Raw genomic sequence first — 120,449 nt, 5'->3', positions numbered from 1 at the left:
GCAGGGGTGCCACTGCGGCAAGGAAGAGGGAAAGGAAGAAGGAGTCTCCGGGAGAGAAAAATGGGGTACGCATGCACCCCGACAGAGATCCGAGAGGCCAGAGCAAAGAGACACGCCCCCGCGAGGCACGTGGACCTCTGTGGTCCCCCCTTCAGTTTACCCACTGGGTAGTTAGGGTGCTACCTCGGACCTCCGTGACAAACGCACCTCAGCATTTGGCTTGGGACGATCTTTGGGGTTCCTGAGTACTGCGGAGAACTACCTGGTGTCTGGGGCCAGGAACTTGAGTCCAGCAGTCATCTGCTCTGCAGGGTGATAAGCATGGCCTCCACCCACTCCCGTGCCAGAAGCTCCCCACCTCATAGGGGCACACGACCCCAGACAAGGCTCAGTATCCCCAATAGAGACCATGGCTCTAGATTTTCGTACCGCAGACCTCAAAAAAGTACGACTGGGCAGCTAGTGTGTGGGTGTGGGTGTCACTGGAGCAGCTTTTGTTGGCATCTGGTTGCCAGAGCGCCTCCATGTAGTGAGTCTGGGGGAGCCACAGACAACATGGATGTGAGAAGGTGGGCTCAGATCCAGTGGGGTGGGCTAAGGGCGTGGCTCTGGGTTGAAACCCCAACTACAACCCCAGGGAAGGGCTGGGGGCACGGTCAGGGGTACAGGGATTGCCTAGGGTGCAGGAAGTCCATACTCAGCTTAGAGAAGGAGGAGCAGGAGGAGGAGGAGGAGGAGGAGGAGGAGGAGGAGAAGGAGAAGGAGAAGAAGAAGAAGAAGAAGAAGAAGAAGAAGAAGAAGAAATCACAACTTACAAATCGTCCTTGAGGATGAGAACCCAGCTAGAGGCAAGCATGTTAAATGGCCCTAACTTTTGGAAAACAGTTTGAAAGTTCCCGAAGATCTCCATGGCCCCAAGGCATTCCCCACCTAGGTACACTCGAGTAGAAAGAACAGATTCTGACGGTGTTTGTGGTATTTTTAATTCAATTATTCACAGGAGCCAAAGAATGGAAGCAACCGAAGAGCCCATCACTGGGAGGCAGAGAGATGAGATGTGTTCTCTATGTAGGGAGGAATATCACTCAGCCTGAAAGAGGGAGGTCATTCAGCCACCTGCTCCACGTGATATTTAGTGACATGAGCCAGACACAGAAGGACACACCCCGCGGGGTCCCACTCACCGGAGTTTCCTGCATTAATCAGAGCTACAGAGACAGGAAATAGGGTGGGGGGGTGGGGGCAGGGGCTGAGTTAATGCCGAATGGAAATGGAGCTTCAGAGCACAAAGATGAATAAAGCTTGAGGGGTCAGGAGGTATCGGGGCTCATCTTGGAACGAGATTATCTCAGAAGGGATCTTTACCAGCGATGAGAGTTGCACCCCAAGAAATCTCCGTGGCTTGACAGGTCTCTGGTTCTGGGATCTGGTCAGGGCTGCGCAGATTCTAGCCGCGCCCGGCAGGAGGCGCGCTCTGCACGCGTCCGGGAGCTCAAGTTCTCCCTCCCGGGCCCGCACTCCGGGCACCAGGGTGGGCGGGTCCTTCACACGGAGGAGGGGTCGCGGAATGTCACTCCAGACTGCGCCACCAGCATCCCGGGATTCAACAGTCTGCCTTGCACCTCTCCAGGATGTGTGGCCTCGATCCCTTTCCCTGAGCCTCTCCTGGGGCCTGAGCGATGAGACCATAGAATGTGGACAAGGCTGGGACCTCACATGAGGCTCTGTGTGCAGGGCCGTTAGGTCCCCCTCCCCCCCCAGACCGGATGCTGCGTTAGGGTGCAGCCCCTGGTTCTCCGAGCTTCCTCACTCCATCAGCCTGTCTGGCTCTGGCCTGTCACACTCTGTGTGGAGTGACACCCACACACCAGGATCCATCTGTCCCCAGGCACAGGAGCCAACCCCTCAGAGGAGGGAAGTCCCTTGCTGTGGACCCAGCCACGGAGTTCCCGAGATAGTACATGGGGCTCCTGGTCTCTCCTTAGGGTCAGAGGCTGGGCATGGTAGTTGAGGTTGAGGCTGTCTGGCCAGCTGGCTGTACCACCAGCCAGCAAGGAGCCACCATCAGTCGCCAGCCCACAGGCTCCGAGTGGGAGGAGACGGCTGGCAGATAAAATGACAGGTGTGAGTGTGCGTGCCTGGGGGTGCTGTCCAGGTTGCTGTCTCTGAGGGTGCTGACTCCCGGTCACCTTGGGCTGGCAAGACCAAGGGCCAAGATCCCTGCCACCTTAGGAGCAGGGTGCACATGGGCTCAGTGCTCAGGCGCTAACAGTTACCAGCCCAGCAACTACCTGCCGTCAGGCTCTGGTGGAGGCAGGAGGATCACGGATTCAGTCTGTAGTGAAGTGGAGGCTAGTCTGGGCTATGTGAAATCCTATCTCAAAAAATAAAATAAAACAAACTTTAAGTGAATAGGCAAAGCTCTCATGCCCTGTTGTCTCCCTTCCTTCCTTCCTTCCTTCCTTCCTTCCTTCCTTCCTTCCTTCCTTCCTTCCTTCCTTCCTCCCTCCCTCCCTCCCTCCCTCCCTCCCTCCCTCCCTCCCTCCCTCCTTCCTTCCTTCCTTCCTTCCTTCCTTCCTTCCTTCTTTTTTTGATAGGGCCTCTGTAGCCCAGGCTGGCCTCATCCTTGCTGCATAGCTGACTATGACCTTGAACTCCTGCTTCAACTCTCCAGTGCTGAGATACGGGAGGCATGTGCTGCCTCAGCCAGTTTACCCCCTCTCATCCTGTGCATTTCAGTATGGCTTCAAACTCATCATCCCCCTGTCTCAGCTTCTGGAATCAGACTGTGGAGGGCACAGCTGGCCTCACCACTCTCCCGTGTCCCTGTTGGTCTAAGCAGGATTTGGCATACAGAAGGCACTCATTAAATGTTCATTAACCAGTCAAGCGAGGTTTCTGTCTTGAATGAGCCAGACAGAATGACAGCTTTGTCACAGAAGGCGGGAACTAATCAGCCTCGAGGCCAGAGGACTCACTCTAGGACATGCTATGGCCTCCGTCCTCTCCTAGCCCTGCTGGGTCGGACCACAGTCACTATCACCGTGCCCTCACAGGTCCTGGGGTGTCAGTGGCATCCCAGGGGGAGCACAGAGGGTGCGGTGATCCTGGAGGGCTGCCTGGAAAGGGCCTCCACTCTGGTGAAGCCTCCTGGGTCCCGAGCTCACCCCTGAGCCTCACACCCACCACTGTCCCCATGGGTGACATCACTGGGCTGAGTCTCTGCTGCCGCTGGCCTCATCTTCCCACCTCGGTGAGGTGTGTAAACAGCACAGCAACCCGATAAAGGGGTCACCTGGCGCCGAGAACTGCTCGGAATCTGGGGCAGTAAACATTAGCTAATGTTTTGCCCAGTCCCTGGGGAGCCCTGAGGAGAGGCGGGCTGTGATGGCGTCCCTCCAGCAGGTGAGGACCAGGAGTCAGGAGGTGGTGTTCACCTCCCCTGAGACGCACAGCCTCCTGCACGGACCGGTCAGGGCTGGCTCTGCCCTGTGCACTCCTGCAGTCTCCCTGCAGTCACCACAGGCTCAGCTTCCTCCCCCCTCTGTCCTCCCAGCACAAGCAGACCAGTAGGCCAGGCTGGGAATCAGGCAGGGGAAATCCTCTGTCCCTTCAGGTCACACTGGTCTCCAGTTCCAGGGCAGCCCACCGCCTCCTGCCTCCCCCCTCCCGTTCTGCCCCTTGCTTCCCCCACTGCAGCCACCCGGCTCTCCTTGGTGCCCCTCCAATACCAGGCTTTGTCCTGCTCCAGTACTGTCATGGGGGCTGTGCCTTCTGCCCCAGGGCCTTTGCACATGCATACTGTTCCTGCGACACTGTTCCCTGATTGTCCTAAACATCCTTTCACTGCCAGGCGTTGAGGAAGGAACAGGGAGCTCCTGCCCAGGCTGTGGAGGGAAGGGGGGAGGCTGTCTTCTCGCCCAAGGAGGTGGAGGGCACTTTGCTCCAGAGAAAAACCTTGTTTGACCACCTGTATTTAGTCATGAAGAATTCTTCCTCCACCAGGTCTCAGTTTCCCCCTTGACAAAGCAGGTAACATTTCTCAAATGCCTGTCACCGTTTCAAATGTCCAGGCTGTCCCAAGCCAGCCTTGTCTCAAACAACAAAGGAGTAACCGGGAAGTGCAGCTACAGGAAGGGTAGGTTTCCAAGCTTGGGAAGTCTAGCTGAGGCCCCAACCCTGACCCCGCCCCAGCTGCCCCCCCACCCCGGGCTGGAATCAGGGTGGGAGGTGTCTTACTATAGAAAGTGTTTTGGTTTCTGAGGAAGGGCTCCTCTTCATAGTCTGGGCTGATCTTGAATTCACCATCCTCCTGTTTCAGCTCTTTGGGCTCTCGGTTTCCAGGCCTGTCCCGCTGCACCCCACCTGGAGGACAGTTCAGTGCTGAGCTTCTGAAGGACTTGGCTCTGCCCACGTGTTCAACTGTTCACCAGGCATGGGAGCAAAGCTGCCCTCAGGAGCCGTCAGTCCTGTGCACAGATCTTCCTAGCCGCTGTGACCACACCTGTGGTGGGGACAGGCCTGAGGCCGGCGAGTGTGAGGCGCTGGCATAGTCTCACGTGGCAGAAGGACCGTGACGTCACTGCTCTGGGACCCTTACCCAGGCTTCATGCCGCCTCTGCTAGAATCTGTGTGGAGGCCATGCCCCAGCTTCTGAACTTCCCCCAGTGCCACCGCCAGCCTCTGGTGTCCCCAAGGAAGAGACACCTGGGTCCTTTTTCCCCCTTTTACACCAAGGGGTGCAGCCATGCGCCTCAGCAACTCTCTGCTCTCTGGTTTTTAAATATAACTCTGTGCACATGGACTCCATACCGGGGGAAGACAAGTTATAAAAGCACAATTCTATTCTGTGTCGCCGGCGGTGGGGAGAAGAGCCGAGAAGAGAGACAGGGAGACTGAGGGCGGATGCTGCAGGCTGGGGCCGCCAGGACCTCAAACCCGAAGCTGGGACCTCCTGCGCTCCCCAGCAGCTCTGTGCCCCCCTTCCCTCAGCTCCAGTCCGGCTGTCTTCGCATCCTGCTCCTCTGACAGCTCTGTCCCCATGCAGCTGTCCGGTGGGCCTCCGTCCTGCAGCAAGTCACCAGCAAGGCTGCAGGTTTTGGTCCCTTCCCAGCCTTTCCTCTCCTGGCCTGTCCTAAATCCTCTGGGGGGAAGAGGTCCTAGTGTTGAAAGGAATATGTCACCCCAAAATCAGACACCAAACATCACACGCTCCTTCCTTTCCCTCCTCCTCCCTTCCGCTTACTCCATTCCCTGTCTCCACAGAACCCAACGGCAGGGGACTTTCCAGAGACCTCAAGAGGTGGAGACTCTTAGGCACCCTTCTAGCAGCCTGCCTGCTTCCTGTCCAGAAGCCACTGCTTTTGAGGATTTTTGTCCCTCTGTGGAGGGAGCTGCTAAGGCTGATGGACGGCCTGGCTGCCCAGGAACGGGGGATGGATTCAAGAAGGAAGACTGCTCTGAGCACCCAGAAGAATACTATGCTGCCGTTACAAATGGAAGAGGGGTTTTGGTAAGATTATCTGCTCATGGGTGTCATTTCTTTTATTTCCCGTCCGTCCTGTCCTTGTTCCTGCTCCTTAGTCAGTCAGAGGGCTCCCTGTCAATTAGGAGCCCCCCCATGCCCAGCATCTGTCCGTTTGAGCTTCAATGCCCACACCTGCCTGACAAGCCACTCCAGGGGCTTGTCAGATGTGTCTGCTCCCACGAACCTCCTGTCCCTCAAAGCACTCCGATGTCCAGGCTATCATTGCCTTCCCTCACTCAGGGACTCTCCCATCTCCAACCTGCACCCAGAGTCCCGCTGTTCCCCCAAATGTGACCCATGCCGCATTACCTGACAGAGCTCTGAAAATGTGACTAAAATGCTTCTGCTCTCCTGCTCCAGCCTCCCTGTACCCTCTACAGTGTCTAGGGCCTCTGCTCCAGAGCACAGCAAAGGGCCTAGAGCAAGATGGAGCCTGACATGTTGGTGCAGCAGGCAGATCACCCTGTGGCTGGGGAAGAGAGGAAGAAGAGGAGCACAGAGGAGAAGAGCAGGTCTGGACCCTGCAAGAGAGGAGTTTGCCTTCGAACTTTTAGTGAAGTGAGTCTTTTTGTTTTGGCCAGCCCCGGCCTCCTTTTCTCTGGCCCTCACATCCTACCCTTTCCCAGGGCCAGGATGAGGGGTGGGAGATGAGGGGGCTGGGAGTTAGAAGACATGGAGGCTTCTCACTTCCAGGCTCTTTGCCTGGACCTGCATCTCTCTGAGCTCATTGTGACTTCAGCTCCCTGACTGTGCGTGAATCCCAGTGGTGACCAGGCCCCGTGTGCAATCCCCAGTGGGCTCAGCTCAGCGAAGTCACTCCTCACACCCGCTGCCTGCCGCCTCGTGGCTGCCTTGGGGAGCCCTCTCCCTTCCTTGCACACTAGTGGTCTCGGAAACCATGCCTCAGGGCTGACCACGGAGAAACTGAGGCTAAAGCCGAACATGCTGGAAGCCTCGCAGTGAGTTTGGGTCTGTGACTTGTCCACTGCGGGGCACTTAGATGCTGAAGGGGTGAGAGTTGGGGGCTGTGACAGGCATGCACACCGTATCCAAGAGAAACGCTCTTTCCTGGGTTTTAACTCCAGCTGAGCAGCCTGTCTCGGCTCAGGCCTGTGTGAAGGTCCTGCCCACACGTGGGCTTCAGTTTCAGCCAGCTAGATCATGAGGCTTGCAACTCTCACAAGGTCTGATGGTGCAGCTTAGAGCCTGGACCACCTCCAGATGTGGACTGTGGTTGTCACAGGAGGGTCTCCAAGGGGCAGGTGAGGGGAGAGGCGAGACTCCGGCCAGGGGCACCCAAAAAAGGGAAGGCAGAGGCCTCCTGCTGTCTCTCCCCATCTGTCGGCAGTGCCTCTCTTGGCTTGTGGTCCCTCCTTCCCTCTTCAGAGCCTGAAAGAAAACTGTTCCCAGCGTCTCCGCTTCTTACCCTTATGGTGCCCTCTGAGGACACTGAGCTGATGATGCTGGGCCCTGGGTAACACCAGACAATGCCTACCTCAGTGGCAGATGGACAGCCACCTTCTGAGCATCAGCAGCCTTAGGTGACACTGGCACGGACAGGAAATGCTCACGGACCTGAGACTGAACACAGGGCCTCCTGAAGGCGTGGCCACCGACTGAGCCGCGTCCCTGGTCCCTTCCCCAGGGAGCCTGCCCCGACACTTCCTCTCATTGCTGCCTGGATATCAAGCCACAGCCCTGGTCACTCACAGAGGGGTCTTGAAGTACTTCTGTCCCCTCCAGCCACCGCTGGACGCCTGGAGGGCCAGAGCTGCGCAAGGCTAGCCGAGGCTGCTGCACCGCCTACAGCGCTGCTCAATGCATGAACATCGCTCCTGAGCCCTGAAGCTGCAGAGAACCAGCAGCCCCTGGTCCGGCCTGGCTGGGCAGGCAGAGGCTCTGAGCCCCGGGCTCTGCACACACTCTTCCCAGCAGCTTTTTACTCAGGCATCAGGACTAAGCACTAATTGATTGCCCAATCCCCAGGGGGACTCTGTGCCCTGGGTCAGCGGCTGGCCCAGGGCCAGCTTGAGTGTGGAAGGGGAGCAGCCTGCAGGCGTGGAAACCTGGCTCAGAGGTGGTTGTTGGGCCAGCCACACCACCCTACTCGCCCCTGGAACTGAGGTCTTTGTAGTGCAGACCCCCCTTTTCAGTCAGGACCACCTGGCTGGCTGGACACACACACGCACGCACACACACACACACACACACACACACACACACACACACGTGCGCACACCTCTCCACAGATCCATGTGGACAGGCCCAAACTCAGTGTGGCTAGACTCAGGTACTCAAATGCCACCAGTTATGGAACTGCTGTGTGCCTCAGTTTCCCCTTCTGTAAAAGCCCTGGGATCATAACACAGACAATGGACGGCCTTTCTGTTGTGAACAGATCACAAATCTGAGGGGATCCATTGTGACCACAGTGTTCTACCCCTGACTACACCCAGCTCTCTTCCCTTTCCTCCAGGAATAGGTCTGTTCTGTTGCTCTGGACTCAGAGCTCAGCGAGCACAGCCAGTACAGCTGAATTGGACAAGGTCTTACTATGTAAATCAGGATGGTCACAAACTCACTAAGATCCACCTGTCCCTACATCTAGAGTGCTGGATGTGACCATCATGCTTGTACTTAATCTTTTTTAAGGAGAGGGATAGCTGGACTGGTGGGCCAGTGGTTAGAGCGCTGGCTGCTCCTGCAGAACACCCTGCATAGACTCCTGGCACCCACAACAGGGGCTCACATTGCCTGTAACTCCAGCTCCAGGGGCCCCGAAGCCTTCCTATGGCTTCAGTGTGCACTGCACACACGTGTGCTCCAGTGTGTGCTTGCAAACACACACACACAAACAACACACACACACAACACACACACATACAAACAATACACACACAAACACACACACACACAAACACACACACACACAAACACATACACATACAAACAACACACACATACAAACAACACACACACAAACACATACACATACAAACAACACACATACAAACACACACACACAAACACACATACAAACAACACACACATACAAACAACACACACATACAAACAAACAACACACACATCAAACAAACAACACACACACAAGCAACACACACACAAACAACACACACAAACAACACACACACATAAACAACACACACACAAACAACACACACACACAAACAACACACACACATACAAACAACACACACACAAACAACACACACACACAAACAACACACACATACAAACACACACACATACAAACAACACACACATACAAACAACACACACACAAACAACACACACATACAAACACACACACATACAAACACACACACATACAAACAACACACACACACAAACAACACACACATATAATTTTTCAAGAATCCAAAAAATAAGGTGGCAATGGGTTGATCAGGGCACCTGGTAGGGGCATCCAGATGCCACCAACACACGAACACACGTGCACAAATGCCACCTACACCTGCACATGCACAAGTGCCACCTACACTTGTGCACACGTGTACACATGCCCCTTACACGTGCACACACATGCACAAACACACAAAAACGGAATTATGTCCTCCTGCTAGAGACATGGGACTGAGTGGACCCTGGGCTGCGAGCTCTCCACCGTCTGCTTTCGTGGCTCCCAGGCTCTGCAGCCACTTGAGCCTTGCCCCAAACCATCAGGAGCTGATAATAACCATCATTAGGATAATGATCTTAATTATTATCTAATAAAAGCACGGTTAGCAGCCTGAACCTCAGAGTGTGCACACTCTTCAGGACCCTTCCTGTTTCCTTAACCGTCTCAAGATGGCCTGCAGCAACCACTCCCACGACTCAGCTTCAGGTTGCAGCAGCTAAGAGCCATGCCTTTCCACTGGCTGTTTACACTTCCCACCTCAAAGCCTTCCTGTTCATATGGTGACCACCATGACCAAAAGCAGCTCCGGCGGGAAGGGGAAGTCAAGACAGGAGCCTGGAAGCAGGAGCTGATGCAGAGGCCATGGGGGGTGCTCCTCACTGGCTTGCTCCGATGGCTTGCTCCACCTGCTTTCTTATAGAACCCAGGACCACCAGCCCAGGGGTGGGACCGCCCACCATGAGCTGGCTATCCCAGTCATCTATCAAGAAAATGCCACACAAGCCAATCTGATAGAAGCATTTGCTCAGTTGAGGTTCCCTTTTCCCAGGTGACTTTGGCTTGTATTATGTTGACAACACAAAAAACAAAAAACAAACAACGACAACAACAAAAAGACCCAAACCAACCAACCAAATAAACACATACACACACACCAGCATGGGTTGCCTCTTCTGTTTCTAGACTCCACTGGAATGAGGTTAATATCCTGATGCCAGGGGAAATGGCCCTTACCACAGTCACTGGAGTCTACTACAGCCACTTGTAGCCTTTGACCCGGAACTGCACACCTCAGCAGCACTCACCAGATGGACATGGATCCCTGCCATGTCTCAAAGGCAATGGATCTGCAGGCTTCCATTAAGGGGAGAGTTGGAGTCTTCCGAAAACTTGGCCAGGTCCCTGAGCCCGAGTGACACCACGGAAGCAGATTTAGGATCTGAAAGAGAAGCTAGTAGGGGCTGCTGGGGACTCTGCTCAAGGCCCAGACAGCCCCAGCTGGAAGAGACTGCCCACCATGTCGGCAGCTTACAGGACCCCTGCCAACCTCCGTGCACCATCTAGAGCCACTGCTCCAGACTAAACGCTCCCTAAAGGACCTGGAAAGCAAGACGCTGAAGCACCCACCCATAAGAACATACACAGATACCCACACCACCCATCTACCCATCCATCCATCCACCACTCACCCATCCACCCACCAATCCATCCATCCATCCATCCACCAATACATCCATCCACCCATCCATCTACCCACCCACCGTTCACTCATCCATCCATCCATCCATCCATCCATCCATCCATCCAAGCACCCATCCACCCACCCATCCATCCATCCATTCACACACCCATTCATCCGTTTGTTTATCTATCCATCTACAAATATATTCACCTACCCACCCACCCCATCTATCCACCCACCCATCTAACTAACCATCCATCCACCCCACCTACTCACCCACTCATCCATTCTTCCATCAATCTACAAATCCATCCACCTACCCACCCATCCACCCCTCCATCCATTCACTCTTCTTTCCACTCTCCCCTCCATCCACCCATCCACCCCTCCATCCATTTATCCATGTATCCATCTGTCCAAGTTGGGGTTTTTATTGCTGCAACAAAGACACCATGATCAAAAGGCAGGTCTGAAAGGAAAGTGTTTATACAGCTCACACTTCCAGATTATAGTCCATCATTGGAGAAAGTCAGGACAGGAGCTCAAATGGGGCAGGAGCTGATGCCGAGGCCGGGGAGGGAGCTGCTTTCTGGCTTGCTCCCCATGGCTTGCTCAGCCTGCTTTCTTATAGAACCCAGGACCACCAGCCTGGGGATGGCACTGCCCACCATGGACTGGCTCCTCCCCCATGGATCACAAATTAAGAAACTGCTTCACAGTTTCTTAACTGTGGAGCCCTTGGAGGCATTTCCTCCTTCCTCTCTGACGACTCTAGCTTGTGTCAGGGTTGACACACAAAACCAGCCAGGACACCCTCCATCCATCCCCAGCTCTTCCTTCCTTCCCTTTGTGTTTATTCCCTCAGAAGCAGAGGACCCCCTGCCCATCTTTTCCTTCTCCTTCTCTCTTGCTGTGTGTCCTCGACCCTGCCCGCTGCCAACACTCCTGGTTCCCAGCCTCAGCGCAGGGGTTGAGCCCAGCTCAAAACCCTGTTAGGCATTTGCTGTTTCAAGACACAAAGACCTGCAGTATGAACTGTGCTCTTACGCCCTGTGTGTGAGCTGGAGGGTTGACAGAGTCTTCTGGGTTCTCTTGTGTGGATTAAGGGATTGTTGAGCTTTTCTATGTGACCTCAGGAGTGATGGTCTAGAGTCCTCCTCACCAGGTTCTGTGGTGGTCCACGCAATGAGAATGCAAGAGTTGAGACAGATAAGGGGTCCACTGTGTCACTCTCAGGAAGGGATAGCAGATAAGCAGATAGCAGGGAACTGTGTCCCAGCTTCCTGCTCATCCTGGAGGGCTGGCTGGTCCTGCGACCTCCGGATGTCCAGTGAGCAGGACTCCCCTTTGCAAGACTGGAAGGAACAGGTGGTTTGGGAAGGCTTCCCTGCCAAGCGGAAAGCGGCTGAGGGCTCACTCCTCCATCCCCACAATGGGCCTGTCCAAGTTGGGACAGTTCTAGCATCCATTTTAATGATGGGGAAACTGAGGCACAGAATCCAGGCAGCCTGGCCCTCTGTACAGATGAGACACCAGAGTCCAACACACGGCTGTGCCCTACATCCCTAAGGCTTTCTTAGGGTCTCATGCAGTTCCCGTGGCCTGGCCTCAGGCTCACTCTGCAGCTGGGGGTGGCCTTGAACTCCTGATCCTCCTCAAGAGCTCTGGGGTGACAGGCTTGCCTCACCGGCCTGTCTGTCAAGGGTGGAACCCAGGGTTTTGTAGGTGCTGAGTGAGAGAGGTCTACTCCAGAGCCCTACCCCAGGCTCTTGACCGAACCTCCTGTGGGAGCCATTACGCTGCTGAGCCCGAGGGGACCGCCCTGAGAGACAGTGTTAGAGGCCAGGGTCCAGGCAGCATCCCCTAAATGTGGCTTCTTACTCCCTCAGTATGCATGCAGCGCAGGCTGTCTTCCAACTCAATCCCCCTGCCCCTGCCTCCGGAGAGCTGGGGTGACAGGTGTGCTCAACCTTTCCTCGGCCTTGGTTTTCAGACCCATGAAATGGGTGAGTGGCGGACTCCTTGGCAGCCGCACCGAGCAGGAAGCAGTCCTGGATGCTACAGGAAGCTGGCAGAGCTGGGGACTCAATGGGGACAGCTGGGCAGGGGAGGAGGGTTCCCATGGCCTCATCACCAACCTATCTGCAACCTGGGGCGCTCAGCCCTTGGTCTGGCACCCCCTGCGTAAGATGCTGCCTCCCAGGCTGTCACCCCGTCACCTCCAGCTTTCTGTCCCCTCCCGGGAACAGCGCAGCCTCTGTGTCCGGGCTCACTGTGAGCCAGCGTTGCCCAGAGACCGCGAGCAGCAGGCAGCCCCCACCCCGGGCTGCAACCCCCACCCCGCCCAGCATCCCGAACCCCGGGTTGCGGACAATGTGTCAGGTCTGGAAGGAGGGGGGACTGGCGACACTAACGGGCCTCAGGGGGCCTGGGAAAGGGCCCCGGAGCTGGTTCGAGAGGGAGGAGGGGTGGGAGGAGCCCGGCCCGCCCCTCCCCCAGCACACGCGGGGGACAGGTGTTGCGGGTCCTGGGTGATCGTCGATCCCAGTCGGAAGGGAAGTGGCAGGAGACACTTGCTATAAATACGGCCACAGCTGCCCCGCCCAGTGGGAAGGGGCATGGGCTCGGGAGCCCCCGAGGTCTGGGATGTGGTGGCGTTTCTGTAAGGAGCGGGGTGATGAGGCTCACTAGCACTGACGGCGGCTCTCCAGACCCTAGGCCCTCCCTCCAGTCCCCTCTCCATCCCAAGACTCCGACCCCACCCCAGGGCCCCCACCAACTCCGAGCCCCTCCCCCACTGCGACCCCTCCTTCCCGACCACGCCCCTGTTGCCCCTCCCAGGCCTTGCCCCCTAACTTCTTGCTGAAGCCCCTCCCACCTCACCCTTCAGCAGGTGACTATTTGGTGACAGGAGCAGTCAAAGCTTTGGGGAGCCCCACACCACAGAGACCCCTTGACCTCATGCAAAGGCCCCGGGCGACTCCCAAGCCCTTTGAGGTCACTTGGAGGCCTGTGCCTCGCGCTGGGGATGGAGGATACAGGGGCGCCTGGCAGAACGGGAGCACCATGATGGAGCCCCATTACACAAGTAAGGACGGAGGCGCGTGGCAGGCATGCTGTGGAGTTGGTGGAAGTCTTCCTACCTAACCTGAGCACTCAAGGCACCAGTGACCCACAGAGAGCAGGAGCACACAGGCCCTGGGCAGGAGAAAGCCAGCCTCCCCGGTTCTGGGTTTGCTCTGCATCTCTGGACCTAAAGCTCCACATGCAAATAGGGGTTCAGTGCAGTGTCTGGCAAAGGTGTCCACTAGGGGCCTGGGGAGCCAGCTCGGCTGGTAAAGTAATTGTGCCTTTCTGAGGACACAGGACACACCTCCAGGTGAGCTGGAACCTGGGGAGAGAAAGACTGATGAGTCCCCAGGGCTCCCTACCCAGCCAGCTCTGGCCTGGGTGGTGAGTCCCAAGCCAGGGAAAGGATGTCGTTCCTGGTGACAGTGGAGGTTGTCAGCCTGCCCATGCCTTAGAAGAGGGTGGGTTCTGCTGTGCACCAGGCATACACTAGGTGCTCCATAAATGCTCCCCAAATATTGATATGCTCCCCAAATATTGATACCAGAGTTGACTTTCCAGGGGTGACTAGGGATGAGAAGTCTGGGGGCAGGTGTTCAAGGGGACATGTGGCCTGGGTTCCTGGCCAACGCTTCGCCTGCCCTGGCCCCTCCCCGGGGCCACCCAGCCCAGCAGCTGTCCCTCCTCATGTGTGGTAGCCTATCAAGCCCGAGCGTCTGTTCCGGAACACCTGGTGCTGTGCTTCCAGGGATTTGGGAGTTACAAGTCCACGGAAGTTCAGCTGCCACAGAGGCTTAACCCAGGAGCCTGGCGCCAGCCAGGTCCTCAGAGGCCCCGACGCGGGCCCACTTGACTCCACAAGAGCCTGACTTCACTCCCCAACCTAGCCCACCAGACCGCGGCTTCCGCTCCTAGCCTTTAGGCCTGCCTGGCTCTATGGCCCTGAGAGACTACTCTCCGGTCCCCCACTGCCTCTCTGGTCCCCCAGCGGTCATGCTCATTTCCTTGTGCTGTTTCCAGGTATGCAGAGAGCGCTCTGCCAGTTACAGACTTCAGCGCTCTGAAGTCACAGTCTCTGTCCTTGGTCAGGCTCTCACTCTGAAGCTCTCCCAACCTGGCTATTCTCCTGCCTCCACCTCCCAAGTGCTGGGAACCCATGGCCGGCATGGCTTGAGTCACTGAATTCTCCTCTAGAGCCAAGTGAGGTCAAGGGATAGAAGTCCCTTTTTTATACTTTGGACATCAGGTTGAGCAATCGACCCAAATCCACACAGCCCTTCAGGGATAGCGCAGGCATAGCTTCCTGGTGGTGATGTCATCTTTTCTGATGACATCAAAGGCTGAGGTCACAGCCCTAAGAACTGGGCTAAAATGTGAAGTTGAGGGCTGGGGCAGGGTACAGAGAGCAGGTTTCTGGCCTGGCATGTACAAGGCCCTGGATTCCCTCCCAAGCCTCGGCAGTGCAGGCCTGCCACTTCAGCACCGGAAGCAGGCAGGCAGAGGGTCAGGGTTCAAGGCCAGCTTTGATGACGGAGAAGCAGAGTGCAGCCTCAGCTACTGCTCCTGTCTTAGCATCTGTACATCAGGGCTGGTGAGAGGCCTCAGCAGACAAGGGAGCTTGCTACCAAGCCTAGAACTAGAGTTCAGTCCCTCCCATGTGGAGAGGAGAGAAGCAACTCCCTTGAGCATGCTGTCTCCTGACAGCCACACACACACACACACACACACACACACACACACACACACATGCATGCACATGAGCACACTCATCATTAAGAGCACAAAACATCATTAAGATAGTGTGTTGAAATCGTATTGTAATAGGAGAAACTGAGGCTGGCTCCCTGCCCTTCCCCCGAGTGCACCTGGCCGGCCACCTTCCCCCATCTCCAGCTCCTCCTCTGCTCTGAGCAGCAGCTTCCAGAACCGTCCTCCTTCCCTCCTTCCGCAGCTGCCAAGAACCAGGTCAGCCTCGGATCGGTGGGGACATCAAACGGAATCTATAAATACAGCCTCGGAGGAAAGCCACCTCCCGCCCTTCCCTGCTTCAGGCCTCATCTCTGGCCTGGGCTCCCAGCTCGCATCCCTGCCTACATGAAAGGCAGAGAATGGACGGTGCCTCAGTTTCCCCTAAGAGCACACCTCTCCCCTCTGCTCTTCCCTCCTCATGCTGGGCGCCTGTGAGGAGAGACATGGCCTTGTAAAAGTCTTCAGTTCTCTGGAATCTTCTCTCAGGAACCTCTGTGCTGGGCTGTGACCCTTGTGCGCCGTGTCCCCTGCCCCTGGGCCTTTGCATGGCCATTTCCCCCATTCCTGGGCCTTTGCTTGAGCCTGGAATAACACCCCCCCTTCAGGGGAGTTCTCTGGACATTTAATATGGTGTCACCTCCTCAGAGATGTCCCTGTTGTCACATTGACTCCAGAAGGAGTAATTCTCTCCTTTCTCTTGATGTCCCACATATTTCTCCCCATCATGGGCTTCAGTTTCCGCATCTGCAAAATCAGGTCCATGTGTAGGCCCCTCCCCTCCTGTGAAACCGCTTGTCACCACACTAAGTTTCCTGGCTTGCCTGGGTCTGTGGCCACTGATAATCGATATGCTAATTAATGCAGATTTTATGTAAAGGAGCCACTTGTGTTTATAGACACGCCCCCTGTGTTAGGGGACCCAGGGCTCACCAAGTCTTGGCGGGCAGGAGGCTGAGGACCTTGGGGACCCATCTTGGTTGTGGGGGTGACTGTGGGGGTGCTGAGGAGGTCTCCCCATCATTCCTACGAGCCCCGGATGTGCCCCATTGGGGGTGAATCTCCAGACTCCGGCAGCTTGGAGTGGGGAGGTGGGGGTGGAACGTGGAGCCTGGGCAAGGCCCGCCCCCACCCCACTGCCCACAGTGGGACCTTACACTCCGCCTGGAGTACTGTGTACTAAAACTCTCTAGCCCAGGAACCGCTCCGGGTGGGGAGGAGGCCTCAGTGCAGGGCCAGGCTTTCCCAGAGCGTCCCTCTGCTGCTGAGGTCAGCGCTGGAGCCGAGACAGTGACCTTGGGAATCAGTGCAGTAGGAGGTGGAAGAGCAGGTCCAGGAGGCCTGAACAGGGGCATGTAGCGAGGCTGCTGAGTGACCCTCTCTCCACTTCCCACCCTGCCACACACACACACACACACACACACACACACAGCCTGCCTCACCCACACAGGCCTCCAGGAGCCAGCCCCAGGCTCCTCCTGCCCCAGTGTCCTCGGCTGCAGCCAGAAGGTACTCAGGAAACATGTGTGGAGTAGGTGGTGACTGGTGCCTGAGCTCTGCCAGGATAGCGTGTGCCCGGCACACAGTAGGTCCACACCCACACACAGGAGGTGCACGCTCAAGCTAGCTGGATAATTAGGGTTTGGGGAGAAGTGGAGCCGGTCCGGGTAGAGCGAGGGACGCGTGAGCCTGAGCTCAGCGCCGCCAGCGCCCCGACACACACTATGTCAGTGTCACCCGCGGGTGGCTTGGCTTGGTGGCGGGTGCCACGTGGTGAGGTCATTCACACCAAGCCCTCCTCACAGCAGCTCCATGGCTCCACATCTTTTTTTTTTTTTAATTGTGGGAAAATGTCTGTTTAGTAACCTCTCCGCACCGAGCTTGGCAGCTTGAAGCTCGTTCCCGCCTCTGGACCACTTTCCCCACCATCCTCTCCGGATCTGTCCTCTCTGCCCACATCTTGCTCTTCTCCAGCCTGCTGCCGCACACCCGCCCACTTCCTGTCTGGAGTTATGAGGACTCCGAGGACCCTGTGAGAGTGCTCGTGTCCTTCTGCGTGCTGCTGTGTCCCTGAGCGTGGTGACCTAGCAGGCTGTCCATGTCTGGGGGTCAGCATCCCTGTCCTTTTCCTGACTATGTAATATTTCGCCGTGCATGCATCTGGGCTGAGCTGTGTGATTCTGGCTGCAGTGGATGCAGCCCTGGAAGGGACGGAAGCCCACCGTGGGCTGGATTTCTCTGTAGACACCTCCCTGGATGCCCTCAGGGACACTGAGTTCCTCCCCCAGCTTCTAAGGGATCTAGAGGTCAGAGGAAACTGAATGTCAAGTTGAACACCTACTGCATGCTGGGTATCTACAGCAATGACCACTTGTCAAGTGCGCTGCTCTGGGAGGCAAAGGCAGGGTTTGGATTGCACTGTCCAGACTCCACTGATTGCTTCTGATCACTCCATCTCTGTGATGCAAAGACACACAAAGGCCCTGAGGCGGGATCGGAGGTGATCTTCCCTCCGAGCCTGGCAAGTGTGACAGTGGCTTTAGCAGCATCTCCGTCTGCCCTTCCAGCTGTGGGGACTTGGAGAGCTCTGGCCTCATTTGCATATGTAAATGGCGGCCTGGAGGGTGAGGATGACTGGGCTTTTCGGTGGACTTTGCTAGTGAGAGCACAAACGCGGCAATTGGCTTAGACTTCCGGGGAGAGCTGCCCAGGCCGGTGGGGTGGGTGTCTGGGCCTTCAGCAGGGCGGGAGCTCACTGGAAGGTGCAGGACTGTGTCCTACCGACGCACCCACCGCAGCTCAGCCGCACTCGCTTCGCCATCGAGAGCCACACAATAATCTTACAGTGCACACCATAGGTACTCAGTAAGTGCTCCTACGGTTATCTGAGTGAGCAAAGCATCTGGGCTCTGACATACACCATAGGCGCTCAATAAAGTTGCTTTTGGTGTTATTCAGATGTACAAAGCACCTGTTGTTATACACACAGTAGGTGCTCAGTAAGTGCTCCTGAAACTGTTGTCTCACTTGATACCCCTCCTCACTTCTGGCAAGAAGGTCGCCATTGCTGCTTTGCCTCACTGGTGGCGAAGGTGAGTGGCTTCCAACATCCGACTGGCCTTCAGTTTCCCCCTCAATGCAAGGAGGCAGGCTCTGACAGCTCACCTACCATGTTCCAGGCAAGGGTTCTAAACTCTGGATGCAGGAGTGGGTGGGGCAGACCTGGGCCCTGTCCTTGGGTGGAAATAGACTAAAAAATCAGGACATGCCCAGCAGAAAGGTTGGGGAGAGTGGGGGAAGCTGGGGCGCTGCAGGTCAGGGGTATCGCAGGGCCAACCCACATGCTCAGACAGACAGGGAGCCCCAAGAACACTTTTTTAGATTTATTTATGTATACAGTGCTCTGCCTGCATGTACACCTGCGCGCCAGAAGAGGGCGCCAGATCTCATCACAGATGGTTGCCAGCCGCCATGTGGTTGCTGGGAACTGAACTCAGTCCTCTGGAAGAGCAGCCAGTGTTCTTAGCCACTGAGCCATCTCTCCAGGCCCCAAGAACACTATTAAAAGCTGGGATTCGACTCCCCACCCCACGTTTCCCTAGGGGACTCATCAGGCAATCTTGGTCCCCAGGGCCTCAATGTGCTCACTCAGAGGGTAGCAATAGCGGTGTCCAGGAATCCCGAAGCAGCACACAGCAGCTCAGGAGTCTGTACAGCCGAGGGAATTGTTTTGTTATTTTGTTGGGTGTGTTTCGTGAGTTTCCTGGGGTTGCTTGTGGCCTCCGGTGGTAAGCGCATCCTTCTCCCCCGCCCCCTCCCCCCCCCCCCCCCGCACGTCCCAGCCAGACTCTCAACACTGACAGAAGCCCCAGGAGGGGCCTGGGGTTTAAGGGAGGGTCCCCGAGAGAACACCCCGGCCCCAGGGGTCAGAGGACAGGGACAAGGAAGGGTCAGAGCCAGCCGCAGCCCTCCCCCACTAGTGCAGCGTGAGCTCCAGGGACCAGCTGGGCGGACTGAGCAGCGCATCTGTCGCCCGAGCAGCTGCAGCCCCGGGGGGGCCAAGGGGACTGGGGGACGCGCACACTCGCGTCTGCGCCTCTCAGCTGCCACTTCGGACTAGGGGGACACCCCCATCCGCCCGACCCTGAGCCCCTCCCCCGCGGCCTTTGCCCCCCACGTGCCTCTTGGGGGAGGGGGCGTCAGAGAGGGCCTGACGTCACGAGAGGCCTCAGCCAATCGCAGCTGCCCTTCGAGAGCCCCGGGGGGATTCCCTGGTCACAGCCTGGACCCGGAGTGACACCAAGTACCGCGAAGCAAAGATGACCCTCCCACCCTCCCAAGCTTGGACGCCAAGAGCGTCTGACACAGAGGGGGAAACTGAGACAGGGGGCTGACGGGTTAGGGAGCCAGGTGACCCACTGCAAGTTGGTTGCCCCGCTCCAGATGGGCCCAGAGAGGGTCCGGGAGCTGCCTAGTGTCACACAGCAAGCGGGGAAGGAGAGGGACGCTCCGGGGCGCGCGGAGGCCGGAGCGGGTCCTCGCTGCGTCCGGGCCCAGCGTCCCCGATCCAGGGTGTCTGAGTCCGACTGTCCTACCCGAGGTCTCCCCAGACCCCCTCGCACCCCCCGGCCGCAACCGGGCCTTGTGCAGGGAAGGTGTCGGTAGCCTCGGGCGTCCCCAAAATCCGCACTGGAATCCCTACAGCGCGGAGCAGGGCGGGAGCGCAGTGAAGCCAAGGCTGGGGAATCGAGGCCCAGGGGGCGGGGTCTTCCTGGAGCGCCACAGCCGAGGGAAGGGGTGCTGCTGTTGGCCCTGGAGGCCTCGAGCAGGGTCCTTCCTGCCTGACTCTCCATGGCCATCAGGTCAGCGCCGAGACCGACCGGAGCCGCGTGGGGGAGGGCGGCTTGACCCCCTGCCCAGTCTGTGAAAGAGGCACCATTCATGACCATGGGGCCTTTGTTCAGACAGGTCTCCCTGGGGAAAGGCCCTCCCTGCGTCCCCACTCTGCCCTGCGCTCACTGGCAAATCCACCCTGCTCCTTCGGGGCCCCTGCCCAGCCCCCCGCCCCAGGCGGCCACTGAGCTCCCTGCACCTTGACTTCCGCAACCACTGGTCACCTTGGCAGGCCCCCGGGACCGAAGGACACCGCTGGCGCTGCGCTCAACAGTTGTCGGGTACCGATCATAGATAGGCCAGGCTGAGCAGGCCGAGGTCTGGTGCGGTCCTCTGCCTCAGTTTCTCCATAGAAGCTGTGTCTCGGCTGTATGATGGCGACAGCAAAGATGATGGACCACGCTGAAGTCTCTCTCTAGTGGCTCCAGTGGGTCCCAGGGACCCTGCTCTAGCCCCTCAGCTTGTCCACGGCTCAGAGTTCAAATCCCGACACCCACAAGCCCAGCTGTTCCCAGAGAGCTCACAGTCCCAAGCTCCGAGTCCTCAGCGGGATGGGCTGAGGCCCCCTGTGTAAGCAGGATACACTCACTTACTGCCTCCTGGAGATTCCAGGAGGTCAGACAATACCCAGCCCAGTTGGAGAGAGGTCTGCTCTGCGTTCAGGGTCACGGCTGGGATGGGGAGGGGCTTCGGACAGAGCAAAACTGAGGTACGGGAAGAGATGTCTTGCTGTCCCAATGTCCCTCAAAAAGTGCGTGTTAAATGGCATGCTGGCGCAGGCCTTTAATCCGAGCAGTCTGCGAGTTCCGGGCTAGCCTAGCCTCCACAGAAGGGCCGTCCTCGTCAGTCAGTCATGCCAGATAAACCGAGGAAAGCTTGGTGTTTTGAGTCAGTGATGCCATGAGCGATAGGGACAGACCCCAGGTCTGTGAGGTTCCTGTGGGCGGGTGGCCGGTCAGATAAATCGGGGAACTCACTAAAGCATACAAGAGCAAAGCACCTACGGAGCGCCTACGGTGGACTGGAGATGCCCAGAGTCAGTCAGAACAGCGCAGCTCAGTGCGGAAGCCGGTGGTCTTCAGCGTCATCCCCGCTTGGACAGGTGGGAGGCACAGAGAGGGAAACCGAGGCCGGGGAAGGCGCTTCCTCCCGTCCGTGCTCCGCTCCGTTCCGCTCCGGGTTTTGCGGGGCTCCGCGCTCCGGCGCTGGGGGCGGAGGTGGCGGAGCCGCGAGTCGCAGCGGCGGCGGCAGAGATGCGGCCCCGGCCCGGACACCGCGCTGCGCCCCCGCGGGAGCCGCCCGCGCGTGGGAGCCCAGGCTGAGGCGCTGCGGGGCCGGGGCCGAGCCGGGCAGGTGCTCGGCCTGCGCTGGAGGTGAGTGTAGGGACGGACGTGGGGACGGACGCGGGGACGGACGCGGGGACGCACCTTGGACAGATGCACCGGGGACAGATGCACTGGGGACAGATGTGGGGACGCGCGCGGGGACGGACGCGGGGACAGATGCGGGCACAGATGCACCAGGGACGCACGCACCGGGCGCGCACAGGCCGCGGGGCGCCTCGTGCAGCGACACTGGCCCGGGGCCCCCGCGTGCGGTCGTCGCTCCAGCGCCCTGGGCGGGGCTAACGGGCTGCGCAGCGGGCGGGGATTGCAGCCAAGGCCCGGGCTCATCGGGCCGGGGCACCGACAGTGGCTTTGAATTGTTGGGGCGACAGCCTGAGGGTGGGGGTGGGGGAGGGGGCGGGACACACAGCCGCGACCTCCCGTGGGTCCCCACGCGGCCCTGTGCACCAGCTGCACCCCGAGCTCCCGGGTCCCCGCTGGCCGCGCAACTGGAATGAGGGGGGGGGACATAGGCCGCGGCCAACGCCCCCGCTGCAGCACAGCCCGAAGGGGGGCGGCCAAGACCCCCCCAAAGCCCGACAATGGGACAAAGGAGCGTCTCTGGCAGCCGCGCGGGGTGGGTGCCACCGTGGCCCCCCTGGCCCACCGCGTCGCTGATTGGTCCCTGGGGCGGGGGTCACGTGCCCCATCCTGCTCTCCACCGCCGACTTTGGGGCGCCTCCCCAGGGCTGCTGCCAGGCCGAACCCCCACCCCGGCCTCAGAGAGCGATTCTAGGCCTGTGACAACCCTGAGGTCGGGAGGGACTCCTGGATCCCACTTCCTCGCTGCCTGGGGTCTGTCATCCCCGCCTGAGGTCTGTGTCACCTCCGCCTGAGGTCTCTGTGTGCCCCAGGACTGTGACACCCCCATCTGAGATTCCCAGCTTTCTGTCACACTGCCTGAGGTCTGTGTCACCTCCACCTGAGGTCTGTTTTGCTCTCCAGGTTTCCGGCAGCCTGGCCGAGGTCTGTGGCAGAGGTCCGTGTCACACTGCCAGGCATATATGTCACCCCCAAGTTTTTATCTTTTACCCTCCTGACAGCCCTCACCACAAGCTGAGTGTGACCGAGTTGGGAACCCCAATTTTGCAGCCAGCTAGCTCTGACTTGGGGAGGTCGGCCCTGGGTACAGAATGGCTGGAGGGACGGGCCTCAGTGCCCCTGCCCGCTTATACCCCGCCTCTTTCTCTCTCTCAGTCCCAGACTCAGGTTTTCTGGCCGATTTTTAGGATGCATGATTGCTTTCAGGCTGTTTAGAGAGGTGGGGGAGATCTGGGGTTCCAAGCCTGCACTTGGGCAGGGCCTGATGCTGGCTGGCCTGCTGGCTGGGGGAGTCACTGCTCCCTACTGTGCAGATGGCAGCCTGGGGGGTAGTGTGTCTGTAGTGTGTCCATTGGCAATGGTACGGTGGCCAAGAGGAGCTGGGGAAACTGAGGCTCTGAGCACCAGCTGGGGCTGCTGGGTATTGTGAGGCCCTAAGTTCCAAAGCAAGATGGGGAGCCCCGCTCCTTCTATTAACTAAAAAGCTGCCCCTTCCGAGGGTGACCCTGGATGTCTAGGGCCCTGGCAGGAGGTAAATTTGAACGTTTAGTTTTGCTGTGTGTCCTGAGGAAGGTTCAGTCAATGTGTGGCCTCCTCAGGATGGGCTCTGCCTGCTTCCGAACCCTGATACCTACGTGTGTCCTCCGGCCGCATTGGCCTCTGTCCTCTGGGTTCCCAGCCCTAGTAATGTCCGTCTGTCCACGGGCAGAGGGCAGGCAGGCAGCTGTCCTTGGAAGAAGTGACGTCAGCCTGCGAACAGGTGAGCCGGACCGAAAGGTGACTGGCGTCTCCAGGGAAGGTGGCTGTCCTGAGCTGACCCTGGGTGCGGCCTTAGAGGGGGCAGCTGGGAGGGAGCACAGAGGCTGCCACTGAGCTGAGGAGTGGGAGGACTTCCTGGGGTGGCTGAACTTTCTCAAGTGGGAAGCGAAGCGAAGACGGGAGGGAGCAGGAGCTTCTTCTCCAGGGCTGCATGAGCCAGGGAGGGTTGTAGAGAAGAGAGAGAGAGATGGCGAGGCCTCAGGGCTCCGCTGGCCTCGAGGAAGGACCTCTGGGAGCTGAGGCACTGGAGTGAGGCTGCGGCTCCCAGGGACCACAGTGGGTGGGTGACTTGTAACTCAGGTGAGAGACAGGTCAGGCCACCAGATGACTACATTTCCCAGGATGCACTTGGCTCAGCCCCAAGGAACTTCCTGAATGCTTTCAAGAGCCCTGAAGGGGATTAAGAGTTTCTAGGGGTGTCTTGAGTGAACAAGGAAGTTATTCAGCCAGTCAACAAACATTCCCAGTGGCTCCTTCGTGCTGTGGTCTGTGTCTTGTGCAGACAGCAAACCTAACTTGTCTATTTGTTCCTCAGGACTCTTCCAGGCTAGGGGAGGGGAAACTGAGGCAGATCCTAGCTCTTTCTGCTGTGTACAGTCGGGGCTGGAGTGGAGCGAGCAACTGGAGCTAGGGAAAGTTGGATTCTGCCCTGTAGCTCAGGGAAGGTGCATGGAGAAGGGGCATTGCAGCTAGAGCCTTGAGGGATGTGTAGAAGTTGGGTAAGAGGTGAGAGGTGGTTACGTATTTTCTGATAGTTACACAAAAGGCAGCAGAAAGCCCTTGCCAAGATGTGGCCCTTAGCCCAGCGGCAGCGCTTGGAACAAATCTCCCCTCTTCTCTGAGCCTCAGTGTCTCCATGTGTAAAACAGAGCCCATGAGCAGGGCGATAGGGCCTGTTCCTGTTGAATTCACACCCATGTAAGCCAAGTGCACCAGCACAGAGCACCCTGAAGACAAGGACAGAGATGGCACAGCTGGGGAGGTCCCCAAGGACGTGGCTTTAGAGCCTCGGGCTGGAAAAAGAGGTGAAACAGGTGACGGGAGGATGGTGAGAGGCCACAGAGAGGCACCAGACAAAGGCCCTGGGGCAGGGGTCGCAGGGTGCCGGCCGGATGTGGTGGGAGAAGTGAGCAGGGAGACGGTGCAGGAGGTGTGGGCACGGGGACCCTAGGAGCTGGGGACAGCTTCACCCCTCGGTGGGGCCCCGTGGGTACTAGTGGGCACCACACAGTTTCCTGTCCCGGCGAGGCCACTCCCTGGCTCGTTCTGACCGCTCTGGGCTTCAGTCTTCTTGCTGGTGAAAAGTCAGAGCAGCCCCAGGCCCCGAGGCAGCCGCCCCTGACCAGCCATCACAGGGCCCTGAACACAGTCGGTGCTCAAAGGTGAGCAGGGAGCACGGCAGGTACTTCACAGTGTTTGCTGCAGATCCCCTTCCGAGGGGACATGAGGCAGGGGTTAGGGTGTGCATTTCCCCCGTCCCCTGCCGTCCTGCCCGAGTGTGGCCCGTGCCAAGCCCCGAGTCACAGGGAGCCTCGGATCCCTTCTCTAACTCCATAGACCCACTTCCCGCCTTTGTCTTCTTCAGGCTCACTGGCGGTACTTCCTGTTCCCAGCAGGCCTTGACCCCACCCCCCCACCGTCACCAGCATGTCTCAGGTGTCCTTCCACCGGACCTGGGTGGGGACTCAATGGTGAGGGGTTGGCGGCGGTGGTGACCTGGGGGACAGGTCCCCTCACCCCACCCTCTGCCCCGCTGTCTACTGGGATGTGTCGTGTGACCTTGGCCAAGTGGTGCACGCTCTCTGAGCTCTGTGTTCTACGTCGTACTGGGAGTGAGTGTGAAGTGGGTTCACACCTGTGGGGAGCTTTGCACATCATTTATTGACCACTTTCTGTATGCCTACTGTAGTGCCAAGGCCTGGGCGTCTATGACACTGGTCACAGGGATACCCTTGGCCTTGTTGGCCTGCAGTGAGGCTCAGGAAGTCTGGAATGAGTGTGCCTTTGCCAGGGCTCACCCCAGAACACTGCTTCATCTGGTGTTTATCAGCGACTGCTATATGCCAGGCTCGGGAACACAGCAGTGACCGCCAGGCCAGACCCCCACTTCCCAGTGGACACACCAAGCTCAGAGACATCCATACAGCTAGTACAGCTAAACAACTATTGTGCACCACACGTATACATTTTGGTAGCTTACTTTGGTGCAGGCCTGACAGGCTTGTCTCATGGATGGGGAGTGGAGAAGGCAGAGTTCATGCTGAGGGGCCATGAGGCTGAGCCCCCTCCCCTGCCTGTGCCAAGTGGGGCCAGAGAGGCAGCTGGAGAGCTGTAAGGGGAGCCGGTAATCAGACCAGGCCCGAGCAGGGGCCCGGCTGCCCGGCGGTCACTCGATCCCCCTGGGGAAGCCAGCAGCACAGCCGGAACCCTGAGGCAGCGGGCCTTCAGGGAGCACCCCGCTGCAGAGGAGGCAGGGGGATCGCAGCCATCAGAGGGTCTCCGTGTCCCCTGTGGAGCCCAAGGAGGCCTAGGAAGATGGCAGCTGGCCCGGGTCACAGGCCAGGTGAGGGGCATGGCACAGGAAGCAGGGCTGTAGCTTGCTGAGTCCATGGAATGGGGGAAGGAGGTGGTAGGGGGACCCTGTCACAGCCCCTCAGCCCCCATGAAAGCAAGAAGAACTGAAGAGAGATTTAAAGTAGAGCCTGGTTAATTAAGAAGACCTGGGGGTGGGGTGGGGGGGTGGCCCTGGCCTTGGCCCTCAGGGCTTCAGGTCAGGGCTGCTGAGTGGCCATAGAAGGCTGTAGAACACCCATGAACTAGGCACAACACCTAGGGGACACTTTTGACATCTGGGACCTTTACAGTTGTCACGGGAGCCTGGCACGGAGTGGGGGGCAGCCAGAGCCCAGGAAGTGGCCCTGTTTGGTCACAGGTCCAGGGCAGGGCAGTGAGCTGAGTGTGAACCACGGCCGGATCTCTTCATCCCCGTGCTGGGCCTCGGTTTCCCCACACAGCCAGTGTGGTTTGTTTGGCTGTCACGTGAGCCGAAGTCTCTGGAAGCCGGTGGTGGAGGAGGTTCGCAGGAGTGCTGGGGGTGCATCCCGAGGCACGTGTGAATGCACGTGTGGGTGGCCCTGCCATGGGGCGCGTGCCTGGGGTGAGCACACACCTGGGAGCAAGTCTGACTTCCTGCAGACTGGCGGGGAGGGACCTGCCTGGCGAGCGGACATGGGTGTGTGGCAGAGGGCCGGGGACGCTGACGTGTGCGGGGCGCAACCCTCAGTGTGGATCACGGATTCACATACAAGTGATGGTGGACCACCTAGAGGTCTACCTGACGCTGGGAGGGCTGTGCGGGCCTGCCTGCGGGCACCTAGGGGGTCAGCCTGGGCCGAGGAGCAGGGGGTCGGGGGACAGAAAGGGGAGGAGGTGGGGGCCGGACGGCAGGGCTGAGCGGGGAGGCAGTGGGAACCGTGGCGGCCGCGGGTGGACGCGGCGCTCCCGGGCGCCCCCTCGTGTCCAGAGCCTGCAGGCGGGGAGGAGGCGGCTTCAGAGCCTGCGCGCCCAGGGCCCCGTGTTTCCGCCCCTCGGCTGCGCGCCGCCGGACAAAATTGTGCTAAGAGCCCAAAAAGTGTTAAGGACTGTGGTGTGAACGTGGCGCGGGGCGGGGGTGTGACGGGCGCGTCCTGCGCGGCGGCCTGGAGGGGCTTTGGCTTGCGCGTGTCTGGGAAGGGTTAGAGCCCCGGGTTCGGACCCAGCCCCGCTCTAGCCAGGAGGGGTAGGGGCAGGCTGAGGAGCCAGAACGGCTTGGTAACTCAGGGCTCGGGGGGCGGGGAGCATCTCTCAGGAGAGGTCAGCCTGATCCACGAAGTGAGGCTCTGTCTCAGGATTTTTTGTTTGTATTATTCTATCTTATCGTGGGGCACAGGGGCTCCCCATGAACCCGGAGCTCCCCAATGCAACCCCCGGGGCTGTGTCTGGTGAACTCTTGAGTCCAGAGCTACAGAATCAGACCTTGTCCAGGGATGAAAAGTGGAAGAGCCGGGGGTCGTGGCTTCTGAGCCGAGCTCCCTCCCCCCACCCCCGTGAGGGGCCGAGGGCATGGCCAGTGGTGGCGTCCCCACCTAGAAGCCCCTGGTGAGGGAATAGGGGTGGTAATGGAATGTTAGGGAGGTCAGTTTCCTGGAATCTGGGGTCATGGGGCGGGCATAGAGGGCGCACAGGGAGGAGCCAGCTTAGGAAACTTATAAGGAAGTAGGCTCCTATCAGGGGACATGTGTCCTCTGAGTCACAAATCCTGGAAGCCAGGGTCAGGCAGAGGAAGCCGTGCAAGGTCTTCCTGTTTTTTGGCCCTGACCGTTAGAGCCTGGTGTTCTGGGGCTGGTTGTTCCCTCCATTGCTCCCACCTGCTGGGGCTTAGGATCCCCAAGACACAAGGGCAGGGCAGGGCTGGGAGACATCTCTGCTGCCTGGCTGGGGAAACTGAGGCCCAGAGCTTGTTGGAGACTGACAAAGGTGCTGAGAATCTCATGTTGGGTGTCTTGAACCTGGACTGCACCCCTTTCTGGTAGGGATGGGTGCCCTGCCCTGGGGTCCCCAGGTTTGGAGGGATGGGGTCCTATGGGTGAATTCACACACCTCAGAATTCCTCGGTTATGAATGAGAGCAGAAGGAAGCGGCCCGAGAGGACCGGAAGTCAAGCCCAGCAGCGACACTGAGGCCTCTGCCGGGATGTTCCATGACTCCCATTGCTTATGTTGTGGTTTATAAAACGCCAAGGGGTTTAAATTCTGTTATGTTTTGTTCAGCCTTTGAATTTGAAACCCTGCCCCTCGTTGTTTGTTTTAATTTTGTTGCCATGTGGTTTTAACATGGGGTCTTGCCATGTAGACCAGGCTGGCCTAGAACTAATGATGCTCCGGCCTCAGCCTCTCTAGGGCTGGATAACAGGCCTGTACCACGACAGCAGGCTCCAAAGCTTTTTACACTTTAACTTGAAGGATTTTTTAAATGCTTTTTGAGATTGGATTTTTAAGCGCATGTTTTAAGATAATATCCATTATTGTAATTCTTGTGATTAATTTTTAATTACCTAATGCATTTTCGTTTGCAGCTATTTCCTGAGGTTTTTACTCACATGTGATCGTAAAGTCGCTTGTTAATTAAACAACGTCTGAGGGTAGTTATTATTATCAATGTTGTTATTTTTGTTCTGGGAGGAAGGGAGGGACTCTCGCGCCATCTCTAGGCCTCTAGTGGAACTGCAGGCCGCGCCACTCACTGCCATCCTGGCTTGCAGGAGTCATCTGTGGTCACCCGGTCCTCACCATGTGGACCTCGAGTGAGTCCCCTCCCCGCCCGGCCCAGCTGCTGCTCCTGCTCTTGCTCCTGGGGGTCACCCACGGCCTCTTCCCGGAAGAACCACCTCCACTCAGTGTGGCCCCCAGGGACTGTGAGTGTGGGGAGGGATGGGCAGGGAGGTGTCGTGGTCCGAGGTGGGAGGGATAGCATTTCCAAATGCGTCCTCCTTCTCCGCCCTCCCATAGACCTGAGCCACTACCCCGTGTTCGTGGGGAGCGGGCCGGGTCGTCCGGCCCCTGCCGAGGGTGCTGAGGACCTCAACATCCAGAGGGTGCTACGCGTTAACAGGACACTGTTCATCGGAGACAGGTATGCAGATGTCGAGGCAGCCACGCGCACGTGTGAGGGGCCTGTGGCTTGGATGGACTGTGGGACCCCCTGCTGCGGACTGCTGAGTTTCATGGGTATTCAATGCTGTTTTAAGGCTACTGAGCCCCGAGTGTAACGGTACTGACTGTCGGGTGGGTTTTGCTTGTTTGTTTAAAATAGGATTTCTCGGTGTTGCCCTGGCTGTCCTAGAACTCACCATGTAGACCAGGCTGGCCTCACACTCTCAGAGATCCGCCTGCTTTAAGCCTAAGTTTTAAGGGTGCTGGATGCTACATGATTAGAGCCTACAGTTGATTCAGATGTGTAACTGTTAGGGACGAAGTCCGGGACCCAGTTTACTGGGCGCCTTTAGAGAGGGGTAGAGGGGACCTCAAACGAACGAACAAAACAAAACAAGACAAACTTGGGCTTGGATGCTTAGAAGGTGCTGCAAGCGAAGAAGCCAGAGCTGACTCCGTGCTCAAGGCGCCCCCTGGTGGCGGTTTCACAAAGCCGGGCCAGTGCCGAGGCCTGGAGGTGTCCAAGCCGTCGTGGGTGGAAGTTGGACCTGGTGGCAAGATGAAGGGAATGAGCAAGCGGTGGGTGTAGGACAGATTTCAAAGGCACACACCACAATACAGGCCAGGAATGGTGTGGGTGCCGGACAGACGTGTTTATAGTGGTTGGACGGACGGTCACTGGGTCCCCCACATCTCATGGACCATGCCCCTCCTGCAGAGACAACCTGTACCAGGTAGAGCTAGAGCCGGCTACATCCACGGAGCTGCGGTACCAGCGGGTGAGAAAGGGGTGCTGAACCGGGGCCCCGTGAGGGGAGGTGGGGTGCAGGGTGGAGAAGAGGGCCGAGGCGCGCGGGGACCGCACCCCCTCACCACACTTTGTGTGCCGGCAGAAGCTGACCTGGCGCTCCAATCCCAGCGACATTGATGTGTGTCGGATGAAGGGCAAGCAAGAGGTGAGAGAGGCCTGTCCCCGTCCCCCCTCCCTGACCACCTTCCTAGCTGGGCCTCAGACTTCCCTGGGCGGCCTCAGGCTGGTTCTTTCTATCTCAGCAGAGGGGTCCCGCGTTGTCGCTGTTACAGTCCAAGCCAGGTGCCTCAGCTGCCTCACCCAGTCTTCCCAGGCCGGGCCCAGCCTCCCTCATGCCATGCCCCATACCTTGGGTCAGCCTTGGCTGAGCCCCCGGCCTGAGCCAAAGGCACAGGAGACAGGCAATGCCCTCTGCATCTCCTGCCTCCTTCCCCACCCCAGGGAGAGTGTCGGAACTTCGTCAAGGTGCTCCTGCTTCGGGATGAGACCACGCTCTTCGTGTGCGGCTCCAATGCATTCAATCCCATCTGTGCCAATTACAGCGTGAGTCTCAGCCCTTCCGAGCCCCGGGGGCCTGCTTTACCTTCCCGCCACCCTGCTCCTCCTCCCAGCCACCCTGCTCCTCCTCCCAGCCACACTCGCCCCTACGACAGGCCTGCCGGGCTTTTCCCCCTTTTCTTGCAAGCTGACCACAGTGGACTCAGGCCAGTTCCCGGACCAGAAAACCCAAGCCCAGCCGGGTTAATTGGCTAGCGCAGTCACACAGTAACGCAGGCTGAAGCTAGGGCTCTGCCTGGAGTGGAGGACTGGGGAAGCCTAGAGCTGCCAGGCACGGTGAGGAGGTTCACCGTTCGCACCTGTCCTCCCTGCAGATGGACACGCTGCAGCCTCTTGGGGACAGCATCAGTGGGATGGCACGCTGCCCCTATGATCCCAAGCATGCCAACGTTGCCCTCTTCTCAGGTAAGTGATCCCTGCTGTTGTCACGCCCAGCCCCAAGAGAGGCGTTTCCCATGCCTGAGATCTCGGTCACTCAGGGGCAGCTGGGAAATGGACAGAATCTAAGGGGACACGGTCAGGGTCAGGATGGTGACTAGGCTGAGCCGGAGAGAGAAATTTAAGCAGCTCAATGTTCAGCTGGCTTTAGTCTCATCCTATATAGGGACTCGGCCTGGGGTCAGCCCAGGCTCATCCAGTCATGGGGCCATGGTGGGATCAGGCTCAGCCTGGTGACAGCCCACACTGGGCTCAGTTTCTAATTTGTCCCGGCCCTCTCTGGGCTTTCCATTATGTTTGTTGCTGTTATCGTTGCTGAGATAGGGTTTCTCTGTGTAACCCTAACTGTCCAGGGACTCACTCTGTAGACAGGCTGGCCTCAAACTCACAGAGATGCGCCTGCCCCTGCCTCCCAAGCGCTGGGGTTCGGCTGTGCCACTCTACCTGGGCTTCTGTCTGGGCCTCCTCGGCTTGACCCCCAATGTGCTTCCTCACGCCCGCCCCCATATCCAGATGGCATGCTCTTCACAGCCACGGTGACGGACTTCCTGGCCATCGACGCTGTCATCTACCGCAGCCTCGGGGACCGGCCGACACTGCGCACAGTCAAGCATGACTCCAAGTGGTTTAAAGGTGAGGCCGAGGGAGCACAGTGTGGGCCTTGTAGAGGTTTCCCCGATACCCCCAACGAAACAACAGTCCCCGGCAGCAGGGAGGAGAGACTGGGACCTTGGTTTGGGAATCGGTTGATCTTTTTAAAGCTGAAACTAGACGGAAGGTTTTGATGTAAAGCAGAACATGCTGGAAGTGGGTGGCTGAGGAGCCCGAAGTGGAAGGACAGGACCGGAAACCTCAGAGCTGAGCTCTCCACCAAGCAGAGCGGAAGCTTTCAGAAAATAGTGCAGATTAGCATGGGATGGTGGACACAGTGATTTTTTTTTTTTACTTATGACCCCCCTCACCCCCCAAAAAGCCAAACTGGGCTCAGTTGATCTTGGCTAAGTGGCTCAGTCCCTTCTTCACAGTAAGAGCACAGTGTACCTATGCTCTGATGGCAGTCAGGGCCCGAGACCACTTCGCGATGACGAACCTGGATCCCAACACTTTCTCTCTCTCAACAGAGCCCTACTTCGTGCACGCTGTGGAGTGGGGGAGCCACGTCTACTTCTTCTTCCGGGAGATCGCCATGGAGTTTAACTACCTGGAAAAGGTTACACTGTAACCCCTGAGATAGCTGGGCAGGGCACACTGGGCTGAGCTCGGGACGGTGGGCATGAGGGCTAATCCATGAAATCCACCGGCATCAGAGGAGGCAGCCTTCACGGTGTCCCCTTCAGCCAGGAGTAGGTCTCTAAGGCTGGAAGACATTTAAGGAGCAACTGTGGAGCCTGAAGGCTTTGTAGAGAGCAGAGTTGAAGACACTGGTGTCGTGTGGCCCCACAGCTCCTTCCCTCAGCACTGTCTATCAGCCCATCACAGAACCATTAACCTGAGTCTGCCCACATCCCACCAACCCATCCATCTACCCACCCACTCACTCATCTACCCATCCATCCATCCATCCATCCATCCATCCATCCATCCACCCATCCATTCACCCACCCACCCACCCACCCATCCAGCCATCCACCCACCCATCCATCTACCCACCCACCCACTCATCTACCCATCCATCCATCCACCCATCCACCCACCCATCCATCCATCCATCTACCCATCCTCACCCATCCATCCATTCATCCATCCATCCATCCATCTACCCATCCACCCACCCACCCACCCACCTACCCATCCATCCACCCATCCATCCATCCACCCATCCACCCATCCACCCACCCATCCACCCACCCATCCCTCACCCATCCATTTCTGTCTTGTACTGTCACCTGTGCCACCCCATCCCTGCTGTCTGGCATCCAGAGTGCTGTGGTGGCAGGTCCCCCTAGTCTTTTGTAACAGAAGTTCCCCTGTCCCGCACGGCCGGCAGCAGCCATTTCTCCATGGTGCTGACTGAGGTTTCTCCTGGTGCCTGCTGCTTGCTCAGGTAGTGGTATCCCGTGTGGCCCGCGTGTGCAAGAATGACGTGGGCGGCTCCCCACGCGTGCTGGAGAAGCAGTGGACTTCCTTCCTGAAGGCCCGCCTCAACTGCTCCGTGCCTGGAGACTCGCACTTCTACTTCAATGTGCTGCAGGCTGTGACGGGCGTGGTGAGCCTGGGTGGCCGGCCCGTGATCCTCGCTGTCTTCTCGACCCCCAGCAACAGGTCAGCTCACGCTGCCGTGTGCCCACGGGGTGGTCGTTGGCCAGAATGTCGGCAAATGCTTTTTAAGCCTTGTGTTGGCGGCATCGGTCCCAGGAGACTGCCGTGACAAGCAGGGGCCAAGGAACAAAGGAGATACCTGGGGCCCTCTTGTCCTGCTGGGCGCGGCAGGAAAGCCTCCTGGCGGAGGGACGTTGGGCGTGGAAGAGGGGAACAGCGCATGCGGAGTTTCGAAGGCTGTGTGCCGGGTGGAGGAAGGAGGTTCAGGCCTCAGGTGTAGAGCGGGCCAGTGGGATCAGGGAATATGCTTGAATGACGGAGGGTCATGGCGTGGAGCAGAGCACGGCTTGGTCTGAGAGCACCCAGGAGCCACAGGCAGATGAGTAGCGATAGAGGTCAGCAGGCATGGCTTCTGGGAGACTCAGTATTCACTGGGAACTGACTCATGCAAAGGTCCAGGGGCAGAGGCTCTTGGAGGAACTGCAGTGGGCCAACCTTGGGGAGCTCTGGAGGGTGAGTGGCTTGTGTTGCTGAGATGAGAAAGAGCTGGGGACTCAGGCAGCACAGGAGACCCAGAGACGGGGCCCCATCCGGCTCAGCAGTGTCTCTCGAACCCTCCGCAGCATCCCTGGCTCCGCCGTCTGCGCCTTCGACATGAACCAAGTGGCTGCTGTGTTTGAAGGCCGCTTCCGAGAGCAGAAGTCGCCTGAGTCCATCTGGACGCCAGTGCCTGAAGACCAAGTGCCACGGCCCAGGTGACAGCGACTTCCGTCTTCACAGGGTGCCTAAGGAGGGTCCTGCTCCTACGGGAGCCAGCCTGGGGAGGTCAGCCCAGCTCACCGCATTGGATGAGGAGCCGATGGAGGGAAGCTGAGAAGCTTGTGGAAGAAGCAGGGCTAGGAGATCACCGGGGAAGGACCAGGCCTTAGTAGTGACCTTCATTTGTTGAGAGATAAGCCATGAGAGGCCTGTGTGAGGCCCTGGGGGAAGCTGGATCAGAATATATGGAGGTTCCGAGGCTACAGTGGGTCAGGTCAGGAAACTGGCAGGGTGGGGAGCCATGCAAACCAGGCCCCAGATGCCCCAAGTGAATCGGGCCTCATCGTTGGGGTCCCTGCCTCCTCCCTGACTCCCCTTTGTCTTTCCCCAGGCCCGGGTGCTGCGCAGCCCCTGGCATGCAGTACAACGCATCCAGCGCCCTGCCTGATGAGATCCTCAACTTTGTGAAGACCCACCCACTGATGGACGAGGCTGTACCCTCCCTGGGCCACGCGCCCTGGATCGTGAGGACCCTGATGCGGTCAGTACCAGCCTGGCATGGTGAAGCGGGGGATAGGTCTCAGTCAAGGCCCTTTTTTTATCGAGGGGCATGCTGGGTAAGGGCAGCCCATGCAAAGGGCCTGAGGAGGAAAGAGTGTGACTTTCTGGTGTCACGTACATCAGTGTGTGACTGTCAGTGTGTCCTCGTGTGACTACTCCCATGCCCCACAGGTTGGGGATGGGAGGCCTTCGGGAGCTTCAGGACAAAGCTGATCTCAAGTCCATCTTGTGTTCCAGGCACCAGCTAACTAGAGTGGCCGTGGATGTGGGTGCAGGCCCATGGGGCAATCAGACAATAGTCTTCCTTGGCTCCGAGGTTGGCACAGTCCTCAAATTCCTCGTGAGGCCCAACTCCAGCGTCTCAGGGACTGACGGGCCCAGCATCTTACTGGAGGAGTTTGAGACCTACCGGCCGGACAGGTCTGAGGATGTAACAGGGAAGTGGGAGTGGCTGGCTGACCCAGCGTGGGCTCACCAGCCTCACGCACCCCCCTGTGTGCCCAGGTGTGGAAGATCCGGCAGCGGTGGCGAGTGGGGGCAGCGGCTGCTAAGCCTGGAGCTGGATGTAGCCTCCGGTGGCCTGCTGGCGGCCTTTCCCCGCTGTGTGGTTCGAGTTCCCGTCGCTCGCTGCCAGCTGTACTCCGGATGCATGAAGTGAGTGTCTCCCCAAGGCTGGCCCGGGTGGGAGGCAGAGGGAAAAGCTTTCATCCTGGAGGGGCAAACTGGGCATCGAACACAGCTGTGTGAAGGCGTGGAGCCTGCCCCAGAGGAGCAGTGAGGCTGCTGTGTGCCGGCCACAGGGATTACAGACTGTGTGGCCTCAGGCTACAGCCCAGCTTGGGGCTATGCTTCAGACCCAAGCATCCATTTTCATGTGTGGCAATCGGAGAGGAAGTAGGCCAGGCCTCCGGGTCTCACAGTGGGCCACAGCGGTGGTGACCGGAAGACGCGTGGTCCCCTCGGTGGCAGTTACATGCTCTATCCTAGGAACTGTATTGGCAGCCAGGATCCGTACTGTGGATGGACGCCCGAAGGCTCCTGCATCTTCCTCAAACCAGGAACCAGGTATGGGGGAGGGGGACACGTGGGGACGGTCCGCCAACCCATGGTCGGAGTTCCGTGCCCCCCCCACCCGTGCAATGCTGGGTGTAAAGGGCTCTGTGCTGAGTCTGCTTCTCCTTTCCCCCCCTCAGTGCCACATTTGAGCAAGATGTGTCCGGGGCCAGCACCTCTGGCTTAGGCGACTGCACTGGTAAGCTGAGAAAGGGACCCCCCTGTGTGTGGACACGAGCCAGGGTCGCTCAGTCCTGGGGTTAGGGGGGTGGACACATCACAAACTGAGTTGGAAGCCGGGGAAGGCAGTGGGCAATGACTCGGTGCTCACAGGCGCCCTCTGGTGGCTGTTGCATTGCGGGCGAAAATGAGATCCATCTGGATGGAGATGAAGGAAAAAATACTGATTTCCAGAACAAAACAAAACAAAACACGGACAAGGGGTTGTGGCTCAGGCATAGAGCCCCTGCCGAGAGCCCCCGCTGTGAGGACATGGGGGCGTGGTCAAGGACGGACCCCGCCTGGGAAGGGCCGTGGCTCCCTGCCTCTCCAGCACCGACCAGACTGGCTTTCCCGTGGGGACCTCTTTGCCACCTTCTGCCCCTCTGTCCCCAGGACTCCTGCGCGCCAGCCTCTCCGATGAGCGCGCGGGGCTGGTGTCGGTGAACCTGCTGGTGACGTCCTCGGTGGCGGCGTTCGTGGTTGGCGCCGTGGTGTCCGGCTTCAGCGTGGGCTGGTTCGTGGGTCTCCGCGAGCGGCGGGAGCTGGCGCGGCGCAAGGATAAGGAGGCCATCCTGGCCCACGGCGGCGGCGAGGCCGTGCTGAGCGTGAGCCGGCTGGGCGAGCGCAGGGGCGCGGGCCCCGGGGGCCGCGGAGGAGCGGGCGGCGGCCCCGGGGCGCCCCCGGAGGCCCTGCTGGCCCCGCTCATGCAGAACGGCTGGACGAAGGCGGCGCTGCTGCACGGTGGCCCCCACGACCTGGACTCGGGGCTCCTGCCCACCCCGGAGCAGACGCCGCTGCCGCAGAAGCGCCTGCCCACGCCGCACCCGCACGCCCACGCCCTGGGCCCGCGAGCCTGGGACCACGGCCACGCGCTGCTCTCCGCCTCCGCCTCCACCTCCCTGCTGCTGCTGGCGCCCGCCCGCGCCCCCGAGCAGCCGCCCGCGCCGTCCGAGCCGGGCCCCGACAGCCGCCTCTGCGCCCCCAGACCCAGCCGGGCCTCGCACCCGGGAGACTTCCCACTCACTCCCCACGCCAGCCCGGACCGCCGGCGGGTGGTGTCCGCACCCACGGGCCCCTTGGACCCATCGGCGGGCGACGGCCTGCCCAGGCCGTGGAGCCCGCCCGCGACCAGCAGCCTGCGGAGGCCGGGTCCCCACGGGCCTCCCGCGGCCGCCCTGCGGCGCACGCACACCTTCAACAGTGGCGAGGCCCGGCCCGGGGGCCACCGTCCCCGCCGCCACCCACCCGCGGACTCCACGCACCTGCTGCCCTGCGGGGCGGGCGAACGGACTGCGCCCCCGGTGCCCTAGACCGGGCAGGAGCCTCGACGGTGCCAACCACAGAGACCGGGCCAGCAGCCCAGGTCACCGAGCCCTGCCGGCGCCGAGTGGGGCGCGTTTGTCTCCCACGCACGCGCGGGGGGATCCCCTCGCCACAGGGAAGCACAAGAGCCCCCTCCATCCTGGAGGATGCAGGACACGAAGCCCCGGGGTGGGCGGGAGGAGGCCGACCTTTGACCTTCTGCGCATAGACTTTGACTTTTGTTTATTTTGAGGTTTTTTTTTTTTCTTCTTCTTTTTTCTAAGAAATTGCACAGCCCCATTCTTGGGGTGGCGGCCGGGGTGGGGGGTGAGGACGTAGAGTGAGGGGAGGCAGAGCTGCAGACATGAGCCTTCCCGCCTCAACACATCCTCCGCAGAAGGGACCCCTTCCCCGGTCCCGGGCCCCTGCGTGTGTGGGTGTGTGTCCGTGTGCATGGCCTGTTTGTGTGCAAGGGCCCGGGACAGAAGTGTGCGTGTGCGTGTGTGTGAGACAGGGCCGCCATGGTGTGCGTGTACGCGACTCGGAATGTGGGTGGTGGCGCCCTCAGAGACCCTGGCGTTGGCTGAGCCAATGTTGGGACTTCTGGAGAGTCCAGGGGACGGAGCCTCCGAGGTGCTGGTTTGGAGTTCAAATCCTGCTCCTGCAGAGGGGACCTGGGAGTCCAGGCTGGGAGATGGGGAACCTGCTTCTAAAGGGCTTGTGGGAGTCTTGGGGGGCAGAGGTGGGCAGACCCCCCTGTAAATACAGCCCTGGGGTGGTCAGAGAGGCCCATGCCACCCGTGCCCCTTGTGACGTCCAGTCTTTGACCGCCAGCTGACCGTGCATGCCACGTGGCCAGCTGAGTCCAGGACCCTCCCCAGCCCTACCCCGGTCAATAAAACTCTGTTTACATCCACCGGCCCCTTCGACTCTGGCTCAGTTGCTGCCTGGGGTGACTAGGAACACTTGAGGGACAAAGTCTGCTCTTAGGCAAATGGGGGTTTAGCCTCTTAGAACCCCAGGCTGGGAGGGGAGGTCATGGCTAGGTGTGTCGACTTGGGAAACTTTCATAACATCAAAGATGCCAACAAGGTGGGATGAGCTGGCTGCTGGGCTCAGTGTGTAAAACACTTCCTGGGCAAGCATGAAGATCTGAGTTTGAATCCCTTAGCACTTGCAGAAAACTCTGGTGTCACGTGCCTATAGTTTATTTTAGCACTGGAGAGGCAGAGCCAGGAAGATCCCTGGGGCTCTCTGGCCTCTGGCGGGCCAGCCTAGCCCAACCAGGGAGAGGCCCTGCTGCAGTGAACAGGTGGAGAGCGGCTGAGAAAGAGGCCCTGTGCAAGTGTGTGCCTGCGCACCAAACCGAGATTCAGCCAAAGCTGTCCTCAAAGGCAAATTCACAGCCTCAACATGCATTTAGCTATTGTAGTTTTTAGTGTTGTCTGACAGTCTCACTGTGTAGCCCAGGCTTGTGTCAGAGTAGAAGTGACCCTCCTGCCTCCATACTGCAGCCCCTGAGTGCTGTGATGGCGTGTGAGCTGCCACACTGTCTTCAGAACAGACATGTGCACACACTGCACTGCTAAACGGAATCATCAGGGGATCTCTTGAGGGCTAGAGAGATGGTTCAGGGGTTGAGAGCACAGGGTACTCTTCAAGAGGTCCTGAGTTCAGTCCCCAGCAACCACAGGGTGGCTCAAACCATCTATATGAGGTCTGGTGCCCTCCTCTGGCATTCAGGCGCACACGCAGGCAGAATAGTGTATACAAAATAAATCTTTAAAAAAAGGATCTCTTGAAGATGGAGTTCAGGTGTGCAGGTGAGGAAACCGAGTCCCAGAGAACCTAAGCCACCTGCTTCCTTTCATTGTGGAGGACCGCAGAATCAGAACCTTCGTTGTCCCTTGCTCATTACGAAAGCTATTTGAACAACAAAAAACAAAAAAACAACAACAATGTATCCGGTATACCGGACCAGAGAGTTTTTCCCCTAAGCTTTCTGCTGTTCCCTATCCCCTGCTCAAAAGAGCAGCCAGGTCCCCAATCACACTGCAAGCTCAATCCCTAAATCTTGGGAGGGAGAGGTGGGGACTCAGCCCAGGAGACACTGGGTGGGACGGCCCTCAGGCTGGAAGTAGAAACTGGAGCAGGGCCGGGAAGGGGCGGGCAAGAAGCAGCAGCCACTGCCTGGAAGGGATGTAGCAATGTTGACCTGCCCCCCCAGCTCTTCCTGCTTTGCCCCAGAGTTAGGGTGGGGACCGTATGAAGAAAGTCACCTTCCTCTGTCCTCCAGGACAGACTCAGAAGGAAAAGAGGAGCAGCCATGGCCTCTTGGTGGCAACAGGGAAGGTAGGTCTCCACCTGGCCGGTGCTGGGTAGAGGTGGCACCAGGCCAAGCACAGCCATAGGGCATAGATCTGACCCAGCAAGGCTGCCAGGGACAGATGCAGGCCTGCAGGCTGTACAGACAGACCACGAGAAGCCCCTTGAGCATTCTGGGATGGGAGAGGATGCCTGTCGGAGGCCATGGTCACAACCACTGCCGTGGGGAAGCCCCAGACCTTGGAGGGTTGTGGTAGACCTGGACCCCGAATTCTCCCTGAGTATCCAGCAGTGACCCCACAACCCAAACCAGAGCTGGAGAGAAGGAGCCCAGTGCGGAAGCTTCTGCCTTCCTAAGAACACATTGTGGCTGGCGTTTTGCAGAATGGAGTCCATTGACTCTCCCTTCCAAACACGTAGCTAGGGAGATAGGAAGAGACACCGGCCAGATTAGAAGTAACTAGGTGCCTGACGGTGACTAATTGGTAACTGCTGACCGGCTAGGGCTGGCGGTGAGGGAGGAAGTGTGTGTGGGTCAGACCCAGGGACTTAACTGTCATGGAGGTCAGACTCGCTGTTGAACCTGACAGGGGCGGCTTCTGGAAGCCGAGGGGAGGCAGCAGGTGAGAGCGAAAACCAGGGTAGCGTGTGACTGAGCTTTTGCAGGATGAATAGAAGTTCACTGGCTCTGCCTACTACCCACCCAGGGGTAAGGGGACAAAAACTAGACTCAGGAAGCACAACCATGAGGACCATATTGTCCCGGTCCTGGCGAGGAAGGATTCGGGGCAGTCCTGGGAGCTGGCCAGCGGGGTGGCAAGAAGGGGATAACATTTTCACCATGGTCCACTGAGCTCAGCCCCCAGGGCCTCAACCCCTGCCTTTCCAGAACGCTGCTCCTCCTGGCGCTCTTGGGGATTTCGGCGGAAAGCAGCGTGTCAGGCCTCAAGGAATGCCTGATAGTGCAGTCCGCTCGGGGCAGCACCGTCTCCTGCCACGGTCCCACTGAGTTCCCGCGGCCCCTCCCGGCCGACACCGTCCATCTGTCGGTGGAATTCTCCAACCTGACACAGCTGCCCGCCACCGCCCTGCAAGGGTGTCCCCGCCTCCGGGAGCTGCACCTCTCCAGCAACCGCCTGCAGGCGCTGCCCCCCGGGCTGCTGGCGCCCGTGCCCGGGCTGCGCGTTCTGGACCTGACCCGGAACGCGCTTCGCGGCCTGGCCCCCGGGCTGTTCCGCGCCTCGGGCGCCCTGCGCACCCTGGTCCTGAGGGAGAACCAGCTGCGGGCGGCCAGCGAGCGCTGGCTGTGGGGCCTGAGGGCCCTGGGCCACCTGGACCTGGCGGGGAACCGGCTGCGCTCACTGCCCGCCCGGCTCCTCGCCGGCCTCCAAGCCCTGCACACCCTCGACCTTGGGGACAACCTGCTGGAGACGCTGCCCGCGGGGCTTCTGCGGGGTCCGAGGCGGCTGCAGCGCCTGCACCTGGAAGGGAACCGGCTGCAGAGGCTGGGGGATGGCCTGCTTGCGCCCCAACCGTTTCTGCGCGTCCTGTTCCTGAACGACAACCAGCTGACCACGGTGGAGGCCGGCGCCTTCCGGGGCCTAAGGCAGCTGGACATGTTGGATCTGTCCAATAACTCTCTGACCAGCACGCCCCCGGGCCTGTGGGCGTCCCTGGGGAGGCCGGCCCGCGACATGCAGGAGGGCTTCGACGTCTCCCACAACCCCTGGGTCTGCGACAGAGCCCTGGCCGACCTGTGCCGCTGGCTGGACGCCAACAGACACAAGATGTTCTCGCAGAACGACACGCGCTGCGCAGAGCCGGAGGCCGTGAGGGGACGCCGGCTGCTGGACCTGGCGGAGCTGCGGTCCCTGTGAGGATGGCGAATGGAGCGAGGACCGGGGACACGCCGCTCGCCCCTGAGCCAAGCCGCTCAGGTCTCCAGCCTCTGCCTTTCCCGGTCTCCTCTGCCTGGACTGCTGGTCCCTGGCTTCCTCTCGGGCTCCTCCCCGCCCCCACCCTTCCACCTCTCACTCCTCCTCTGCCCGACCCCAGCGCATCCTGTGTTCGGCTAGCTTTGACCGGCCTGTTTCAGGGGTCCCCACAGCGGTTAGTAAAACAGCTCCTTAGGCTGACTGAGCGGCTCAGCGTTTGCGCAGTTCTCCTTTTTACGTTTGTTTTGTGTGCATGAGCCACAGCGAGCCTGGGGAGGTCAGAGGACAGCTCGCAGAGTGGGTTCCCTCTGTACACCATGTGGCTGCTGGGGATTTGAACTCAAGTCCTCAGGCTCAGCAGCAAGCTCCTTCACCCGCGGAGCCATTGCGCCCATCCTCTCTGCGTAGGAGGACCTGCAGCTCACTGAGCGGCCGACGAGACAGCTCCAGAATCCTCCTCTGCCTCCCAGAGCCGGGGTCACACACGAGCCACTGTGCACATCTTTTCCCTGGGTGCTGGGAACACAAACTCGGATCTTCAGGCTTGCCTGGCAGGCACCTTACCCACGGAGCCTGCGCTCCAGGCGTCTCACTGTGCGGCCCTGGCTGTCCTGGAACTCTCTGCAGACCAGGCTGACCTCAAACTCAGAGATCCTCCTGCCTTTGCCTCCCCAGTGCTGGGATCGAGCTACATGAACTACAGCTTTAGCTTTTCATCCTCTAGGCAGAGGGACTCTGCCCCTGAGAGGCGGGGTGGACGCTTTTCTTGTCCTTTCTTTTCTTTTCTCTTCTATTTTTTCTTTTCATTTATTCCTTTCCTTTCCTTTCCTTTCCTTTCCTTTCCTTTCCTTTCCTTTCCTTTCCTTTCCTTTCCTTTCCTTTCCTTTCTTTTCCTTTCCTTTCCTTTCCCTTTCCTTTCCCTTTTCCTTTCCTTCCCTTTTCCCTTCCCTTTTCCCTTCCCTTTTTCCTTTCCTTTCCTTTCCTTTCCTTTCCTTTCCTTTCCTTTCCCTTCCTTTCCTTTTTCCTTTCCTTTCTTTCATAAAGCCCAGGCTGGCCTCAAACTTGCTCTGTAGCCTAAGATGATTTGAGCTCATGATTCTCCTGCCTCCACCTTGTGGCTTAGAGTGACAACATCTGCTTCAGCAAGACCGGGCTTCTCACCCGTCCTACAGAGGGAGCTGAAGAGAGTGGGTGTAAAGCCTTGGGCCTCAGTTTGCTGATCTGTAAAATAGGGTCTGAAGTGACAGGATCAACAGCTCTCAGGATTAAACCGCAGATTAAAAATAAATCTGGCCAGCTGGTAGAGGTGGCCCATGCCTGTAATCCCAGCACTCGGGAGGCAGAGGTAGGTGGATCTCTGTGAGTTTGAGGCCAGCCTGGTCTACAAAGCGAGTCTGGGACAGCTGGAGCTACACAGAGAAACCCTGTCTCAAGAAAAAAAGAAAGAAAGAAAGAAAGAAAGAAAGAAAGAAAGAAAGAAAGAAAGAAAAGAAAAGAGTCCGGCTGGAGAGACAGTGGTTCAGTGGTGAAAAGCTCAGGCCAGGGTTCGAATCCCAGCATCCACATGATGGTTCACTGCCACGTGTCATTCCAGTCCCAGGGGGGTCTGTCAATTTCTCCAGCCCCTACAGGTACCAGGCTCCTGTGGTGCACAATCAGACAGAAGAACACTGGGACACATAAGTGTAATAAAAATAACAAAGGAAGCTGGGCCTGGTGGGCCTCAGGGGCAGAGCTAGCCCAGCACCCACGGCTCTGAGTCCATGTCCAGCACTGCCTAACCAGGCATGGTGGGGCACATCTGTTAGCTTAGCCATTGGGTGGTGAATTCAAGGCCATCTTTGGCTACGTAGTTAGTTTGAGCCTATCCTAGGCTACAGAGTGAGTTCCGGTCAAGCCTGAGCTACAGAGTGAGCCTCTGATTCAAAACAAAACAATCGGAAAGAAAATTAAGAATCAAAAAGTCCTCGGTCTAGTCCGAGGTCAGTTGCCGTGACCGGACCTGGACGGCAGAGTCCCAGGGTCGCCATGGCAACCAGGGCGCGTGATGGGGAGCGGATACACCCCCGGAGCCTCATTGGCCTGCGCGGAGGCCCCACCCCAGACCTGCTATAAGAGCCGCGGGCTGGCTCGGGTGGGGGATCCTGGGACACCCGCGAGGTCTGAGCTCCGGACCCAGGTGAGGGCGCAGGAAGACCTTCCCGACCGGGTGAAGGGGACGGCTGCGCATGCGCAGAGCCACAGGCGCAGCAGGTGGCGGGACCCTTGGCCCAGTGGGCCCCGGGCCCAGGACCCAGTTGGGCGGGGCCCAGGCGCAGAGGACAGTGGGACGGCCATGGTGGGGACGCGCAGGGCGGGTGTGAGCCCTGAGGTCAGTGGCCCTGTCACTCTGGACAGCTGAGGGTGACCTCGGAGCTCCACGTGCAACTTGTGCCCCAACTTCTCTGCCTGTCCGAGGGACCAGCGTCTGCAGCTGCTAGCTCCACCTCCCCAAGGGGGGCTGCTGTGCGGGTCTGACCCTGCTGGAAATGGACCAGAGAGGTGAAGACACCGGTGTGGTGCCACGCAGCAGGTAATAATGAACTCTGAACTCATCTTCGTGCCCCCAGGGCTCACCCCTGTCCCCCGACAAAGCCATAGGGGTTTCATTAGCCGCCTTCAGTGTGCGGGGCCTTGTGTGTACCTTGCCAACGCACCCCAGGATACCCCGCGGGGCTGACCTAGGGCTCCCTCCCTCTTTGTGTCCTATCCCCTCCCAGGGTGTCGGATGATGAATCAGCTCAGGACCCTGGATCCACCCTGGGGGAACTGGGCCAGCAGGTGAGGGCTGGGAGAGGGACAGCAGCACGGGTGAGCGGGCGGAGGGCGCCTCTGAGGAAGCTTCGTGGCTGGTTCCCGCTTGGCCAAGCTCCATACGACTGATGTGTCACCCATTATCAGTCACTACAAGGATGGCACCGAGCTCAGGCTACAAAGTGTGGGGAAACCGAGGCCCCGAGAAGTCGAGTGTCTCCTGGACTCCCTAACCGGGGTCCTCATCTGGAGGACCAGACGGTGTCCTGTGGCTCTGTGCGCTCGCTGACTGGTGTAGCCTTTGGCCGGGCAACTTGCTTTCCGTCCCGCAGCCGGTCCCGTAGGAGGGATGTAGGGTATGGCCCGGCCCTGATGCCACTGTTTCCCTATAGAACGCGGTGAAGCGCGTGGTGGCCTTGCCCCTGGTCAAGGCCACGTGCACGGCTGTGTCTGGTGCTTACAACGCTGCCAAGGACAGGCACCCGCTGCTGGGCTCGGCCTGTCGCCTCGCTGAGCACTGTGTCTGCAGCGTGACCACCTGCGCCCTGGACCGCGCACAGCCACTCCTGGAGCACCTGCAGCCGCAGTGTGAGTCTGAGGCCCCGCCACAGGCCCCACCCTGGTGTCCAGGAACCGGGTGTCCCTCCCCGGCCGGTTCACAGTCTCTTCCCCCTCCTTTTTGTCTTGTTGTGTTTGTGTTTGGTTTGGTTTTTTTATTTTTCTGAGTCAGTTTTTCTCTGTAGCCCAGGTTGGCCTGGTGTGCTCAGCAATCCTCCTGCCTCAGCGTCCTGAGTGCTGGGATGATGGTCGTGCATTACCACATCTGGTTTATTCAGTGCCGGGAACCCACACGTAGTGGGCCAAATCCCTTCCTGGGTCCCCTCGTGGTCCCTTGCCTTTCCTACCTTCCAGTATCTTCCTTGTGCAGGGTAATGTCTGGAGACCCAGGACACGGCCTCCAAGACTCCATCGCATAAAGATGAATGATCATCCCAGCACTTAGGAAACTGAGGCAGGAGGATTGTCAAGGGCTCAAGGGCTGCCTGGGCTATAGTGTGAGACCCTGTCTCAAAAAACAAAAACAAAAACTCTACTTGACAGAGACTCTCTCCCAGACCATTGTCCACTGGTCTATGAAAAACCTCAAGCATTGCCAAGGGCCCACGGGGTCAGAGGACACACTGACCAGAGACACACAGGGGACCAGAGACCCGTGGCGGGCTGCATACTGAAGAACATGATCCCTGCGGGCCCTCAGCTTTTCTGTTGTTCCCAAGACCCTGAGTCGGGCTGGGCTGAGGGGCCCAGCAGGGCACAGGGGAGACTGAGTTCAATTGCTGGAACGTCCCAGGTCCCCTATGGCCTCATGTCCCTCCTCCCATAGCTCTTCACATGTCCCATCACTCTCCCTCTCTCTTCAGTGGCCACAGTGAATGACCTTGCCTGCAGGGGACTGGACAAACTGGAAGAAAAGCTACCCTTCCTGCAGCAGCCGTCAGACCTGGTACTGGAGCTGAAGTGACCTCAGCCCCCATCCTTGCCTCCCCAGGGTGAAGAGAGAGGGAGGACTTGGAGGGAAGCAGACTTGTATGCTGTGCTGGCTGGAGGGGGAGAGCATCAGGGCCACATATTTAATGAAGGGAAACTGAGGCACAGAACTAAGAAGAGGTCCAAACGTCTTGGGGAATCTCTGTTCCAAGGGCTATGCCGGGGGTGAACGGGGCAACAAGCCCACAGTGCCCAGAGTGACACCCCTCCTGCAGGTGGTGACATCAGCCAAGGACGCAGTGGCCAATAGTGTTACAGGTGTGGTGGACCTGGCCCGGAGGGGCCGGCGTTGGAGCGGGGAGCTGAGACGCTCCGTGAGCCAAGCCATGGACATGGTGCTGGTGAAGTCGGAGGAGCTGGTGGATCACTTCCTGCCCATGACTGAGGATGAGCTAGGTACTAATCAGAACGGCCTGGCCGGGGCTTGCCCAAGGCTGCACGGCACACCTCTCTGCGCCCCAGAAAACCAGGCACTCGGACCCCCCAAAAAAAGGTGACTTTCACATGTGACAAACCAGTCTCAAACTGGTGCCCCTGGAAACTGCTGGCTGATGACCACCCAGGCCTGGCTCTGATCTTTTTTTTTTTTTTTTAAGATTTATTTATTATTTATATAGTATTCTGCCTGCATGCCAGAAGAGGACATCAGGTCTCATTGTAGGTGGTTGGGAGCCACCACGTGGGTGCTGGGACTTGAACTCAGGCCGTTTGAAGAGCAGCTAGTGCTCTTAACCTCTGAGCCATCTCTCCAGCCCCTGCTGATCTAATTTTTAAGAGGCTGTTCGACAGAATCAGGCCTGGGGTTGACTCCTGGGTCTGCCCCTGGCATGCTAAGACCTTTCAGAATAGTTTTCAAAAGTGTGTCTGCCCACACACGAGCGCACACTCATGTGTCACAGGTATGGGGGATGGGAGGGTCAGAGGATATCATTGGCAAAGTAACAAAAATAAAGAGCAGGTCATGGGGTTTGAGGAAGGTACAAGTGGACCTTGGCGCTGCTCTGGGATGGAGGGGGGGGCAGCTATGTCCATGCCAACCCCCTGGTGTCCCTGTCCTTAGCGGCCCTGGCAGCAGAGGCCGAGGGTCCGGAAGTGGGCTCCCTGGAGGAGCAGAGGCGGCAACAGGGCTACTTTGTGCGTCTGGGATCCCTGTCCGCACGCCTCCGCCATCTAGCCTATGAACACTCTTTGGGGAAATTGAGGCAGAGCAAAAACCGCACCCAGGACACGCTGGCCCAGATACAGAAAACCCTGGAGCTGGTGAGCAACCTATTCATGTGTTGGGTCAAGGCTGTGGGGGTGTGGGCGGAGCTTCTCCTGGGGTGTGGGCGGGGCTCTCGCTGGGTGTGTGGGCCGAGCTTCTCCTGGGTGTGTGGGCGGGGCTCTAGCTGGGTATGTGGGTGGGGCTGTCCCTGGGACTCTAGCTGTGGTGTGGACCAGAGCTGGGCTCTCCCCCATCTGGAAGTGTCACCCTAGGTTCCAGTTCAAATTTCAGCCATCACCCCAAACTGGCTGCCTTTTCACTTTCTGTCCCCATCCCAGCTGAGGCCGTGGTGCGGGAGAGGGCCCTTCATCTTTTCTACGCACCTGCTAACAAATCTGCCTCCAAATTCCTTGCCCAGTCCACGTTCTTCTCTCCCCTCCCCATGCCCTCATATCCGCAGCTGCACACAAGTGGTTCTGCCCTCAGCTGGCCCAGAAAGGTCCTCCTCACAGTGCACACCAGAGGTGGACACAGTCTGGGTCCTCCCTCTCCTGCCCCCCCCCCACCCCGCCCCTGCTTGCTCACACTAGGTTCTACCCTGCCTCAGGGCCTTTGTCTGGGACCTTTTGGGAGTAGGACTCAGAAGCACGCGGTTTTGCACTCATGGGGAGCAGGTGTTGGAGTTTCCTCTCTTGGCTGAGTAGTATTCCGTAGCAAATGTATATCATGCCCACTCAGTTTGTTTGCTGGTGCGGCAGGGCCTTTGCAGCGTGGCCTAGGCCTTGTCACATGCTCCACCCAGGTGACCTTTAGTTTCCTGTGTGTCAGAAGCTTCCAGACGATCCCCGTTCTCAGTCCTGGGATGGGACGGGACTGTACACAAGCTGTGTAAGAGCTCACAGCACTGAGACCTACGGCCCTCCTCACACCTGGCTTGTGAGCACCTACTGTGTGGCTGGCTGGCCTGTCCATGGCCCGCCCACAGTAACTGAGAGGGTTCTCTTAGCACATAGTTTGGTTACTAAACGCTTATTGAGAAAGTTCACTGTGCTGCATGCTTCGCCAGCTGTATGGGGCAACCGGATCTTGCAGTGCCCATCTCTTTGTTTTCAAACACCTGCTCTATGGGTTACTGGGGCCTGGTGGTGCAGGCCTGGCAGCCTGGCGCTCGGGAAGCCGCAAAGCTGTCCCACCACCATCGTCTCCATACATGGAGGCTCTGTCTATAATCAATATTAATTCCATCCTTGACCAGCACCCATTCCTCCCCTCCCACCTCCTGTCTCTGTATGTGTGAGGCTGGGGAGTCATGGGAGCAGATCTGTGCTGGGTATCTCCTCACCCACTGAACCTTGTGGACCACTCTTCCTGATGAATACTATTCTCCTGCTTGGATGTACCACACTGTCCATTCGCCTTCTTCAGGCAGAAGACTGGGGCAGAGCAGAGGGACCCATGGGGACAGGGCTGTGACAGCGAGGGTCAAGAGGAGCAGAGGGGAGAAGGGGCAGGCTGGTCAGCAGAATGCAAGGCTGGCTGCATTCAGACAGTGTTCACCAAGGGCTGCTGCAGGCCCACTCACCTCAACACCTCCAGCCTGACTCCTGGTGTCCCCATCCCACAGATTCACTGTATGCAGAGCGGGGCGAGCCCCGCCCCTGCTGTCCATCCCCCAAAGGAGCAGCAGCTGTGGGGGGGCCTGAGCCCATGGCCAGAGAATGGGCGCAGCCACAGCCAGGTAAGGAACCATGGGGAAGGCAGGACCACTCTGGGCCTGGGACAGGAGCCTTGTGTGCCACAAGCCAGGCTCAGGTGCTCTCAGTCACCAGGTCAGGTGTCCATGAGGGAAACTGAGGCAGAGCATATGTTCTCTTGTATCCATGAGGTAAAGTATAGCAGAGCTATCTGTCCATAGAGGAAACCGAGGCAGGTCAATCCTGTTAGATGTCCATGTGGGAAATTTAGGTCAAATTACTGTGTTTAGGAGAAAATGAGGCAAGCCAAGGCCTTCACATTAGAATTCTTGGGGAAACTTGAGGCAGGCCAAAACTTCCTTAGATGTATGGGAAAACTAAGGCAGGCCAAATTCCTGTTAGATGCATGGGGAAACTGAGGCCTGCCCTTGCAGGTGGAGCTGGAGACGCTGGCCCTGTCTCGCAGCCTGACCCTGGAGCTACAGAGTGCGGTGGACGCCCTGGCAGGCTGTGTACGGGGTCTGCCACCCGGTGCCCGGGCCAAGGTGGCTGAGGTGCAGCGCAGCGTGGATGCCCTGCAGGCTGCCTTTGCTGATGCGCGCTGCCTTGGGGACGTGGCGCCCACTGCTCTGGCCGAGGGCCGGGGCAGTGTGGCCCGGGCGCATGACTGTGTGGATGAGTTGTTGGACTTGGTCCTGCGGGCTGTGCCACTGCCCTGGCTGGTGGGGCCCTTTGCACCCATCCTGGTTGAGCGGCCGGAGCCCCTGGTCGACCTGGCCACTTGTGTGGATGAGGTGGTGGGTGACCCTGACCCCCGCTGGGCACACATGGACTGGCCAGCCCAGAAGAGGGCCTGGGAGGCTGAACACGCAGACCCAGGGGGAAGAGAGGCCGAGCCTCCGAGTGGCCAGGTCAAGCACACACTGATGCCAGAGCTGGACTTCTGACCATCGAGGCCCCTCCTGTCCCCTGGCGGTTACACACTCAGCAGCTCCCAGATCCCAGCAGGCGACTTTCAACCCCTCACAGGAGACTCTCCCTCTCCTACGATCCAAAGCTGACACAAGAGAGGCTGAGGCAGGAGGACTGAGTTTCAGGCCAGCTTGAGCTGCCTTATCAAGATTGTTTCAAAGAAAAAACAAAAGCAAGTTGGCTCCAAGGAAGACAGGTGGCCTCAGTACCTACCGGGTGCTTGGAACTCCTCAAATCAACATTTTTGGCTGGTCAAACTCCAAGATGTCCAGATAACCCTGCTGGGCCAGAGTGACCCAACTGCTTTGCTGTTTGTGGTCCAGAATAAACATGTTTGCTGTGGTCTGAGGTGGGTCTTAGAATTTGGGTGCTTGGGGTTTTCAGAGTGTGACTTTAGGAAAGAGGGGACAGTTTTGAGCCAGTGTTCAGGGACAGTACTTTTCTTCCCCAGCTGCATGGAGTAGCTTGGGTCAAACCTCGTCCTCCTCAGTCCACATAAGTGAAGCCATTTTTACGCCAGTATGAATGAGTTTTGGGAACCTCTCAGGAGCAGGAGAGGAAGGGGGTGCCACAGGGTGGCTTCTCTTTTCCCCCCACTGGACCTGCAGGTGACAGTCAGACTGCAGCTTCCCAGGCTGCACTGGTGAAGGGTCGTGGCAGATGAAGGCAGGGCAAAGGCCGGCTGGGTCCCACTGGGCCCTCCCGGCCTCTTCCCGCATTCTTGGCCACCCTGCTGGCTCCTGGAACTGGGCAGCATGTTGGGAAACCACTGTCCAGTGTGGTGAGGTCAGGGTAGCCCCTGGCTTTTCTGGAGCCCGGACTGGATGGTCTGGCACTTTCGGAGACCCCATAGCTCCCCAGTGCTCAGAACAGGCACAAACCTCCTTCAGGCCCAATGCCTCCTCCTCCAGGAAGCCTTGTGGATTGTTGGGGGCAGGTAGGAGCTGGCAGCAGAAGAGGGAGCCAGCTGCACTGCTCCCATTCTATGCTCTCTTCCCTGGCCCCTGCCACCCTCCAGTGGGAGCAATAGCTGGGGGCCATCCTCTTCTGTTCCAAACTGTCACAATACAACCAAGACCCTGAGGAAACGAAGCCTCGAAGCTCTTCCCCCAGTTTGGCACCAGAGCTAAGTGCTCCATCGTTGAAGCTGGGACCCCTGTCCCAGGGGTACTAAGCCAGGGTGGGAGTGTGCTCATTCTGCTCGGCCACTCCACTGACAGCCCATTTGGCATCAGGGGCCCCAGGCCCAGGATGCTCCTCCAACACACACACTAGCTAGGCAAGGTCCACCAAGGTTGCGTTCTCCCATTTCAGGCCAAGTCCCTTCAGTAGAGGGATGTGTCACTGCCCTCCACAGGACACACACTCTTCTCTTGGGGACCATGTTTCTGCCCCAGGAGTGGTAAGGTAGTGTTGATGACTGCTGCTCACTTATGACCTCATTTCAAACTCACATGAACCTTCAGTTGTCCCCATCTAGCAAGCGTTTCCTAAGTGTCTGGTGTGTGCCAGGCACTGTCCTAGTGCAGGATGTAAACAGCATGACGAAGGTGAGGCCGTGTGGGAGTCCAGAGGAAGGTGTAACAGGCAGGAGCAGGAGCATGGCCTGTGCAAAGACCTGGGGCAGAGGACATGGCTGTGCAAAGGCTGTGGGCAAGAAAGGGTCCGAGGTGTCGGGGGAGGCCCCTGTGACTGGAGTAGATGGAGCTGAGCAGGCAGGGGAAGAGTGGAAGGAGGGAGGCAAGGAAGCTAGCTGATGAGTCTAGAAGGGGAAACTGAGACCCAAAGTGGTGCCTGGTCAGGCGTCCCATCTCAGGAAAGTAGAGGCAGAGAGCAGGCGGTCTCCTGGGGGCCCAGCTGGCCGGTGAGTCACTGGGCCTGCGGCGGATACCGAGCAGAGGCGGCCTGGCCTGGGTGAAGAGCGGGGGAAAGGTGCTGGGCCGGGTCCACACTGGCCCAGGCCGGCAGGCATGTGACACCTCCCCTCCCAGTTCTCTGGCCGCCTGCCTGGGCCGGCCAAGCCCGCACCCTCCCCAGACCCTATAAGGCCTGGGAACTGGGAGCCGAGGCACTGCCAGCAGCTGCTCTGCTCCGAGGGACCCTGCCTGGTCCAGGGGAGCCCAGCTGCGTCACTCAGCACCAGGCGCCTCCAGGTGGGTGAAGGGGGGTCTCCGTAGGGCTTGGGGTGGGGATGGAACAAGAGGTTGTCCTACCATGTGCCACTTTCTGCCCCGTTCCAGCCCCACAGGCTGCCATCATGTCAGCTCCAGGAGATGGGACCAGGGGTCCCCCCAAATCCAAAGGCAAGGTAAGAGAACAGAGGGCCACCCTGCCAGGGACCCTGGGAAGGTAACCCCAGTGTCCACTCAAGCTGCCCCCATCTACCCCATGCAGACCCTGAGCAGTTTCTTCGGGTCCCTGCCTGGCTTCAGCTCTGCCAGGAACCTGGTGTCCCCCACACACAGCTCCACGAAGGACGCACAACTAGCAACAGACCCCACGGGGATTCCAGTCCCCCTATCTCCAGGTGAGTGGCACAAGGGAAATGATGGGGGACTGAGGGGCCAGGCAGAGCGACTGCCCAGGAAGGACCTGTGGCAATCCTGGTGACCTTGTGTCTGTATTATCTCTTTAGACGGGGAAACCAAGGCACAGATACTGGGCAATAGAGCCAGGGGAAGAGGGAGTGTAAAGCCTGCCATGGCCCCTCTGCTCTTGGCACTGGATACCAGGCTGTCTGAGCTTGTCAAAGATACTCAGAGAGGGCCGGCAGCTGCCCCAGGGTCACACAGCGTTCTGGGACTCAGCCGGGGTGCCTGCAGCAGGCTACCTCCTGCCTTGAAGGTCACACACGCCTGACAGGCAGCTGGCAGCTGCGGCAGGAAGGCACCACTCTCCAACTGCAGGCTCCATGGCCCACAGGGTGCAGGGTGGGTGTCCAGCACCTAGAGCCCGGCACAGAAAGTCCTCCCAGGGTCTAGCTGCAGGGCCCTGTGTCACAGGACCATTCCTGCCGAGGCTGGGTGGGGAAGGGAGGCTGGGCCCAGCTCCTGCTGTGGATGCCACCTCCTGCTGTCCCTGGCCTGCAGTGGGGACATTCCTGTCCTTTAGGGCCAGGCCTAGTAATTGCACAACAGCAACAGGCTTGAACTGGAGCCCTGTCTCTCACTCCCCACCTGGCTCTGTCTCTCTAGCCTCCACCAACCCGCAGGGGACGGCAGTGGGTCCCGCAGGCCTGCTCCAGCCTTCTGAACAGGTGAGCTGGATTAGAAGACCCTGGACAGGAAACCTGGGCATTGTCTGAGAGGTGCAAGTTCCTTCCATGGGGTGGAGGTTCCCAGTACATTCTCCACCCTGGACCTCAGTTTTCACATCCGGGAAGTGAGCACAAGTTCTCAGCAATCCTACATAAGGCTCTGTGCTCAGAACTTAACCATGAGTCCTTTCCTGCTCCTGAGGACACAGGGACTGTGCCCCACAACACAACATGACAGGTGCAGAGAAACCAAGGCAGAAGACCCCACCCTCATTTCTGTGATCCCTGTCTGCCCTAAGCACCACTAGGACCAAAATTCTCAGCCAGCAATGCTGGGGCCACACCCTGGAGACTCAAGTCAAATCACATCCCTGGCAACCTGCTATTCCCTCTATGTTGGCAACAATTAAGCACCCACGGAATATCTTTATTCACCCTCCTGACCTTGAAGAAAGTGTTTTTTGTTGAAAACAAAAAACAACCTGAATCAGGGTCTCGTGTAGCCCAGGCTGGCCTGTACTTTATGTTGTAGCTGAGGGCTGCCCTTGAGAAAGACTTTCAGGTTTGTGTGCCTCTGCACCTGGTTTACGGGCTGCTGGGGATGAAAGCCGGGACTCCATACGTGCAGCCCCATGCCGAGCTGCAGCGCCAGCCCCAGGAGGCACGGCTCTATTTTCTAGATAGGCTGTAGGTTTCTGAGGAAGGTATGTGCAGGGAAGAGCTGGGGGCTCAGGCCCAGGGCACTGTGGAAAGCACAGTGAGCGCTCAGGCTCACTCGGTGGACGCTGTGGGGCGCACCCTGAGCCCAGCCTCCATCCACTCAATGCCTGCGGCTTTCCTTCTGAACAGCGTCAGTGTCTGAAGGAATGCCCAGAATTCCCTGGGGAAGAATTATCTGCCTGGAGCTGCTCAGGGGCAACCCATCTCCACCATCCAGCACTGTCCCTTGGGCCACATTCCCTGGCCACTATGTAGACCTCCCTAGCTACATAGTGAACTTTGGGTTATATGAGATCCTGTATCAAAGGACCAAGTGACAAGAGTGTGTCCTCTGACCCCGTGGGCCCTTGGCAATGCTTGAGGTTTTTCATAGACCAGTGGACAATGGTCTGGGAGAGAGTCTCTGTCAAGTAGGGTTTTTGTTTTTGTTTTTTGAGACAGGGTCTCACACTATAGCCCAGGCAGCCCTTGAGCCCTTGACAATCCTCCTGCCTCAGTTTCATAAGTGCTAAGATGATCGTTCATCTTTATGCGATGGAGTCTTGGAGGCCGTGTCCTGGGTCCCCAGACATTACCCTGCACCTGGATGAGGCTAGGCTGTTTGGTTGGGTCCCAGGGATGCAGGACACTGAATGCAGAGTGTGGGCACAGGGTCCACCCTAGAGGGACTTTTGTGAGATGCTGACCTGTGCCCTTCCTTATTAGACAACGGCTGGGAACAAAGACGTGGGAAGCTTCAGTGTGACCAGCAGCAAAGATGCCTTCTCTTCTGGGATGGCTGGCATCATGGATACTGCAAAAGGAATGGTCCAGGGTGGCCTGGGCGCCACTCAGTCAGCCTTTGTGGGAACTAAGGAGGCAGTGTCTGGAGGTGTCAAGGGAGCAGTGGGTATGGCCAAAGGTCTTGTCAAGGGAGGTTTGGACACCTCAAAAACTGTCCTTTCCAACACCAAGGACACAGTGGCCACAGGACTTATGGGAGCTGCAAACATGGCCAAAGACACAGTACAGACAGGCCTGGACACGACCAAGGCTGTGGTCACGGGCACCAAGGACACAGTGGCCACAGGACTCACAGGGGCTGTGAATGTGGCTAAAGGGACAGTGCAGACAGGCCTGGACACCAGCAAGGCTGTGGTCACGGGCACCAAGGACACGGTGACCACAGGACTCACAGGGGCCATGAACATGGCCAAGGGGACAGTGCAGACAGGTCTGGATACCAGCAAGGCTGTGCTGATGGGCACCAAGGACACCGTCTGTGCTGGGGCCACAGGAGCCATTAATGTGGCCAAAGGCGCTGCCCAGGGTGGCCTGGATACTACCAAGGCTGTGCTGATGGGCACCAAAGACACGGTGACCACAGGACTCACAGGGGCCGTGAATGTGGCTAAAGGCGCTGTCCAGGGAGGCCTGGACACCAGCAAGAGTGTCCTCATGGGCACCAAGGACACCGTCTGTGCTGGGGCCACAGGAGCCATCAATGTGGCCAAAGGCGCTGTCCAGGGAGGCCTGGACACCAGCAAGGCTGTGCTGATGGGCACCAAAGACACGGTGACCACAGGACTCACAGGGGCCGTGAATGTGGCTAAAGGGACAGTGCAGACAGGCCTGGACACCACCAAGGCTGTGGTCATGGGTACAAAGGACACGGTGACCACAGGACTCACAGGGGCCGTGAACGTGGCTAAAGGCGCTGTCCAGGGAGGCCTGGACACCAGCAAGAGTGTCCTCATGGGCACCAAGGACACCGTCTGTGCTGGGGCCACAGGAGCCATTAATGTGGCCAAAGGCACTGTCCAGGGAGGCCTGGACACCAGCAAGGCTGTGCTGATGGGCACCAAAGACACGGTGACCACAGGACTCACAGGGGCCGTGAATGTGGCTAAAGGGACAGTGCAGACAGGCCTGGACACCACCAAGGCTGTGGTCATGGGTACAAAGGACACGGTGACCACAGGACTCACAGGGGCCGTGAACGTGGCTAAAGGCGCTGTCCAGGGAGGCCTGGACACCAGCAAGAGTGTCCTCATGGGCACCAAGGACACGGTCTGTGCTGGAGCCACAGGAGCCATCAATGTGGCCAAAGGCACTGTCCAGGGAGGCCTGGATACCACCAAGGCTGTGCTGATGGGCACCAAAGATACAGTGACCACAGGACTCACAGGTGCCTTGAACGTGGCTAAAGGCACTGTCCAGGGAGGTCTGGACACCAGCAAGAGTGTGCTGATGGGCACCAAGGACACAGTGGCCACAGGACTCACAGGGGCCGTGAACATGGCCAAGGGAACAGTGCAGACAGGCCTGGACACCAGCAAGGCTGTGCTGATGGGCACCAAGGACACGGTCTTTGCTGGGGCCACAGGAGCCATTAATGTGGCTAAAGGCGCTGCCCAGGGAGGCCTGGACACCAGCAAGAGTGTCCTCATGGGCACCAAGGACACCGTCTGTGCTGGGGCCACAGGAGCCATCAATGTGGCCAAAGGCGCTGTCCAGGGAGGCCTGGACACCAGCAAGGCTGTGCTGATGGGCACCAAAGACACGGTGACCACAGGACTCACAGGGGCCGTGAATGTGGCTAAAGGGACAGTGCAGACAGGCCTGGACACCACCAAGGCTGTGGTCATGGGTACAAAGGACACGGTGACCACAGGACTCACAGGGGCCGTGAACGTGGCTAAAGGCACTGTCCAGGGAGGCCTGGACACCAGCAAGAGTGTCCTCATGGGCACCAAGGACACGGTCTGTGCTGGGACCACAGGAGCCATCAATGTGGCCAAAGGCGCTGCCCAGGGAGGCCTGAATACCACCAAGGCTGTGCTGATGGGCACCAAGGACACGGTCTGTGCTGGGACCACAGGAGCCATTAATGTGGCCAAAGGCGCTGCCCAGGGTGGCCTGGATACCACCAAGGCTGTGCTGATGGGCACCAAAGACACAGTGACCACAGGACTCACAGGGGCAGTGAATGTGGCTAAAGGGACAGTGCAGACAGGCCTGGACACCAGCAAGGCTGTGCTGATGGGCACCAAGGACACGGTCTGTGCTGGGGCCACAGGAGCCATTAATGTGGCCAAAGGCGCTGTCCAGGGAGGCCTGGATACCACCAAGGCTGTGCTGATGGGCACCAAGGACACCGTCTGTGCTGGGGCCACAGGAGCCATTAACATGGCCAAAGGCGCTGCCCAGGGAGGCCTGGACACCAGCAAGAGTGTCCTCATGGGCACCAAGGACACCGTCTGTGCTGGGGCCACAGGAGCCATTAACATGGCCAAAGGCGCTGCCCAGGGAGGCCTGGATACCAGCAAGGCTGTGCTGATGGGCACCAAAGACACGGTGACCACAGGACTCACAGGGGCCGTGAATGTGGCCAAGGGGACAGTGCAGACAGGCCTGGACACCAGCCAGAGGGTGCTGACAAGCACGAAGGACACTGTTTGTGCTGGGGTCACTGGTGCAGTAAACCTGGCCAAAGGCACCATCCAGGGAAGCCTGGACACGACCAAGGCTGTGGTCATGGGCACAAAGGACACGGTGACCACAGGATTCACAGGGGCCATGAACGTGGCCAAAGGCGCTGCCCAGGGAGGCCTGGACACCAGCAAGGCTGTGCTGATGGGCACCAAGGACACGGTCTGTGCTGGGGCCACAGGAGCCATCAATGTGGCCAAAGGCGCTGCCCAGGGAGGCCTGGATACCACCAAGGCTGTGCTGATGGGCACCAAAGACACGGTGACCACAGGACTCTCAGGGGCCGTGAACGTGGCCAAAGGCGCTGTCCAGGGAGGCCTGGACACCAGCAAGGCTGTGCTGATGGGCACCAAGGACACGGTGGCCACAGGACTCACAGGTGCTGTGAATGTGGCTAAAGGGACAGTGCAGACAGGCCTGGACACCAGCAAGGTTGTGCTGATGGGCACCAGGGACACGGTGACCACAGGACTCACAGGAGCGGTGAATGTGACCAAAGGCGCTGTCCAGGGAGGCCTAGACACCAGCAAGAGTGTGCTGATGGGCACCAAGGACACCGTCTGTGCTGGGGTCACAGGAGCCATTAATGTGGCCAAAGGCACTGCCCGGGGGGCCCCGGACACTTCAAAAGCAGCTATCACAGGCACCAAGACTACGTTGGCTGGCCTCTCAGACACTATGAACATGGCCAAGGGGACAGTGCAGATGGGCCTGGATACTAGCAAGAGTATGCTTACAGGTATGAAGGACACTGTCTGTGCTGGTGTCACCGGGGCCATGAACGTGGCTAAAGGTATTGTTCCTACGGGTGTGGACCCCGGCAGAGACACACAGTCTACCATGCTGGCTCAGGCAAGTAATGTGGCCACCAATGACGCCTACGCGGGTGTTCACACAGTCTCAGGCTCACTCTCTGGCTCTCAGGCCGCCGTGTGCCATGAGCCTGGCAGTTCCAGAGCCACTACCCTGACTTCCGCAGAGCCCCCGTGCTTTGAAATCAGCAGCCTCTCAGACACACGTGGCTTGGGGCTTGTCACGGAACCCTTATCTGCCGACGCAGCTCCCAGGTCTGTGGAGGAGTGTGGTCAGCTGGCTGCCACAGGCTTCGCTGCACTGCGTGATGAGTTGGAGGGTCTAGGGGACATCTTCCAGCCCATGACGTCTGAGGAACAAGGTGAGTGCCTGCCCCTCCCCATCAGGAGTCCCCAGGGCCTGGGCTTTTGGGAGAGCCCATCCCCACTGTGGATGCCTCAAGGTACCTCTCAGACTAAATCTCACTGCCTTCCTCCAGCTCAGCTGGCGGCCTCTGAGTCAGGGCCCCGGGTGCTCTCTGCTGACCGGGAAAACTACTTTGTCCGTCTGGGTGACCTGGCCCCCAGCTTCCGCCAGCGGGCTTTTGAACATGCCCTGAGCCACATACAGCACAACCAATTCCAAGCCAGGGCCGTGCTGGCCCAACTCCAGGAAGCCTTCCAGGTGGTAAGAGCATCTCTGGTTCCCACCCTGGACATCTCCAACTGGTCACCAGCCAGGTGCCTAGTGGGCTAAGCCACCTACGTGCAGAGAGAGCTGAGGCATGGATGTACCAGCCTCATCTAGTGAGCTGGGGTAGTGTGGCCGGGATCTGTGACCCCAAGGGAGAGGGTAGCGAGAATTGCAGGGCTCTAGCATGGGTTCTTTGCCCAATATCTCATTTCTAAAGTTATGCTGGGCATCATGGACACAGACGCCTAACATTCTTGGTGACATCCCAGTCATCTGCCTAGCCCCTCCCTGGTCATGAAGCCCTCCTGTCTCCTAAGATACCCAGGGAGTATGGAAAAGAAAGAGGAGGCATGGTGGGGTACAAGGCGGCAGATCCCTGGGGAAAGAGTGTAGTCAGAGTGGGCAGGGGACAGAAAGGAATCTGAGTGGACGCGCAGAGGGCAGTAGTGAGGTGGGAGATGAGTGGACCAGAGGGACCACCATCTAGCCTTCTAGATGCCCTCACGGGGAATTTTTGTTTTGGCCATACCTCATACGGAGGAGGGTTAGAGTCAAGATGCAGTCACAGCACTGAGTGTCCCCACCCCTCCTGGGGCTACCGCCTCCCTATGGTTCTTTTTCCAGACAGACATGGCCATAGAGGCTCCAGATGGGCAGCTGTGCTGGAACCAGAGCTTGAGCACCATGGTGGAGGATGCCAGTACCCATGAGGTGCGTGGGGCACAGGCCCACCTTCCTAGTGCCCCTAGGACACACTCCGCCCCTGCTTACCTTTTTCCTCTTCTGCAGATGCAGGCTTCTGTGGATCAGGACAGGCTGCGCACCCTCGCCCTTCAGCTCCATGCAGCTTATAGTGGCCTAGCGGCCAACCTGCAGGGCCTGCCGGAGGTGCAGCAGCAGGCAGGAAGGGCACGGCACAGCCTCTGCAAGCTGTATAGCCTTGTGTCCTCAGTGGGCAGCAGCGACCTGCGGACAGAGCAACTGGCCCAGAGTGGTGCTGGTGTTGTCCAGGCATGGCAGGGGCTGGAGGTGCTGCTGGACAGGCTGCAGCAGAGCCCCCCACTCAGCTGGCTTGTAGGACCTTTTGCCTTGACACCTTGTGGCCAGCTGTAGGCACCCAAGAGCTCGGGGTGTGTGACCCCAGGGACCCTGCTGTGACCACAGCAGGCTGTACTTCCCCAGAGCTCTGGATTGAGCAGAAGCAGAGGGTTCTCAAAATGTTAACTCAAAGCCAGCCATGGCTTCTGCTCTTTCCATGAACCGACAGCCCCTCTTCCAAACTAGCCACCAAGTCTGTTGAGAGTGGCCACACAGACCCCATACAGATAAAGTGAAGCAGAAGCACAGACAAACCTACTCGTTCCTCCAGCCATCTGTCCTCATTGGCCAGCTTTCCATCCTTGAGGCTCTGGCCACCTTCAGCACTCACAGCCATCCGCTATGGATGGGGCCACAGCACCCAGGCCCCACTGTACAGTATAACCACAGATAATAGCTAGCTAATAACTAGGCAACTTGTAACCTTGTCTCTAGCACTAGAATGCACAGCCACCCTGAGGTGAACTTCCCCAGCCTCTTCTGGTACTTGGTAGGGAGTAGAATCACACAGAGCCATGCAGAGCCACACAATCAGATCCCAGGCTGTTGTGGGCCTGACTCAGGCCTGCTGTGCTGAGAAAGGAGGGTCACACACTATGTGAAAACAGGGCTGACTTGAAGACCCAGGCCTGCATGAGCATGTGGTCTGTAGAGGCACATGGCTTGCCTCATGTTGAAGGCTGTACTAACTGAAGAAATGGATTGCTGATGGTCCCTCTCCCTTGCCCCATGCACCCAAGATGCAAGCATACAAGATGCTGTGGCACAAGGCACTCCCTCACTGGCAGGCCATCCAAGGTAACAGCCCAGCCCTCCCTGAACCCCGGTAGTGCTAGCAACCCCAACCTTCCAGTTCCCCTTCATTCGTACTCCTGGAAAATAATAATGTCCATGAGTTTCAGGGTTGGGCCAGCTGTGGCCTAGGAATGCTATGATGGAGACGGCAAGGAGCCTTCCCGAGCCTTCCCCTGCCCCTCTGCCATGTCAGCATCAGAGTATGACACGAGACTCAGCCACCGGCAAACACTGGGCCCAGGGCCTGCAGTCAAGCCCTCCAGCAGATGATCTAAGTTACATCATGCCTGGTTCTTGGTGGCTACTGAGGCAGGTGGATACACCAGGAGGCACATACCCAACTCCTGAGCCAAAAGGGAACACAGCAGCGTGGGGAAGGCCCTGCTCAAAGCCACACAGAGAAAGCAGACTGACACGGTGGACTGCAGCTCTCTAGCTCAAATGTTGAGCTGCCCCAGAGGCACTATGCTGCTCCTGCCAGGGGTCCCCGCATAGCTGAGGATGAGGATCTCCTGTTGGCCTGTCCTCAGTGTCTGCTCCACTCATACTGGTGGAACAGGCCACTCACCGCAGGAAGAGCTCTGCCAGCTGTAAGTGTGATTTGAGCTCTGCTCTGTATTAAGCCTGACTCCCCATGCTGCTCATGGTGGCCAGCGCCTTAGCCCTATGTCAGGCAGAGTGCTCTGGCCCTGGCCCAGCTGCATTTCACATCAAGACACCAAGCCAATAAAAACTTTCTTTTTCATTACAAAACTCTTTATAGCCATTTCATGTCAATTGAAATCACAGAACTAGGCAGAAAGGCCCAGGCCACAAATACAAACAGCGCAGCACTTCCCTGGGAGGCTGGGGACGGACACGGCACCATGGCCACAGTGGCTGGAGCTCAGCTGTCCTCATCATCGTCGGCAGACTCGGAGGCCAGCCGCATCCTCTCATGATCCTGACGCTCACTTCCAGGCCTGGTGGGGTCAGAGCTGTCCTGCGGGCTGCTGGGGGCATGGTGAAGGCTGGTCAAGATGCGGTTGCCTGGGGCTGCCACAGGGCCATCGGGTAGGTGGGCAGCCAAGGAAGGGTGAAGCTCCATGTGAAGAAACCCGTGCTTTGTGTGGCCTTCCTGACCCTCCCCAGTCCAACTGTAGCTCAGTCTGGTGGCCAGTGCTTGTGGTGGCTACCACGAGGGGTTGGCCACCCCTGACAGTCAGCGGGAAGCTCCTTCCCAGAATACCAGCAGCTGGAAACCTGGAGTGGCCTGATGTGGGCCACAGTCACAGTGCTGGTAGGGGTGGGGCGAGGGCGCCAGTGTGCAGGGAATGCACCTGATGCCCCAGAGATACTCACTCATGCAGCTCTTCTGAGAAGCCTCCCCGCGGGCCATCCTCTGAGTCCTGCCCATCTTCCTGTGCTCTGTCTTCCGTGCTCTCCCCCTTCTGGGAGGTGGCCTCACCATTCACAGGGGCTGAGCGATCTAGGGAGATAGAGGGTCATCATGAGCACAGAGCTTGCCTCTCGTTAGGACTCTCCCCATCCAGATGTGGTCATGCTTACAAGCAGTGCAGGCATACATAGGTGCTGTGGCCCACAGCACTGCCAGCACCCAGTGGAGCTGGAACACCCTGTGCCAGGTGCCCCGTAATGGGGCTGGGGCTGGGGCTGGGGCTGGCAAGCTTGCTGGGGAGAAACATGGCACAGTCCCCGCCTGCCCATGCAGGCAGCCCTCACCAGTGCTGGGCTCATCTTCGGCCAGCTCTCTGGGAGCCTGCTCCCCCTGCTGCTCCTCCATCTTCTCTCCATCAGCCTGTTCCTTCTCGGCTCCAACCTTGTTCACCTTCTGGAGAGCCTCAACTTTCGGCCCCAGGACTCGCGACTTGAGCCGGGTGTAGACCTCGGCTGCCTTCGCCATCACATCCTTGTTGGCCTTGTACCGGCGAATCTGGCCACCATAAGGCCAGGCTTAGCAGGGCCAATGGCTGTGCCTCTACGACCTCCCCTTGGACACCACCACCATCTCCCTGGTGCTCTGCCCTTGTGCCCCCTGACATACCTTCTTCAGCGTTGCTACCACATCTGTGTTCTTCTGAAGGATCTGAGAGGTCACCTGCAGGGTTCCCAGCTCTTCCAGGGCACTCAGACACCTCCTCACATCCTGCAGGGCAGAAGGAGTGGAAGGCAGCCCTAGCTATCTGCTAGAATGTTGCTTGCTGGCCCTAGGGGAGATTGTATGGCGTGGGAGTAGGGTCCCTTGGGCCACTATGAAACCCACTCCTCTACCCAGGAAACCCTGCCTCTGTTTCCCAAGACTTCCAAGGAGTTAGAAAGGAGGTGCTGAGGAAACACCCATCTCAGTACAGTGTGGCACTGTGACCCTGGGGCTATACAGCAGGCATCTTACTGGGTTGTCAACCTTCAGTGCAAATTTGATCTCGCTGTGCAGCTTCTGCAGTCTCTCCTCCACAGAAGGTTCTAGGTAGGAGAGATGCTGGCTTGAGCAGGGTGGTTTGGCCCTGGCTAAAAAGTGGCCCAGCCTTCTTACCACCACAGATCCCACACTGGAGTCTTTGGACCCTGCACCATTTTTGGTGCTCACCTTTCTTCTTCTCCCCCTTCCTGTCCAGTGAGAGACCCTCTGACCGCTTCCGTGTCCGCTCCACCTTCACAGGCCTATGGAGAGGCTCCCATCAGACAGGCCACCTTGGGAGGCCCAAGACAAGGACAGACAGCCAGGCCAGGGGCCTGGGGGCCTCCTCTGCTTCTGTACAGACGAGGAACACGTGGCTGACCATGAGAATCCCATTGAGCACATCATACCCCATGCTGTGTGGCCACCATGCCACACTGCTGAACCCCATGGGAGCTCTGATCAGTGACAGCTGGAAAGACACTTAGGGAGCAGAGATGAGCTGCATCTCAACACTTGCTGGCTAAGTTAAAGCCACCGGGCTGGGGGATGGTGTCCCCTAGGTGCTATGGACACTGGCTGATTGCTCTTTGGGGTTCTGGGCCCTGCAGGGTGCTGGGCATTGCTGCTGGTCTCCACCCACTAAAGGCCAGCAGCTCCTAGTCTGACAGCACACATGATCCCAGGGGAAACTCCTGCTGTAGGGCAGGGGCAATCCTGAGGCTCAGCCCCAAGAGCTGGAACCTTTGGATGGATGCGGCTCCAAGGCTGAACCCAACGGCCAGGTGGAGGGGAAAGAGACTAGGTCCAGGGTTCAGGACAGGCGCTGACCTGGCTCGTGGCTTCTCGTCTGGCCGCCCTCTCTTCTCCTTTTGCCCGGGCTTCCTTGCAGACTCTGAGCCTGGCAGTTGGGATTTCTTGGCCAATTTCTTCCCCTACGGTGAGTGGCCAGAGGACAGGTTGCTGCCTTGGAAGCAGTCTGTAACACCCCTATCATTTATCCTACAGAGCTGTGGGCCCTGCCACCCTCACCCAGAATATGTGGGCAACAGCCTCCCTGGCCTCTCAGAGGTGTAAGTCCAGAGCTCCATTCGAGAGCAAGCGCTACACTTTGGAGGGACCCTCAACCGGCTATCCCCATTTTCTGGGGCTGGGGTCCTGGGCTCTGTGTTACTATCCTATCTCCAACACGCAGGATGAGGCTCAGTACCCAGTAGGTGCTCAACAAAGGAGTGGGGCCAGAGCCTGAGGCCTCGGGAATTGGGGGCAGCACTCACCTCTTTCCCAAGCTCCCCGTCGGGTTCTGAGTCAGAGGATGATGGGGTGGCCCGGCCCCGAGCCTTGCGGCTGCGCTTCTTCACAGGCTCATCGTCCTCCAGCTCATCCCCACTGCTGGCCCCACGCTCTGCCCGCTCCTTGCGCCGCTCCTTCTCCTCCCTCTCCTGTTCTCGAAGTCGCCGGAGCTCTTCCTCCTGTTCCCGTCGTCTCCGAGCCTCTAGCTCTCGCCTCCGCTCCTCATCACGCCGCTTCCACTCGCTGATGCGGTCCACCTCACCACTGTCACTGTCACTGGAATGGAGAGTCTCTCTGTCAGTGGGAAGCCCAGCACACCCTGCAGCCCTACATCACCGGCTGACACCCACCTGTCACTGCTAGAGGTGGACGGTGGCCGTTCTGGCTTGGGTCTCCGCCCTCGGGGCTTGGGGGGTGGCTTCTCAGCTGTGGAAAAGGAAGGGTGACCTTCTCTCCATGGCCTCCCAGGGCCGCACTGAGGCTGGCTCAGACCTTACCTGGCTTTCTGCCTCGAGGGGGTTTCTTGACAGACACATCTGAGTCTGAGGAGGAGGATGAGGAGGACGAGGAGGAGGACGGGGATGGCTGTGCCACAGCCACAGGCTCCTCCTTGGCCCCATCTGAGTCGGCTTTGGAGTCTGAATCCGAGGCTGACGGCACCTTCTGGGGACAGGCAGAGCCAGTGTGGTGCCAGGGCCCAAAATGGAAGAGGAGCACCGCACAGGGTGAGGGGGTGAGGGCAGAGGCAGCTGCAGTCCCCATGAGACATAGCTCTATGCCTCATCCACAGCAGAAACATGGGTCCTGGGGACCCTGGCTGCCTCTCAGGAAACAGGATCTCTCCATGGCAGGTGTACACTGCACAGGAGGCCCAAGCCTGATCTCCCCACCTACTGTCAAGCACACTCAGTACAACACTCAGTCCACATGACACACATGGCCACAGATATATGAACACACCTGTACATGTACGAGCAGCCTTGTAAACACAAGTTCTCACACCTCCACACGTATACACAACACCTGTGACCCTTTATGTCACAAAATCCCAGCACATAAGACTTGATTTTCCAATCCTAGTCATGGGGTCTTATGGGAGGAGCAGAGTGACCCATAGGCCCCAGGGTCCACACAGCTGGGTACCCACGCATTATTGCCACAGAAGGCCCCTCATGATGCCAGTGGCTGCTCAGGACCTGTGGCACAGCATCCTTACCTTCTTCTTACGTCCTCCCAGAGGACCCCGCCTTGGTGCCCGGGCCACTGTCTTCTTCTCTGGGGTAAAGTCCTGGGTAGAGAGACAGGAGTGTCAGAAGTATTGGCTGCCATGCCATGCCAGGCTGTCCCGAGGACTGCTGTCTATTCACCTGGTCGCTGGTCTTCTCTGACTCAGATGGGCTCTCTGAATCCTCTTCCGATGGGGACACACTGGCCTGATCCAGATCACTGGAGGCTTTCCGAGCTCGTTTAGAGACTGACATCTGCAAGGCAGGGCAAGGCTAAATCAGCAGCTGGACAGCCCTAGCTCCAGGTGGGACCCTCCTGTGTGGCCTTGACATGCAATCCTTGTGCCTTGATACTCCTTAATTCTGGGGTTGTGATGTGAGCCACACAAAACAGCAGGTCCCATTCCTAGGAGCTCCTATCCCTTGAGTTGTCAGAACCAGAGAAGGGAAGTGGGGGGTAGGTGGCAGGGGCTTGGAGAGGATAGGATCTGAAAAAGCTGGAACTTTCTGGAGACAGATGGTGAGGACTGTACCTCAGAATGCCTCATTTTATGTCATGAGCTCTTTACCAAAAAGAAAATCACAGGAAAAAAAAAAATATATATATATATATATCTGACTCCCAGCAGAACTGATAGGCTCCCAGCAGGAACTGTGGAGAGGCAGTGCAGCTCACTACGGCTGAGAGTACACATCGACACGGTCAAATAGTCTGTAAAGAACATGGGTGACAGCTCAGCAGCAAAAGCATCTAGCATGCAAGCCCGAGGACTTGTGTCTCATTCATTAGCACCCTCGTGGAAAAACCACATCATGGCTGGAGCAGTAGCTCCATGGTTAGAGTACTGGCTGTTCTCAGAGGTGTCACGGTTCCCAGCAGCAATATGGTGGCTCTCATCACTGTTAACTCTAGCCCTAGGACATTTGATGCCTCATCTCCACAGGCATGTGCACCCTCCCCCAAGGCACAAATACATATACATGATAAAAACAGATTTCAGAAAGGGGCCGGGGCTTGAGCAATGACTCAGCACTCAGGATCACTGGCTGCTCTCCCGAGGATCCAGGCTTGCTTCCCAGCACACACAAGACTGCTCACAACCATCAGGACTACAAAGCCAGGAGTGGTTGCATACTTTTTTTTTCTTCTTCTTCTTTTTTAAAGATTTATTTATTTACTATGTATACAATGTTCTGTCTGCATGGACACCTGCACGCCAGAAGAGGGCACCAGATCTCATCACAGATGGGTGTGAGCCACCATGTGGTTGCTGGGAATTGAACTCAGGACCTTTGGAAGAGCAGCCAGTGCTCTTAATCTCTGAGCCACCTCTCCAGCCCAAACACACTTTTAAATCCCAGCATCAGAAGGAAGAGGCAGGTGGATCTCCAGGAGTTTGGGGCTAGCCTGGTCTATATAGTGAGTTCCAGGACATCCAGGGGCTAGCTACACAGTGAGAAACTATCTTAAACAAACAAAACATTTACAACTCTGTCCCAGGAGATTTGATGCCATCTCTGGTTTGGGGCATCAGACATGACACAAATGAGGTGTGCAGACATACCTGTGGGTAAAACTCATGCAGAAAATAACACTCCCCACAAAAAAATAAAATAAAAACAAAAACAAAACAAAAAAAAGCAAACCTATATCTCTAATCCACAGACAAGGATCCCTAGGCTGGTTCACTGCCTGGGAGAACTGGGGAGCTCTCAGGTACAGGGAGAGACTGTCTCAAAGTACAAGATAGAAAGCAATTAAGGAAGATGGCCGATGCCAACCTCTGGCCTCTACACACAGGAACAGACATGTGTACATATCACACATTCACATAAAGATTAAAAATGTCATTGAGAGCCATATCCCCTGAAGGAATCAGCTTCAAGGTATCTGCATTTTACATCAATTTGTGTTAAAAATGAATACTGAGGCAGGCACCATGGTGTACACCCATGACCTCAGCACTCCAGAAGCTGAGGCAGGAGGATTAGAAATTTCAGGCCTAACTGGGCTATTATATAGTGAGACTCTGTCTCAAAACAAAACAAGAAAAACAATGGAGAGGGCAGGAGAAGGCAAGGGGCACGGAGGCTACCCCCCTTACCCTACCTTCAGGACTGGTGTCTTCCGCTTCGGGCCACTGTGGTCACTACTCTTGTCAGAGTCGGAGTCACTCTCAATCCTGTCACTGGTGGCTGTGGTGGTCACAGCTGTCACAGTCATGACCCCCCGGGCCTCTTCGTCCTTGTCCCCGTCGCTGCCACCAACCAGGTCAGCTTCAGGGGCCTCACTGTCAGAGGAGCTCACCGGCTGGGGTTGGGGCAACACAGGTGTCACCAAGGGGCCAGGACAGACTTCCTAGCTCCATGGTAACTGTGCAGACAACATCCATTGCTGGGAATCCAGGCTCAGGGTCTGGCTACCTCACTCCCGAGCCGGGGAACTGGGATGGAAGAATGGTGTAGGTGGTAGGCTGTAGAGGCAAGGGTTTTGTCTTTGTGCTTCACTTTCCATTTGAGCAAGGGGGAGGTCACAGCTTTGGCCTCGTGACACTGTTGCAGGTATCACAGAGCTGTCGTGTGAAGTCAGGGCAGTATGTAGACCACAGCAAGTGGGTTTTGTTTGTGTATGCTACTGGGGATTGCACACAGGGCTTCATGCATGCTAGGCAAGCACTCTCCCGTTGAGCTACAACCCTAGGCCTCTTTTTCCTTTCCATACTTTCCAAGCCCAGCTGGCCTAGGACACATTCTGTACAGCCTAGGCTGGCCTTGAAGCTGTGATGGGATGTCAGGTCTGCGTAAACAGGTCTGGCTTGGCTCTTTCAAGCTATCCTAGTATTCTGAAAAGAAAGCCAGCCCTGGGCACTGCTGAACTTGTCACCTATGAAGTAACTACAGCTTGGTCTCCTGTCCAAGGAGCGAAGACCTAGGGACAGGCGGATCAGGGACAGGCTCCTAAACAGTGACTACAAAAACAGAAAATACCCTCATAGTTGTGAAGACTGAGAAGTGAAGAATTTGTACAGAGGCCTCAGAAAGGCCTGTTAGAGGTTGACCAGGGTGGACAAGATGTAGCTTACAAGTGATATGAGGGACAGAGGGTTCTCACAGCAAAAGAAGAGGCTGGGATGGCCAGGGCATAGAAAGAGATGAACGCGACAGGGAAGAGACTGAGGATGACACTGTGACCAGCTTACACACCAATTTACTGAAGCCCTGAAACCATTGGGCATGTGGCACAAGAAATCTCTGGGTACAGGGAGGAAACGTGAGCCCGTCATGTTCAGCTCCCCCCCACTCATCCAATACAGACTATGAGGTGCCCACTATGATAATATGTAAAAGCCATGACAGTATTGGACCTCCCTCAGCACAGTCACATCTAGGCCTTATCTCTGTCATTCCACATTAACTGCTGCCTGAGGGTAGTGTGTGTGGTTGAAAGCAATTCTTTCTTTAAAGAAAGAATTGTTCTTTCTTTAAGGACCATGTCTAGAAAAACCCTCAAACTTCCATCAAGTAAGGAGTGAGAAAGATGTTGTATAGGTGGAGACAGAGAGCATGGCTGCAGGTGGGACTGCACGGGCCTAAAATCCCAGTGTGTGGCAAGTGAGGGCAGAGACTTGAGGCCTTTCCAGGCTATCCTGTAGTTTTAGGCCAGCCTGGGCTTCATAGGATGATGGGCCTGCAGTGTGGGCCTCTGGATGAAAAAACAATAGTCCCAAGGTGAGTCATGGTGCCACCGTGTTGTGGGGTGAAGGGTGCAGCAGTCATGCTGTGGTGAAAGCTGTACCAGCTGCAAATACACCAACACTGTTAAACTGTTAAACAGAAACTGTGGAGTGTACAGTTTACCTGATGCTTTAGGGGTGGCCAAATGTTGCTCTCCTGGTATCCCCTGTGGGACTGCAGGCCTGCACCCCAGGCCCCAGGTGTAGCTCTGACCATCTTTGTTTTGACACGGGGTCTCTCTGTGTAGCACTGGCTGTCCTGGAATTCACTATGTAGACCAGGCTGGCCTCGAACTCAGAGATCCCTCTGCCTGTTTCCAGAGTGCTGATCATTCTTATAGACTCAAGAATCTAGTAGTTAAGGTCAGGAAGATGCCTCAGCTGGTAAAGGCATTTGCTGTCAAGCCTTAGATGCACAAGGTGGAGAGAGAGAACCAACACAAGCTGTCACCTGACCTCGAGAGGTGCTCTGGCACCCAGCCCCCACCCCCAATACATTCTGTTGATGTGGGGGGAAAAAAGTCAGGTGGCGGTCGTGCAAACATTTAACCCCAGCACTCAGGAGGCAGAGGCAGGCAATCTCTGAGTTCCAGGCCAGTCTGGTCTACAGAGTTAGTTCCAGGATAGCCAGGACTACACAGAGAAACACTATCTTGAAAAAACAAGCAATAATAACAAAAGACCAAAATGAACTTGGGGAGAAAAGGGCTTATTTTCTCGTATAGCTAATGTAGACCAGGCTTCCCTGGTTCATCATCCAGGGAAGTCAGGGCAGAAACTCAAGCCAGGAACCCGAAGGCAGGGGGTGATCAGAGGCCACAGATGGGTGCTACTTCCTGGCTTGTTCCCTAGAACTTGCTCAGCCTGCTTTCTTACAGAACCCAGGGCCACTAAGCCAGTGGGTGGTCCTACCACATCTCATCACTGAGGAGAATACTATAAAGGTGTGCACACAGGCTAATCTGGTGAGGAACATTTTCTCAATGGAGGTCGGCTCCTCTTCCCAAGTGACTCTGGCTTGTGTCAAGCTGACATAAAACCACCCAGCACAATTGACCTCTTGTTAACCTGATGCAAGAACACACAACTATTGAACTTTTTTCTTTCCCTCTAATACATTAATATTAACATCACAATATAAAACATAAACAACTTTACAAGTCTCAGGTTTTAAAAAGTCAAATACCTCAAAAGTTAGCCTTAGCAGGGTACGATTCCAGAGTCTGTAAGTCCAGCCTCAGGGGCAGCTGCACCTCCATGTTGTTTGTTCTGAGACAGGGTTTCTCTGTGTAGCCCTGGCTGGCCTGGAACACTATAAAGACCAGGCTGGCTCGGAACTCACAGAGCTCTGCATCCTGGGTGCTAAGATTAAAGGTAGAAGCAACTGCTGGGAGCAGTGGTGGCACAAACACTTTTAATCCCAGCACTCAGGAGGCAGAGGCAAATGGATCTCTGTGAGTTCTAGGCCAGCCTGGTCTACAGAGTGAGTTTCAGGACAGCTAGGGCTATGTAGAGAAACCCTGTCTCAAAAAACAAAAACAAAAATGAGTAACCAGGTCTGGCTAGGTGCACCTTTGTGAGTTTGAGGCTAGTCTTGTCTACATAGCAAATTCTAAGAGACCCAGAGCTTCATAGTGAGACCCCACTTCCAAAACAAACAAATAACTCAACAACAAAAATGTTCAGTCTCTTTCAAAATATCCAAAGTCCCTCAACTGCGAAAATAAATAAACTGAAATAAGATAAAAGTATGTTCCTTTTTTTTTTTTTTTCGGTTTTTTGAAACAGGGTTACTCTGTGTAGCCTTGGCTGTCCCTGACTCACTTTGTAGACCAGGCCGGCCTCAAACTCATAGAGATCCACCTTCCTCTAACTCCTTGAGTGCTTGGATTACAGGCTGTAAATTACATTCTTTCTTATTCCAGGAGGGAAGAAGCAGGACAGCCATGGTGAGAGCAAAGCAAAACCCACATCTAGCAGCACACAGCTCAACGGTGACTCAGAGACTCTCAGACTCCAAAGGCCTTGGCAGTGACTTCCCTGGTTCTGTCATCTGAAGCACACACAGTTTATCTCCTATGCCCAGCACACCTGCTGTTGTCCTTGGTCATCCTATGCCACAGGTATCTCCAAAATACTGGGCTAACTGCAACCAGGCTGCACACTCACCAGTGGCCTTTCTTAGTACTAAGTCTCAGATGCTCTCCAAGACCTCTTCAACCTTTAAAACCAGCACCACTCTAACCAATGACTACATTTGGCTGCTGGCATTAGATGTAGGCTTGGTCCCCTTTGAACTACGGCCTCTGTGTGTTAACCCTGAAAAATTACTTCCCAGATTTTGCTTCAGCAATGCTAGTCTCCATCACTGATGATTCTTCAGCCCCAGATGACCAGCACTGACTGTCCCAGCAAAGGTTTGTTTCCCTTTCGTGGAATAGCCCAATAGAATCCCTAAAGTACTCTGAACACTTCCCTTTGAAACTGTAGAAGCCAGGCTTCCAGAGAACAGCCCACTGAGCTCTGAGCCTCAATGAATTTCTCAGTCCAAAGTTCAACACCCATCACAATCTTCCCTAAAATATATGGTCCTGTCTGTCATCAATACCCCACTCCAGAGCAGAATGTGTCCTCCATCATGTGCACTGCTTTCAATATTTTTATCTTCCAGGCTTCCAGAGAACAGCCCACTGAGCTCTGAGCCTCAATGAAGTTCTCAGTCCAAAGTTCAACCCCCATCACAATCTTCTCTAAAATATAAGGTCCTGTCTGTCATCAATACTCCACCCCTGATACCAAGGTGTTTGTGCCTGAGTGAAGCACAAACTCACACTGAAGTATGGAAACACAAGCCAGACTCATCACCCAGCATGTGGGAGGCAAACAGGAGGATCAGCACTTTGAAGTTACCTTTGGCTACAAAGGGAGTTTGAGGCTAGCCTGGGCTATGTGAGATCCTATCTCAAAAGCAATGAAAGGAAGAAAGGGAGGGAGGAAGGGTAGGAGGAGGATGGGCAGCATGGCTGGCAGAGGCCCTCCAGCCTCCTTTATAAAGTCCATCCTTCCTGGGGGGCTGAGTTCTCTGACACCCTAGCCCAGGCTCATGACCCCACCAAATCAAAACCTGGTGCTGGACCTGCCCAGCCTTTCCATGCAGAGGACATTTGTCTTCATAATGCCAGTGTAGCCAAAAAGCTGTGACACAGCCCTGCCTGACCATTTTGAACTGTGTGATACTTATGTAGGGTGAACCCTAAACCAAACATACTGAGAGGGAAAAATGATGGCCTGTGTGGACTATGAGATACTGACTTCTCCACAGTGAGCACAGGGCCCTGACTCTGTTTTCCCATTTTCTCTCATCCTCAAGAAATGACAGTATGGGTCTCATTTTCCCAGGAAGACAATGCCAAGTGGCTCTCATGGAAGAACAGGGCAATATCACACCATGGAGAACCACTGCTGCTCACTGATGACACAGCATGGGGCATCCTGATCTTTCAGGTCATGGGCACAGGCAGAGAGGTCATGTATCACTTACATAACTCAGCAGGTGAGCAAAGAGACCTACAGCACAGGCACAGGCTCACTGTGGCCTTGAAGCCTGGGCAATGGACAGATGCGATGGTGGGATGGGGGGAGGAGAAGCATTTGTTGTGCAAGTGTGAGGCCTGGAGTTCAAACCCTCAGAACCATCATGAAAGCTAAATGTGCGATGTGCAGCTGTAATCAAGGCACTCCCACTGAGACAGGAGAATCTCTGGGAGCTGGCAGACAGGCTGGCCTACACAGAACAAGAGACCATGCTTCAAGTAACGTAGAAGAGGACTGACACAGAGGCTGTCCTCTCACCTCCACATTTACACAATGGCATGCTCATGCCACAAGACCCTTTCTCCAATACAACAGGACACTAACAATATTGTTCCTCGCAGCTGAGCATCATGGCACATAACTGTCATCCTAGTACACAGGAGTCTGGGGCAGGAGAATATTGAGTTTCAGGCCAGCTTGGGCTACATAGTAAGACCTTGTTCCAAAAATTCAAAAATAAAAATAGACAGTGTTGAGTGTCTGTGTGGATGATCTAAGAAGGGACCACAGCAGTCCAGCCCAGCTCTGTGTCCAGAAGGGTCCTGTGAAAGCTAGTTTTATGTCAACTCAAAAGGAAGGAATCTCAACTAAGAAAAAAACTCTAGGGGCCTGGCGAGATGGTTCAGTGGTTAAGAGCACTGGCTGCTCTTCCAGAGGACCCAGGTTCAATTCCTAGCACCTACATCACAACTGTCTGTAATTCCTGCTCCAGGGGATCTGATACCCTCACATAGACATACATGGAAGCAAAACACCAATGCATTATGAAATAAAAATAAATAAAATTTAAAGATTTTTTAGAAAAGAAAGAAAACGACTCCATAAGATTGGGTTGTAGGCAAGCCTGTAGCACATTTTCTTTTTTAGTGATTGATGTGAGATGGCCCAGCCCCCTATGGGTGGTGCCACCCCTGGCTTTGTCCTGGGTGCAGTGAGAAAGCAGGGTGAGCAAGCCATTAAGCAACACCCCTCCATGGCCTCTGCATCAACTCCTGCCTTGAGTTCCTTTCCTGACTTCCTGGGTGATGAGCTGCAAGCTGAAGTAAACCCTGTCCTCTCCAACTTCATTTTGGTCATGGTTTTTTATCACAGCAATAGAAACTCTAAGTAAGACAAGTTGGTATCAGGGGTGGGGTACTGATGACAGACAGGACCATATATTTTAGGGAAGAGTGTGATGGGGGTTGAACTTTGGACTGAGAACTTCATTGAGGCTCAGAGCTCAGTGGGCTGTTCTCTGGAAGCCTGGAAGATAAAAATATTGAAAGCAGTGCAGATGATGGAGGACACATTCTGCTCTGGCCTCCTCTGCATGTACATACATCAAACATAAACAACACCCTCAAAAAGCTGGAGGTCTGTCAGTATAGACCAACCACCAGAATCCCTGCTGAGTAAGCAAAGCTCAGAATGAACACTGAAGAAAGCTGGGGCTGGAGAAACTGGCTGTTCCTGCAGAGAACCTCGGTTCAGCCCCAGCACTTGGCCCAGTACTGCTGCCTGGGACTGGCCCCTTTGTTCTGTGCTCTCACTGGACCTGAATTGGGCATGCCAGACTTCAACATACAACACTAGTGAGTTTGTGGACCGGTACATGCCATGGAATGCTCTGTGAGCAAACATATCATTGTGCCAAGGACCATGTGTGCATCCAGATGAATGTGGCTGAGGTTGACAAGGACACAGGGAGGTTTAATAGTTTAAAACTTATGTTATCTGCAGGGCCAATCACAGGACAGGTGAGTCAGACCTATCCTCTGACTAAGGCTGATGGAATGTTCTCATTTGTCACAAAGAAAAGTAAGAAACTAAAAAATCCCTAGCCTTCACATGCTGCCTAGTAACTCCAGCCCCAGGTTGTCTGGCAGCCTTTTTGCCCTCCTCAGGCAAAAGGCACACACACACACTTATGTACATGCACTTATGTACATGCAGGCAAAACATTCACACACATAAGATAAAAACAAACACTTCCTAAAAAAAGAAAAGAAAGCTTTGTGTGGTTTTCTGTGAAGGAGAAAGGCCCTGCAGCAGGGCTATCTGGGAAAGAAAACACAAAGTAACCAGGAAAGGCAGCAGGCCCGCTCTTTGCAGAACAATGCTCTTTCTGAATATGAAGTCTGGATTCCTATCTGACATGGAATTAAGCTAAAATTTTTAGGGAAGAGAGACAGCTCAGTTGTAGCTGGTCTTTGTTACTTTGTGGGTTTTTCTTTTTCCCATCCTTTATCCTCCCATCTCACCCCAGTTTTACCCTCATCACTAGATAGGAGAGAAAGAAGGATAGAGAGATGGAGATCTCTGAATCTAATTTCTTTCTTCTAGTTTCTTCTTTGAGCACGACTACTAACAAACTTTAACTAACACCCTGAACAACCACCAACCCCTGCCTACCAGGGCAATAGCATTTATTAATTAGTTAATTAATTTTTTGTCCACGAGGGCTCAGTTTTCATGCTTACCAGAAGAGGGCATCAGATCCCATTACAGATGGTTGTGAGCCACCATGTGGCTGCTGGCAATTGAACTTAGGACCTCTGGAAGAGAGCCATCTCTCCAGCCTGCCCTAGGATTTATGTACCCAAAGAAAAGTTCCCAGAATTCTAAACATCACACATCTGAGCTGGAAATAGCACGCCTATACTAGAGCATGGAGTAAATCATAGTCAGCTTCTGCAAAGCAGGCCTATATCCCCACACCTGGGATTAAAACAGAAACATATTCTAACATTTCTGTTTTAGCCACCGCTGGGCAGTGGTGGTGCACATCTTTAATCCCAGCACTGGGGAGGTAGAGGCAGGTGGATCTTTGTGAGTTCGAGGCTAGCCTAGTCTACAGAGTGAGTTCCAAGACAGCCAGGGCCACAGGGAAACTCTGTCTTGAAAAACAAAACAAAACAAAACAAAACATATTCCTGTGTTTTTTAAAGAAACCAAGATTCTAAAATTATCACTATACTGTTTCCCATAAAATTATGCTTCTGAAGGTCTGTGTACACACTGTCCTTTCACAAGCATCTATCAGGACAATGCCTGGAAGGGCCTAGGGTGGTCCAGGATTCCTTCCTTTTTGTTTAATCACCGTGGACAGCCCAGGCTAATCCGATACTTACTCTGTAACCCAAGAGAGCCTCCTGCCTCAGCATCTCTGAGTGCTGGCATGACAGGCCTGCAGAACCAGGAATCCACATCTACCCATGTACCCCTTGAGGGCACACCTGGGTCACAGAACCACAGGACTCTCAGAGCTTCCAGCCACTCTATCTCAGAGGCACATGGAGGGATGGCTGGTCCCAGTACTTGATGTTTGAGTCTCATTTCCTCGAGGACGGGCATCTGTCTGCATGCTGTCCATAAGCCATGGGTGTCCAATAAATAGTAAATACAGTCATGAATCACCAGCAGGCAAAGGGCTCAGGATGTGTAACCAGAGAGCTCACAAACCAATGCCAGGAGAGATCATGACACGATCGTCTTCAAGATCCCCTGCCCAAGCAGAGCCCAGGACAGACACACAAGGAGTCACTCCGCTCTCTATACACAGTACAGACAACACAAGTAAAACGTCACTGGCACAGAGCACATGTCCCCACCCCCTCAACAGTGATGGCCAAACCAAACCAGAAGTGCTCAGGAGACTCCTCCTGTGCGAGCCCCACATCTCTGACTGTGTATTCCTTGAGGCCAGGAATGGATCCAACTTAGGGCCTGATCCTGGTCTCATAGGTGTCAACACAACCATGTCTGCTGCTCCCTGGGAAGACTCCCTTCAGCATGAGCCAGTTAGGGAAGGAAAAGCACTCAGACCAATTCAAAACCTCAAGATCCAACCACAAGCACATTTTATGAGAAGACCAGTTTCTAGCAGCAAAGCTAGGGCCGGGACAGACTCCGATCAACTCCTGCTTTGCTCACCATCTGCAAACCCAGTGGCCTACCTTCACCAACAGTGAGTTTGGGTTGTTGTGATCGCTCCCTTTGGCCACCTTCCAACTAGACGACCATTCACCCCAAGCTGACGCTACCCTGCCATTTCTCATGAAAACCTCCAGACCAGGGACTGAGGCCATGGCTCAGCCAGCAAAGCACCTGCTGTACAAGCTAAAGCAGCAGGATTCAAGTTCCTGGCATCCCCAGACATGGCAGGCAGCCCATTTGTGAACCCAAGTGCACAGGACACAAACAGGGGATCCCTGGAGCTAATTCAGCCAACTAAGTGAGCTAAGGGCTCATGAGAAACCTTGAGTAGCTCAATATGTAAGATGGAGAGTGATCAAGGAAGACTGTCAACTCCAGCTCGCATGGATATCCGCACACACAAACCACACACATGCAAAGAAACACCTGCTCCCCACGCACCACCAAAGCAGCAGTAACAGCAGAGTGAAGGACGAGCTAGCCCAACACTCTCTGCCCTCATTTTACTCCAGAGCACCCACATAGGCACCCCTCGCAGTGTTCCACAGTGGCTTTCTATTGGTTTCAACTTCTAATTTTGTTTTATGTTAATTAATTTATTTATTTAGTGGTTTATCAAGACAGAGTTTCTGAGTTAGTAATAGCCCTGGATGTTCTGGAGCTCGCTACATAGACCAGGCTGACCCTAAACTCACAGAGATCCACCTGCCACCACCTGGCTTAACCACCACCTCTTTCTGTAAAGCTAATTTTTTTTTTTTTTAAAGATTTATTTATTTATTATGTATACAGTATTCTGCCTGAATATATGCGTGTGAGCCAGAAGAGGCACCAAATCTCATCGTAGATGGTTGTGAGCCACCATGTGGTTGCCGGGAATTGAACTCAGGACCTCTGGAAGAGCAACCAGTGCTCTTAACCTCTGAGCCATCTCTCCAGCCCCTGTAAAGCTAATTTTAAGCTTTACAAAGTATACTTGCTTAGTGCAGGTGTGTGGAGGGAAGAGAATAGTGCACAGGAGACAGCTCCTTTCCTACCATGTGGGGACTGGGGTTGGAACCCATGTCACCAGGCTTGCTGGGCAAGCAGCTGCTGAGTCTCACCAGCCCTTCACTTCAACTTTCCTAAATTCTTCCTCCCTCCAGAAATTGCCAGAGAGACCTCCCCTGAGATACCATCTCTTTGACTCCTGGCATTATTTTTCTTCCCTGACCAGGAGCTCTCACCTTCACAAACAACTGCTTACTCTACCCAATCCACAGTCGAAAGTCCAGGGACAGAGGAGGGCGCTAGCCAAAGAAAGCTTTTCATTTTGGAGAAGCATCTACCAGACCTGAAATACCCTGCTCTGAATCCGGCCTCATCCTTAGATGGTGATCCCCACGCAGGCTTCACAGGTGGTATCCAGAGACAGCAGTGGTAATAACCTGAGGAGCCCCTGGAGGGGAGTGAGCAGGCCTACAATGCTGCTGAGCGCTCTACCCCGAGACACGACCCACAGCATCACAACGATTCAGGGGAAAAGAAACCAGCTTGGAGGCCCCGCCCCAGGGACCTACGCCCACTGCCCATTCACACCCAGGCACTCACCGGAGGTGCACTGTAGCTGGCGTGGGGGTTGTTCTGGATCTCCCAGAGACCCTCATTGAAGCCTTTCCTCTTGTTGGGCTTCCCGTACTTGTCCTTGCACTTGTCATAGGGAAACAGATCCTTGGGTCCCAGGAAGGCCCTGGAGAAAGTTCCCAGTGAGACAGGCTACCCTGGCAAAGAAGCCAGTCAGTGGGTGGACCCTGAGAACCTAGAGGGGACACTTACGTCTCATGTGTTCCAAAGAAGAAGATGGGGTACTTGTTGGGTGGTGGCTTCACGGCACCATCAGCAATGTCATCAATCTGCAGTGAGAGGCAGGCTGGTCAGGGGGCTTCAGCTGAGAGCCAGGAGGCAGCTTTAATCCAGGCCCAGGAAACCATCCAGTTACTTGGTGGGAAAACACACCCTGGGGGAGACACAGAATCTTCCAAACAGAAGTCTGAAGATCTGAACTCAGGCTCATTTGGCAGTAAAAAAATTTTCATTTTAGACAATTTCACTATACAGCCTTGGCTGTCCTCCAACTATGTACACCAAGCAGGCCTGGGACTTATCTCTGCCTCCTAAGCAGTAGGCACTGGGACTGAAGGTGTGCACCACCATGCTTGGCTATGAAACCTCTTGTGTGCACCCTTGATGGCCTGTCTCCCACCCACAGTGATTCCCTCTAACCAAGAAGAAGGCTGGGACCCCACACAAGTACTTAACCTGAGCCAGGCCCAGTATGGCTCCCTGCAGTCCCCAGGCTCAGCTTTTCCCCACTCCTAAGACTTGCCCAGGACCATGCCTCTTGCAAAAATGCCTGGTCTGCTGTTGCCCCAGAGGTAAAGCTGCCAGCGCCAAGAATGCACAGGATTTGGAGGTGGGCTGCAGGAGCCAGGCCCAGAGCATCCCGGAAGTCCCACCCTCTTTATGTAAGCCCATGGGCTCCGGCAGCTGTCAGTCACCTTTCCACAGGACGCTAGCAGCCCCTTCCCTTCCAATCAGGTGCTTGGAAATGTTCTCTCTGTGCTGAAGAAGGCTGAGAAGGGGGAGGGGACAAGAGCTTCCCAGAGAGCTGAGGTAGTTGGGGGAGGGCAGTGGCCACTGCGTGTAAAGTTTTGCCTCTCAGTCTCCACACTCACAATGGGATTCCCAGGTTTACCACCCACCTCACCAACTGCTGGGAGACTGCGGGGTCCTCCCTGGCCTGCCCCCCAGCAGCACCCCTCACTTCTCTTTGGTCTTACTAGTTCATTCTCTGGTGGCAGGATGCAGGATACCAGATGTACAAGCATCCTCGAGCCCACCTTGCTGTGGACTGCCACTCCCGCACCTCAGGAAGGCAACAGCCTCTCTGGTCCTGATCCCTAGGAGTCACCTCCTAGGCTGGTTCCTATTCAGCTTGCTCTCTGGCGATTCCCTGCTATCTGGCCTTCCACCCCCAGCCCCCCACACAGATACAGTCAACCTAGGCCTCTGCACTAAGACCTGGAGGCAACAAAACTCGGTCTCTATGCAACTGAACGCCAGCCACCATCTGCAAAACAAAAATTCCTTCAAGCCCGCCCCATAGATGCAGGACAACTTCAGCCCTGGTGTACCTTCTGTCCTAGTGCTGGAAGCAACAGAAACCTTTGGGTCCCCGTTTATGTGCTGACTCTTGCCAGGACCAGAATTCTATCACCTACACACCCCAGGCTCCAAACATCTACACTCCGATTCCAGCTTCCCCAACAGGAAACGCTAAGGCCCCCTTTCCCCAGCCTGAAGCTGCCTGTTCCCAGGTGAACCCACTGAGTCCCTTTAAGGGCCTGACTCCAAGAGAAGCCTTTTTCCAACCCTTGCCCTCAATCTATCTCCATAACCTAAATGGAGACGGGGTAATTTTCTCTGGGGCTGCATCCTGCTCCTTTAGCCATCACGCACAGCCTAATTCCTGAAAGACAGACTCTTCCCATCATCTGACCCGTCCACTCCAATCCCAAAGTGCCCATGCATCCCTTGGGCCCCACTACACCCCTCAGGCTCCACGATCCTGGAATCCCCTAAATGCACTTCTGAACTCTGGTACATTGGTCTCTCAGGCGCTGGACCCGCGACCCAGAGATTCAGGTCTCCGAGGAGGTCAAGGATAGCATCACAGCCATTGCCCTGCAGGACTGTGGGTCTCAGAGGCTCAGGACCTCACCATGCAGGTCACACTGCGATACCACAGCCGAGGGACCGTGGGTCTCAGGGCCGGGCGCCGGAACCCCAGAACACAAGTCCCTCAGACCAGTGACCTCCCCCAAGACCCTCCAGACCCCAGGCACTGTGGTCCCTGAGGAAGGAGACTCCTCAGTTCCCAGAGAACCACAATGCCCCGCCTGAGCCCGCAGCCCCAACCTCTCCTCAGCCTCCCCTCGACCTCCATTCCAGCCTCCCCGCGCGCGCCCGCGGCCCCTCCGCTCCGGGCGGCCAACTCCGCCGGGCCCGTCCCCGCGCGGCCTCACCCGGGCCGGCCAGTGCGGGTAGCCCTTCATCTTGGCGAACACCAAGTCCCCCGGCTTGAAGGCGTGCGGCATGCTGTCGGCGGAGGCCCAGGCCGCGGGAAGCAGCAACGGCGGCGGTGGGAGGCGAAGCCGGAGGCGGGAGTCGGACGCCTGAGGGGCGGAGGCGTCCGCACGGGCCGCCGGCCGGCGCCTACTTATTGGGTTCGGGGCGGCCGGAAGTCCCACCCTCCCTTCGCTACGGGCCGCCGTCGCCGTCGCTCTTGCCCACAGAGAAGCGCGGGGACCAATAAAGGGAGGGGTTGGCTCAGAGCTAGTTAACGGGATTGGATAACGGAGCAGAAGCCAAGGGCGTGGACTAGGGCCCAGGGGGTGGGGTGGACGCTGTCCGACGTGAGGACGAAATGCTCCAGGGGCTACAGGGAGGAGCCTAAAGAGCAATGATGGGGCGGAGCTTGGTTTGGGGCGCGTTCAGGGGCGTGGCTCGCAGTCAGGATGGGGAGCGGGGCGAAGGAAATGAATTACTCTCAGGGACGGGGAGGGGCTTAGATAGGGACAGGGGCGTGGCTTAAGAGCGGAATGTGGCTGCGACCTGTGGGTCACTGCGCAGGGTGGAGGTGAAAGGAAGACGGAAACCAGTAACAAGCAGTGAGGGGCGGAGCGTGGGGAAGGCGGGACATACATAACCTTACCGAGCCGGCATTGGAAGTAACCAGACGAAACATAGCATAGAAGACGGGTTAATGACAGCCTTCCAGAAGGGCATTAATGTAACTATGAAGCCCATTGGTTACAGCTCGACCAATGGCTAACCTGAGGACAGGTTCAACAGGACCCTGCAAACTCCCGCCAGGAATTGATGGGGAAGGGGCGGGGCTCGAGAGAGGGCAGGGTTAGTTACTTTTATTAGTTTTCATTTCTGTGGTTTATAATAAGCAACATAGTTCCATTTTATACTTATAACACCTTTATCCGTTGACATTTTATATTTTAACTATTACTCTTACTTTATTTTATTATTTGGAGACAGGGTCTCATTCTGTAGCCCTGACTGGCCTGTAACTGTCTATGAAGTCAGGTTGGCCTTGAACTTGAAAGAATCAGACTAACTTTGTAACCTATGTTTCTTTAACTGCCTTATAACTTATATTTTCAAGTTTTAGGCCCATGTCAATTAAAGCCTCTTAGTGCTTCTCCAGAGAGCTGAGGAATGTAAAAGTTCCTGACATTAGCCATCTGTGAGGGCAGAGATAAGAAAGAGAACAAGCAGAGATCTCTACTAAATGGAGAGAAAATCACTGGCTGGTGCCTGTGAGATGAGCTTTGTTTGGAAACTAGGCCAAATGGCCCCAATCCTTCTGAATAGCTCCTGACCTTTGATCCAAAGCCTGAAACCCCCACTCCTCAGAACAGACACAGGATGAGTTAATCACTCTCCCACCTTTAATTGTGGCTATATTTCATATGGCAGGAAATTCCAAACTGACTTGAAGATCAGATATTTATGACAGGGCTGACCGGACCTAAGGGTGCCCAGAACCAACCAATTATTTTAAAAGTTAAATACCTCATCCAATCCTGAATCGCCAAGATCGCACGCAACTCCAGGAGATTCCTGCACTTTCTCTTTTAAAAACCCAAAGCCCTTGTCTCCCGGGGCCACTCCTTGCTGACCAGCAGGGGTGACCCCGTTGCGCAATGGTCAAAATAAACAAACCTCGCTGTGATTTTGCAGCGATGATTAGTTTCCTGGGTTCTCTTCATACCTTCTTATATTTAGGCTCATGCTGGGCCTAACAAACTCACAGAAATCTTCCTGTCTCTGCCTCCCGAGTCTTGGGATCAAAATTGTACACCACCTCGCCCAGCCTTATTTTTATATTTTAAAGTTAAAAAAAAATCTGTGTATGATATATGTGGGCATGCCAGAAAATGCTCCGGCATGTATGTAGAAGTCAAAGGACAGCTTTGGGGAGCCAGCCAGCCCTCTTCCTTCACCTGAGGCTTTTGGGAAAAGTATTCATTCGATGAGCCAGCTATTTTTATTTTATTTATTTTTACTCATTGTTTATTTTTCATTTTCAATACAGGGTTTCTTTGTGTAACCTTGGCTGTCCTGGCACTCACTCTGTTAGTCAAGGCTGGCCTTGATCTTATGGAAATCTGCCTGTCTCTGCCTCCCAAGTTCTGGGATTTTTTTTTTTTTAATGGCAGGTTCTTACTTAGCTCAGGCTACCTTCTGAATAGCCATGTACCTACAGGTGACCTTGAACTTCTGGTCTCCTGACTCTCCAAGTGCTTATTTGGTCCTAGGGATGGAGCCCAGGTTTTCCTGCATGTTAGTTAGGTGGACACTCCAGCCACTGAGCTCCATCCCCACACTGTTTATTTCTTTTACTTACAGAGTATTAACTGAGCACCTACAGTATGTGGTGCCACAAACTAGGCAATACCATACTGAATAGAAAATACATTAAATACCCAATGCCTCAGTTTCCCTAGCTGTAAAACAGGGTCCATGATGCAACATGTCTAATGGGACCAGAGAGGATTGGTGATTTCCCTATCCTGAACTGTGTCTGGTCATTGGGGTTCCTGGAGCTTTCACACTAGAATCCTGATTCACACCATAAAGAACTGTTTGTATTTCTGTTTTTTTATTTAGAATCTATATGTGATCTCAACGGAAAAGAAACTAATAAAGGTGGGCTGTCTGTGCTGTAGGGACCTCTCAGGACCTGAAGCATGGACAGAGAACTGGCTCATATCCCAGTATTCAGGAGGGGAAGCAGGAGGATTGGCCTTGTTGAAGACAGAGATGAGAGAGGATGGCTGAGGCTTGGTGCCAGCTTAGCTCTAGGTTCAGGGAGAGACCCTATGTCTCAGGACTAAAGCAGAGGATGAGAGGCCACCAATCTCCTCCTCTGATCTCCCTGCAGGGAATGGACATGATATCCACCCACACCACATTCATTCATTCACACACACACACACACCTGTTCTGTCAAAGTGACACATAATTGTCATTTCAGCACTTCAGAAGTGAAGGCAGGAGGATCAGAAGTTCAAGGCCAGCCTGGGCTACATGAAGTCCTCTCTCAAACATATATATTGGGGGACTTGGTGGTGCACACCTGTGATCTCAGCACTCAGGAAAGTAGGCACAGACAGATCTCTGTGAGTTCAAGGTCATCTTGGTCTACATAGTGAAAACCTAAAAAAAAAAAATTCACAAACTTAAAAAAAATTATTCATTTATGATCTATACAGTGTTCTGCCTGCACATGTGCATTCCAGAAGAGGGCACCAGAAGTCATTATAGATGGTCATGAGCTGCCATGTGGGTGCTGGGAATTGAACTCAGGACTTCTGGAAGAGTAGCCAGTTCTCTTAACCTCTGAGCCATCTCTTCAGCCATGCAAACCTTTTTTTTTTTCCAGACAGGGTTTCTTAGGCTGTCCTAGAACTTGATCTGTAGATAGGCTCTGCTTGCCTTTGTCCCCTGAGTGCTGGGATTAAAGGCTTGAACTACCAGTGCCTGGTTCAAAACAAAATTTTTCCCCAAGGACTAAAGCATCATGTCCTAGAACATTTACTGAGCACTTCCTGGCTGCCTTCCTCAGGTGCTCCATTCCTCTCACTGTAGCTTTTGGAAACCACCGCCTTCCACTGTTCTCCTCAAATGCCTTCAAGGCCTTTCTCCAGCCACGAGGCTCCTAGTTTCTTTGAAAGGTGCCCATCCTGCAGGTATGTGCATCTTGGCATCCAATGGTTGGCAGAAACAAGGATATTACTACCAGTCTGGATAGCTCCCGAAGTTGCTGCCTCCCTAGACTGTTTCACACCAGCACAGATGAAAGCTTGCCCATTGCCACTTCAGTTATATGGCCCACTGACTGCAAACGCTAGCTGCCCCTGAGACCACAATGCCAAGTGAAATTAAGGCAGAATTGCATGTATACAGACAGTAGGTGCAGGATCGAGCTCCGGGAACCTCAAGTGAGCATCCAGTGGCCCACTCCACCCCTTCTTTCTAATCAGTGACCATCAACAGTGAAGTATGTGATTCTGAGGGTCTCTTACACATAGTCAAAGTGGCCCTGATGATGACGGCTGTTTCTTATGTGAACAAAAGTGTTCTACAGTGCCTGAGCTAAGAGCATGCACCTTTTTTGTTGAGTATGCACACCACACCAGAAGTGTTGTAGGAAATTAAACTCAGGCTTCACACATGCTGGGCAAGCCCTGCACTAGCACCAATTCCTCGGTCGGGGCTCCTTTCTGTCTTGCCCCTCCCAAAGGGCATTTCAGCTCCCGCCCCGCACACCCATGCTAATTTTTCTCTTAGCCCACGCTGGCCTTGAAAACTGGTTTCAGCAGCTCTGGGGACACTTCCTAGCTGCTTGGAAGGCTGGAGTCAGCCCCCTCGGTCGCCCCCTAGCGGCCCACCGCGGTCCGGAGGCGGCGGGGCCATCGCCCCGGTAACGGCGTCGGCAGGCAGGAAGACGGCGCCCGCCCACTAGGTGTGCGCGAGGCGATTGTCACGTGAGCAGGGCGGGACTTCCGGCGCTGCAATATTTTTTTTCCGGTGGTTGGTTCCCTGCTTCTCACCACCCGGGCCCTGCGCCCTCCGCCCGCGGCCCACGCCGCAGGGCCGCCGCCGCCGCCATGAAGAAGTTCTTCCAGGAGATCAAGGCTGACATCAAGTTCAAGAGCGCGGGGCCCGGCCAGAAGCTTACGGACTCCGCAGGGTGCGTGAAGCCGCCTGGGCGGCGAGGAGGGCCGGCGGCGGGATCCCAGTTATCCCTCCAGTCTTTGCCAAGCCTGGAGCAGATGGGAGGGTGGAGTGTGACAATGGGCGGGGCCAAAGTGTGTATGGGGGGCGGAGCCTGAGAGGGGCGTGGTGTGGTGGGCGGGGCCGGAGAGGAGGGCAGGGCATGTAGCATGGTGGGCGGGGTGTTGAGGGTTAAGCGGGTCCGGTGGGCAGTGGTGGCCAAGGAACCTAGAGATTCAGGTGGTCAGGGCCTAGAGATTCCTGGTCCTGTCTGATGAGAAGGGGCGGGACGATTCCAGGGTCGGAGCTAAAGGAAGAGGTGGAAGAACCGCCTCAAGTCAGAGCCGGGACAGGAGAGGGTCTGAGAGATTAAGACTCCTTTGCAGGAGGTGAAGTGTGAAAGGACTTGAGATCTGGGGTGTGGTACTCTGGGCAGGGTTCCGGAATGAGAGAAGGTTATGGAAGAGTCTCAGAGGAGTATGGAAAGCAGAGAACCCCTAGCAGGCTCTGGGAGGAGGAGGTGGGATCTCTCTGGGGGCCTTGGCAGGGAGGGTATTCACAGGAGGATTAGAGGCCCTGGAGAACTGTGTGCTGGAGAGGAAGGTAAGGCATGTGTGCATGGCAAGTGGGATGCTAGAGCTGCCCAGAAAGGGTGAGGTGGAGATTGGAAACAGCTGTAGGCTACCAGAAAGAAGTCTGCAGGAGGTAGGGGAGGTCAGCCCCATGACAACCAGGGGCTGGTTGGGAGGAATGGTCTCCTGCAGGCCGGGGCTAGAAAGGTGGGCAAACTAGGGTGCAGCTACATGCAGCTTCCATGATGCAGGGCATATGGAGGTTCACAGGGCGCTCAGGCCGACCTGAGGAGGGGAGGCCCAATGCCTGCGATCTCTGCAAGACGTGAGTACTAGTAGGCTGTTCCCCATGTCTGTCCAGGGAGAAGACCTCCAAAGAAAAGTCACCACAGCCGGTCATCCGCCAGCCCCGCCAGGGTCCCACTGATGAGGCGCAGATGGCTGCTGCTGCTGCCCTGGCCCGGCTGGAACAGAAGCAGCCTCGAGCCCGGGGCCCTACATCTCAGGACTCCATCCGGAACCAGGGTGAGTTCTGCTCTCTGGAGCACCTGGGGGCGGGGGCCTGAATCAAATGAGAAAGGGTCCAACAGAGGGCAGCCCCTGTGACAAGTGACACTAGTCGTTCTTGGATGGGGACTTGCTGTGGTCCTCACTCCGTCCCCATTACACCCTCCCACTCCCAGTGAGAAAGGAACTTCAGGCTGAAGCCACCTCCAGCAACAGCCCAGCTGCTCGGACCAACTTGGTAAGGCAACTGCTGGGGACTGCCCAATGCTCTGGGATAGTGTGGAGGCTCTCCTGGGGAGGGAGAGCCTCGTGCAGAGCCTGGGGTGGGTGAGCAGTACCTCTGGCAGTGGTGAGACAGATCCTTGGAAGGAGGGTGACAGCCATGAGCCTGTATGTCTAGTTCTGAGAGCCTCCTGTTAATCTCCAGGTACCTGAGCCCAAAGAGGAACTGTCTTCCCACTTGGCAGTGCCTGGCGTGTACTTCATCTGTCCGCTCACAGGTGTCACCCTGAGGAGGGACCAGCGGGATGCTCACATCAAGGAGGCCATCCTGTCGGTGAGTGGCTCCTGCTCCAGCATCAGGCCTGAACTGCTGGATGCAGGGTATCCAGATGTGCGTCAAGCCTGGTGTCTTAGTCACTGTTCTGACTCTGAAGAGATGTCATGGCAAAGGCAGCTTCTTGCAAAAGAAAGTAATTGGGGCTTCCTTACAGTTCCAGAGGTTTAGTCTGCTATAGCGGCAGGCAGGCAGGCATGGTGCTGGAGCTGAAAAAGTAGATGAGTGCTACACATCCTGATGTGTAGGCAGACATGGCAGAGACAGAGACATGGCCTGCCATGTTTTTTGGTTATTGTTTTAGTGTTTGGGTTTTTTTAAAAGATTTATTATTTATACAGTATCCTGCCTGCAGATGTGCCCGCATGCTTGGTTGCTAGGAATTGGACTCAGGTCCTTTGGAAGACCCAGTGCTTTTAACCTCTGAGCCCTCTCTCCAGCCCAGTATGGGCTTTTTAAATCTAAAAGCCCACCTACAGTGACACACTTCCAGCAAGGCCACACCTCCTAATCCTTTCATACTGTACCACTTCCCAGTGACTAAGCATTCCAATATATGAGCCTGTGGTAGCCATTCTTAACTCAAAACACTCTACCTGGTAATTGCTCTGATGAACTCCGATATAGTGGTACACCCCTGCTTTGCTGCCAAGGCAGGATGATTCTGAATTTTGGGCCAGCCTATGCTTCACAAAAGGAAAACAGAAAAAGAGGACATGTACATACCTGTAAACATAGCTTTGACGGAACCTGGTGGCTTTAGATATGCATCTGTTTCCTGAGCTCTGGTGCCAGGAGTCCAACACAAGACTTGCTGAGCTAAATTCAGGGAAAGCTGGTCTCTCATGGAGGCTCCAGCTTTGCCTTCTCCAGCTGGTAGAGGCCTCACATCCATCAGCTTGTGGCTTCATCCAGGTGCTGTGCATCTAAAGCCAGCACTTAGGGCCCAGCTGGGGCCCCACAAGTCTCAAAGGGATGTCCTCATCTCTTCCTGCTTAGCCTTTTCCCCATCCTGGAAAAGGCATGAGTGACCTCCACTGAAGGCATGCTCCTTGTCCTCAATCAAGCACTTATGGCTGGCTTTGCCTCAGTTTACACCAGTGGCTGCAGCTGCTGCCACTCTGCCCTTTCCCCAGAAGTCTTGTGGGGTCCTCAGCATGCCCACCCCTCCCCCAGCACTTTTCCATGGACCCTGTGGCTGCCTCTATCATGAAGATACATACGTTCAACAGAGACCGGGACCGCGTGAAGCTGGGTGTGGACACCATCGCCAAGTGAGTGAGCCTCAGTTTACCCAAGGGGCCTGAGCAGTGCTGAGCTCCTGTGCTGAGCTCCAGGTTCACCCTGTCTAAGGTTTAGGGGTGGAAGAATGATGAGGTCAGGTGGTCACCTTGGTGGCTTTGCCTCCCCATAGGTACCTGGACAATATCCATTTGCATCCAGAGGAAGAAAAGTACCAGAAAATCAAACTGCAGAACAAGGTGTTCCAGGTGAGCTGCAGTGGCTTTCACTAGGCATGGGGTGGGCAGCATGCCATCTTTATTGCTTGGGTTTTTGTGTGATTGTTCTACTCTGGCTGTTGAGACCACTTCTGTGTAGTCCAGCCTGACCCAGTACTGGTGGAAATGTTCCTGCCTTGGCTTCTAAAGGGCTAGGATGCAGGCGTGCACCCATTTTTCTTTTCATGCATTTATTTAACTTACATTTGAGTGCATGAGCCATAGCATGTGTGTGGAGGAAAGAGAACCTCTGGGAATTGGCACTCTCCTTCCACCACATGTATCCTGGAACATAGGCATCACACTTGGTGGCAGGCACCTGGTCTTTAAATTTTTTGACTATAGGAACTTGAGCTTCAAGACCACAGTAATGCTGGGCCTATGATTAAGTCACTGGGTTTGGGGACCAGCTACTTAAGAGTGGCTCCTTTAAATTGGAATACTTTTGAGTATAAGGGTGCCAGTAGGGGATGCTTGCATCAATTCCAGCAGTGGTGGGATGGGCCTTAGCCCTGCAGCCTAGGTGACCTACATACCTCATCCCTAGGAGCGTATCAACTGCCTAGAGGGGAGCCACGACTTCTTCGAAGCCATTGGCTTCAAGAAGGTGACACTGCCTGTGCCGGATCAGGGTGAGGCAGCGGTGGCCAGGAGGGCGGGAGGGGGAGGGTGCCAAGTGGGACATGGGGACAGCTGAGATGCCTCTGCAGAAGGCCCCGAGGAGTTCTATGTGCTGGGTGAAGACGCACGGGCACACCCACAGAGGCTGGAGCAGCACAAGCAGCGGTTGCTGGGCGCAGAGCCAGTGCGGGCCACACTAGACCGGCAGTGCCGGGTCTTCCGTCCCTCGGCCCTGGCCTCACACTTCGAGCTCCCTGCTGACTTCTTCAGCCTCACAGCCGAGGAGGTAAAGCGCGAACAGAGGCTCAGGTAGGCCCAACATGAAGCGAAGTGGGAGCAGTTTCGGAGGGTAGGGGGAGCTGGAGAGGCCTGATCACACTTATGCCCACAGAACGGAGGCGGTAGAGCGGCTGAGCTCGCTTAGGACCAAGGCCATGCGGGAGAAGGAGGAGCAGCGGGAGCTGCGCAAGTACACCTATGCCCTTCTGCGCGTGCGCCTGCCGGACGGCTGCCTGCTGCAGGGTAAGTGGCCAGCCCAGCCTTGGAATGGGCAGCAGGCTTGCTGTACCGCCTAGTTCATGCTGTGTGTGCCCCACAGGGACCTTCTATGCCCGGGAGCGGCTGCCAGCACTCTTCCGGTTTGTGCGTGAGGCACTGCAGAACGACTGGCTGCCATTTGAGTTGCGTGCCTCAGGCGGGCAGAAGCTGGTAGAAGACGAGGCCCTGGCCCTGAACGAGTGCGGGCTGGTGAGTTGGGGCTGTGCTCCTGGGATCACCTCCTTCGCAGGGGCCCCCGGTACTAAATGATGGCAGGTTCAAGCATTGGACCACCTTCCCAGCTTTGCTGGGCTTGTACTATCTTGGTGCCTTGATTTTATTCCTATAAGATGGGGATGGAACCTCTAGAGCTGAAGGGATTTGTATAGTGGTGGCATGGGGACAGGCCATCTGTACATCATAGGAAGTGTCATAGCCCACGTGACACTCTGCCTGCCCTACAGGTACCTTCTGCCCTGCTGACCTTTTCCTGGGATGCTTCGGTATTGGAGGACATGAGAGCTGCAGGGACTGAGCCAGCCACATGTGTCTTGAGGCCTGAGCTGCTTGCAACCATCGAGCAACTCTCCTGAATAAAAGCTGGCTTGGCCTGGGGTGGTGCTGCCTCATGCTGTTCCCAAATCCATTCCTTTCCTTCTGAGCCCCCAGCAACAGGAGGGACACTAGCGTTGGAAACAAGGTCCCATCTCGGGAGCTAATTCTCTGTAGGCTGCAGGGGACAGACCTGAGGAGTGTGGAGCCTCAGCCCTCTGGTGCCATCTTTGAACGCAACACAGTGGGATGGGCCTCTCTGTGGCAAGAGTGGGTCTGTAGCATAGACACAGGCCCCACAGGCTGTGGATGGAGCAGCTTGCCCCATGCCTGGGCTGGAGATAGCAGGAAGGGCAGGGGCCTGGCACATGGAGCTGTAATCCCTAAGTTATAACCCAAATAAACAGGCTATTTAAACCCAGCCTCCTGGTGCTTTAGCGTAACCACGGCACCTTGTTGCTGTGTCAGGGCCAATGTGCTCACAAAGGGCTGGCAGTGGGAATACTGTTCCTGCAGGGGTCTGTTCTGTCCTACAGCCAACCAGTGCTAGTCTTAGCATCATTCTGAGGCCCTTGGTAGAACCCTGTGGTGGTGGAACAGGCTGTAGTCAGCCTTTGAACCTCCCTTGGAGGTCAGCCTGGCCCTGTCCTTTCCCTGAGATATATCCATCTTGCTGGGGTACCCTCAGCAAGCTCAGTCTGGACCCAGGACCTTTGCAGGGACCGATGGAAGGATGTGCATCGGTGTAATGTGACAGAAGACAGACAGGGCTCAGGTAGAGTATATTTATACATGTCCACATTTGCCCAGGGCCTGCACTCAACAGCATGCCAGGCACAATTCATAGCAGGCATTTGGCCACAGCAAGCACTGTGACCAGGGCCCAAGCAGGCACTGTCAATCAGCCGTCATAATGCTTAACTAATAAGGGTAGATTAGCACGCAGCCCCGGGGTCTTTACAATTTGGAAGTAACTGTTCAGGCCTCCTCTAGACTCCAGACCCCGGGGTGTAGGACAAAGTGCTCTTATACAGGAGTCAGCAGGAGGCTCAAGGCTCGTGGTCACCTATCAGGTGCTGTAGGCTGCTGCCAGTGCCCATTCCTATCTCCCTCAGCAGCTCTAGAAGGCTGAGAAGAGGTGCCGCCTCTACTGACCAGACCATGCTTGCTGCCAGCCTTGCACTTCATGTCCCCTCGTTCCACTCCCTGCCGCTCAGGTCGCTTTCCCCAGAGTCCCTAGGTCTTTCAACTTGAGACCTGTCATTTGCAAAGCGTGGGTGTGGGTATGGGAACTTCTGAGACGTCATCCACAACATCTGGCACATCTATGATCATACAGTCTGTATCGTCCTCATCCTCTTCTGTGTCTGCCTGGAAGCCATCCATGTCTCCAGAGCCAGCCTGCACAGAACACAGCACGTTGAGCATGCAACCCCCCCAAAACATACACTGTCCTGGACGATAATTTCTGGTAACACTAGGGCCGATGGCTGCAAAGCCTGTGCTAAGATTTAGCATGTTCCTATCTCAAAAATGCCAACAGCAGCACCCCACAGCAACCTGAGCAAGAATTGACTGAACACACACTTTCTTGGCATTGCTTTCTCCCAGTGGTTAAGACTCAGTGGCTCTTGCAGCTGAACTGCTGCTGGGATCCCCAGTTCGACCAGTTCATGGGCTTCTGGGGAGGAGACAGATGCAGCCAGGGTGACCCCCACGTAGTACGGAGACAACCCCGTGGCCTTTGATGGGGGACGGCAAGTGGTCCTCCAGATTGAATGCCTCTTGTATAAGCATTTGCCTAGATCCATGTATGTTGGCATGAAGTAAGGCAGGAAGATCAAGAGTTGAGGCCAGCTTAGGCAGCTCACTGGTTAAGAATCCTGGGAGTCCTAGCAGAGGACCTGAATTGTACCCAGCACCCACATGGCAGTTCACAGCTGCTTTTTACTCTAGCTGCAGAGGATCTGATGCTTTCTTAGACTCCATGGGCACTGTGCTCACATTCGCACACATCCATAAAAATAGGGTAAATCCTTAAAATATGGCTCAAAGACTGGGGCACCTTCAAGCCAGTGATGCACAGTGCATCTGGGGTGACCACGATTTCCAACTAAAGACTGAACTACTTGCCCTTTAAATGAATCCAGAACGCTGAACACAGTTGGCCCTCCCCATTTGGGCAGATGCTTGGAAAGGCTGGACCAAGCACTGGCACCTCGTAAACAGAACTAGTAGGTCTGACAGAATGCTGCAGAGAACCACACCCAGGCAGCTCCAGGAGTGAGTACCATGCTCGGCCTGTGCCTTCTGGAGGCAGCACCTTTAGCCACAAAATGCAAAAAGGCCACAGCTGTGCTCTGCAATGCTCATGGGGTTCCTCAGGGCTAAGGCTGACAACAAAGTATGCCTTTGAGCCTTGTTCCCTGCTTACATGGGGTACAGCAAAGATCCTTGTGGGGAGGACAGCAAGGGCATTAGGGTGGCTTGACCTGCTAGAGTACAATGCTCTAGGCACATCGCCATGATAAGCCACATCCCACGTTTAGGGTTGCTATGCCATTAGTGACAGTGATACTAGGAGCCACAGGGGACAGTCCCAGCAACAACTCCAGGTCCCAGTATTCCCACTGCTTCTCACTGTGGTCTTGAGCAGCAGGGTTATGGATACCACAGTGGTAGCCAGGACCAGGCAACACTTGGAGCCAGCGTGCTAAACTAGACCTCTAAAGTTATAGAAGAGGACCTGAGACACCAGCACACACAAGTAAGCAGGGTTTCCAGCCACAGAAAGGACATCTCAATGGAAAAATGCTGACACTGCCTCAGTGGCAGGGCCGCACAGGGCTCTAATGCCGTGTCACTTATGACAATGCAGCCATGACACACAGTGCCACTAGGAGTTAGGAGGGAGCTGTGGAGCAAGGACGAACTAAGCGTAGCAGGCTGAGGGGTTGTGTGACACTCTCTGACTATGACATTCAAAGACATGGACAGATCCATGTCTGTTGGCATGGGAGAACAAATGGGGCAGTCTTGCGGGGAGTGAAGCAACTCTAGATGACCCTGATGGTCATCCCAACAGTTGGGTCACTAGGAAACAGTTCCTCAGCAACTGTGGCTTCTGGGTAACATCAGCATCAGGTGTGAAATGTGGCAGTGAGCCGTCTGCTCAGGGCTACAGTGGCTCTAAAACTATAGAGGGGCAGCCAGGTGGCTCAACGGGTAAAGGTGATTGCTGCACACACCTGGCAACCCGAGTTCTACCTCAGAAACCTATACGAGGGTGGGAGGAACCAGTCCACAAAGCTAGGCTCTGACATGTCACAAACTGTTGACAGGTTCACAGCCTGACTTAGGCACAGGCGAGCAAAGCCCATGTCCTCTACAGCTCACCTGTCCATCATGGCGCCGCTTCTTCATGAACTGTGTGATGCACATGGTGGCCGCTGGCTTCCGCTTGAGGGGCATGGGTGTGCTCTGGCCAGGCCCCTCAGAAGAAATGTTGCCACTGTCTTCCCTGGGCGTTGAGGGTACGGCCGTGACATAGGTCCACTGGCAGGGTACAGGCAGGCACTCCTGGCCAAAGCTCCTGAGCACCTGTGGGTGCACATACCAGCACATACGGAAGTCGGGCCGCTTCTCATAGGCAGAGTTCTCGGAGATAAGGCGCTTCAGCCTGGCCTTGGATGGCACAGCCATGGCATCCTCTGCATTGGGTGTCTGCGGGTGTAGAGTAGGACTTGGGAGGCTCAGCAAGCCACGGCGGCATCGCTCCTGGAATTCTCGGATGATCACCTTGCTCCCATTCACATTGCCATGTAGCAGTGGAAGCAGCTGGGCTAGTACTGTGGGATGAGATGGGCTAGAGATGAAGCCTTGAAGAGGTCCCATCTATTCTCACCGTTGCAAAGGAGGGTTTGCAAGGCACACTTCAAAGAAAGCCCCTATGGATGGACTTAGGACTGGCCACACCACACGCCTGCTTCCCAGGGGCACTGAGCAATGCCCTGTGGTCAGCTTTGTGTGCCCTCATGTTCTTCCTGAATGGCCACTGTTCATTGTGAGCCACCAGTGTCCCTGGGTTTAGGACAGAGGGAGTAGCACTGCACTCTGGTCCAGGTCTCAGTTCTGACTCAACATTCTGCTAAAATCACTAAGGAAGCCAGGCCTGGGGACTTGCACCTGCAAGCCAAGCCTCAGGAGGTGGAGGCAAGAGGACCACCAGGAATTCAAACACTAAGCCACCTGGTAACTTCAAGACCTGTCTGAGTGCAAGACACTCAGAAGAAGAACAAAAAGAACAACAAGAAGAAAAAGTCAAGGATATCAAGAAGGACTGGGGTGTGGCTCAGTGGTGAGCACTCAAGAGGTATGTGTGCATCCTGCCTGGGTTTGTACCCAGTGCCAAAAATTAAAAGGGCAAGCTGCTACACAGACGAGCAGAAGAGTGGATGAGTTATCAGTGGACGGATGCCCACACCCAGGCTCTGCAGACATGTGACCTCAACAAGAACATCCTGACAAGGGCTGTGCCCTGACATTCCCACACCCCACTTACTATGCTGGTCCCTCTTCTCCCGCCTGGGGGCCTTGAGTTCTGGCTCGTCAGGGGGTGCTACATCCAGCAGGCACACGGTGAACTGCTGCAGCAGCTTCAAGTCGGAGCCTGTGCAGTTGGCTGCCTCGGCTGCCCACACACATCCCACCTGCACAGGCTGCAGCACACGGAAGCGCTTGCCCTTGGCTAGGAGTTCATCCCACTCCTTGGCCTTCAGCTTCTGGCGCACTTTGTGGTTCTCGGGGTCTGCACACTCCTGAGGGGACAGGAAGCAGACCCTTATTTAATGCCCATGCTCTCTGGTACCTCAGTACTGGCACTTAGCTCCTGAGAGCCACCCCGAGACCCTAGGAGGATGTGGCAGCAAAGGACAAATCTGAGCAGTCAGTTCAAGCCTGAGTTGTGTGATGAGTCAGGATATTTCAGTGGCTTTGCCTGTCCAGCCTCACAGCTTCTATGACCAGGTTAACAAGTGACCAAATCCCCAACTACAGATCAAACAGCCTGCTCAAATGTGACTGCCAGTGGGGCCTGGGCTGCCCAACACCATCATGGCTGGTGACAAGGAGGAGCCAGTCTGACCCCAGCCATTGTTTAGGCTCCCTAAAATTGCAACCAGGAGCTCGGGAACCAAGGATACACTCAAACTCTCCATGGCCCTTACAGGAGAGCTTTCAAGGGCGCAGGGACCTTCTAGGATGTGTGTCTTGTGCTTTCTTTGGGGGTTTGTTAAGCCTCATGCCTGCTCACCCGGAGCTTAAGCCAAAGCAGCTTATTACCTTAATACCCCACAACCAGCCCAGTCAGGATCTCTCACCTCAGTCACGCCTTCATCCTCAGACAGGTACCCATGGGGCACAAAGAAGCCATCGTCCTCATCCTCATCTTCCCCCACATCATCATCCTCATCCTCAAAGAGAAAGAAGACAAGAGCTCACACACATACACAGATGTCAGAGTTGAAGGCCAGTCTGGTCTCACATAAACACACAGACTAATGCAGGCACTGAGGGGCTTGCAGAGTGTGCTTAGAGCCCTGCACTGGCCTTGCACGTTCCCCAGCTTCTCTCTAGTGCCACCGTACATCTGGGTACAGGTGCATTATGTCAGTAGTACCCCATTAGGTACAGGGGACTGGGAGCCAGGCAAAAACAGTGTGTATCGAGAGAAAGAAGAGACTAGTAGGGCCAGTATGGCTCTTACCAGTCTGCCCATGGGCCTGGGGGAACTGGGGTGGCAAGCACTCACTAGACTAAGCAGGACCGGAACTTGAGATCAACAGGCCCACTCCACATAAGCCAAGTGCACAAGTGGCTCCTGCAGTTGGTGTAGCTGATGCCATTCATCCCCACTGGGATTACTTACCCCCTCGCTGTGGGACAAAGACTCTCCAGGCTCCTCTTCTTCCCACTCGTCATCACTGTCTACCTCATAGTCAAGAAGGTTCTGGAGAGAGAACACGACATGAGAATCATGGGGAAGGTAGCACAGAGCAGCCCGCCCCCATGAGGAACCCCAACCCCAGGGCTCACCTTGTCCTGGGCCCAGGGGTCACGGGGACGGATGATTGCCGTCTTCTTGTTCCATGTCCCCCAGTATGCTGGCCGGTGGTTCTCTGAGAACTGCAGGAGCTTCATGCGGCCAAACCTCTTCCTCTCAGGCATACCATCTACCTTGCTGCTCTCCACAATGACCACATCCCTGGGCAATCAGACCACGCTTACTACTGTACTCATGGCTAGCCACCATGTGACCTGCCTGTTCAGGAACTGCTCAGGACTGTCCTTCCCATTGTACCCAGGGTGCAGGAGGTGTGCCCCAGAGTCCCATAACACGCTCTAGTAAGACACTCAAGAAAGACACTCAGGGAGATGCTGATTCTAGGACACAACAGCATAGGGCAGCATGTCTCCTATGGCATAGTGCGCCAGCTCTCACCTGTTCATGATGTCTGTGTCACGGTTGCAGACCCGGGTGGGTCCCGACCTCAGGGGTAGCCGCCCCTTTAGGTCACTGAGGAAGGAGCTGGTCCCACTCTGCTGTCGCAGGAGCTCGTCCAGCTGATCACACAGGTCCTGATCCCAGGCAGCCCGGCACCGTGGAGCCAGCACCATGTGTTCTTTGATTTCAAAGGGGGCAAACTTACCACAGGAACCGGCCAGGGTCTGCAATGAGAACAAGCCGATGCACTGCTGGCAACTGAATGCACTGTGGCAAATTCAGGTGCACAGACCAGAGGCTGTGCTAGCCCTGGTGCATTGCTGTAGGCACTGTCACACGGTGGCCGTGGGCCTAGAGTGGCAAAAGGAAGCTGCTTTGGTACTGGAAGATTCCAGGGTCTTTGCAGTGATAGGACTGGATTTCAGACAAAAACCACCTGAGAGCTACCTTCACTCCAGAGGCCCTTAACCCCACCTTGTGGAGATAACAGCCTTGCTGTATAGCCTGGGTTGGCCTCAAACTCACAATCTCCCATCTCAGCCTGCTGAGATGATGGGCATGGGCTGGCATACCTGACCTCCAGATTCTGGCTTGCTTTTTTACAGTTTATTTACTTAGGGGCTGGAGAGACGGCTCAGCAGTTAAGAGCACAGGCTGCTCACAACTGTCTATAACTCTGGTTCCAGAGGCTCCAATGCCTTTTTGTGTTCTCTGTGGACTCCGCATGCATGTGCTACACGCAGGCAAAAACACCCATACAAAAACAAAAATCTACAGAGAAACAAACCAAAAAAACCTTTCATTCATTTTGTTGTGTGTGTGTGTTCACGCGCGCCTGTGTGATTTTATACATGGCATGTTAAGCCGTATCTCCTGATCCTGGCTTCCAGATCTTAGTCATGGTGAAGGCCTTTTGGTCCCCAGTATTTGTCAAACTCACTGGAAACATGTTAATGTGTGACTCTGAATGACTAGGATGGATAGGTGAGAGCAGAGACAAGAAGCAGCTTGGGCCTCAGGGATGACACACAGCAGAGCCAGCTCTTTGGTTCTGGCAACGCCAGTGGTTGGACCAGTCACTCTATCATGGCCTGTGAGTTTAAGATTTTCTCTAATGGCTGTGTTGGCTCACACCAGGGCTGCACTTTGTCTACAGCCCGACTGTTCAGCTGGTGGCTTCCCTAGTAAGCACACCACAGAGGCCGGGAACCCCTAAAATCCATACCACCTAAGCCCGGCCTCAGGGCTTCTTGGAGGACAACCAGGTGCCAGAGCTCCCCAGGGACTTTCCAAAGCCTTAAGGCAGAGAACCTGCAGCTGGTCCCCTAGGGCCAGGAGCCTCCTGTAGCATTAGGAATATTCAAGACAGTCATAGCCCAGCTGAGCACCCAAAATCCCAGTGCTCCAACCAAGCTAAGGGCCAGGCCTCCTGGCAGAATGCAGTCTAATAAATCCACACAGTGGAAGGAGAACTGATTTAAGCTGCATTCTCAGCTCCACATGTATGTGATGGAGTATGTACACAGCTTTATCCTATAATCATAAAACAAGGTCAGAGAAGATGGCTCGTGTGTTAAGAGCGTGTGTTGCTCTTGAAGAAGACCTGGATGCTACGTCCTCCAACTTGAAATTTCAATCCTAATTACAGCAGAGTCAAAGCCACCCAACATCAGGCTTTCCACGCAAAAACCAAAACAACAGTCAGGAGAACAGGAAGGGACAAAGCCCAGGAGATGGCAAGCCATTGTTAACACAGTACAGACTACAGCAGAATCATCTTAAGGGGACTCAAAGTCCTTCCCCAGTGTTTCTTTCCACCATAAGATGAGCAGGTTTTGTCACTGGCTCTGGCCATGGTATTGACCGCAGGCCAAGTGTCTAGAGCCATGCCGAGCCTCCAGCTTCATAGGTTAATTTGCTGGGGATTTCATGGAGGAACAGAGCAGACTCACAACTGGACACAGAATGTTCCACTGAGCTGACAAGGGCTTCACTTCGCTCACCCACAGGCTGAGGTAACAGAGCAACTGCCACACATGGCAGGGCAGGAGGGGCCACCTTCCACCTCAGTTCCCACATGGCATGAGCTGGCCAGAGTTACCATAGCTTTCCCCATAAACAAGGCCATTTCCAGGTAGCCTTAGGGAATTGTCATTGGAACCTAGAGCATTGTACTATGTCTTACACTGGCCAGACAACCAAGATGACACATTGAGTACAAACGTAAGAGCATGTTCAGACCCTGGCATGTGCTCAGTCCTGCAATGGCAACATTTGGGGGATGAAGGAGTAGGATGGTGAGTTTACCCCAGCCTACACAGCAAACTCTAGCATGGACTGGGATACGACACTCAACTAGATCTTAACAAGCCAGGGCCAGGATCTGAGACACCCCAAGCTATCAACGCCACTGTGGGACAAGTGCTTGAGCAACAGATACTGCACAGTATGTTAGAAGAGGGGACCTCAGAGTGGACAGTGAGGAGAGCCAGATAGGTGACAGGTGGCATCAGGCCACCCACTTTCTCTGGCACCCCGAGCCTTTCTGTCCCTAAGGCTGCGATGGCAGCCACAGTTTAGCTTCATGAGTAGCATCACAGCCTTCTGGAGGCAAATAAAGAGCTCAGGCTTGAACCCAGATGCAATCAGTTGGGGGTCCCAGATCCCAGCTCACGACAGGCTCAGAGCAGGGTGGGGAGATGCTCTGCCAGTACAGTGTTGCCCTACAAGGTAGCAACCACATAAAAGCTCGAGTTTAACACAGTGGGGAACCCTGACACTGGAATGGGAGCACACAGTACTCCTGCTTGCCAGCTAACCAATCCAGACAATCAGTAGCTTCTAAGAGATGATCTCAAAAAACAGGGTAAAAAGGGGCAAACTCACAATTAAAAATAAAATATATCTTTGAAAATTTGGTGAAGATCAACAGAGGACATCAACAGCTGACTTACACTCTCTCTCTCTCTCTCTCTCTCTCTCTCTCTCTCAACACAGGCAGAGCAGAGCTGAGGCAGCACTCACCTTGGGAGCCTGTGGAGTCTTCGGCTTCTGGAAGAACCTGGTGATCTCCGCTTTCTCTGCCTTAATGCGCTGTGGTGGGAAAGGACAGGACAGGCACTTACCCAAGGGAACTCTGGGAAGGCAATATTGTCCTTGTAGGTTCTCAAAACCTCAACCCATGAGGGATCCGCCCAGCAAGGAAGCAGTGCTGCGCTGATGAGATCTGAGTGAGTGTGCAGTTCCTGTGGGGCCCTGCTGCCCAACACTGGGACACAGAAAGCACCCTGTTACAGCAGTGGCCAAGGCAGGCAGGGTGGACAGCCGGGCTACCTTCTCTTCTTCTCGTAACCGCTTCTCCTCCTCTTTTTTCCTCTTCTCCTCCAGTTTAGCCCTGGGAGAAGAAGAGAGCTACTAAGTCTGGGGAGCTAGGGCCCCGCCACCCACCCCTCTTTGAAAAGGCTCCAGCACTTAGACTAACAAAACAAAATGCACAACCACAAAATTTTTTTCTTTGCTTCTGAGACAGTCTTGCTAGGCAACCCCAGGCTGCCTCAGCCTGAGTGCTGATGTTACAGGTATCTCAAGCCTCCAAATAAAATTATTTTGAGAGAGGATCTCACTATGTGGACCAAGCTGGTCTGCAACTCACGGAACCCCTTAGCCTGAGTGTGGGTTAAAGGTGTGCACCACGAGCTGCAGCCCATCCCTGGCACATCAAAACCCAGATGTGGTGGCACCTGGCTGCCATCCCAGCACTTAGGTGCAGGCGGGGGAATCAAAAGTCCAAGGTCATTCTCAGCAACATGTCATACTTGCTCAAAACTCATTTGTCATTTCTTAGTCTCAACCACCCACTTGCAAGGCACAAAGAATGTTTTTTTTTTTTTTTTTTTTTTAGGCCAGGCATGGTGACATACACCTTTAATTCCAGCAGAGGCAGGTGTATCTCTGAGTTCAAGGCCAGCCTGGTCTACAGAGTGAGTTACATGACAGCCAGGACTACACAGAGAAACCTTGTTTAAAAAAAAAAAAACCAAACCAAACCAAACCCAAAACAAACAAACAAACAAACAATACTATCTGGATAGAAATGAGAATGTCTCACAACCAGACATAGAACTCCTATGAACTTTCAGAGTCAAAAACTCACAGGACACAGTGGCCATCCACTGGGGCACTGGCCGAATTAGGAAACTGAGGAGGAACTCCTAATGTGACCAGAGCATCTAAAACCTAAAAACCCCAGCAGCCCAGGAACCATCAGCTAGCCAAAGCCCACACCCCAAAGTAACACAGGCCAGAAGCAAACTACCCATGTCCAGTCAGGCTCCAGCGAGCGAGAGACAGAAGACCCAGCAGGGAATCCTGCTGGGCAGAGCATCCATTGGGCCTCGCTACTCACTCCAGAGCCTCCTGCCTCTCCTTGCGTCGTTCCTCCTTGAGCCTCTGCTTCTCCGCCTTCTCCTTCTCGTCCTTCTCCCGCTTCTCCCTGCGCTCCTTCTCCTTCAGCTCCTTCTCTTCCTCCTTCTTCCTCCGTGCCTCCTCCTTGGCTCGTCGAGTCTCTTCCCTCAGCTTTTCTTTCTCTTCCCTCTGTTGTTCTCTATCCTGTGAAGACAGTGGCTAATGTCCCCCGCAGGTGACCCATGGCACAAACTGCCAAGCACATGGAGCTCAGGGTTCAGCCCAGCACCTGAGATAAACGGCAGGACAGCAGTGGCTGCCAGGTGACAGAGCTCCATGTAGCCCAGGCTGGCTCTGATACATACATACACGGAAGCATGTTAATTTCTTTTTGAGGTGGGAGACTGAGCTAAGGTACAGAAGCCTGGCAGGCAAGTGTTAGTAAACAGTCCTGGGTCAGACTCAATGCCCAATGGATGTCCTTCTGGGACTGAGCTCTAGCCCAACAGGTCTCTCACATCTGGAGCCTGGGGATGCGGGGCAGCTGCTGCAGCAGGCTCACATTAGGTCACAGTATTAGGGACTCCAGCATGTTTTGCAACTGTGTCCTGAGCCCCAGCTCTCAAGTGCTGTTTTCTGGCCAGGAGAGACAGTCTGGACTGAACAGAAGGCACAGGCCCGACTGCACTGTAGGGACCTATTTGTCCCTGGTTGTTACTAAGGAGACAGAAGCCCTGGAAACATAGCTGGCCACTGCACTTACATGTGTACCGCTCACATGGGCTGAGCTGCCCCTAATAGTGCAGGCATGCCAATCACAGGGGAGACTGGAGCCAGCCTGGGCTACACAGATCCGACAGACAGAAAGGACTACGTCCTTCTGCACCACAGAGGACAAGCATGTTCAGCATGCAAACAGCCTGCTTTTCCCATACCAACCCTCTAATACTGAATGCCTAAGGAGCCCCAACTGGCATGGCAACCTTCCTAACTGCAATGGAGTCCAGTGGGCAAAGCAGGGACTAGACTTTTCTACATTAAGAAATAAGAATCCTAGACAGGTGTGGTGACGCATACCTGTAATCCCAGCACTCAGGAGGCAGAGGCAGGAGGATCTCTGTGAGTTCAAGCAAGCCTGGTCTACAAAGCAAGTCCAGGATAGCCAAGGCTACACAAAGAAACCCTGTCTAAAAAACCAAAACAAAACAAACAAAAACAAACCCAAGAGGTAGTGGGGAGACAGCCTTTTACTATGTAACCCTGGCTGAACTTGAACTCAAGGCCCTTTTGAAGGAAGCTTTCCCAGCACCCACATTGTGCTAAGAGAGACCCAGGCAGGGCTCGTGCACTAGAGACACCCCAGTATGTCACCACTGTTAGTGCAGTGGCAGCACAAGTACCAGAACCCAGAGGAGTACAGAGGCTTAGAGAATTGGGAGAGGGGCCTTACTCTGTGCAGTTTGCTCCTGCCCTTCTCTGTGGAGCCTTTGACAAGTTTCTTGGCAACCTGAAAGGAATAACAGAAGAGCTTAAGTCACATTTCCAAGGGACTCCACCCCACCTTGCACAAAGGGCAGCAGGACAAGGAACCTGCAGGGCACATTGTGAGTGCAAGCTGTAAGCCCCATGAGACCCTGGCGATTTAGCAGTTGACTATCCTGAAGTACAAGGACATGACTAAGCCCTAACACAGAAAAAAAGCCATATGATAAACATTTTAAAACCCAGCACTGGGGACCAGGAGACAGGAGAATCGCTGTGGCTCCCTGGCTAGCAGTCCATCTCAGCTAGCTGGTTAAGGCCCAAGTGGTGGCCATGCCTTTAGTTCAGCACTGGGGAGGCAGAGGCAGGCATGATCTATTGTATAGCAAGATCCAGGCCAGCCAGAGACACAAGTCAGTTACTGTGCCCTGACCCCAAAAAAGGATGGACAATGCCTGAAGACCAATAATCAAGGTTGTCTTCCAGTCTCCACTCTCACAGGAACCAACCCACAAAGGTTGTTTGTCAAAAAGAAGATAAATTTCAAGGTAGAGCCTCTGCCTAGAATCCCACAGTGAGGTGCTAGGGGCACAGTCAGGGGTGGACACCCTAACTAGAATCCTCTAGTTAGGGGCAACGGATGAGACTCAGGGATGGAGCCCAACCAGAATTTCCCCTTCTATGTTAAGACAAAGCAGAAAACAAAACGCAAACATTGTTGCAAAACAAGGAACTCTGCAGTCTTTTCCAGCAATAGCACCAGAGGTTACAAAAGGGGCAGAGTGCAAAGGCCTTACTCAGGTAAGTTGGGCACAGATAAGGATGCCTGTGAGCAGAGAGAAGACAGCAGGTGGGAAGTGCTGGGCCTACAGGGTGAAGAGAGCAGTGGACAGCGCTTAGTCGGCAGCCAGTTCCTATCAATCCTACCATACTGTGTTCACATGCTGTGCCCTTGGATCCAGTCAGCTGAACCCTGGGCCTGTACCTGCCAGGTATGACATCATCACCGCGACTCTTGTCCGCTGTCTTCTTTTAAGAATATGGCAGGTCACCTGGGGCTGGGCCCATGTACCAGGCCTGTAGTCCTGCCCTTCTGCAGGACTGCAACTTAGTGGAGACTATCTAAAATACCAATTAGGGGATGGTACATAGTATAACAGTTCATAGTACACAGCTCATAGCATAGTGCTAGCCTCACATGTGAAAAGGTCTGGGTTCTACACAGTAAGTAGGGTAGAAATAACTCTGCAAGTTTCTCTTAGACCTGAAAATAAGCTCAATGGTGGACAGAACTCAGGCAGCTGATTCTTAATTGAGAAGAACAAGACAGGCAAAAGGACAAAGCATCGCTACAGGGACACGGGAAGGATAGGTCCTCTGTTGGCAGACCCATAGATAAATGGCCACGGGCTGTCCTCACTGAGTATGTGATGACCACATCACCATATGCCAGCAGTCTCAACAGGGGCTTTTCAGACCTCTGTGCATTTAAGGCCAGCCAGGGCTACAGAGATCCTGTCAAGAGACAGGCAGGCTGGCCTGCTACTTCTACCCAGGGCATTCACCCACTCACAGCACCCAAGGTGATGGGGCACGGTTCTCTGTGGCAGGCGAGGGAGGGAATACTAGAGGGATGACTGCTCTGAGAGGGTGCAGCTGAAGGTAAACATTGCCAGCAGATGAAAGGGCAAAGAGAATGCTGGGGCTAGTTCTCCACGGGGGACTGACTACAGATGTGAGTTCTCTTAACACCCTGCAGACACCCCAGTAAATGTGGTACCTGGTACAGGAAGAGGACAGCAGTCCATAGGAAGGCACAGAATGTGCAGGAGCTATAGCCTCCATAGGCTTCTCCAGTAGGAGCCAGGACACCAGGAGACTAAGACATATTCAAAGTTCTTCTGTGAGAGCTGTGGGACCTTTCACATGCAAACAGACAGGCAAGAGTACAGGTGACTGCCACTCTAGTCCGGGCTACATAGACAGCCAAAAACATTTTTAATCATAGATAGAAAAACGCACACACAAGAGACACAGACATACACACAGTGGGGACATTACAGTATACTGAGGCACTGGAACTATAAAGGCAATGCTACTGTGGATTGTTGTTTCTAGACAGGATCTCGTGTAGTCCCCGCTGGCAGGTGAGTTTCTGTGGTGCTGGGGATGAAATCCACCAGGGCTTCTTACACTGGGCAAGCCCAGCCCTGAAGCATCTGTGTGAGGCAGGATCACCTGTGATTCCCATGCTGGGCTTCAGTCCTGGATTCAAAAAGATGTTCCTGCCTCAGTTCATGGCACTAGCCTGGCTCGTTGCAGTTTCCTGCTCCTAAGTAGAGGGGGCCAGAGCAACCCCAGGTGCCTGTCCACAAAGCTCCGAAGTATCTAAATTAGCACAAGGTGTACTCTCTTATGAACAAACACAGTTTGCACTACTGTCTTCTCCTCATCAGAATGACAAGGAAAGCTGTCTGAACATGTTCACAAAAGATGTAAGTTTTCTTCTAGAATTTTCCCTGTCTGTGGTGCTTTGAGCCAAGGTCTTTCTATGTTGCCCAGGACTAGCCTTGAACTCAATCCTCCTGCCTCAGTTTCCCAAAGGCTAGGATGAAAGGTGCATAAGTAGCTTTGGAGTGGTTTTGATACAGGCTTTGCTGAATACAATGTAAGCATGAGGAATTTGTATGGTGCAGGCCTGAAGCCATCGCAGCAGCCAGGGCTCTAGTGGCACAAAGGCAAAGACCCAGGAATGTGGCTGCACTGGCACTATCCTAACTGGAACAACACACTGTGTTGCCAGATAGGAGGCTGAGTGACAGGTCTCACAGCACACAAACCCAACCTGTCATGTCAAGAAACTCTATGCTAAGAACCCTTCCCTCATCCAGAAGATACAGGAGATGAGGGACGTTAGGGTCATGTAACAAGACCCTATCTCAAAACACCATAAAATAAACAATAAAACAGGGCCAAGGAGATAGTTCAGCAGGTCAAAGTGCTTATAACCAAGCCTAACACGAGTTTAATCTCCCCAACACTGTCCTCTGATTTCTGCACACATTGTGGCTGGTATGCACACTGACAGGCATACACAACACATTTAAAAAATTTAAATGTTATATGGAAAAAGGTTACCAGGCCTCTTGAGAAGAATGGTAGAGGCCACAGCAGATGGCTGAGGTGTTCCCACCCACCTGGGGCCTCTAACTTCTGCTCTTTAGCTCTGCTGTGATCTAGCTGCACCCCGGGCTAGGATACCAGAAGGAAATGAAATCAGCTTAGCTGTTCATCAGCTGCTGAATGGGTCATGAAAATGAAATTCATCAGCACAATGGAATATTATTCAGCTGCTAAGAAAAATGAAATCATGATGCTGGGCAGCGATGGCTCACAGCTCTCATTCCAATACTCAGAAGCAGACAGAGTTGAGTTCCAAAACACACCCAGGGAAGACAAAGACAAAAACAAAACAAAACAAAAAAAAAAAACCACAACCATTTTTTTTGGTAGGAAAATAGAAGCAACTTGAAAAATTATCCCGGCTGAGGAAACCCAGACCCAGAGAGAAGAATGCCACCATGGTCTCCCATGTGCGGACAACACCCCGAATCCTTGTATGTGTGATGCTCCATCCACAGAAGGCAGGAAAGCCTTAGGGCAGCTCAAGGGAAGGGATGAAGTATCAAGAGGAGGGTCAAATGAGGTCAGGACAGGATATCTGGGCAGAGAAGTATGGGGCAAGATAAGTAACACTAAAGGCCTTTGACAAGGTCATACACAAACTTATGACTACAGAAGCTTCCTAGCACACAAAAGCACGTATGGGATTTAAATGGAGCTGTCCTACTGGCAGTACTAAGCTCCCCTCAGTTTCCTCTTTTAAAACATGTTTGTGACCATGTATGTGTGTGGTGCTGGGAGCTGCACTTGGGTCCTCTGAGAGAGCAAGCAAGTACTCTCCAGGTCGAAGTCATCTCTCCAGCACCCTGGTTCTTATCTTTAGACCCAGAGTAGTCAGCTCTCAACCCAGAGAGGCTTCTTTCTTGAGATACTGCCGGAGAGCCCTACAACCTCTGCACACAAGAAAGACAATGGTACACTTGGCCCTCCATGGGACAGTTATGTCACCTCCTGTCAGACATCTTAGGAAAGGGGGTTAGAAAGGTCATGAGAGCCACATCTGTGGAGTTCTGTGGTGAAATGATGCTTTCCTGACACGACAGAACTGTCACACATATGAACTCAGAACTGTGACTGCATCTGTAGGACCTACACAGATCAAGCCACATGACATTCCAGCACAAATGGAGAGCAGTCATGAATCTCTACCTGCAGCTGAGCATCTCCTGAGGAAGGATGGCTGCTGGGAGAGGGAGGACCAGCCTTCTACAGGGATGTGGTCTGATAGGCCACTCATGCCTAGTAGATGGTCCCAGCTGTGCACGTATAGGAGCACTAAGTAGACTCAGATTAAAAACAAGAGCAGGCAAGCCTTCACCATCCGGAAACCCACAAGCCTAGTCCCAGATTCCCAGATGCCAAGGCTCTCCGTGCAAACCTCCTTTCCTTGGTTTACATAACCACCTTCCCTCAAAGATGCTAACCCTTATTAGAACAAGCACAACTGGACACAACAAAGATATATCAGATCGTGGGGAGTCCAGCAGCAGGGATACACCTACATCACAGCTCCTATACCTATGCCTCAAGGAACATGGTAGTCATGGTAGAAGGGTGGGTGGGACCCAGGCATGGCGGCTCACGCCTGCAATCCTGGCACTCGGGCGGCAGAGGCAGGCGGACTGCTTTGAGTTCAAGGCCAGCCTAGTCTACAAAGTGAGTCTGGAACAGCCATAGCTACACAGAGAAACCCTGCCTTAAAAAAAAAAAAAAAAAAAAAAAAAAAAAAGAGTAGGTAGAAAGACTGTAAGAGCTAGAAGATCAAGAAGTCTGCTGAGAGGGCATAGGAGGAGAAGACGAAGGAAGGGTGGGACCGAAAGGAGATGAGGGAGGGGGCTCTCAGGGATGAGTCCCCTTGCTGTTGCCCCACGCAGAGTGCTCAGCCCTGAGACCATCCAAAACAACAAAAGCCAAATGCATTCAGACTTATCTTTGTGCGTACGTACATGTATACAAAAACAAAGAAACTATCAACTTGACAGTAAGTATAGGACATGGGAGACTCGAAGGAGAAGTGATGCAATCCTATTTCAATTACAAACTTTTTATTTTTTGGTTTTTAAGACAGGGTGTCTGTGTAGCCCTGGCTGTACTGGAAATTACTGTGTAGACCAGGCTGGCCTCAGACTCAGAGATCTGCCTGTTCCTGCCTCCCAAGTACTGGGATGAAAGGTGTGTGCCACCACCTCCTGGCTTAAAAGGTATTTTTAAAAAAACAAGAGTGCAGAGCTGGAGAGACGGCCCAGAGGTTAAGAGCACTGTCTGCTCTGCCAGAGATCCTAAGTTCAATTCCCAGCAACCACATAATGGCTCACAGCCTTCTCATGAGATCTGATGCCCCCTTCTGGTGTACATGCAGATAGAACATTGCATATATAATAATTAAAAACAAAACAAAACAAACAAACAAAAAAAAAACAACAAGAGTTCATAAAGTTGAGGGGAAAGATGGAGCAAGTTATAGGAAAGAATTTGGGGCCAGGGAATTGGGAAGGGGTAGATTTGATCCAAATCATCACAAGCAAGTATGAACTTAAAAGCAAAAAAAAACACCACCAGCAGCACTCAGGAGGCAGAGGCAGGTACACCTTTGTGAGTTTGAGGCCAGTCTGTCTACATAGCAAGTTCTAGGACAGCCAGGGCTATATAGAGACCCTGCTTCAATAAATGAATGAATGAATGAATGAATGAAGACAAGAACCATCCTGCAAGGTGGGAAAATGGTTGCCACCTGATCAGGAGATGGGGAGAGAATGGCTGGAAAAGCTATAGGTCCACAGGCCTTAGGGGAGCAAGTATGGCTTATAAAGATTTCCAGGGCAGGAGCCAGGCTTATCTGTATAGACTGCCACTTGGCACTCAGGGGGAATGCCCTGCCTTGTGGCCAGCCTGGTCTACACAGAAAGACCCCTTGCCAAAAACAAAAATTACCCAGACAGATCTTGACCCAACTGGTTGGAGAGGCCCCGAGTTCTAGATTCACTGGGGTCAGGACTCAAGTCAAACTTCATGATGTGGATTAATGACTCCGCTGGGGATAGGAATACTGGACATGGCCAACACCCTGATGTGTTGATGCACCATAGGATAAAGAGGTCTGAAAGTGGAGATGAAGCTGGATGCAGGTAGTACAGGATATACAGACAGGATGGCCATTGAGGCTGGAGGTAGGCAGGGCAGAAGCTCTAAGTTCAGTCTGTCAGGTTAGCAGGTCACCATGTTCCCTTAGGATGTCCGTGCTCTCAGTAAGTGAAGTAATCCCATACAACAAGTCACAAACCCAGCAAGGCCAGCAATACAGTTAGACTTCAAAGAGCAGCTATGCCAGGGTCCACACCAAATAAAGACCTACTGTGAACAAATAAAAGTGCCACACAACCAGGATATTTTGGGGTTCTGAATCAACTGTTTTTAAGGCTTCTTTCTTGTCCAACCATACATTCCACACTGGCCTCACTCACGAGGCCTTCCTGCCTTATCCTCAAACACTGGGATCACAGGCATGTCTGGCCTGGATGAATTTTATAAAGTTTTACCTATGAGATCCTAAGGCCAGCTGAGAAGTGACACACTCGCCATTGTGCAAATTTGATGCCAACAAAAGTGAGACATCAATGACATATTTGAAATCCCAAGTCCTCCCCAGTACAGGACTCCCAAAGCACCAAGGTATGACCATGAGCGCAAAACCCCACACCTGACTTCAATTGCCTGATAGACAGGTTGCCACCAACATCCCAAGAAGGGTTGAAATTCACTTCATGTCCTGGGGGGAGGGGGAGATTGTGCATAAACAGATGCATGTCGGAAGCCCACAGCAGCCGGGCCTGGTGGCTCACACCTTTAATCCCAGAACTTAAAGGGCAGAGGCAGATCTCTGAGTTTGAGCTCAGCCTCGTCTACAGAGGAAGTCCAGTACAGCCAGGACTACACAGAGAAAACCCTGTCTCAAAAAACGATGTCAACACAATGAAAATGAATTACTGGATTTAGGGGACCTCCTTCTGAGGTCAAAACCGCACATAACATCACAAACATTCTGAAACCCACAACCAATGCTCCTGAGCATTTGGGACACGAGGTGCTGAGGTGTAATAAGGTTCCAGCTCCCGAGGTCTCCCCGTGGGGTCCTTCATGCTGTGGGGCCAGGCTCATGTTACCTTTATCTTCAAAGCTGAGCTTTCCAATGCCTGTCATTATTATCCTGCCTTTACTCACTTATTTGTTTACTCATTTCTGGTGCTGAGGTGAGAGTTGACTCAACAGGCAGGTGCTCCCCACTTCGGCACACCCTAATCCTCAGGACAAAATTTAAAGATGAGTGATCCACTGCCACAGCCAGCTGGCTGCCCAGCCTGCCTAAGGGTTGGGGTATGGAGTGTGTGTACCTTTCCAAATGCAGCCTAGACTGACTACCAGAACCCAGCAGAACTCACAGCCCTCTCTAATCAACCTGGCCATCCTGAGGTCACTAATCACACGTCAATCAAGTGTGGAAGAGTAACTCACAGCCATGTCCAAAACCTCAGGACAGAGGATGGTTTTCCTTGGTTTTGTAAGTCTTCCTATATGGTCCAGGCTGGCCTAGAATGCAAGATCCTCCTGCCTCAGCCTCCCCAAAACTGTGATTTTGTAATAGTCTGATTGGCTTGAGACAGGGCCTCATGTGGCCTAGGCTGGCCTCAAATTCACTATGCAGATGAGGATGACCCTGACCTCTGGATCCTTGTGTCTCTACCTCCCCAGTGCTGAGAAAACAGGTTTGGTTTCTGAAGTACCTGAGATGGAGCCTAGTGCTACAAGCTAGGGCTCTCCCCAGCGTGAGGGCCTGGCCCTAGGTCACTAACCACATGATAACCTGGTGGGAAGGAAAAGCGTCCAGGCCCCATCAATACCCTGAGATTCTGAAGGGTTAGTACTCACTGTGCATATGGGTGTGGAAGGGGGGCTGTTCCCACTGCTCTGTGCTCGGGGTGCAGATAGTCCCTCAGGAGAGCTGGTTAGAGAAGGGGAGCTGATGGAGGAGTGGCTCAGTGTGGAGTCATCCTCAGGGCAGGACTCCAATACTTCACTCTCTGAATTGACACTCCTATCCAGGGACATCATGGGAAGAGAGGCATGTAAGGGTTTAGTGGCCAGGATGTCCTCCAGCACCACCATGGGCACTTTCTCTATAAACAGGAGACCCCCTGCCTTGCTCCAGCCTGACAGCTCCTTTGTGGAGTATGTCCTAGAACCTGGGGTCAGCTCAGGGCAGCTCTGTAGCAAACCAGCCTGACAGTCATCCGTCCTCTTTGGGCCTCCTGGACTCCCAGGTTCCTCTTCCACATGGAAAGGAATGTCTGAAGGGGTCTCTTGGAGACCCAGTTCTGCTCCAGAGGGGCCCTGCTGCTTGGAGGTTTCTTCCACTGTGGTGGCCACACTGACAGTGTCAGGACTTAGTTCGCTGGGGCACTCAGGGCTGTCTGGAATGTCATTGGAGTTCTCGGTCAGGTCAATGATGACCACACTCGGTACCGGCTTGATTGTTGCCCTCAAGAAGCTATCAATGGAGCCCTGGCCACTGACCAGCTTTGGACTCAAGCCTACATGAGAACCTGTGTGACAGCGGTTTTCCAAAGTGTCCAAAGACAATTGTAGATCCGGGACTTTGCCTTCCACAGATGCCTTAGGCGATGTGTTCTCCACCTTCTCTTTGGGGCCAAGATTCAAGCGCTTGAAGGGCAGGCGGGCTAAAACAAAGAGAAGTAACACCTTCAGTGACAGCACCTGAGCACCTGGACATTAATGGTCTTATTACAGTCTGGGATGAAAATTTCAAGCCTAATACTGGAGATGCTGGGGGCAGGAGATATGGCTCGGCAGTTAAGAGCAATGGCTGCTCTTGCAGAGGACTTTGAGTTCAACTCCCAGTGCCTACATGGCAGCTCCTAACCACCTGTTTTTCCAGCTTCAGGGAACTTGACACCCACTTCTAACCTTCAAGGACACCAGACATGCACATGATATACCTACATGCAAGTAAAACATCCACACTCATAAAATTAAAGAAAAGAAGAGAAAGGATGGGATGGGGTCTCACTGCTGGAAGCTGGGAATCCAACTCAGGTAGTGAGGCTTGACGGCAGGCACCTTCACCTCACCTCAAGAGCCCATTCCATGCATTTAAATGCCAAAGTGCCATTGGTTAATTCTTTGAAAGTCAAAAACCAAATCAACTTTTCCCCACATGCAGTCAGATCATGAAACAAGGCTGCCCTGAGTTTTCAAGCTCTGATTCTTCCCGCCCAGGACACTTCCCACCCAAGGTAGCCTGGCTGTAGAGTCCCAAAGGAGGAGGAAACTGCTTGAGGTCAAGTAGATGGACAGCTGAGCTCTGCAACGGTAGCCCCGTCTGTTGGCAAAACGTTTTATGTGGACTGTGTATAGTTTACTCTTTTTCATTCAAATGCTATTTCAATAACTGGTTTCAATTGGGGCGTTGCATTGCGATGTATCTCCTGTCTCAAGTTGGTGTAAATAGGCTCACCATTTGTTCTCTGTATGCCTGTAAAAAGCCAATCACCCAGTGCTGAGCAATGCAAAGAAATGGGTGCAATATTTGAGTCCCGCAAGGGGAGGAGAGAGAGGAAATGAGATGGAGCCGTGAGGCAGAGTGGGTAACATCAGGAGAAATGAGCCAGACCTGGCAGATGATTAAAGAGCAAGTATAATGTGGAACATCTGAATGGGAGGGAGCTATACTAGCTTGAAGGTTTGGGATGCAGTCATTATTGCTCAGTATTTACTCTAGGTTAATTAAATAATCCTAGTCTCTCTGTGTGGTTATTTGCGTAGATGACTGGTTAAGAGAGTAACCACTGATTTACTAATCATTTCAGTCAATATTAAACATTAATAATCATTCTACACTGATCCTCGACACAATCCCAATGACACTGGGGCCAACAGTAAGGGCATGGTTGCTGAATGTAGAATATAAGAGATAGCCACCCACTGTGCAGCAACACTCTCCACTTAGGCAGCAGTCCTGCCTCTAACCGTCAGGCAATGTCTATCTGGTTGACTCAACTTGGAGGCAGTGCCAGTAGCTACTGGCACCTACTGGGAAGAGGCCAGGGTGAAACAGACACAACAGATACCACTAAAAGGTTGACAAAATGATTCATGAACAAAGGGAACCAGGCCATTTGCCACCAGTGATGCAAGGACTCATACAGGAGGAGAAGAAGGGACTTGCACAAGCTGTCTTCTGAGCATCACATTCACACGGCAGAATACATGGCCAACATGTGTACACACACACAAACGAATCAGCACTTGACCTATCTGCGCACAAACCAGGTAAGCTGGAAACCTGCCCCAAGGTGTAGCTCTCCTAGTCCCTCTGCAGGGCATGTGATACCAATCCCAGGGACTAGAAAACGGCTTCTTGCGGAGGTATTCACCTGTGAGTCCAGATGAAGCAGAAAGATGTGAAGGTCCAGGATGGACTTTGTAGCTGGTAGATAAAGAGTGAGACCTGTCTCAAAAATCAAAATCAGCAGCTGGAAAGGCGGCTCAAAGGTTAAGAGCACTTCCTGCTCTTGCGAAGGACCCAAGTTGGGTTCCTAGCACATCTGGTTGCTCACAGCTGCCTTTAAATCCTGTTCCAAGAAATGATGCCCCATGGCCTCCATGGGCATTGCAAGCAAGCGGTGCACATAACTACCCACAGATACACACATACTTAAAAAAATTAACAGGTACTTTAAAAAGTGTATATAATAGGGGCTGGAAACAGCTCACTGGTCAAGAGCACTTGCTGTTCTTACAGAAGACCCAAGTTGAGTTCCCAGCAGCCACTTAGTGGTCTAACAAGGATCTTCTACCTACAAAGGGCACTGCACGCATATGGCACATCAATACTCGATGGTAAAACATTTAGAGACAAAACGAAAATAAACAAATCATTAAAAGAAATTTAAAACTGGCCAGGTGGTGATGCATGCTTTTTAATCCCAGCACTGAGGAGACAGAGGCAGGTGGATCTCTGTGAGTTTGCGGCCAGCCTGATCTACAGAGTTCCAGGACAGCAAGGCCTACATAGTAAGGCTGTATCTGGGAAAACCAAACAACAACGACAACAAAACTCTACCCCCATTAAAACTGGAAGCTGGGCACGGTGGCACACACCTTTAATTCCAGTAGTCTGGAAACGGAGGCAGGTGGATCTCTGTGAGTTTGAGGCCAGCTAAGACTATATACATGCCCCATAGTAAATAAACATGTAATGAATTTTCTCTTAAAATATGCACACACTAGTTATTCAAAAATAAAAATAAGCAAATGGAAACAACACAATTGCTCATATACACAAAGCATCATGGAACATAATTTCAAACTCACAGTAAGGCCCATATACGTTATATATTATATACATATGTATGTAGATAACATATATATAGGATCACCAGACATACACATGTTCCAAAATAAGAAAAGTCTGGGATGGGTACAGCTCAGTAGTGCAGAGCCTGGAGGTCCTATGAGGCCCTGGGCTGGGTTCCCAGCACCAAAGTGAAAGAGATAAGATATAAGAAACACCCAAAACCTCCAACCTGAAGAGAGCAACTGCTGCTCTCCCCTCAGCCCCCTCCCAGGCCACTGAGGACCCTACAGAAGCCAATGGAAACAGGTTACCCGCCTTGAGTTACCTTGTATCAACCTCTTCACTGGGAATCCAGGTCTGTCTTTGCAATCCATAGCTGCAGATAAAGAAAGAGCAGAAGTTACTAATTGTGAGGATCACTGGCCAGCTCAAGTCCATAGAAGTCACATCCAAGCAGATTCCACTGAGGGCCCTGTGGCCCTGCCTAGTCCATTCCAGATGTCTCTGCTTGAGACAGGGTCTCACTACATAGCACAGGCTGAGCTAAAAAGCGAACAAACAAACAAACAAACAGCCTTATGTCAAGCCTCTTGAACCTGCCTCCCAAGTGGTAAATTCCCATGCACAAAGTACCACAGCATGCTTTTATAGACTTAAAAAAACAAAGCAAAACAAAACAAACAAACAAAAAACCAATTAGTTCTTAGGTTTTATTTTTTGTTGTTGTTTTGATACAGGGTCTCAGTATGCAGTCATGGATGCCCTGGAACTTACAAAGGTCTGCCTGGCCCTGCCTCTCATATGTTGGTAATGAAAGCAAGCACCATCACAACCAGCTACAGTTTATTTTTTTTAATAATTTTTTTAATTTTATTTTATGTGCATCAGTGCGAAGGTGTCAGATCCCTTGAATTGGAGTTACAGACCAGTTGTGAGCTGCCATGTGGGTGCTGGGAATTGAACCTCGGTCTTTTGGAAGAGCAAACAATGCTCTTAACCACTGAGCATTGTCTCTCCAGCCCCCAATTTATCTTTTTTATTTATGAGTATGCATGTGTGTTTATGTGTATGAGTGTCTACAGAGGCCAGAGGCATCAGGTCCGCTATAGGCAGCTGTAAGGCATTAGATGTGGGTGCTGGGAAGGGAATTCTGGTCCTCTGTAAAAGAGTAGTGAGGGTAGGTGGTGGTGGCACACACTTTTATTTCCAGCACTCAGGAAGCAGAGGCAGGTGGAGCTCTGTGAGTTTGAGGCCAGCCTGGTCTACAGGGCTAAGCTCCATGACAGCCAGTGCTATACAGAGAAACCTTGTCTCAAAACAAACAAAAAACAAACAACAAAATCAAAACAAAACAAGAGTACTGAGTACTCTTAACTGCTGAGCATCTCTCCTCCAAAGCTGTTTCTACATTTATATATTTGCTGTGTGTGTGCAGCTGCTGGTGCACACAGTCTCATGCTGCAACATACTACAACCTGCAAGAGTCAGGTCTCTAGATATACATGTTGGTTCTAGTGACACAGCCCAAGCTGTCAGGCTTAGCAGCAAGCACACTGACCCTTAAGTCCTATCACAAGTCCCCAGAGACAGTTTTCATGCCTGGGGCAAGACTCTGGGAGTGCTGCTCACCTCTAGCTAATACACAGGTATTCAGTTTAAACAGGGTACAACGAACAACCTGGCCCCAGAACAAATGTCAGAATGTCAACACTGAGCAATTCTACCCTAGGCTCATCCCCTCCTTTGAGTTTTCTGAGGGCCTCATTCAACTTGTATTGTTTTATGGTCCTACTAGATGACAGCATGGTGACCATTCTATACCCAGAATGCCCTCCTCAGCACTGGAATATACTGGAAACCAATGCACAGTGAGCAAAACTCAAGGGCAATGAAGAAAAACAAACAGGAAGGGCCATGAATGGGGTGATGCCCAGTATCCCAGGACTAAGGAGGTAAAAGCAGGAGTATTGTTTCAACTTTGAAGCCACTCTGGACCACACAGAGTTCTAGGTCAGTTAAGGCTAAACTGCCCAAATCTGTCTCAGAATACAAGTGAGGGCGCAAGATGGTTCAGTGGGTAGGGAGGGTTCCTTTCCAAGCCTGACAACCTGAGCCCAATCTACCGGACCTACACAGGGGAAGAAGGAAGCTAATTTCCACAAACTGTGCTGTGACACACACACACTCTCTCTCTCTTTCTCCCCGTCTCTTTCTCTCTGAGTGTGACTGGACAGATGGATCTGCCATTAAAAGCACTTGCTGTTCTGGTCCCAGCATCTGGATCTAACAACTCACAACCACCGGAAATACAGCTCCAGGAGATCCAATGCCCTCTCTGGCCTCCATGGGCACCAGGCTCATGTGCGGACACATACAAACACATAATATAAAACATATCTTTAAGTAAACACGTTAAAACTTTCTAAGCAAAGGCACCAGTCTTAAACAAACAAATACGTAAACACATGAAATGAACATATTTCTCATGGCAGAAACTGCAGTCATGTCAAGACACAATAAGAAACTTGGGTTTGGGCTCAGTGGGTAGAACACTGACCTAACATGAAGGCCATTCTAAGTTCCATCCCCAACCATGTATAAATCAGGGCATTGTTGACACTTGGCGATAGAGGCCAGCCTGGGCTACATAGGACCCTGCTCTAAAACTAGCAACTACAAAAGATAAACAAATAAAAGACTCCATGAGAGAATATTTCCTACTAAAATAAATTCAAGACTTCAGAAGTATATAAGCACATCAAAATTCACACACATAGGACCACAAGTAGAACCTGGCTTTTTGTTTGTTTTGAGACAGTGGCTCTCTATTTAATTCTGACTGTCCTGAAATTTTATATGCAGACCAGGCATGGCCTAAAATTCAGAGATCCACTTGTCTTCTCTTGCAGAGTACTAGGATTAAAGATGGTTGCCCAGGTTAGAACCTGTTGTTAGGTAAATGCCTTTAAACAGTTAGCTTGAGCATAAACAACTACTAGGCAATGTGTCCTAGGTGGACAAAAACTCGTTCAGTAATTTGGGAAAATACATTTTGCTAATGTTCCAAGGAATTCAGACTTGGGCTTTTCTGCACCTGGCAGTCGAGAATAAACAGCTGGCTCACCCCCACTTAGATACTAAGACCCCTGCCCAGAACATTCATGCTCCTTTCTTCCCATCTGAATGTAAGAAAGGTAACATCACCCTCTTTTCTATTATCAAAAAAATATGTTTGTCTGAAGGACATTTTTTTCTTTAAAAATCTTTACTACAGTTCATTAACTTGGGGGGGGGCTTATGGAATTAATTTTCTTCTACCTACGATAGAATTCAGGTGGTGAGAGGCCAGATCAACATGCAACTCATCATCCTCCTGCCTCAACTCCTAGGATGCTAGAACTGCAGGTATGAACAGCCACACCGGAACTTGTCTTTGCTGCCAGAGCAACAGTGTTGGTTTTAAACATTCCACCTTGGTTAAATAAAAACAATCATGAGAGTCCTGGTAGTTTTACAAACATTAATCATGTCTGCATAAAATTCCCAAGCCAGTCAGAGCAACAGTTCCAGCCTTCCTGGGGGAGCAGGCTGACCCGGGAGGCAAATCTTTGGTGGTCAAAACTGTAGAAGGGACTGGCATTACCCTAAAATGGATGGAGACTGAGGATGCTGCTCTCCATCCCTGAGACTGCTTCACCCCCACCCCTTAAACCCAAGCTTGCAGACTAATATAATGTACCCAGAATGGCTTTCTCAAGTGTCAGTGGTGCTCAAGTGACAAAAACTTAGTCTACCAGGACTCCCTTCCTGTCCCTCGTCATTCAACCCACATAGATGGGATTCGGTGCCAACTGCTGGGGGTACAATGCAGAGTCAAGCAGGGAAGCCTGTCGCATGTTACAAAGACTCCTAACACGTACGGGACAAGCCCATACCACACTCACAAAAGACCCCTTCCAGGATGTAGAAAGGCTTCCTGGCCATGCTCACCACCAAATCCTCCATTCTGCGGCTACTGTAGTGTCCAGAGCGCAAATGACCACAGGCCTGTTTCCCCACCCACTGCTAAGGTCCGACTTGTTCGGGAATTCACAAACTCATTTACTAACTTGCACAGCTGCCTCTCGCCCTCCTGGTCTAAGTTTCCACACCTGCTACAACGTCCATTTGATTTCAGGGAACACAAATGCATTCAGAACCCATCAAAGCCGACCCGGGGCCTCAGTTTTCCCCTCTGCTACCAGGTACTAGTTAATCAGGCGACACAGATGACTTCGAGGGGTTGCAAAACTGACTCTTCCCCCCTCCCTGGGGCCTCAGTCTCCCCTCTGGGAAGTCTCGCTTCTCCGGGTCTCAGGCCCGGGGCATCCGGGCACCGACCGGCTCGTTCAGGCTGAGGCCCGGCCGCAGCTTCACCCACCCGCGGCTCTCGGCGTCGCGGCCTCCGGCTCCTCCAGCATCGCGGCAGCGGCTCAGGCTTCAGGCAGACCGCCCCGCTACGCTCTCCGCCTCCCGCCGGTGCCGCTTCTGCGGCCGCCCCGCTCGTATTTGGCGGGAACCGCGGCATCCACCGCGGCCCGCGCGCCGATTGGAAAAGAGCACGTCACGTGACAGCCCTGCCCCAGGAAAAGAGGAGCGCCTGGCACGTCCTCGCGAGAACTGCCGTTTCTGGGCTTGAACATCCCGCGGGAGGAGGAGGGGGGAGGGCTCCTTTCCGGCGGTTCTCCGGTGGCTGAGAAGGGACGCATTCTATTGGCCGTAAGAAATGTCAATCTAAGAATCTAAGCTTGAGGGCTGGAGAGATGGCTCAGAGGTTAAGCGCACCGGCTGCTCCTCCAGAGGTCCTGAGTTCAATTCCAAGCAACCACATGGTGGCTCACAACCATCTGCCATCTGCCCTCTCCTGGTGTGCAGCTGGACATGTAGACAGAACATTGTATACATAAAAAAAAAAAAAAAAAAAGAATCTAAGCTTGTTTCCCGGGCCCCTCCCGTCCCACGTTATTGGCTATATGAGTGTAAGGAGGCGGAGGACTACGTCGTAATCGGCGCCAGTGACAATTTGAAATTAGGGATTAGAGGAGGAATCGATTCCTCCTAATTAGTGATTGGTTGAAAGTAGCTACTGCAATTAAAGTTCGGGATTACTTCTTTTTGTAACTATACTTTCTTTTTTGAAATAATGAACCACTTTTTAAAAAAAAATTACTATTTGAAGCCGGGTGCGGCGGTGCATGCTTTTAATCCCAGCACTCAGGGAGTCAGAGGCAGGCGGCTCAAGGCTAGCCTGGTCTACAAATCGGGTCCAGGAGGCCAAACCTACACAGAGAAATCCTGTCTCAAAACAAAACAAAATTACGATTTGCTCTATTTTTAAATTAGCTTTTTGTTTGTTTTTGTTTTGTTTTTGAGACAGGGTTTCTCTATGTAGCCTTAGCTGTCCTGGACCGGTTATGTTGACCAGGCTAGCCCTGAACTCTAAAAGAGCTGCCTACCTCTGCCTCCCTGGGTGTTGGGATTAAAGGCATGCACCACTGCACCCAATTTAGGAAGTATTTTCTACTGTAAAATGATAAATCAGTTTTTTTTTTAAATCGTGAATTCCTTTTTAGTTTGAATTACTTTGAAGAAAGATTAATTGAAAAAAGTGCTTATTAAGTCTATGCATGCATTCATCCTAGTGCTTTGGAGGCACAAACAGGTGAATATACGAGTTCAAGAACAGCCTGGTTTACATAGCAAATTCTAGGACAGCTAGTGATACCGTGTATCAAAAAGATATTAATTGCCTTTGGGTGTTTGTTTGATTTTGAGACAGGGTCTCACTATGTAGCCTTGCTGCCCTGGAACCCACCAACCAGTTTCTAAAGCTCTTCATCTGTTAGGTGGAGGAAGAAACCTTTCCCTCCGCCTGCTCACAGCTCAAGTGCCTGCAACTGTTCTCTTCTTGAAGTTGTGGCTAGTAAGTGGGTTATTTGGCTAATGAATTAATTGTATGAATTGCTTTTCGGTCATGAGCTCAATGAAGGTAAGGATCTCATTAAATCTTTGACTTTCTGCAGAGTAGAATTTGGTTGAATTGTGTGGATCTTGTGGAGCCAATCCTGCTGTCTAACACCTGTCAGCCCTGCATTTGGGAGGTGAAGGCAGAAAGACTGGGAATTACAGGCCATGCTAGGCTGGGCAGCAAGTTTGAAGACAGCCTTGGCCATCTCAAAACTTATAAAATAAAGAACACTCTGGATTCTGTGGGTCACTGACATGTTAGCAATCCCTGGGTGCAGACACCAGTTACACACACACACACACCCCACCTGTTTTTGAAACTAGACATGGTGTCACAGGCCTATGATTGCAGCACCAGGGAGGTGAGGCCACCTTGGGCTACATGCA

The 120,449-nt window shown here is 54.7% G+C and overlaps 7 protein-coding genes across 15 annotated transcripts; 5 read left to right on the top strand and 2 right to left on the bottom strand.

Moving 5' to 3' along the window:
• Nucleotides 1–21,319: 21,319 nt before the first annotated feature.
• On the top strand, nt 21,320–37,898 carry Sema6b (semaphorin 6B). 2 transcript variants are annotated; one of them, XM_021632921.2, is made up of 17 exons: nt 21,320–21,452; nt 28,624–28,776; nt 28,871–28,994; nt 29,733–29,793; nt 29,908–29,970; nt 30,267–30,368; nt 30,698–30,788; nt 31,335–31,454; nt 31,943–32,031; nt 32,866–33,083; nt 33,704–33,835; nt 34,231–34,380; nt 34,638–34,820; nt 34,905–35,054; nt 35,388–35,465; nt 35,594–35,652; nt 36,069–37,898. In XM_021632921.2, the coding sequence occupies exons 2-17, from the start codon at nt 28,653–28,655 to the stop codon at nt 36,983–36,985; spliced, it is 2,661 nt and encodes an 886-aa protein (XP_021488596.1). In that variant the 5' UTR covers nt 21,320–21,452; nt 28,624–28,652; the 3' UTR covers nt 36,986–37,898. The 2 variants fall into 2 exon arrangements, with proteins under 2 accessions (XP_021488596.1, XP_021488595.1); XM_021632920.2 differs by lacking the exon at nt 21,320–21,452 and adding an exon at nt 27,656–27,891.
• Nucleotides 37,899–39,220: 1,322 nt separating this feature from the next.
• Nucleotides 39,221–42,056, top strand: Lrg1 (leucine rich alpha-2-glycoprotein 1). Its single transcript, XM_021632934.2, has 2 exons — nt 39,221–39,329; nt 40,192–42,056. The coding sequence occupies exons 1-2, from the start codon at nt 39,304–39,306 to the stop codon at nt 41,177–41,179; spliced, it is 1,014 nt and encodes a 337-aa protein (XP_021488609.1). The 5' UTR covers nt 39,221–39,303; the 3' UTR covers nt 41,180–42,056.
• Nucleotides 42,057–43,336: 1,280 nt separating this feature from the next.
• Nucleotides 43,337–49,795, top strand: Plin5 (perilipin 5). The gene is made up of 9 exons (XM_021632928.2): nt 43,337–43,415; nt 43,634–43,808; nt 43,996–44,056; nt 44,422–44,617; nt 45,451–45,533; nt 45,793–45,973; nt 46,638–46,837; nt 48,406–48,519; nt 48,910–49,795. Exons 2-9 carry the CDS (start codon nt 43,765–43,767, stop codon nt 49,420–49,422), a joined length of 1,392 nt encoding a protein of 463 aa, XP_021488603.1. The 5' UTR covers nt 43,337–43,415; nt 43,634–43,764; the 3' UTR covers nt 49,423–49,795.
• Nucleotides 49,718–61,025, top strand: Plin4 (perilipin 4). 3 transcript variants are annotated; one of them, XM_060371272.1, is made up of 8 exons: nt 49,836–51,600; nt 51,688–51,755; nt 51,842–51,974; nt 52,642–52,703; nt 54,129–58,068; nt 58,186–58,373; nt 59,004–59,090; nt 59,169–61,025. In XM_060371272.1, the coding sequence occupies exons 2-8, from the start codon at nt 51,705–51,707 to the stop codon at nt 59,490–59,492; spliced, it is 4,785 nt and encodes a 1,594-aa protein (XP_060227255.1). In that variant the 5' UTR covers nt 49,836–51,600; nt 51,688–51,704; the 3' UTR covers nt 59,493–61,025. The 3 variants fall into 3 exon arrangements, with proteins under 3 accessions (XP_060227254.1, XP_060227253.1, XP_060227255.1); XM_060371271.1 differs by lacking the exon at nt 49,836–51,600 and adding an exon at nt 49,718–49,796 and having other exon boundaries at nt 59,004–61,025; XM_060371270.1 differs by having other exon boundaries at nt 49,835–51,600; nt 59,004–61,025.
• On the bottom strand, nt 61,007–80,689 carry Hdgfl2 (HDGF like 2). Of its 6 annotated transcripts, none has more exons than XM_060371273.1 (16): nt 80,500–80,689; nt 78,251–78,327; nt 78,026–78,164; nt 67,300–67,500; nt 65,331–65,444; nt 65,180–65,251; nt 64,461–64,623; nt 64,314–64,389; nt 63,948–64,239; nt 63,502–63,605; nt 62,860–62,933; nt 62,665–62,735; nt 62,317–62,418; nt 61,995–62,205; nt 61,614–61,740; nt 61,007–61,264 (listed from the first exon to the last, which is right to left on the bottom strand). In XM_060371273.1, exons 1-16 carry the CDS (start codon nt 80,569–80,571, stop codon nt 61,159–61,161), a joined length of 2,001 nt encoding a protein of 666 aa, XP_060227256.1. In that variant the 5' UTR covers nt 80,572–80,689; the 3' UTR covers nt 61,007–61,158. The 6 variants fall into 6 exon arrangements, with proteins under 6 accessions (XP_060227256.1, XP_060227258.1, XP_021488593.1 ...); XM_060371275.1 differs by having other exon boundaries at nt 61,007–61,307; nt 64,461–64,626; nt 80,500–80,688; XM_021632918.2 differs by having other exon boundaries at nt 64,461–64,626; nt 80,500–80,688.
• A 4,357-nt stretch (nt 80,690–85,046) lies between these two features.
• Ubxn6 (UBX domain protein 6) lies at nt 85,047–90,535 on the top strand. Its single transcript, XM_021632892.2, has 11 exons — nt 85,047–85,247; nt 86,204–86,367; nt 86,526–86,587; nt 86,777–86,905; nt 88,082–88,179; nt 88,320–88,395; nt 88,952–89,036; nt 89,115–89,334; nt 89,417–89,547; nt 89,624–89,772; nt 90,027–90,535. The coding sequence occupies exons 1-11, from the start codon at nt 85,165–85,167 to the stop codon at nt 90,153–90,155; spliced, it is 1,326 nt and encodes a 441-aa protein (XP_021488567.1). The 5' UTR covers nt 85,047–85,164; the 3' UTR covers nt 90,156–90,535.
• A 350-nt stretch (nt 90,536–90,885) lies between these two features.
• Nucleotides 90,886–118,667, bottom strand: Chaf1a (chromatin assembly factor 1 subunit A). The gene is made up of 14 exons (XM_021632900.2): nt 118,477–118,667; nt 114,382–114,432; nt 110,609–111,417; nt 102,471–102,527; nt 101,022–101,224; nt 99,950–100,010; nt 99,641–99,709; nt 96,614–96,840; nt 96,208–96,376; nt 96,041–96,121; nt 95,493–95,585; nt 94,676–94,931; nt 93,511–93,962; nt 90,886–91,515 (listed from the first exon to the last, which is right to left on the bottom strand). The coding sequence occupies exons 1-14, from the start codon at nt 118,514–118,516 to the stop codon at nt 91,375–91,377; spliced, it is 2,709 nt and encodes a 902-aa protein (XP_021488575.1). The 5' UTR covers nt 118,517–118,667; the 3' UTR covers nt 90,886–91,374.
• Between the last annotated feature and the right edge of the window lie 1,782 nt (nt 118,668–120,449).

Source organism: Meriones unguiculatus, chromosome 17 (genome assembly GCF_030254825.1).
Source record: "Meriones unguiculatus strain TT.TT164.6M chromosome 17, Bangor_MerUng_6.1, whole genome shotgun sequence".
NCBI lineage: Eukaryota > Metazoa > Chordata > Mammalia > Rodentia > Muridae > Meriones > Meriones unguiculatus.
This window is presented reverse-complemented; position numbering and strand designations above follow the sequence as displayed.

Bases quoted from the DNA above. Each gene is read 5' to 3' on its own strand.
- Chaf1a (XM_021632900.2), bottom strand. From the start codon at position 118,516: ATGCTGGAGGAGCCGGAGGCCGCGACGCCGAGAGCCGCGG. The intron at 96,122-96,207 runs GTGAGCCCTGGG...TTCTCTCTCCAG, and splicing joins ACCCCTGGGCCCAGGACAAG to AACCTTCTTGACTATGAGGT. The intron at 95,586-96,040 runs GTAAGTAATCCC...TTTCTCTTTGAG, and splicing joins CTTTGTCCCACAGCGAGGGG to GATGAGGATGATGATGTGGG.
- Plin5 (XM_021632928.2), top strand. From the start codon at position 43,765: ATGGACCAGAGAGGTGAAGACACCGGTGTGGTGCCACGCAGCAG. The intron at 45,974-46,637 runs GTACTAATCAGA...CCCTGTCCTTAG, and splicing joins CATGACTGAGGATGAGCTAG to CGGCCCTGGCAGCAGAGGCC. The intron at 46,838-48,405 runs GTGAGCAACCTA...CCCATCCCACAG, and splicing joins TACAGAAAACCCTGGAGCTG to ATTCACTGTATGCAGAGCGG.
- Sema6b (XM_021632921.2), top strand. From the start codon at position 28,653: ATGTGGACCTCGAGTGAGTCCCCTCCCCGCCCGGCCCAGCTGCTGCTC. The intron at 28,995-29,732 runs GTATGCAGATGT...CCCCTCCTGCAG, and splicing joins ACACTGTTCATCGGAGACAG to AGACAACCTGTACCAGGTAG. The intron at 29,971-30,266 runs GTGAGAGAGGCC...TCCCCACCCCAG, and splicing joins GGATGAAGGGCAAGCAAGAG to GGAGAGTGTCGGAACTTCGT.
- Plin4 (XM_060371271.1), top strand. From the start codon at position 51,705: ATGTCAGCTCCAGGAGATGGGACCAGGGGTCCCCCCAAATCCAAAGGC. The intron at 58,069-58,185 runs GTGAGTGCCTGC...GCCTTCCTCCAG, and splicing joins CATGACGTCTGAGGAACAAG to CTCAGCTGGCGGCCTCTGAG. The intron at 58,374-59,003 runs GTAAGAGCATCT...TTCTTTTTCCAG, and splicing joins TCCAGGAAGCCTTCCAGGTG to ACAGACATGGCCATAGAGGC.
- Ubxn6 (XM_021632892.2), top strand. From the start codon at position 85,165: ATGAAGAAGTTCTTCCAGGAGATCAAGGCTGACATCAAGTTCAAGAGC. The intron at 88,396-88,951 runs GTGAGCTGCAGT...CCTCATCCCTAG, and splicing joins TGCAGAACAAGGTGTTCCAG to GAGCGTATCAACTGCCTAGA. The intron at 89,548-89,623 runs GTAAGTGGCCAG...TGTGCCCCACAG, and splicing joins GGACGGCTGCCTGCTGCAGG to GGACCTTCTATGCCCGGGAG.
- Hdgfl2 (XM_021632918.2), bottom strand. From the start codon at position 80,571: ATGCCGCACGCCTTCAAGCCGGGGGACTTGGTGTTCGCCAAGATGAAG. The intron at 78,328-80,499 runs GTGAGGCCGCGC...CTCTCACTGCAG, and splicing joins ACCCGCACTGGCCGGCCCGG to ATTGATGACATTGCTGATGG. The intron at 62,736-62,859 runs GTGAGCACCAAA...TCTCCTACCTAG, and splicing joins GAAGGGGGAGAAGAAGAAAG to AACCTTCTGTGGAGGAGAGA.
- Lrg1 (XM_021632934.2), top strand. From the start codon at position 39,304: ATGGCCTCTTGGTGGCAACAGGGAAG. The intron at 39,330-40,191 runs GTAGGTCTCCAC...CTGCCTTTCCAG, and splicing joins TCTTGGTGGCAACAGGGAAG to AACGCTGCTCCTCCTGGCGC.